A 144,179-nucleotide genomic window follows, 5' to 3' on the forward strand; every position below is an offset into this window, starting at 1 on the left:
GTCTAATTGTCTATAAGGCCGGTCACATGACCCGTCCCGGGGACGAGCACACCGCTCCGCACCCGCATTGGACGGACTCCGCTCATGATGACATTTGAACGTACAGCCAGCCCCCGACGCATGCGCACATCCTCCTTCCTGACTGGGGCGTGGTCTCTTTACCAAGCCCTGGTTAACGCCAGCCCTAAAGGCCCATCAGGTGGCAGAGCTGTGCGCAGGCGCACGCTATCATATGTGAACAGGGCGTGGTTTCTTTCCCAGCCCTCGGTTGCGTCACAGAGAATGGCCAATCGGGTGTCAGAGCGCTGTAATCTTGTGGCAAATTTGAAAAGTGTGTGTGGTGAGGAGAGTGAACGGTTAGAGCGGTGACAGAATCCATCCCACACAGAGGAGAGAGAGAGAGAGAGAGAGAGAGAGAGAGAGAGAGAGAGAGAGAGAGAGAGAGAGAGAGAGAGAGAGAGAGAGAGAGAGGAGAGCCGCCATGAGGAGAAGGTGGGTGACCTTTAATTAATTAGTATAAATTATTATTAGGTGTGTAGAGCGGGGGAGGGGTGAGAGGACGGTGAATGGTTTATATAGGAGGTGATGGCGCAGGTTCCCGGGTATGTACTAGGGGGGGCTTATTAGGCCTGCAAATGTCAGCTGACCGTCTGATTGTCATCCCTGCACAGCCACGAACTGGCAGCGAACTACAAGTCCCAGCATACACAGTCAGGTTATAGCGCCCCCTATGGAGGAGGACTGACCCTGGGTGCTTGGCATGTCTTCTGTACATTGTTCTGATGTGCTTTGTACATGGAATCCTAAACACAGGGGTCTGAGAAGGGACTACATGTCCCAGCATGCACTGCACTACATGTCCCATCATTCCCTGTGAGGTCATAGAACCCCATATGGAGGAGGATTGACCCTGGGTGATTGTCATGTCTCCTTTACATTATGATGGGCTGTGTACATGGAATCCTAAACACAGGGGTCTGAGGAGGGACTACAAGTCCCAGCATGCACAGGTCATAGTGCCCCTTTTGGTAAAGGACTGACCCTGGCTGCTTTCCCTGTACTGTTTATATTGTTCTGATTGGTTGTGTGCAGGGCTCTGTACTGTTTGTATACAGGGGATCATAAACACAGGGCTTTGGGAGGGACTACAACTCCCAGCATGCACTGCACTACAAGACCCATCATGCACAGGTCATAGTGTCCCCTGTGGAGGAGGACTAACCCATGTCTCCTGTACATTGTTCTGATGGGCTGTGTACATGGAATCTTAAACACAGGGGTTTGAGAAGGGACTACAGGTCCCAGCATGCACTGCACTACAAGTCCCATCATTCCCAGTGAGGTCATAGCACCCTCTATGGAGGAGGACTGACCCTGGGTGCTTGTCATGTCTCCTGTATATTGTTATGATGGGCTGTGTGCAAGGAATCTTAAACACAGGGATCTGAGGAAGGACTACAACTCTCAGCATGCACAGGTCATAGTGCCCCTTGTGGTAAAGGACTGACCCTGGGTGCTTGCCATGTCCCCTGTACTGTTTATGATGATCTGATAGGCTGTGTTCAGGGCTCTGTACTGTTTGTTTACAGGGGATCCTAAACACAGGGCCTTAGGAGGGACTACAAACCCCAGCATGCACTGCACTACAAGACTCATCATGCACAGGTCATAGTGTCCCCTGTGGAGAAGGACTGACCCTGGGTGCTTGCCATGTCCCCCTGTACTGTGTATATTGTTCTGATTGGTTGTGTGCAGGGCTCTGTACTGTTTGTATACAGGGGATCCTAAACACAGGGCCTTAGGAGGGACTACAACTCCCAGCATACACAGGTCATAGCGCCCTCTTTGGAAGAGAACTGACCCGGGGGGGCTTGCCAAGTCCCCTGTACTGTGTATATAGTGATGAGCTGTGTGCAGGATTCTGTACTATCTGTGTACTGGGAATCCTAAACATGGGAGCCCTGAGGAGGGACTACAACTCCCAGCATGCACTGCTCTCATACCTGCAGGTCCTGGCACTGTGCCCCGCCCCTGAAACCTGTCTTGAGTTTCACCCAGGGATAAAGGGGTGATTGTTTCCATTGACGGGACTGAGAGCTGGGAGATGAGATGTGTATTGTATGTAAAGTGCTTCTGGGTTGCTGCATTTCCATCTCACTGATGTGTCTGTGTGTATGTTCTGTCCTAGATTCCCATAATTAAAGGACCAGATGCATACTATGTTTTTATATTATCATGTGCCTTTCTGTGCATTTTGGATGCATTTTTAGCCTTATGAGTGCATGCTTTGTGGCAGGTTGGCGTTTACATGCATGGGAATGCACAGGTGTTCCATACGTCCCCCATGCAGGCAGTCACATTCACGTCAGTTGGCATGCAGCCGCTGCACCTAATCTTCATCCATGTGGGTGAAAACCCCCAATGTACACAGCTTGTATTCAGGACTGTGCACCAGCACTGATGTCAAATTGGGAGCTGTAGCTGTGTCTGTGCAGCTGATCCATCCCAATTGACATGAATAAGACCGCCTGCATGGGGATGTATGGAACACCTGTGCAGGTAAACGCGGCTCCCCCATGGGGCACACATTCATATGTTCTGTGTGAACAAGGCCTTTCATGTGTTTTTGTTTTGTGTAATGATTAGCAATAATTGCTGTGACATTACAGCTACGAGGAAGAGACTGAGGCTCGGTTCACATATATGCGATGCGGGAAGGCTGCGAATTCGCAGCCTTTTCCCGCATCGCACACGCACCCCCGGCAGTTCACACTGCCATATGCGATACGCTGGGGGTGTCAATGTAATCTTAACGACACCCCCAGTTTGATCGCATATCGCAGTGCGATCGTGCAGTTCGCACAGGATCGGATCGCACAAGTGTGAACCGCTGTGCGATCCGATCCTGATGCGGCTAGAAAAAAGGGTCCTGTGCGTGTTTGGAGCGGCTGCGGTGCGAATTTAGCCATACAAACTGTATGGCTAAACTCGCACCGCACAGCCGATCGCATGTAATGTCGGAGCAGTGCGCTCCGATATTACATGCGAACCCCGCACAAGTGTGAACCGGGGCTTAACCTCTTGCTGCCCAGGTAACTCCTATGTGAAGCAGCAAAGAGGGTGAGCCTTAACACCCACACACCACACATATGTGTCCATGGGCAGCAGAGGTTTCTGTGCTGAGAATATACTCATTGCACAGAGAGCCAGCTGTCAGTCAAAGCAAACCCCCGGCTCCTCTCACCTATCCATGGATAAACCGCGTGCCAGCTCAAAGAAGCCCATCCTGGCTCACCATTTGCAGAAAATAGATGAATGAGAGTCGCACTCCAATCTGCACCAGTGTTAATTTTGTCGACTAAAACGTTTTCGTTGACTAAATTAACACAATTTTAGTCAAATAAAATGCGACTAAAACAATTCAGATGACTAAAATACAACTAAAACTAAAATGGCATTTTAGTCAAAAGACTATAACTAAAACTAAATCGAAATTTGCTGCCAAAATTAACACTGGTGCATGCTCAAAGCTTAATACCATAAATAATAACATATTAGATTTTTCACTCCAGGACCAGCAGTAGTATATAATGAGTTTGGAAATTGTAGAGAAATGCTTAAATAATGCATTACAAATTACAATTGAACTACACCCATTCCATTATAGATGACTAAAATGAGTTTTAGTCAACTAAAATGTACTGGAGTGTTAGTCGACTAAATACGACTAAAACTAAAACACTTGCAGAAGACTAAAATGGGACTAAAACTAAAATGCCATTTTAGTCCTAAGACTAAGACTAAAACTAAATTGAAATTTGCTGCCAAAATTAACACTGATCTGCACTCTTCTCAAAGACGACTTTTTTTTTTTTTTTTTTTTCAAACCGCAGTACAGCTGCAATCATGATGTCTCCTTCCAAAAGAAACCCCCACATCTCTAACGCATTTCACCATGCATGGCTTGACCACTGTCCGTGGAGACATGATTGCAGCTATAGTGCTGGTGTGTGAATAAATATTCTAAGAGTGGAGTGCGGTTCTCATTTATCTACTTTTTACACTGTAACAGCCAATCGGTGATCATGTGATCCTGCACCCTCAGAATTGTAGCACTGTTAAATGGATGCTGTGGTTGGGCATGAAGGGGTTAAGGAAAAGACAGCATGGAAAACACATGCGTTGAAAAATAACGCATGTGTTTTCGGTGCCTTTTTTTTTTTCCATGCATTCTTATTCAAGTAAATGGAGGCAAACAATCTACTCTAACAAACCCATGCACCTTTTGAAAAACGACACTACACTGTGTTGTGTTGATGAACAGGCGCTGTAGAGGGAGAATAACGTAATTTCCCTCGTTGCGCATCACAACAAATTGCATTGGTGTGGATGGGAGCTAAGGCCTTATACTAGGTTTTTGGATGTAGGGGGAGGGTACAGGTGCACTGTTCAGCCCGGCTGTCAGCAGCCTATTAAACTCTGAGAGGATGCCATGGCTGGGCGGTGCACCTAGAAGTATTTGTGTTTGGGGCAGTGTGCGTCCAGGGATGAATGCCTGGAACACAAGAAGTTTGCATTGTGGACATTTATCGCTGGGTGCATAAAGCCCTAAGGCTGGGTTCACACTGGTGCGATGTTAGACATTGCATGTGATTGGCTTTGCTGTGCCGATCACATGCAATGTCTGTGCGATGCCAATTCAGCCACACAGACATGACTGAATTCGTATCGCATTCGCACCAAATGGTGCTGGACCCTTTTTATGGTCTGCACTGGAATCGGATAGCATCGGTGTTCACACCTGTGCAATCTGATTCCTGCACCATTTGGCAGTTCGCACTGCAATCTGCGAATTGATCTGGGGGTGTCATTACCATTACATTGACACCCACAGCGGTTCGCAGATGGCAGTGTGAACTGCCGGCAGGTGACCTGCGATGCGGGAACCCCCACTGCAATCGTGCTGGTTCTAGCATCGCATGTATGTGAACCGGGACTCTACTGGTGCTTTTCCACTGCATGGAATGGATCGGTTTGGCTCGCTTTGGCGCTTTTCCACTGCATTGTACGTGTTAGAACGGTTTGGTACGGCAGCGCTTTTCCACTACATGGTACGGCTCGCTTAAACGGTACCACCTCGGTTGGGGTTCCAAGCGGGCCGTACCTATACCATATCCCACAATCCTTTGCATGCAGCCTTGATTGTTTGTCACTACTAGCCACTGATTGGTCAGAGAATCGTAATCCCACCCACTTACTACTTTAGTGGAAAAGCAAACCGAGCTGAGAAGAGCCTATACAGTGCTGAAAGGTGCCGACTCGTACCACGCAGTGGAAAAGCAAACTGAGCCGAGCAGGGCCAAGCAGTGCCGAGTGGAGCCAAGCCGGTACTTGCAGTGGAAAAGTGCCATAAGTACCACATCCAACCCCTTTCAGTAGCTGTCAACCTCTCCTAGGGATTGGCAGGCTGCCAGCTGTGGGGCTGGATGGTGCACCTGTGCTCTCCGCCTGCACTGAAATGCCAAGGGCTTCATGCTATGGGGGTTAAACACCCGGTGTGAACTGGGCAATAAGTTGAAGTGTTTATTGTTATGCAGCACCAGGGACGTAACCAGAGATTTATAGTAACTAAGTAGAACTACTTCACTACTGTACTTAAGTACCGAAAGGCGGTATCTGTACTTTCCTGGAGTAGAATTTTTTTCTCCTACTTCCGCTTTTACTTCACTACATTTTTTCGATGATTTCAATACTTCTACTCCAATATTTTTTTTTGTGCTGCATAGTTACTCGTTACTATTATAAAAATTACCACTGCCAGAACAGTAGATGGCAGGTTTCATGAAGCTCAATACATGTGTATTATCAGCGCATACGAAAATAAATGCTACTGTATTTATAAATAAAAGCTGCATTTGAAATAATAAAAAACAATATGATGGTCAAACTTTTGACTTCTTTTTTTAATAACTACATAACACAGTACTTGTACTTTTACTTTCAGTACTTGAGTAGCACATTTTTTTTAAAAAACTACTTGCAATACTTAAGTATAAAACATGTTGAATACTTTAGTACTTCTACTCAAGTCACTTTTTGATAGAGCACTTGTACTTTTACTCAAGTATGGGTTTCGAGTACTTTATACAACTCTGGACGTAACTCACCTGTAATGGAGTGTGACCCATGGCGGGCTGCTGCATAGTATAGAAATCTTCCCCACAGCGCTGATCTTCTGACACTGCAAGCGTTAAGTCGTACCAAATGCTGCACGTTTTTACACTAAACTCTAATGGCTTGTTTCCACTGAGCGGTTCGGTTTGGTACGGTACGCAATTTTTGCTGTTTCTATTGTGAATGGTACCCTAATTCTGTACCGTACCACTTTTTCGTTGGGGTACCAAGCACATTAGTACCATACCAACAGGGTGGAGCTACACTCTGCAGAACTTTGATTGGTTGAGAATCGTTGATCACAGCTTTCCTGCTACACCACGCCTATCATGAAAGGGTACTATTGGCAGTGGAAACACAAGGTGTACCGTTCCGAAACGTACCGAACCGTACCACTCAGTGGAAACGAGGCATTACAATACATTTTTCTTATTTGCTCTCTTTTGGTCTGTTTAATATACCATTGAAAGTATTTTTTATCATATGTATAATAACTGACAAAAAAAATTAGTCAATTCGTCCATCCAAACCTCTTGTTAGTTGCAAACCTCCCATACTGCCTGCTAATGGACTGATATCAGTCAGCATTGTTACTTGTAATCTCCTAAAACACAGCATTCCATTGGGGGGAGGGGGCGTGAGGTGCAGCAACTTGGCGATCAGCCCCAGCAGAAGAAAATAAACATTTTTGAAGAACAGGCTGATGAATGACAGGGTCTTCCTTCTCCTATCCTGAACCACTCTGCATTCTGAGTAAACTGCAAGTTGTATGAATGGAGGAAGTGGGCAAGGAGCCAGTGGCAGTAGGGAAGACGCTGAATACTATACCAAGTGGCATTCATGTTTAGGGCTGTATGTGTTCAGGGATGTTTGCTGGGAATGCAGAATTCCTACAACAATACATCTCTGATTGTGTATGTCCCTAAACACAAGTGCCAGGCACTATTTTAGCCAGTCATAGATCAGGCAGGCAGCTGGATGCTACACCTGTGCCTACCTGATGCCCGAAAACATTGGTGCTTGGAATAGTGGACATGAGGTCTTACTCCAAAAAATAAATAAATACATTTTTGCTTTTAGTGTCAGTGTTGTAATGTATCCTATTTCACAGATCTGTAAGGAGGGGCTGTCATTCTGTGAGTGTCTCGCACTCAGGTGTTTGCAGTGTGCTGGCTGTAGAAGGGTAGGAATGCTGGTTATTAGTTAATTATTGACACACATTTATTTCACAGCTGTTCACTGAACTGTACAAGAAATGAATGGCATGTTGGTAATAAGTAATTTCAAGTTAAAGATATGGTGCATTTATAGGACTGAACTGCTGTTAGAAGCCCAAAGAGAAATGATCTGTGCTTATTTACTGGCTACCAACAATAATAATGAATGGATTTTACTTTGTCAGTTTGTTTCTTCACTTTTATAAACTTCTCTTGATTTGTGCTAATTTGCATCTATTTGATACTTGTGGATATTCTAGCTTGATACTTTTTCTGCCATCCCCCTATTCTGATGTTGTGGTTGGAGCAGATCTTGTATTCCTCTTCTCAGAGCATTCATATCTGGATATCAAATCCACAAGACTACATTTACAGCGGTGATTAAAGCGGTAGTATACTCAATTTTTTTACTTTTACCTACAGGTAAGCCTTATTATAGGCTTACCTGTAGGTAATATCTCCTAAACCTGCACGGTTTAGGAGATATTTGCCCTGCATGCAGCCGCTGACGCTAGGTGGACCTTCAGAGTTCCTTGCCGGCTGCTTGCCGGAAAGTGACTCCTGCGCGCATGTGCGGGAGTGACGTCATCGCGGCTCCGGCCACTCACAGCGCCGTAGCCGCCGAAGGGAGCATGACAGCTCCCACAGTGGTGTCCGGGCGTCCGTGTCAGGGCTTCGTTCTAAGGTAAGTATTTCATAATGAGCTAGTATGCGATGCATACTAGCTCATTATGCCTTTGTCTTGCAGGGTTTTTTTTTTTTTTTTTTTTGGCGGAATACAACCGCTTTAAGGCCAATGCTAATTGTAGTGCAGTTTCTGCTGCAGCTAGATGCAGCTGCTGGCCCCATTCACTTTGTGTGTCCAGCAGTGATCACCGCAGGTAATAGCTGGCTGTGCAGAGAGCTGTGACTAGGTGTGGCTGCCAGTGACCTGTTGTCATAGCGAACGGGCCAGCGGCTGCTGAAAGCAGAAACTGCCGCTACAAATTCGCACTGGCCTTTAAAGATGACCTTCACCCAAACATTTTTTTGGGGGGAGGGAAGGTAGCTTGTTATGACAGGTACTCGCCTCTCACTTCCGGTTGGATCGCTGCGGTTACCTGAGCGGACGTTTGCCCCCCTCCTTCCCCCCGCATCTTTCTAGGACACATCACAGGTCCCAGAAATCTGCGGGACCAATCAGATAGCGAAGTGAGCAAGCAGTCACAGCTGGCTACCCAGTTAGTATGCCGGGGACAGAAGCCCGGTGAAGAAAACGGTTGGTTGAGAACAGTGCTGGGACAGGTGAGTGTCCTTGTGTATAGGCCTCATGCACACTGGATATTATAAAAACGGCAGAAGCGCAAGCTGTAGAAAGCCATTTCTGTAGAATGAGTAGGGTTTTGTTAGCAAAACTATACTTGCTCAAAAATGCTGATAAACGCTGAATAGTCACGTTATATATATATATATATATATATATATATATATATATATATATATATATATATATATATATATATATATATATATATATATATATATATTTTTTTTTTTTTTTTTTTCTTAAGCTTTTATCAATTACAGCTGAAAAACTCCTCCTAAAACCCTCTAGTCTGGGTTTTTGAAGCCAGAAAACGCCTCTGCCAAAAACTGCTGCTAGCAGCCTATGTGTGCATGGACACATAGGATAACATGCTGGGGAGTTTACTGGCTGCAGAAAAAAATGTCTGACGCCAAAAACAGCCGCTGTAAAAACGTCCCGTGTGCATGAGGCCTTACAGTTTTTGTAGCTGGTGTGACTCTAGCCTTGGGGAAAGATTTGGGGGATAAACATAGAAGCTTACTTGATCTGTGGATGATATTTGCCTGGCTGTCATGCAAACCCTCTTAGATTGATGCTTCACCAACCAGAACAAGTATACAGATAATGGCTTCATGCTTTAGGCTGGTCATTTATTGGTAGTATTTTTTATTTATTTTTTTCAGACAGCAGACCAATTCCTCCATCCAAACAAGCTTGATTGATGCAGGAAATTCCCTCCACAGGGATGCTGTATTCTGATGTTGGCATCTGCCAGTGTCAGAATACATTGATCACCCACTTTAGCTGCTTGGCTGCAGATGCTGATCATTGGAAAATGTTTTAACATGTTCCTTGTTTAATCTAATTTTGGCAATTGGGGGAGCCCACACACTAACTGAAATTCAGCCAGTCCTTGCTGGTCAAACCTAGTTTCTGTCTGTGTATGGCCATCTTTACTCTGACTTTATGGATATACATACTTGGACCAGGTCAGCAATAAAAGTCAGTTCTTTATATTTCTGCTGCTTCAATAACCGCACATTTCTTCATCAAATGGTTGTACAACCTGGGGGCTGCTTTTGAGGTCCCACTGCACTATGTTGAGGACTTTGCCTTCTGTTGATGCAGATGAAAGGTAAAACATCTACACTTGGGGCCACCAATTCAAAATCTGCTAGCCTAACCTTCGTGTGAAATGTGACTGAGTGTGCTGACTGAGAGCCTTTGGTTTGGTCACTTTGTTGCGGCATGTCACAGGCAGGGTGGATAAAAATCTATTCCTCCTTTTTTTTTTTTTTTTTTTTTTTTTTATCAAACTTTTAATTTTATTAAAATGCTTTTGGAGAACAAAAATCTTATCTAAAAATAGCTTTCTATTTAGAATAGATTAAGGCCCCTCTCACACATGTGGACTGTTCAGATCTACCTGTCAGTTTTTCAGGCGGATCTGAACGGATGCCTCATGCATCTCTATGGGGCATTGGATGTCAGCAGAGACATGTCCTCTGACATCCGATCCTGTCTGTCAACCCTATTTTCCATCCGTCTATCGGATCGGATGAGAACGGACAGGGGGTCCGTTCTCATCCGATTCCCCCATAGAGGACAGCAGGGGTCGGACACCTCCATCTCTGCACACAGAGCGGAGACGGAGCAGTCATCCGCCTGCTCAGCGGGGATCGGCGGATCGATCCCCTACTGAGTAGAACGGCTCAGTCGACGGAACGGAGCCGTGTGAAAGGGGTCTAATTTAGTTTATTCAGCATGAAATGGAGCTTAGTTATGTAGCATGAGGCTGTATATTCTGCAATATTTTACATTTTTGGTAAACTCCTTTTAATGAATCCAAGCTCTGCAAGCGGAGATAACATTCACTGCATTGATGCTTCCACACAATTTCACACTAACTACCAGCAAGAATGAGTTCTTACATTTAAAGAGCACCTGTCATTTCAGATCCATCATGGCAGCGCCTGTTAGCGGGCATCCACTCACTCGCTGCCACCACGTGCCTCACCTTGTTGTGTCACTGCCGCATCACCAGCTGTCCCATTAAAGTGAATGGGACTGTTGGCGAGTCAACAGGGGGTCAGAGGACGAGCCACTGCAGGACAGAGATGACAGTTGCTCTTTAAAAATTATAATTTAAATCGAGTTGATGTAAATCCAAGACTTTTTACTAGTGATTTAAATCAACTTGATTTAACTCCAATCCACCCTGGTCCCAGGTAAACAGGGTCAGCTATTTTAGCACACAATACAAAGTGAGACAATGGTGGATCACCAGGTAGTCTGGAATGCTGCATCCTGTTTTCACTGCTATTTCTTTGCTTTGATAACTTTGTGAATGATATGTATTATTACACAAGGTTTGAAAAGTGTTAACATTGGACTTTTTTTTCTCACGTTATAACCAAATGAACTTGATCTATGTCCCTTTTTTTTTTTTTTTTTTTTTTTTAATTCTCTAGGTTTCATTTTTACGTTTTGATATGCCCCCAGTTCTTGGGTAGTCTTAAACTGAATAATCACTGCTTTGATACTGGGCACAATCAGGAGACATGGATTCAACCTTTCTAGTTCTGACCCATTAGTAAATCCAATGAAGCACACAGGAATAGTCCTGTCATGTTTGAGCCATTTTGTTAAGTTGCTATGAATCTCAGTTTCTATTGTAGTGCTTTGGAGGGTTTCAGCGTAGTTTTCTGTTGTAGAATATTACAAATCTAAAAATCCAGTGTGGATGTAGAAAAGCACTTTCTTCCCAGACAGCTCAGTGATCTCATCTTCTCACGTCAAGCTATCCCTGTCTATAAGTAGTCTGAGGGTGGGGCGGCGTTTGCTTCTTCTGGCTGCATTTGAATTCCAGCGTGATGCAGTCACACTTTAACTGACATTTACAATATAAAAAGGACATTGAGCAAAGGGCGCCGTCTATACTCTATTTTTGTAATAAATGGCATTCTGTTTTTTAGTTTTCACTAGCTGAAATACAGTAACATTGCTATGGCTAAGCACCACATGCAGCAAAGTGTCCCCAGAAAAATGGCTTTTGGGTAAGAACCGTTCCCTTTGTGAAGCTTATGAACATCCAATTATTCAACATGATACCAATTTCAGGTTGTGTATTGGGGCTTGATTAAACCCCTGTCATGCCAGGGACTCTCTGCCCACTGAAATATTGGTGTTTGAGAGAAGAATGAGGATTGGCATAGTGTTAAACTACGTTCACCCTTCTCCCAGCAAGTCTTCACAAAGGTCACACTACGAGGATCAGTATCGGCCATAAGATTGCCAGAGGTACCGGTCCATCTTCATATCTGGAGGATAGGAGGGAATCCACTTCCAGCTAAAGCCCCATACACACGCGTCGAAAATTGGCAGGGAATTTTCGTCTGACGACCGATCTGCTGATTTTCGGCTTGTTAGTATGATGCTTCCGACAACTGACTCCGACTTTTCGGCCGAAAAAATTTGGTGTGCAGACTATAACATTTTTGTTGGCTGTCAAAACACGTCTGATTTTCGTGCAGTCAGTACAGATTTCGATGGGGAAAAATCTTATGAGCAAGACTAGACATGCTCAGAGAAGAAAGAACACAAAGAAAGCAATCCAACACATGACGTCACTTCTGAAGTAGAATTTTGTCGGGCGAGAAAATTCGCGTGCAGACTGCACATCCTAGGCACATTCCAACCAACAAAACACCACTCTGGACAAAAGACGGACGATCGGTCGGCCGATAATCATTGCGTGTGTACGGGGCTTTAGAAATATCTAAAGCCCTCAGTGTATTGATCTGGTAAGAGGCTTGCCCTCCCCCTCCCTGATAAGGAAGGTGCGGGAAGATACTTTCATTTCCCTCTCCCCAGCATGTGATTTTTCAATGTGGATCTGGTCACATACACACCCTTTAATTCTTAACTCTGGTAAGAAGCCAGTCCATAATTGGTGGTGGGATATCCAGCACATCCAGTTGTCTTGGGACTATCATTTGGAACATTACTCATTGTGTTTGGTTTTGATTACGGACACTTTATTTGGACTTTGTACTTTTTGCACAGTTGGACTTATTTAAAGTTTGACATGTTTTTTGGCTCGCATGCATCAAGGATAGTTACTTGATTATATTTTGTCACTCACTTTGCTGTGTTTCTGCACTGTGGTTATAGCATCCTATTGAGGAGATCTACCCTTTATGCAGTATTGCACACACCTATTGGTTTTTGATTTACCCTTTTGTCATTTGTTTGATTTTAGTAGAACTTTTGCACATTTGTTTAGCACACCTGCTTTTTTTTACTTCATTTCAATATTCCTTATTTTGGATCTAAGGTCGCAGCTTTACATATCACTTTATTTTCATCAGTGCACTTTTCACACTTAAACTACGTTCACACCTATGCGGGTTTTTTTTTTTTTTTTTTTTTCTTTGGTGCAGTTTGCAGACATGCACTACAGTCGGTTTAACATGGTTTCCTATGGTACACATTCACATCTATGTATTAATTAGCCAGTGTGTTTTTGGACTACTAAAGGACTTAAAAAAAAAAAAAAAAATCTATTGTACTGTCTTTGTACGGTACTTGGATGACAGACAGACAGTGTTTCAAGCCTATTCAATAATAAGGGGTCAGGTTCCTCCTTTCCCTGTTATTTCGCACTCTACTAGGGTGCTTAGTGCCTCCTGGGCCTTCCGTCATCATCAGGTGCCAGTGATACAGGTTTGCAAGGCAGCTACCTGGTTGTCGGTGCACACTTTTACAATATTTTATAAAGTGGATGTGTTGGTATCTGTGGATGCTTCCTTTGGCCGCAAGGTTTTGCAGGCTGCTGTTTAGAGAACTTGGTCCTCTTTGAGGGTGTATTGTTTTTTTTTTTTTTTTTTTCAGGTGAGCCCAAGTTGTTCTTGGTTGAGCTCCATGTTACCTGGTTGGTTATGCTTTAGTTTTGGGGAATTTTATTTTCTGCTGTTCCCACCCCTTATGTTTGACACTGCTTTGGGACATCTGTCCCAATGGTTAAGAATATCAGGAGCTGTATCCGTCAATGAATGAAAGAGGAAATGGGATTTTTGCCTTACCATAAAATCCATTTCTCTGATGTTCATTGACGGACACAGCACCCTCCCCTCTGTGGAGTTGGATATCTTCTGACACTGCTTGTAACAAAACTGAGTGCCTATAGCTGAGAGTGGGTGTATACCCCCTGGGACTGCCCATTGGCGTAGTCCAAGCTTTTTTTCTGCCTAGTGTCCTACTCATGTAGAGGCAGTATAACCCAATGGTTAAGAAGATCAGGAGCTGTGTCTGTCAATGAACATCAGAGAAATGGATTTTACTGTTAGATAAAAATCCAATTTTTATTTTACTTACCATAAAATCGTTACTTGGAGCTACTTTAGAGAGACAAGTCCCAATCCTCTGTGTTGTCTACTCATAATACTGCTTTTCCATAAAATGATGCAAGATGGAAGGGGTTATGTTTTGCAGACCAATGACTTGCTTTGTTTGCCAGCGTCCCCCTTCCTCCTGTAGGCTGCAGGAAAATCCATTTGTAATACCTGAAGCCTTAAAGCAGTAGTAAAGCCTGCTTTGTGATTTTTACTTACAGGGAAGCCTGTAATAATGTTTACCTGTAGCTGTAGGTAAAATGAATGTCTCCTAAATCTGCACCATTTAGGAGAAAATCACCCTGGATGCAGCCGGTGCCATGACCAGCACATGCGCTCTGAAGGTCCGGCATACCTTGCCGGAAATTGGGAGCTTTGTGCTGGAACCGAGGGCTACCCCGCATGTGATTTCATTGCAACTCTGGCCGATCACACAGCTGGAGTGCTCCAACCCTGGGAGAAAGACAGGGGGAAGATAAAAGCCCTTTCAGTGGTGACACCGCTGGAGGGCTGCGTTCTATTGTAAGTATTTCATAATGTGCCGGTATGCTATGCATACTAGCACATTATGAAATTGCCTTACAGGGTTTTTTTTTTTTCACCAGTTGCGGTTTACAACCTCTTTAAAAGAACACTCTAGAACAGGCATGTCCAACCTGCGGCCCGAGGGCCGCATGCGGCCCACTGCCCCCTGACAATTATTATATTTTTTGCTGGGAAGGAAGAAAGTCGAGTCGGGGGCATGGCCACAGCGGCTTCCAACTAACTGTAGGTAGAGGCTGCCTCGGAGCCTCTGTCAATAATAGACAGCACATTGGTGACGTCTATCATAGGAGCCGGTCCAGGAGGCAGCACTTCGTATGGTGAAGCTGCATTGGATTGGCATGCACTAGTGAGGCTGCATTGAATAGGCATGCACTGGTGAGGCTGCATTGGATGGGCACTGGTGAGGCTGCATTGGATGGGCACTGATCAGGCTGCATTGGATGGGCATGCACTGGTGAGGCTGCATTGGATGGGCAATGATCAGGCTGCATTGGATGGGCATGCAATGGTGAGGCTTCACTGGATGGGCACTGATCAGACTGCACTGGATGGGCATGCACTGGTGAGGCTGCACTGGATGGGCACTGATCAGGCTGCATTGGATGGGCATGCACTGGTGAGGCTGCATTGGATGGGCATGCACTGGTGAGGCTTCACTGGATGGGCACTGATCAGGCTGCATTAGATGGGTATGCACTGGTGAAGCTGCATTAGATGGGCACTGTGTAGGCTGCATTGGATGGGTATGCACTGGTGAAGCTGCATTGGATGGGTATGCACTGGTGAAGCTGCATTGGATGGGTATGCACTGGTAAAGCTGCATTGGATGGGTATGCACTGGTGAAGCTGCATTGGATGGGTATGCACTGGTGAAGCTGCATTAGATGGGCACTGTGTAGGCTGCATTGGATGGGCACGCACTAGGCTGCAAGTTTTGTGCGATCTCCTGTCTACCTGCGGGAGATTTAGGATGTCTGCAGTCAGTGACAGAGCCGCTGCTTCCTGTATAGTTCCAGCTCTGTCACAGTTAAATTAGTGGGGGGGGCGCGCGGAAAGGGCGCAGCGGCGTTTTTTTTACTTGTATACCTTCTAACTATAGTATATATTTTATATGCGGCCCAAGAAAATTTCTCTACACTCAATGTGGCCCAGAGAAGCCGAAAGGTTGGACACCCATGCTAGAACATTGCAATACAGGAAACATTTAACCATAATCGCATTTAGCTTTTTTTTTTTTTTTTTTTTTTTAAACTTTTTAGTACCATTTTGTGATATTTTATTCTGCAGCATCCCACTTCCTAATAGTGGGGGTGTGTCTAATTAGGAAGTGGATGGACAGTGTCTGATGTCACAGACAGAGAGGGGAAGTAAGTTCCTCGTCTGTGTGCACTGTTGTCTCTTGTTTGATCTCTGACAGGTCAGTAAGCTGTACAGCCTGCAGTCCTTCCCCCATCTCCAATCTGCTAGCCAGTTCCCTGACAGCTGCTTTCCTCCACTATGACTGCAGCCTTCCTCCTTCTCCTGTCTTCTACTAGCTGGCTTCACTCTTCAGATCCTTCACCTCACACAAACTGACTCCAGCTGCTTCCCAAAAGCCCATTTAGAGGCAGTGTATGATTAGTGAGCTGGTGGGTTTACACATAGCAGGGATGTATGTTCCCAGCCTGTGTGCACTGCCGCTATGTCAGGGTGGCTACTGCTAGCATCAAAACAGTAGGGCTTAGGGGGGGCATGGCGGCAAGGAGTACTGACAGTGGGTGATACAGGGCAATGCATGCCGTCTAATATCTCTTATCAGCAGGGCTAGGCAAAAGGCTTGACCTAAAAGAAAGGGAGATGCAGGTAATCCTTATGTTGGCATAGCATTCTGTATGTTTTAGCAGGAATCTCAGGGGTGCAAACTGACCACATCACAATGGGTCTGCTTCTGTGCTTGGCGTGGTCAGTTTGAACCGAGAACCAATGGGAACTGGCAGGATCATCAGGCATATATGATAGCATAACCTACAAAATAATGTAGCACCCTACAGGTAGGTGCTAGGTAAAGTATAGTGGGCCTTGGCTGCTTAACAGCAGGGCCACGATTTTCGCTGGACTGTCATGTCTCCCAGGTGAGGTTACTGAGAGGGGAATCTCCCCACTGGCTCTGTGAGAGGATTCTCATAGGGCAGTGGAGGAAACCCAATCAGTGGCTCGGTCAGACTAGTATCTACCCCCAGAAGGCAAATTCTGCCGCAGAGGATTCTGGGAGTGGGTATAAATTTGAAGGGAAAGCATGACGCAGCGTCTTTGGTGGGAAGCAGAGTCCCAGGAGGGAGAGTATGGCTGTCTCTCCTCCTGTCAGAGGAAGCGGGTGTCCCGGGTGGCGGCTTGGGAATCCAGAGAGAGCTGAGCTGAGCTGCAGAGAGGATCCGGTGTGCTGAGAACCAGCGGAGAGAGCGAGGGGTCCAATTCCAGGAAAGCCTACAAAGGTTGTGAGTATTGTGGACTGCCCCTGGGGGTCTGCCTAGTGTCAGAGGGGACCACTCCGGAGAAGGTTCTAGGGATCCAGGAGTCAGCTAGCGGTTAAAGGGGATCCTAGTCAGAGGACCCTGAAGTGTTAAAGGGGGCGCCGGTAGTTTGGGCCCTGAAAAGTCACTACAGTGGGAAGTATACTCATTCCCTTCTCCCATCCCCTAAATACAATAAAACAAAACAAACCAAAGATGCCGGAATGGTCATTGTCTCAGTTCTCACACCTGGGGTCACAACTCAAATGTGTTGGAGGTGTCACCGGTAACAATGGCAGGCCCACATCATGCAAAAGATCTGGAAATTCTGCTACAATAAAAAGGTTACAGGCTTCGATTAGTAACTGATATGTGATTGACAAATATATAAAATGTTATATTTTTGGGACTCCACTCCAAAAAACTGATTTCACGGGAAGTACAAAATCTTTTTTTTATTTTTTTGCACTCCTTAAAGATCAGTCTGGAAAAATGGATATTCTACAGATTTGCGATTAGCATTTTAGATAAAATTTCAGCTTCACAAATACTTAATCTCCCCCCTCTTTCTCTCTTATATAGCGAGGCAATTGCTGCAGAGTCTGTAGCATGCTTGAACTCAGCATTAACTCGTCTTCGGGATATATGGGAGGAAATTGGAATACCAGAAGACCAACGTCTTCAGAGGACTGATGCTGTAAAGAGACATGTAAATGTAAGTCTGTTGGTCATTTTACACATTGGCATTGATTAATCTTAGTTGCTAGTCCATCAGGAGGTATTCTAAAAGCATTAAACCAGCATTACAGTTTTCACAAATTCATTCTGGGATTGTTGAATAAAGGTCTTAAAGAAGTCCATTGAAAAGCTAACTAAGCTCAAACCCTATTTTAAAGTAACTATCCTGTAAAGGAAAAATGTGTATACTTGCCTAAGGGGTGTTTAGTCTGGTTACATGATTCCCCCCCCCAGTGGCCAGCTTCAGGGGTGGGGAGAGATGTGACCGTGGCTGCAGTGAGTGATGGGATTCTCTACAGCCATGCATGTGTCCATACCAAATCACCCTTAGGTAAGGTAAGTATAGATATCTTAGCTTTTACAGGGTAGTTAGTTATATAGGGCTTAGAATGGGAGTGGGGGTACGTTTTACGCTTTTGTTTGAACTTCTACTTTAATATAGGTAGTAGGGGTAACTTTAAAGTATATGTAATTAAACCTTTACCTTGTAAAACAACCTATTTAGTTTAAAATAGAAATGAAAGGCAAAACCTTTTGTGTACTGCGGTTTCTCTACCCCCAGCTGTCCCAACCCCTTATGCAAAAAAAGTGTGTATATTATCAAAAGTATTGGGACCCCTTCTTTACATGCACATGAACTTTATTGGCATCCCAGTCTTAGCCCGTAGGGTTCTATATTAAGTTGGCCCACCCTTTGCAGCTATCACAGCTTCAACTCTTCTTTGAAGGCTGTCCACAAGGTTTAGGAGTGTGTCTATGGGAATGCTTGACCATTCTTCCAGAGGTGCATTTGTGTGGTCAGGCACTGATGTGGACGAGAGCCTGGCTTGCAGTTTCCGCTCTAATAGGTCTGGACTCTGTGCAGGCCAGTCAAGTCCCTCTACCCCAAACTCGCTCATCCATGTTTTTATGGACCTTGCTTTGTGCACTGGTCCCATTTCCAAACTTTTCCCACAAAGTTGGGAGCATAAAATTATCTTGGTATGCTGGCGCCTTAAGAGTTCCCTTCACTGGAACTAAGGGGCCGAGCCCAACCCCTTTGAAAAACAACCCCAAACCACAATCCCCCTTCCACTAAATGATTTGGACCAGTGCAGAAAGCAAGGTCCTGACCTCAACCCCATAGGACACCTTTTGAGGTGAATTAGAGCGGAGACTGCGAGCCAGGCCTTCTTGTCCAACATCAGTGCCTGACCTCACAAATGCGCTTCTGGAAGAATGATCAAACCTTCCCATAGACACACTCCTAAACCTTGTAGACAGCCTTCCCAGAAGAGTTGAAGCTGTTATAGCTGCAAAAGGTGGGTCAACTCAATATTGAACCCTACGGACTAAGACGCCAATAAAGGTCATGTGCATGTAAAGGCAAGCGTCCCAATACTTTTTTTTTTTATAATTTTTTTGTGTTTAAAGCGGTTGTATCCCGCTTTTTGACACTTTTACCTACAGGTAAGCCTATAATAAGGCTTACCCGTAGGTACAAATAATATCTCCTAAACCGGCACGGTTTAGGAGATATTTACAGTGCATGCAGCCGCTCGCGCGAGCGGCGCATGCGCTCTGAAGGTCCGGGGGGACCTTCAATTAACTTGTCGGGAGCTTGCCGGAAAAAATCGCGCATACGCGGGAGTGACGTCATCGCGGCTCCGGCCAATCAGCGCGCTGGAGCCGTCTCTTCCGGCCAATCAGCGCGCCGGAGCCGCCGAACCCGGAAGAGACGACGAGGGATCATGGCAGCGCCCGCATCGATGTCCGGGGGTCCGTGTCGGGGCTTCGTTTTAAGGTAAGTTAAACATAATGGGCTAGTATGCGATGCATACTAGCTCATTATGCCTTTTGTCTTGCAGGTTTTTTTTTTTTATTTTTTTTTTTTATAGGGTTTACAACCGCTTTAAATACATGCTTGGGTGATCTTTGTTCTCAGGTGCATAAGAGGCTGTGGGAGGGAGAGAGAAACGGCAGTACACAATGATCTTCCCAGTAAATGGTCTGCCTTAGACAAAGTTTGTAACTTAAAAATAAATGAGGAAATGTCTTTTCTTTGGCGAAGTCCACACAATTTATAATAGAAGCATAGTAGTGTAATATTAATATTGGCGAATAGATCGGGCTCAGGTAGGTATAATGGGGGAGCTGCACAGTTATTTTACTTTCATGCAGAGAATGCATTAAGGTTAAAAAAAAAAAAAAAAAAAAAAACCCTTCAGCCTTTAGACCCAGTTCACATATATGCGAAGACAGACATCGCATGGGATTCACAGTGCACTGCTCTGCAAATCGCATGCGATGTCTGTGGGATGCGAATTCAGCCATACAGATTCCATGGCTGAATTTGCATCGTGTTCAGACCAAACTCGCACAGGACCTTTTTTTTGGGTCCACACCAGAATCTGTTTGCATGGGTGTTCATACCTATGCGATCCGTTTCATTTCCGAACTGACAGTTCGCACTGCGATATGCGAACTGATCTGGGGGCTGTTGTTAACTTTGTATTGACACTCCCAGCGATTCGCATATAGCAGTGTGAACTGCCTGCGAGTTGAGTGCAATGTGGGAATCCGCAGTGAATTTGCAGGGTTCCCGCATTGCATATGTGTGAACCGGGACTAAGAACCGCTTTCAAGTGAATCTGTAATTATCTCATGCAGAGCAAAACATATTCTTTTCACTGTTGCCTTCCACCGCTGCACTTGCTCAGTTCCCCTTTGATCTCCCATTATCCTATTTAGCTGCCAGGAGAGAAATACCTGGTACTTCCAGGTATGGGAAACTGGTGGCTCTACTCTTAGCTTCTTTAAGCATATGTAAGATCAGAATATCTTTACCCCCGGATGGCCAGAGTAGTGGGGATGTGAAAAGATAGAACCAGTTTCTTGCCCTGAAAAGGAGAAGCAAGCGGGTTCACCATAGCGTTACAGCAAACAGAACCAATGTGTTTCATATGTTTTGTACCTATGTAGTGCCTGAACTCTTTTTATAAGCTGCCGTTCTTTATCTTTTGTATACAGTTAGATTTTAAGAAGTAGTCTTTCTTTGTCTTACCTGTGTGCACTCTGCCCTGTAGATTCTTTTAACAAGAATGATAGAAGAAGAAGAAAATTTGAGGGAACGTCTTCTAAAGAGCATTGATGTCTGCCGTAAAGAACTGCATGTGCTCTGCAATGAATTGCACCTTCCTCCATTTGAAGTGAGTAAATGGTGCTTTTGTGAAGGAGACCTAATCTATTTTTTTTTTTAAGTGTGCTAACCAAAGTCACAATTTTGTTTCTACAACACCCTGTATAGAAGGTAACTCTTGATGATATCTACTGATTTTTAAAAGTGCCGTTTACGATCTTTTATTGGTTAACATAGAGGATAGCCTACAAAGGGGTTTCCCAAAAGAATCTCTGGTGTAATTACTATGCCTCTACATTTATGCCTATGATACTATATGGAAAGCTCCTTTCCATATAGAGCTTTCCATATAGTATCACAGGCAAAACCCCCAAGTTTTGGATAGAACGGGTAAGGATTAGAACCCTTGTTGGATTTTTACTTATACTGTCATAGTAACAATGGTTTTATCATCCAGCTTTTTATTACTGTCTCTGTCCACTTCCTTCCCAGCTGGGGTTCTGGCCTTTCCCCAACCATAAATAAACATCAGTCTGTGTTGCTGTTGGAGAATTTTCCTCACTTCCTGTTTGGAGAAACAGGGGATCTTTTTTTAAGGCCAAAAAAATAAATCCGTCTGCTCATATTTTTTAAAGTATCTCTTTTAATGCTTACTTATTGTTTGGTATTTCCTTTTTCTACAGGCAGATGAAGAAAGCACTATCCTACAGCTTGAAAAGGACATGAGGACACGAGTTGAAGTTATGTTAAAGCAAAAAAAGGAACGAATCCAAGAACTGAAGCAGTTAAAGCAGCGTGATCAAGAACTGTGTGACATTCTGTGCATGACTCCATACCTCATTGACAGTCCAGTTCCGAGCCTGGATGAGCTGGACCATTTCCGGAGACATTTGGCTGCACTTTGTGCTGAAAAGGTAGCAGTAAAATGTTCTTGCATCTAAAAACTATAAAAATGAAGAAAAGGATGAAATGTGACTAGCAGATCCCTGCAATTGCGGCTGGGCCTCCACAAAAATTTAGACTGCGGCCTACTGGGCCATGTGGTCAGCTTTGCACCTCCCTTGGAAGGGGTAATGCTGTGAGGGCGCTTCAATTTTTTTTTAATGACAGCCTTGCCGCTATTATTGTGTGGGACACTTGCCCTGTTTTAGTGAGGGTACCCTGGCTTCGCTTCTGCGTCACAGCGGGTGGCCCCCTATGTCCTAGTATGTCCTCTATAGATGGCTCGGGTGGCGAAAATACCCCCCCCCTGTTTTTTTCGCCGTGTCCGATATGTGGTCCATTGTGGCCCCTTGGCTAGCGTACCCTTTGCGGGATTGCAGTCGGCGGCTTCCCCTGATTATGTTTTTTAGGGTGAGCTTAGTATACTGTATAGCGACCCTACTGGATCTGCATCCATGCACCCTTTCTCAGATAGTGATAATGATTCCTCTGCTCCACTAGCCGCGCATGAAAAGGTGCTGGTTGATGCACTGTTTGAGTCAGTGCGTGAAACTTTAAAAATGGAGGTTGCGGCCGATGCCGCGTTTGGAGTTACCGATTCCTTTTGGCACCCACAGGCCCTCCAAGGCGACAAGGGTGTTCCACTTACCTTGACAACATTGTTACAAAACAGTGGGCTTGTCCAAAACGCAGTGGTTGCTAAGCGTTATTGCTTGCGGTGTCCTTATGAGGGTTAACTGCGTTTAAAGGTGGACGATCCCACCTCTAGTGAACTCATCGGTTTCCAGGTGAAATAAAGCTACCTTCATTCTGGCTGAGGATTCCTCAGGCTTTAAATATCCAGCTAATATGGGGGCGGAGACACTGGCCCGCCATATGTTCGCTGTGGTTGGTTCGGTGATTAGGCCAGTAATTAATATTGCCCTGGTGTTGCAAACTCTGAGTGGGCTAAGCTTTTATGTTGGGACCTGGAGGAGAAGCAGCTCCCCCCCTGGCTTGGTGGATCAGTTGGTCCAAGGGCTACAGTTTGTGACGCCTCTTTGGATGCCGCTCCCCCTGATTTCTAGACTGTCTGTCTCAGCAGTGGTCCTGCGGTGCATTATCTGGCTGAAATGCTGGTCTGCGGACCAGGCTTCTTAAAAAAAAACAAAAAAAAAAAACAAAAAAAAAAGCCTTGTCTGATCTTCCATTCGTGGGGGATCGCCTGTTTGGAGCTTCCTTGGAGGACCTAATCAAGGGTCTCACAGGGGGAGAAAGTACTCTTCTTCCTCAGGCTTCCAGGGGTAAAAAATCCTGCCACAGACGGGGAACCCTCCTTTTCAGCTCACCATCGACAGGCCATTTTGGTTGGGCAAACAACGAGCAGGTGCTGCCAGATCTGTGGACAAAAATTTCTTTGCATGAAGGGGTGCCCTCACCCGTATTTGGGGTGGGGGGGGACGCCTTTGCTGCTTTCTGGATCCGTGGACCTCCCTGATCCAGGACAGTTGGGTCCACAAAGTAATTTGCTCCAGCTACATCGAGTTTCGATCATATCCTCCGGAAAGGTTCTTCCCTTCCAACCTGCACTTATCCCCAGATCGCTTAAAGGATCTCTACGGGGAGGTGCAAGATTTGTTACTTTAAGGGGTAATTGTTCTGGCTCCAAAGTCTGAACGTTTTCAAGGTTTTTACTCAAACCTGTTGTACAGTTCCCAGGAAGGAGGGCAAGGTGCGCCCAATACTGGACCTCAAGGTGCTAAACCGCTTTGTGCGGGTACAGAAGTTCCGCATGGAGTCCTTGCGCACGGTGGCGGCGTCCCTACATCAGTGAGATTTCCTCGCCTCTATTGACATCAAGGATGCCTACCTTCACACCTCAATATGGGTCGCCCATCAGTGTTTCCTTTGCTTTGCCATGGATGAGGAGCATTATCAATTTGTGGCGTTAACCTTTGGTCTCATTTCCGCTCCTCGGGTCTTCACGAAAGTGTTGGTCCTGGTTTTAGCATTACTGCGTCAGTGTGGGATTGCGGTACTGGGGTACCTGGACAACCTGCTTTTTATGAGCAGTCTTCGTCCGCCTTGTTTGGACAACTTGGAGATTACTCTGCAAACGTTTAGGTAATTCGGTTTGGATTCTGAATCTTCAGAAGTCTGCCCTGGTTCTGTCCATTAGTCTAGTCTATCTTGGTCTGACTCTGGACTCGTCCTCAGCCAGAGTGTTTTTTCCTTGGGAGAAACTTCAAAACTTGCAGGAGGCAATGCAGCTTTTGCTGACCAGATAGTCTTCTCTTTGGACTTGCATGCATATGCCCGGGTGGGGAGGCGTCCTCGGGACGGATTGTGCTCAGGGGGGTCTGGTCTCAGGAAGAGTTCAGACAACCGATCAATGTACTGGAGCTACGAGCGATCAAACTTGTCTGGATCATTGGACAAGTCGTCTACAGGAGTGTCCGCTGCGGATTCAATCGGACAATGCCACGGCAGTGGCCTATGTCAATCAACAAGGGAGCACAAGAAGTGTCCTGGCAGCTCGGGAAGAAGTCAGCATTCTAAGGTGGGTAGAAGATTGGTTCAGCCCTCTCTGCAGTGCATATTCCAGGGGTGGAAAATTGGCAAGCAGACTATCTGTCAACAGGCCAGGGAGAATGGTCTCTTCATCCGAAGGTTTTTGATCATTTTTGTCTCTGGTGGGGTACTCCAGAGATGGATCTGTTGGCCTCTCGCCTCAACAGGAAGGTTCAAAGGTTTGGTACAGTCTCGGGATCCTCTAGCCGTTGCTACAGATGCTTTAGTGGCTCCTTGGAGTCAGTATTGTCTGATTTACGCCTTTCTTCCTCTCCAGCTTCTGCCGAGACTACTAGCAGGATCAAGGAATTCCAGTGGCTCCAGACTGGCCTCGCCGGTCCTGGTACGCTGATCTGGTATGGCTGGAGGCCGATGCTCTTTGGAGACTCCCTCTCAGGGAAGATCTGCTGTACCAAGGGCCAATCTTCCATCCTGCTTTGCAGTCACTGGCTTTGATGGCTTGGTTGTGGAAAGCCAGGTGCTGAAGGACAGAGGGTTATCTGCCTCGGTGATTCCTACGCTGTTAAAATCTACTTCTAGGAAGATTTAATATCGTATGTGGAAGACGTACATCATTGATTTTTCGGTGGCTCTGATCTTGGCTTTCCTCCAACTAGGGGTTGTGCAGCGCCTGGCCTGGAGTACCATCAAGGGCCAGGTCTTGGCTTTGTCTGTTTTCTTTCAGCGCCCGTTGGCCACACACTCCTTGGTACATACTTTTCTCCAGAGGGTGGGATGCTTGGTTCCTCCAGTGCGGTCTCCATTGCCGCCGTGGGACCTCATTTTGGTGTTGTCTGTTCTCCGGTAGTCTCCCTTGGAAAATATTCGGGAGATTCCCCTGCTTACATTGTCTCAGAAGGTGGCCTTTTTGGTGGCCATTACTTTGGCGCGCAGGGTGTCTGAACTGGCGGCGTTGTCTTGACGTTCACCTTACCTGGTGGTTCACAGGGGTACGGTGGTTTCTATGTCCATGTCTGTCGTTCCTTTCGAAGGTCGTCTGACTTTCATCTGAATGAAGACCTTGTGTTGCCCTCCCTGCATCTCAAGCCTAAGCATCTTAAGGAAGTTGCCTTGCACTCCCTGGATGTGGTTTGGGCAATAAGGATGTATGTGGCAGCTACAGAGTCTTTTAGGAAATTAGACTCCCTTTGTCTTCACAGATGGACCTCGTAAGGGGCTGGCTGCTTCTGCTGCGACCATTTTCAGATGGATCAGACAGACTGTGGTTCAGGCTTATTCTAGTAAGGGTCAGGTTCCTCCTTTCCCTGTCAAAGGTGCACTCTACTCGGGCGCTTAGTGCCTCCTGGGCCTGCCATCATCAGGCGTCAGTGATGCAGATTTGCAGGCAGCTACCTTATCGTCCGTACACACATTCACAAAGTTTTATAAAGTAGATGTGTTGGCATCTGCGGATGCTTCTTTTGGCCGCAAAGTTTTGCAGGCTGCTATTTAGAGGACTTGTCCTCTTTTGAGGGTATTTTGTTAACAGTTGAGCTCCAAGGTACCTGGTTGGCTATGTTTAGCCTTGGGGAAGCTTGTTTTTTCTGCTGTTCCCACCCCTCATGTTTGACACTGCTTTGGGATGTCCCTTCGGTCAAGAAGATCAAGAGCTGTGTCAGTCAATGAACGAAAAAGAAAATGGGATTTCTCTTACGTCCTCCGACAGTCGCCGCCTCTTCATATTCGTCACATATGGGGTATTAGACTTTGCTCCGAAGGAGTAGCTAGGCAACAGAATATGTTAACAATAAAGCTTTAACATATCCCACCCTCAAGGGGTGGTCCCCTCAGTCAATACCCTCCTACTTCCTGCAACCATATCTCAGTTTTAATGTCTAGCTTGTCAGGAGTGGCTGGCTCTCTCTGTGCTGGGACTTTCTGTCCCAGACTCTTTCTTCTTTTTAATATTTTGTTTGAGTTTTCTCTCTACCTTTACTTAGCTGTTATTTTTGTCAGCATTAGTTAGTTCTTCGGACGAAGAGGATCATGCGGACTGGGTCTCGGGCTGATCCCCCCTGGTCGCAGGTCGTGGGTCAGTGGCTTCTCAGTCTGCCATCGAGCGTTCAGCCAGGTAACGCTCCTGGCACAGTGAACGACCCATCCCTGTTCGGTGCAGGGATGATTGGTGAGGTGGCTACCTCACCGGACGCTGTGCGGTTTCTTAACCTCCATTGTGTGCGTCTTGAATTGCGACTCTCCCTGCCTCATGTGCAGCGGCTTGTTCGCCTGTGCGGGTTCCCCACGCCATGTGAGGTAAGTGTATTTATGTGGGGACCTGTCTGTCTGGGGGGGTCTCAGTCTGGGACTGTGTAACCTGCCTTTAATCACACTGCTTGTCTCCCTATCTCTCGGCTGCATGCTGTGGGCTGCAAGGGGGGGGGGGAGCTGTATGGCACTGTGTGTGTCAGGCTGGGCAGTGTGAGGAGCTGTGTGCTGTGGGGCATGTTTTTTCTTGGCATGTTTGGGCATATACAGCGATCGCTGCGGCGATCTAACATGTACCCTTATATTGGGATGTAATGTGTGTGTTTTTATGCACTGTGGAGCGGCGTTTTCGGCGCCAAACGACGCCATTTTACCGGCGCCCGCTCCGGCCGCATGGTTTACATGCACGGCGGCCATTTTCTTGTAGCCTCCATAGGCTTACATAGAGCGCCCTGGCAGCATCACTTCCTCTTTCCAGGAACACCGATCGAGGCAGCAGCAGCAGCGGGGTCTCCTCAGGTTTTATCCCTCTGTTCTTGCTATCCATTGCCTGTATTCAGTCTGTATATTCCCTGTGGGGGTCTCATTGTGCCTGAGTGTGGTGCGGTGGGCTGCGCTTGCCGCGCTTGCTAAAAGGGGGCAGTTAACCCTTGGTTGTCTGGCATTACAGGGGCAATGGATTCTCAGGAGGGCAAGTTTCCTACAGTATTGGTGGAAAGCCAGGGGACCGCTGTTTCCCCCCCAGGGGGGGATTTAGCCACTATTGTGGCTGGCCTTGCTGCCCAGGTGCAAATGCTGGTGGCTGCTCAATCTACTAAACGGCCCAGAGTTGCTCTGTCCTCTGATTCTGAGGGTGAAGGTGATGGGGCTGTTCTGGCAGGGACCTCCTTATCGGGGTCCCGCTCCTCTCTTGATCTAGTGGGGTCTGAGGTGGAGGCTGAAGTTGAGGGGGTTGATAATTCTCCCCCTGGCTCGCCTGAAGAGCTTGCAATCATGGATGAGTTGATTGCTTCCATTAAGCAGACGCTACGTTTACAGGACGAAGTGTGTCCCCCCGCTGCCTTGGCGGCTTATGGGACGCAGAGGAAACGCAGGACGCCGCAGGTTTTTCCCTGCAATGCTGATTTTCAGCGCGCTGTTAAAGATCAATGGCGCGATCTGCGCAAGCCTTTTGCGGTACCAAGTAAATTCAAGCTGCGTTATCCTTTCTCGCCTGCCACTGATGAACGGTGGTGTGTACCTCCGCCAGTGGATCATGCAATTGCGGTTTTGAACAAAGCCACTGCGATTCCTGCAGAGGGTTCTCCGGTTTTCCGTGATGCCACGGATAGGAGACTGGAGTCTCTTGCCCGTCATACTTATTCTGTTACGGGTTCTATGCTTAAGGCTCTGTTTGCTTCTCTCATGGCGGCCCAGGCGATCGCCAGTTGGACGCAGATGCTTAGGCGCGTCCTAGTGGCCGATTCGGCCTCGGCGGCGACCCTGGATATGGTGGATCAGATCCACCAGGGTGTCATGTATCTGTGTGATGCGGACCTGGACCTGATTCCGTTGGCTGCACGTGTGCACAGCGTGGCGGTGTTGTCTCGCCGCCTGGTTTGGTTAAAATGTTGGTCGGTGGACCAATCTTCACGTAAGACCTTGGCCAATCTGCCTTATGATGGGTCTCGCCTTTTTGGGGAGTCCCTGGATGTGTTGATTAAGGGGATCACCGGGGGTAAGAGCACTCTCTTGCCCCATTTCCCCAAGGCTAAGGGGGCTTCTGGGAAGAAGCATGCTAATTTTCGGCCCCCTCAGGGGTCCTTTCGTGCCTTTCGGCCGCACTACAAGGGCAAACCGTTCGAAGGCCAAGGCTCTCAGAAGAAGCCCTGGTCTGGGAAACAGAAGTCCGGCCAATCCGGACCCACAGCCCATAACAGTTCGGCCTGAAGGGGCGCCCTCACCCAGTTTTGGGGTGGGGGGACGCTTGCTCGGTTTTCTTCAGCCCTGGTTGGCCCGTGTGCGGGACAGATGGGTTCTGGAAATCGTTCGATCTGGTTACAAGATCGAGTTTCTCTCTCGGCCGGAGAGCAGATTTTTTCCCTCAAATCTTCAATTGTCTCCAGAGCGCCTGCGGGATCTGCACCTGGCGGTGCGGGACCTGAGGGCTCAGGGAGTGGTGGTTCCGGTGCCTCATCGGGACAGATTTCGGGGGTTTTATTCCAATCTGTTCACCGTGCCCAGGAAGGAGGGCAAGGTTCGTCCGATTCTGGACTTGAAGGCTCTGAACCGCTCTGTGCGGGTTCGCAAGTTCCGCATGGAATCCCTGCGGTCGGTGGTGGCTGCCCTGGTTCCGGGGGAATTCATGGCCTCCATCGATTTGAAGGATGCGTACCTTCACATCCCCATATTCGAGGGTCATCAGAGATACCTTCGATTTGCCATTGCGGAGGATCACTACCAGTTCGTGGCGTTGCCCTTTGGTCTCGCCTCGGCTCCGCGGGTCTTCACCAAGGTGCTTGCACCGGTTCTGGCATTATTGAGGGCCCAGGGCATTTCTGTCCTGGGGTATCTGGACGACATTCTGGTTCGGTCTGCGACCAGACAGGGTCTGGAGAAGGACCTGTCTGTCACGATGCAAACTCTGCAGGAGTTTGGTTGGACGATAAATGTTCCAAAGTCGACACTGAGTCCGTCGGTTCGTCTTCCCTATCTGGGAATGATACTGGACTCGGTGCAGGCGAAGGTCTTCCTGCCGGAAGACAAACTCAGGACTCTTCAGGAGGAAGTCAGGTCCCTCAGGGACGTTCCACACTCGTCTCTGCGGACGTGCATGAGGTGTCTGGGATTGATGGTCTCGGCCTTCGAGGCGATCCTTTTCGCGCAGTTTCACACGCGGGGTCTCCAAGCGGAGATCCTGTCCAGGTGGGACGGGCGACCTCAATCTCTGGATCTTCAGATCTCGTTGAGTCATCGCACCAGGGAAAACCTTCTGTGGTGGCTCCAGTCCCCGTTGGTGTCCGGGGGCAAGTCGTTTCGTCCAATCTCATGGACGGTAATCACCACGGATGCCAGCTTGTCGGGCTGGGGTGGTGTTCTGGGCGTTCTGTCCGCCCAGGGGACCTGGTCGGAGGGGGAGTCTTCCCTCCCGATCAACATTCTGGAATTGCGTGCGATAAGGCTCTGTCTTCATCGCTGGACGGACCGGCTGCAGGGCTGCCCGGTTCGGGTGCAGACGGACAATGCCACGGCGGTGGCCTACATCAACCACCAAGGGGGCACCAGGAGTGCCCGAGCGGCTCGAGAAGTGGCCGACATTCTGTCTTGGGCCGAGACTCATGTTCCGGCGATAACGGCGGTTCACATTCCGGGAGTGGAGAACTGGCAGGCGGACTATCTGAGTCGCCAGACCCTGGATCAGGGGGAATGGTCTCTCCACCCGGCTGTCTTCCAGATGTTGTGCGCGAAGTGGGGTCTTCCAGATGTGGACCTGTTCGCGTCTCGTCTCAACAACAAGGTTCGTGGCAAGGACGCGCGACCCTCGGGCAGACGCGTCAGACGCGTTAGTGGCCCCGTGGCATCGGTACAGGCTGATGTACGCGTTCCCACCGATTCAGTTGCTGTCCAGGTTCCTTCGCAGGTTACTCTCGGAACGCAACACGGTGATTCTTGTGGCACCGGACTGGCCTCGCCGGTCCTGGTACGCAGACCTCGTGAATCTGGCGGTCGACGCCCCGTGGCGTCTGCCTCTTCGAGACGATCTACTGTCTCAAGGACCGATTTACCATCCTGCTTTACAGTCGCTGGCTTTGACGGCCTGGCTGTTGAGACCGAGGTCCTGAAGGAGAAGGGTCTCTCTCCAGAGGTCGTTCATACTTTGATCAACGCGAGGAAGTCTTCCTCGGGGAAGGTTTATTACCGTACTTGGAAGGCCTATTTTGCCTGGTGTGAGTCCAGGGGGTTTTCACCCCGCACGTACTCGGTTTCCCGTGTGCTGTCTTTCCTTCAGACGGGTGTCGATCAGCGTTTGGCGCTGGCTACGATCAAGGGTCAGGTGTCTGCGCTGGCCGTTCTGTTTCAACGTCCCGTGGCTTCCAACTCCTTGGTTGGCACTTTTATTCAGGGTGTGCGGCATCTGGTTCCTCCTAGGAGGGATTCTTTGCCCCCTTGGGACTTAAATCTCGTTCTATCTGTGTTACAACGTGCTCCTTTTGAACAGATCAGGGAGATCTCGTTGTCTATGTTGTCCAAAAAGGTCGCCTTTTTGGTGGCGATCACTTCGGCTCGCAGAGTGTCGGAACTGGCGGCTTTGTCCTGCAAGTCTCCGTACCTGGTTGTTTGGATTTGGATAAGGTGGTCTTGCGACCTAATCCTTCTTTTCTGCCGAAACGAGTTTCGGAATTCCATCTTAATGAGGATATTGTCTTGCCTTCGTTGTGCACGAAGCCTAAACATCCAAAGGAGGTGAGATTGCACTCTCTGGATGTTGTTCGGGCGATAAGGGTTTACCTTAAATCGACCGAGTCTTTTCGTAAGACGGACTCCTTGTTTGTTCTACCAGAGGGTCCTCGGAAGGGCATGGCGGCTTCGGCCTCTACCATCGCCAAATGGATCAGGCAGACCATTGAACAGGCTTATGCTTTGCAAGGGAAGGTTCCCCCTGTGCCTGTGAAGGCGCACTCTACTAGATCTCTGAGTACGTCTTGGGCCTGTCGTCATGGGGCTTCTGTAGCCCAGGTGTGTAAAGCGGCGACCTGGTCGACCGTGCACACTTTCACAAAATTCTACAAAGTAGATGTTCAGGCATCGGCGGATGCTTCCTTTGGCCGCAAGGTTCTTAGTGCGGCTGTTCCCTAGGGTCCCTTGTTGGGGACTCCTGGCTGTTGGGATATCTTTTGTATCCCCTGGTTTTTTTGTCTTTTCCTGGGTTGTTGCTCCTGTTGAGCACTTCTTTTTGCTGTTGCCCAGCTGGTTTCCTTCCTTTGGTAAGGTTCCTTTCTTTGATGTGGAGACTGCGTTGCCTTTCGGCGCGGATGCGTTTCCCACCCCTCATGTTTGCACTGCTTTGGGACGTCCCCATATGTGACGAATATGAAGAGGCGGCGACTGTCGGAGGACGTAAGAGAAAACGGAATTTTTGTAAAATCTTACCTGTAAAATTCCTTTCTCTGAGTCCTCCGACAGTCGCCGCCCCCGCCCCTCTTTTGGGGTTTGAATGTATACTCTACTGCTATTCCACTAAAACTGAGATATGGTTGCAGGAAGTAGGAGGGTATTGACTGAGGGGACCACCCCTTGAGGGTGGGATATGTTAAAGCTTTATTGTTAACATATTCTGTTGCCTAGCTACTCCTTCGGAGCAAAGTCTAATACCCCATATGTGACGAATATGAAGAGGCGGCGACTGTCGGAGGACTCAGAGAAAGGAATTTTACAGGTAAGATTTTACAAAAATTCCGTTTTTTGTCTTACCGTAAAATCCTTCTTCTTTTTTTTTTTTTTTTTTTTTTCTTTTTTTTTTCAAAAAATGCGACATTGCAGCGGAAAAATCTGGCACTAAGTGACATTTTTGTGGGGACCAGTGACACCAATACAGTAATCAGTGCTAAAACAAACAAATGAACTGTTACTGTATAAATGACACTGGCAGGGAAGAGGTTAACACCACGGGCGATCAAGGGGTTAAGTGTGCTCCAAGGGAGTGCTTTCTAACTTGGAGGGGGGGGGGGGGGGTCAATGCACTAGAAGAAAGAAGATCTTGTGTTTCAGCTTAGCTGAAACACAAGATCTCTTTTCCTCCCTGACAGAACAGCGGACTTCTGCCTATATAAACAAGGCAGGCAGACCGCTGTTCTGTCGGGGAGGAAGAGAGATCTTCAGCCAAATGATCGACAGGTCTCGGCGGCCATCGTGCCGCTGCTGGGCTCCCACTGTGTCCAATCTCAGCGTGAGCAGTGCTCCGGTGGTGCGCACATGCTCCCCAACATCTCCTGCACAAAATCAGGTACGTGTTCCTGATTTTGCGCCGGCGGGCCACCCTGCCGCTGTGTATATATATATATATATATATATATGCGGCAGGCGGTCCGGAAGTAGTTAAAATAATCGCTGGGATATTATCGGGCTCTGCCGCTTTCCTCTTCTTAAAGCCTGGTAAACACTCTCATCTTGAACATAATCCTAGGGCAGCATGTCTCTGGAAGATGCCGCCAGTTTAGTAATCATGTCATTATGTGAATGATCGAAAAGGTCAAAAAGTACATTTACGTGAACTCTAACCTATTCTGGTGTATATTTTAAACCTTTATTTTGCTGCCACTGCAGGAGCGCCGTGAAGCTGAGTTTGTTAAAACAAAGAAACAAATAGTTCTGTGCATGGAAGAACTAGATCGCTTACCTGATACAAGCTTTGAGAGAGATGTGGTGTGTGTAGAGGAAGAAGCTTTCTGCCTGTCAAAGGAAAATCTAGAAGCTTTGCACCAGCTTCTATTTCAGGTGAGCTACTTCCTAGTTTTCAAAGCTTTTAATAATGCATCAGTCAGCAGGAAATGCCATTTTGCATTAGAATTGGCAGCTAATCAAGGAATTGGGCATATTCCAATTATTAGAGAATTGGCTAAAACTAAATGATACACATTTTCTGATTTACTAATTGTTTTTTTAACTTACAGCTAGAAGAACAAATTGGACAAAATAGAGCACTGAGTGAGGAGCTGCGGTCTAAAATCGTCGAACTCTGGGATAGACTTGGGATTCCAGAAGAGGAGAGGAATGCTTGTGCTGTTCATATGACTGGTTCAAAAGGAAAAACTATTCATGCAGTAAGATTGTCTGTTTTGTTTTTTTAAGAATATATAATACATTTTTTTTCCCCAGTATGTGAATACATCTAAAAGTGAGGAGAAAAATAATTTTTTGTCTCTGAAAAACACCCAACAGATGACCTGGCTCCCCAAATCAGCAGACTGTTGAGAATCTTGCATTTCATTTGTAAATCAAGGTACCAGAGTCTGGAGGAAGAGTAGAGAGGCACAGAATCCAAGTTGTATGGGATCCAGTGTGAAGTTTCCACAGTCAGTGATGATTTGGGGAGCCATGTCATCTGCGCGTGTTGGTCCACTGTGTTTTTATCCAGTCCAAAGTCAGTGCAGCCCTCTACCAGGAAATTCTAGTTTCCTCTGCTGACCAGCTTTATGAAGATGCTGATTTCATTTTCCAGCAGGACTTGGCACCTGCCCACACTGCCAAAAGTACCAATACCTGGTTTACTGATCATGGTATTACTGTGCTTGATTGGCCAGCAAACTCACCTGACCTAAACCCCATAGAGAATCTGTAGGGTATTGTCAAGAGGTAGATGTGATACCAGACCCAACAATTCAGATGAGCTGAAAGCCACTATCCAAGAAAGCTGGGCTTCCATAACACCTCAGCAGTGCCGCAGGCTAATCGCCTCCATGCCACGCCACATTGATGCAGTAATTCATGCAAAAGGAGCCCAGCCAAGTATTGAGTGCATACTATACTGTACATGGACATTTCAGTAAGCCAACATTTCTCTATTTGAAATTTTTTTTTTTGTTTTGTTTTTTTTTTTTTTTGTTTTGTTTTTTTTTGCTCCTATGTAACATTCTAATTTTCTGAGATACTGAATGTTGCGGTTTTGCTAGCTGTAAGCCATAATCCTGAAAATTAAGGGAAAGTACAGCCAAAGCTCGTTTTGGCTGTACTTCCTATATGGCTCACAGGAGTGCAGTTCGTTTTGCACTCCTGTAATCTATTTTCAGCAGACAGCGGGCTGAAGTCAGTGCTCTGCTGACATCACAGAAGTCGGCCCAGGCTCCACGTCATCAAGACCATGGAGTCTGGATCCACCAGATCCCTGAACCAACACCAGCAAGCTGCTGAGAGTCTGAGCCAGCAGCTCTACCCCCTCTACAGCCCAGCACTTCAGTGAGCGAGGAGGGGAGCAGAGAGCTGCTGACTGTCAGCAGCTCTCTCCTCAGGGAGCTGTGAGAACCGAGTGATTGGCAGTGTTCGATCGCTCGGTTCTCAGTGTAGAGGTGCCAGGGGACATGCAGCATCGGACTGATGCATCCACCTAGGTAAGAAAAAAAACAAACTTCTACCTTTTTTAAAAGAAAAATGCTTGAAATATGTCACTGTGTGTAACGCATCTATATATAATGAGTTTCACTTTTTGAATTGAATTACTGAAATAAAATAAACCATTTTATGAGATGCACCTGTATGTCCCTATACAATCACTGTTCTTGTCTAGATGTGCGTTGTGCTGATGCCACCTATTTCCCTTCCTCTCATGAAGTTGAGAGAATCTCCTAGACTATACAGTAAAGCAAAACACAGCTACAGATCGCAGCTCATACTGTTTGTGGCTAATCCACATAATTCTGTGTTAATCACAGTTCTCCATATTTCTTTTTAAGTTACAAGATGAACTGGACCGTTTGCAAGAACTAAAGTTGCAGAATATTAAAAATGTAATTGAAGTTATTCGTACAGAGATAAAATCCTACTGGGACAAATGTTTTTATGGTGATGAACAAAGACAAGCATTTGCTCCCTATTACGATGGTAAGTAAATTTACTGATGTACTGTAGACAGTTTTAGCTGTAAATTATTACAGAAGCTAACTATTTATCACTTATTAGAGAACTACAGTGAAGACCTGCTCAGTCTGCATGATGCTGAAATCAACCGCCTTAAGGAATTATACGAAGTGCATAAAGAGATGTTTGAAGGGGTCAATAAGTGGGAAGAGAACTGGCATCATTTCTTGGAGCTTGATGTAAGTAAATCAAGAGCTCTTTGTGAAGAGCAAATTAAAATTTACTGAGCTCCTAGAATAGTAACTTTTTATAGCTATGATGGTGTTCCCTTCAGCTCATTAAACAGTATTTATATCGATAATGTATTTTTACAGATCTTAACATTGCCCACGTGATTTTAATATCTGCCTGCCTATTTTTCCTTGCCATCTTTAGAAAAAAGCATCAGACCCGAACAGGTTTAATAACCGTGGAGGAAATCTTTTAAAAGAAGAAAAACAGCGAGCAAAACTACAAAAAATGCTTCCAAAGGTATGATATCTTATTTTGTGTTTAGCCTATTCTTTGTGACATAATGAATGTTCTACTTCTGTGAGGATGTTCTCTTCTAATTTTAAGGTATTGAGTATTTACTAAAGGGAACCTTATATTGAAACAGTTATATTGTAAATATATTCTACAGTGCTTCCCTAGCTTCATGTGTATAAAGAAAGACAGTATTGATGCTAAAATGAGAAGTGTCGCCCCCTGCTGCATCACAATGGTAATTTCAACTTGCTTTGTGTAAATGCTGACTTGATTAGACAGCCAAGACTGCTGGTCAATGGAATTGTTGGGCATATCAAGGAGCCAGCATTGTAGCACTGTTGTTGGCTTGTTCTTGGTCAGGGTTTGTTCTTGGTCAGGGTCATTTTAAATGAAACCTGCTGGTCATAGACGTTGTACATAGTAAACGGATAAATACAAATCCGTGCATTGCATAGACATTGCACATCTAAAACTCTGGCTTACCTATGTTCAGACTCAGAGGGGTTGATTTACTAAAACTACAAGTTCAAAATCTGGTGCAGTTCTACAGAGAATCTGATTGGCTTCCATGCACAGCTGCACCAGATTTTGCACTCTCCTGTTTTAGTAAATCAACCCCATACTGTAGGTGGGTATCTTTTTTTTTTTTTTTTTTTCCCCTATCACAAAGTAGGAAAGCAATCCGACTAGGAGTTATAAACTGAAAGAAATTGCAGTTTTTGCTGTAAAAAGAAAAGTAGTTTGTTTAGATTTAGCTATGTTTTTTTATAGTAACTTGGCTGTTTCGATGTCTTGATTACAGCTGGAAGAAGAACTAAAATTTCGGATTGAAGCATGGGAAGAAGAACAGCAACATGAATTCTTTGTGAATGGCAAGAAATTCATGGACTATGTAGCAGAGCAATGGAACCAGCTTCAGCTAGAGAAAGAAAAGGAAAAACAGGAGAGAGTGAGAATTTTATTTATTTTATTTACCACCTGCCATTTGTTCTTCTTGCAAATATAATTTTCCCACACTGGTATCCTGGTACGTTTACTATAAGAACATGTAAAAATCAGTTTTGATTTGGTTGTTTTGAGATCTTCTACAGCCTTAAGAGGCTCTTCACCCAAGAGAGAAAAAAATGTCAGACTTTTTAATAAAAGGACACTTACCTGTCCAGGGATCCAGCACTTTCCTCATCTGGCCTGATTCTTCACTGGTCTTTGGGTCCCTGATGCTGGCATCTTTACTGTGGGAAGCTGGCTGTGACTCCTTGCGGCTTTATAGCTGCATGTGCGAGCCGTGCTGCTGTGTGAATTGTCCTACAGCCTCCTTGGAGCTGTGACATTTCCCAGAAGGCTGCAGACAAAGAGGAGGGGGGGGGGGGATCCGAGTAGAAGTGGGAGCAGGTACTTATCAAAACTATACCCGCTCCCAAAAATAATTGAATATTGTCAAATGTTGTAGAAGTTGGGAGAGGAGGAAATCGGAACTTCCGCTTTTTAGGGTAATAAACTTTTTTTATTTCTTCTCTCAATCTTTAAATGCAGTTAATTAAGAAATCTCGTCAGTTAGAGGAGGAGATGTATTATGGAAGTGCTCCAAGAACGCCTAATAAACGAAGAGTACTTGGCTCTACTACTACTCCTAATAAAGTGCGCAAGGTGAGCTCTAACTATAATGGGATATTTTTATGCTCCTCCTTAGTAGTATATTGTATAATTAACCAAATGACCTTTTGTTGAATTTAAACTGCTTATGCCCTTGATACTACTGTATATCTGTTCTATGTTGGAGGTAGTTTATAAGTACTATATGCCCAGGACAAAGTTCAAACTGTTCTTGATTCTTAAGAATGATACCCCAGTATGACCAGCTTAAAGACTGAAATAATCTAAATCCCAAAACTTGATGGCTTAGTATTGATTTATATTTACCAGTATTAGTCTGTTTATTCATACTCTTACTTCTGCTTCACACTGTTTCCTCATACATAGTTAGGATGACTTAAAGTTCATGATGCCTAAAATTCAATTTTGTTTCATTTACTCTAACAGGTGATATGTTAAGCTGCACACGAAAATTGCAGTACACAAGTCCTGACAAGGGCTATTGGATCTAATGTAGCCATTTACAGTAAAAAGTTTTAAAGTAAACCTTTTGTACAGTCGGGTGATTTAAACTGTGCTATAATATAAAAATGAATAAGCAGGGGATTGAGCGAACAGTATATTTTGAAAAGGAGCTGTAGATAGGAAACATTAAGACAATTACATTTTAAATGCAAATGTTGACATTTTAAAGTCTTGTTCTGGCTTTATATTGCCTTTCTAGTCCTGCTGTTGGTCAAGGTTTGGTTAAAGCGGTTGTAAACCTAAAATAAAAAAACCTGCAAGACAAAGGCAAAATGAGCTAGTATGCGTCACATACTAGCTCATTATGAATTACTTACCTTAGAACGAAGCCCCGACAAGGACCCCCGGACACCGCTGTGGGCGCTGACATGATCCCACGACATCTCTTCCGGGTTCGGCGGCTCCGGCGCTGTGATTGGCTTGAGCTGCGATGACGTCACTCCCGCGCATGCGCGCAGGAGTCATTTTCCGGCAAGCTCCCAGCAAGGGAAGCTGAAGGTCCGCCGGACCTTCAGAGCGCATGCGCTGAAAATATCTCCTAAACCGTGCTGGTTAAGGAGATATTAATCGTACCTTCAGGTAAGCCTTATTATAGGCTTACCTGTAGTTAAAAGTGAAAAAAAGCATGATACTACCGCTTTAAGGCTATTTATCTTATTAAAAGACCAATTTGAAGATGTGGGTGTGTTTAAATACTGACTTTTACAGGAGAAGACCTAGTTTGCATGTAAAGTCAGCCTAATATTTTGGACTCAAATTTTTTTAATATGTAGTTTACATTTAAGATAACCTATGTTCAGTTTGAGGTGCTTAGGTACTTTTAAGATAATTTAGCACATTACGGTTATGTTTGCTATATTTTATTTTAATAACAGTTGATCTGTGTTGCCCTACAGTCATCAGTTTGATTTCAACTTTAATAATAATTTGGTGCAGGCTTAAATTAGTTTGGTGGCTGTAGAGAAACAGATCTTGCCTATTATAAACGAGCCAGCATAGAAAAAAACCTCTTGGTTATTTTTTTGTTTAGCATTGAAGTACATCAGATGTGGCCTAAAGTTTTTAATGCCTTATGAACTGCTGAAGTGTGAGCGCCAAAAGGTGTTTTGTTACCTTGGAAACCTTTTTTGGGTGCTTCACAGGAATTTTTTTTTACACGGGCACTTAAATGGGGGCTACATTTTAACCTGTGACCCAAACAAAATTGACAAGTGCCACTCAAGGCTCCAGCAGGTCCTTATGTAGCAATGGCTTGGAGTGCAGACAAGGACAGAGCTTGTCCCAGCTATTGAGTGTCTAATTAAAAAAAAAGGGAAAAGTCCTGGAAGTTGCACATCTCTGCAAAGCTCTGTGGGAAAGTGTATGACAGTCTTGGCCAGAGCTCCAATCATGGGGCATCCCCATGACTAAGCTGAGTGTGCGGAGTGAAACGCTTTGGTAGCATGGCCTGGTTGGAGCCCGGGCTGAGGCTCTCGTACACTTTCCTACGGGTTTTGAAAAGATGTGTGACTTCCAGGACTTTTCCACTTTCACCGTTTGACTTGAAATGAAACATGTACTGCTTGAACTATGGAGGCTGCCATTGCTGGAATATTTCTGAAAATACCAGTTCCTAGTTGTCATGCTGATCCAATGGCTTTAGTACTGTCCTTGCACAGTTCTGTAGATTTGCAGTACTGGAATTCCTGATCTGTTGACTATATATTGGGTCAGTATCTTAGAAGGTGTTTAAGTTTGAGAAAGCCAGGCCCTTAGTGTTTTCAGTGGCATCCTACATAATTCTCTCATTATAGGCTTCCTTGAAGGCTTCCCAACAGAGAAAGTAAATGCGCTGAAGACACACACACTACTTGCATTTTTTCAAAATGCCAACCGCTTGTCTTCTCAGGAAATAAATTCTGCTGCTAATAATTGAAAAGGAGGTTGTTCAGACATTTTAGAGCATGAATTGTCTCCTTTAGAGTTTATCTGCTCCTAATAATTACAGTTCAAATATTTGTTGATTTACTGCACTGCAGAATGGTTTTGTAGTTCCTGAATTGAACCGTGTCGTAGTAATTGAAGGACTGTAGGGTAATGCTTCTTGAACTGCATGCATCCTAAACTGTGAAAACTAATATCCCTCCCAGTACTATAGTGACGTGACTTGCTCATTTTTGTCATGTCTTCTTAATAAGTTGGATGTGTAACCTGCATGTTATATTTTACAGTAACTCCACGCATGCCTTCCATCCAAAATCGGTTTTCTCCATCGTTCATTGACGGCCACAGCTCCTGATCATCTTAACCATTGGGTTATACTGCCCCCTACAGGTGTAGGACACTAGGCAGAAGCCACCGGCGACTGGACAAACTGCTTTTGGGGGAGGGGGCTGTACTGCTGGGGGCTCCTGCCAGGGCCCCCCTTCCTGCTGGTGTTTTTTGGGGCTCTTGGAACCCCTTTCTAGGCCCACGTGGTGCCGCCATTTTCTTGTAGCCTGTGTGCTGTAGCTTCGGCGGCCATTTTCTAGAGGTTTCTCATTGCGAATAGTGGCGGCCATGACTGTAAAGCATATATAGTGCGGACTCCTGGATCTTAATCTTCCTGATCGCTGCATGTGTGTGCAGATAGCCTGTTGCTGCAGTTCCTGATCGGTGGGTGGTGAGTCTGGTGGGTTCCTCTCCCTCTCTGCTATAAGATTGGTTGGTGCTCTCTTCCTGGCGACCTGCTGTGCTGCCAGCGCAGTGGGGGTGTCCCAAGCAGTGTTTTGTACACCTTTTTTTGTGGGTCCCCCTTTTTCTCTCATGAAGTCCCTGGAGCACATTTCTCCACCTGATCCCCTCTGGGGCTGCTGGGCCCTCTGGGTTCCAACAATCCCTTACTGCACTGACAACGGTCCTGGAGTCTTTGGTGTCCAAGGTGGATTTGGTCCTGGGGAAATGGGCTAGCAAAAAACGTCCCCCCATCTTCACCTGCCTCATCTGTCAAATCAAGGAGGTGCAAGGTGCGTCCAATTCTGGACCTCAAGGAGCTAAACTGCTTTGTGCGGGTGCAGAAGCTCCGAATGGGGTTTATTCGCACGATAGTGGCATCCTTGCATCAGGGGGATCTTCTTGCTTCTATTTAAATCAAGAACGCTTACCTTCACATTCTAAAGTATGTTGGTCACCAGCGCTTCCTCTGCTTTGCTGTGGGAGAGGAGCATTATAGGTTTGTGGTGTTACCCTTTGGTCTCGCCTCCGTTCCTCGGGTCTTCGCAAAAGTGTTGGTCCCAGTGCTGGCATTGTTGCGTCAGCAGGGATCGCGGTCCTGGGGTACCTGGATGATCTGCTGTGAGCTGAGTCTCCGACTGCTCCGGTGGACAACTTGGAGATTACTCTGAGGGAGTTTGGTTGGATTCTAAACCTTCAGAAGTACGCTTCTGTCCACAAATCTGCACACAAATCTGCACTATCTGGGTCTGACTTTGGACTCGGCCTTAGCCAGAGTGTTCCTTCCTATGGAAAAACTCCAGAAACTGCAGGAAGCAATTCAACGTCTGTTGTCCATCAGACGGTCCTCCCTTCAAACTTGCATGCGGGTGCTGGGCCTAGATGTCTGCCTTCAAGGCAATTCCGTTTGCACAGTTCCACACGAGATCTCTGGTCAAATGGGACAAAAGTTCACAGGCTATAGACAATCTGATCCAGCTGAGCCAGGATACGACAGGGTCCCTGATCTGGTGGCTTCGTTCTCCTGCACTTCGCCAGGGCAAATCCCCCCCCCCCCCCCCCCTGTACTGGACGGTGGTCAACACGCATGCCAGCCTGTCCGGGTGGGGAGGCATCCTCGGAAAAGATTCTGCTCAGGGAGTCTGCCGATCAATGTACTGGAGCTTCGAGTGATCAGACTTTGTCTGGATCATTGGACGGATCATTTTCAGGGGTGTCCGGTGCGAATTCAATCGGACAATGCCAAGGCTGTGGCCTATGTCAATCACCAAGGGGGCACAAGAAGCATCCTGGCAGCTCCGGAAGTAGTCGGCATTCTAAGGTGGGCAGAACATTTAGTTCCAGCCATCTATACTGTACACATTCTGGGGGTGGAAAATTGGCAGACGGATTACCTCAGTCGACAGGCGTTGGACCAGGGGGAATGCTCACTTCATCCAGAGGTGTTTCATCAGTTGTGCCTCCGGTGGTGTACTCCCGAGGTGGACTGATTGGCCTCTTGTCTCAACAGCAAGGGGCAGAGGTTTGTGGCACGGTCTCGGGACCCTCTGGCAGATGCCACAGACTGGCTGGTGGCCCTGTGGGGGTTAGTGTCTTCTGAATGAACCAATGAGGCAGCAGAAGCGTCACTGGAGGGCGGGCCGGCCGCATGAACGTGATGACGCGGAAGGGGGGCGGTAACCGTTTCGGTTACCGTAACCCCGCGTCATCACGTTAATGCGGCCGGCCCGCCCTCCAGTGACGCTTCCGCTGCCTCATTGGTTGATAGCCACGGGTCTAGCCACGCTAAAGGTGCAAAGTACCAGTCTGCAGCTGCGTGCTTGACAGCTTCCAATCCGATCGCTGGCTTTTTCACCCGTGCGCCTGAAGTGACACCGGCTCCCAGCTGCGGCAGCGGTGCTTCCATCTCATCCATTGTAAAACAAGGGACCATTTTGAGTCACGCTGTATCCAGAAACGAAACCCTAACTGCAGAGGTACTGTACACTACAAAGATTGTCATTTATTTTAGTAAAAATATGCTGGGTGTGACATGGATTTTCTTCTTATTTAACATGTATACATAGACAATTCATGAAACATTAGGTCATGAATATTTACATGAAGTCATGGAAAAGTCATGGAATTTTATTGGTGAAAATGTGTATGAACCCTGCTGCCAAGACTTTGTGCAGGATCGAGGCAGAATGGATTCAGGTCATCTTAGTGGCTCCAGACGGGCCTTGCCTGTCTTGGTACACCGATCTGGTACAGCTGGTCACTGATGTTCCTTGGAGACTTCCTCTCAGAAAGATCTGCTGTCCCAAGGGCCAATCCTCCATCCTGCTTTAGTCGCTGGCTTTAACGGCTTGACTGTTGAAAACCAAGTGCTGAAAGATGGAGGTTTGTTTAATTTAGTGATTCCTATGCTGTTTAAAGGCTAGAAAATCTACCTCTAGGAAGATCTACCATCGTACATGGAAGTTGTACATTGCGTGGTGTGAGTCTCTTGGGGTTCATACTCACTCCTTTTTGGTGGCTTGGATCTTGACCTTCCTCCAACTGGGGTTTAAGCAGTGCCTGGCCTTGAGTACTATCAAGGCCCAGGTCTCGGCCTTGGTGGTCTTCTTTCAACGACCATTGGCCACACTTTCCTTGGTGCATACTTTTTCCTCCAGGGAGTTCAACACTTGGCTCCTCTGGTGCGGTCTCCATTGCTGCCTTGGGACCTCAATTTGGTGCTTTCAGTCCTCCAGAAACCTCCTTTTGAAAATCTTGGGGAGGTTCCCCTGCTTAAGTTATCCCAGAAGGTGGCCTTTTTGATGGCAATCACTTCTGCGCGCAGGCAGTTGGAGCTGGCGGTGTCTTGTTGTTCACGTTACTTGGTGGTTTACAGAGATATGGTGGTTCTTCGCCCCTGTGCGTCGTTTCTTCCAAAGGTTCTCTCTGATTTTCATTTGAATGAAGACATTGCGTTGCCTTGCCTGTTTCCCAGGCCAAAACATCCTAGGGAATTTGCCTTGCATTCCTTGGATGTGGTTCGGGCAATTAGGGTGTACCTGGCAGCTACGGAGTCTTTTAGGAAGTCAGACTCACTATTTTTGTGCTCACGGACAGACCTTGGAAGGGGTTGTCCACTTCTGCTGCGACTATTTCCAGCTGTATCGGACAGACGGTGTTTCAAGCCTATTCTATTAAGGGTCAGGTTCCTCCTTTCCCTGTTAAGGTGCACTCTCCTAGGGCACTTAGTGCCTCCTGGGTCTTCTGTCATCAGGCATCATTGATGCAGGTTTGCAAGGAGTATACCTGGTCGTCTGTGCACATAAAGTGGATGTCTTGGCATGTGCGGATGCATGAGCTCCATGTTACCTGGTTGGCTATGGTTTAGCCTTGGATTTTTTTCTGCTGTTCCCACCCCTCATTTTTAACACTGCTTTGGGATGTCCAAATGGTTAAGAAGATCAGGAGCTGTGCCCGTCAGTGAACAATCGAGAAAATGGGATTTGACGGACGCAGCACCCATACATACCTTTTGTGGAGTTGGATTTCTTCTGACATTCCTTGTAATAAAACGGAGTGCCTATAGCTGAGAGTGGGAGTATACCTCCTGGGACTGTCCATAGGCGTAGTCTAGCTTTTTTTCTTAGTGTATAACCCAGTGGTTAAGAAGCTCAGGAGCTCTGTCCGTCAATGAACATCTGAGAAAATGATTTTGAGGGAAGACAAAAATATTCCTTTTAAAAAAAAAAAAAAAAAACATTTTTTGTATGCTACTTCGGTCAGCTCCAGCATGAATGTAACTAGGCCATGCATGTGCTTTTTGTTTCTATCCCTCTTCCTAATACTAACTTTTTGCTTGCTTTTCCCTCAGCTTAATGGCACGTATGTTTCCAATACCACCAATAGCACGCTGCGCTCTGCATTCAGTGGGACGCTATGCCATTCTCCTGTGTCACGTCCACCTCCTAGTGGTGGCAAGGTTAGTTCAAGGCAAAATGAAAACTTGATGCTAAAACAGTGCATAAAATGTTATGTTTAGCTGTGTATATCTGATTTCACATCAACCGCTTTTATTCAATGAGCCCTTTGCTTGGCCTACCTGCCACTGTTTCTGGCTCAGTCAGACTGTGGATGTTAGGCCCCTTCCACATGGGGCGGACTCCCCTAGAAGTATTCATGCTCAGTGGGAAGTCTGTCCGCCCATCCCCACTGAGCAGGTGGATGGCTGGTCAGACACGCACAACCCACTCTCCTCTTTTGGCTGTCGGATCTAAACACACTACCAATCCGCTAGACGAATGAGTAACCCATTCGTCTGTTTTTAGCAGATCGGATTGGATGTTGGGTGTAAATGAACACGTCTGTTTACATCTACCGCTCCATAGAGGATAATGGAAGGTCTGATCAGGTCCGCCTGGAAAACTGACTCACCCAATCGGCCTGTGTGAAACCTTAGAGGTTAATAAGATGAGTGGCAGGCACAGCAAGTAATCATTGGAAGTGCTCAAGTGATCCCTTCCCAGCTGTGGCTCAGTTCAAATTCTTAGGTCTGATCCTGAATTAGTGGTAAAATGCATACGTGAAAAGTTTTATCGACCGGCTTATATGTTGGGGATAGTGGAAGAAAATAAAATATATACTTTGTTTTGGATTTACGTTTGCTTTAACGGACTCGTCATTCCATATTTATATGTTGAAGTTCAAAAGTCTTGTTATGCAGTATCAAGATCTGCTAGTTATTAATGCCTTTGCGAAAGACAACTTAAAACAAACCTGTTGGGCACATCATTGTGTTCAAACAAAAATTCACACCACTGCAAGCACCTACACTAACTTCCTGATGATCCTCTCATCGTTACTGTGCTGCTGGGTAGTCACTGCATTGCACATACAAACTGTACAGGGGTCCTAAGTTCTATCCAATATGGACATGTCCTGCAACGCCCAGCATTAGCAGTCAAGCATGTGTGCTTCTACTGGCCACTGAGATTCTAGCATTGGTTTAAAGAACAGCAGTGGTGGGTCTTAGCTTTTTATTGTGCTATATATCCCATATATTTTGCCGCAATGTTATAGCCCAACTTTAGACCAGCTAAATATACAGTTGCATCAAAACAAAAGGTGTTGGAGCTCATTCTCTTTACAGTGCAGTCAGTGTAATAAAAAAAAAAAAACCTGCTGCCTACTAGCATGCTGCAGAAAAGGATCCTTCCACTTGTGAAAGCAGTGGTCTCTCTGCAGAGACCCAACTGCCAAGTCTGCGCTAGAGCTCTCCAACCAGCAGGGAGAATAAACTTTGCTAATTGAAGAGTTGTAGGTCTGATACAGCATGGGGTCTCTTGGATTTCTGCAGAGAGACTATTGTTTCTATACAGAACAAGAGTCGCCCTCTGCAGCTTCTGGCAGGTTACAGGCTTTTCCATTCAGATTGTGGCTGCTTTCTTAAAAAAAAGAACTTTTTGTGTTGCTGTACCTGTAATGTGTTTTTAACTGATTTTATTATAACATTCAATTGGGCTTTAAATTCTGTCCAGCTACACAAAAATTAGAGGATTATTTTCAGATAAAACAATGTGCTTTACACTTTGGCTGGATTGTTTTGACACTTTGCATCCAGTGTTGTCCTCTTTAACATCCCAGTATGTAGTAAATAGGCCTTTGTGATAATTTAGAAAATCCACTGGGGGTCGGTGACACTGGCTACTTAGAAAATGCCCCTCAGAGAAGGAATGGGACCCAGGAAGTAAAGCTGACAGCAGAGCCATGGCAGTTAAGGCTGTGCTGTGACTGAGGAAGATCTGCATACCATGGTCACGGGCAGCAGTAAAGATACGGCAGGAATTGTATCACTCCATGTCACTAAAGTAAACTTGCATTAGAGCATGAGTGGAAGTAACGTATGCATTGACTAGTGATTAGTCCTAAATTCTGCCATTTGTCTATAAGATGCACTGTTGCATTTCTGTTTACAAAACCTTTTAATTTTTGTATTTTACTGTTTTTTAATCCCATACAAATATTGTTTATTCCTTAGCCCGGACTTCCTACCCGTACCCCAACCAGAGTGTTCAAAACTCCACAGCCAAGGAAGTTTGAGAAGAACAAAGAAAACATGTCCACGTTAAATGGAACCGCTCTAAGCGGTGGGTGCCACCTCTCAATTCCTGCCCAGCGTAACCACAGCGTTAACTCTGTTGCCAGCACCTATTCTGAGTTTGCGGTAATTCACATTTTCTTTGAAAACCACAAACCTCAGCACACAGTCAGTAAGAGGGGAATATACTGTAAAACCTGAGAGTTGGTACTTAAGGAGTTATAGGGTTAATTATTCAGTTGCTTTGAAGGGAAATGTTCGGAATTTCGATAAATATATCTAATATCTAATTGATCACACTGTTGAAACCTTTTTATAATCTACAGTGCATGTACATAGCCCTGTAATTCATTGCACACCCGCTGTAGACTAAATGGATGACTAAACTTCTCCAAAGTGAACCAGACCTGGGGTAGAAAGTGCCTAATGTAAGTAACAGTCATATACAAGTGGAGCACCTTGGATCCTGAAATGTTTTCTCTAAGTTTGAAATAGGATTCCAGACCAAACCTAAGCTCCTTCCTCCCTCCTAACACCTATGCTAACTAAACTGTGATATATATTTATTATGCTTGCCTATTTTAAAGCCTCTCCAGTCATGTGATCTCCTGTGCCAGCTAGTTGCAGGGGAGAGGAGGGGAGCACCCCAGCAATAGGTGGGCCACAGGAACCTATGTGTGACGCCACTACCCCAGGCTTTATCCAGCCATTGTCAAGCTCTCCTTTCTCTCCCTTGCAGCCGGAGCTGGCTGTCACAGGGTATCCCATGACTGGAGCAGGCTGAAAATGGGTATGTACGTCTTTCTTACAGGTGTTGGGGGAAGGGAGTGAGAATTTTTTTTTTTTTTTTTTTTTTTTTTTTTTAAAAGATTTAGGTTTAGCATAGAATGTTACTTTTAAAAGATAAGTTCACCTTTTTTCCATTTTTTTTTTTTTCTGGAGTCTGTAAAACATTGAACCCGCGATCAGCAATCAGCGCGTGCAATCTTAGGCTCCTGCAGACTGTCGGTGTAGTTGTCTGCCCATACCTCGTGCAGACAAGGGGAATGTTAATCCTAAATAGGGGTGTAACATGCTACTAAAGGTGAACTTATCCTTTAGGCCCCACCTGCTTACTTCACAAAGCCTTGTCCCCTGACATTTCTTTAAATGCCATAGCCCCTAAGGACAGTTAAAGTGCAGCTAAAGTCCTGCTTTTATATATTGTGAGCAGGAAGGTTTTTTTTTTTTTTTCTTTATAGCAGAAGAAAGTACACTGAGCTGCATATATGCAGCTAAGCTTACTAGGTACCGGAATGACTGCACAGGAGTGACCTCATTCTGTATCGGTCAATGAATGTGACCAAAAACTGACACACAGGGAAACTTTGGAAAGGTGAGTATCAACCTTTTTAGTTCTGCTTTAAGAGGCTTTGATATTCAACCAGTTTAAAAAGGAATTGCATACGTATCTTAAAAATGACAGCAAAGGCACCGTTATAAATATTTAGTAAAGAAAAATCTACAAACAGATGCATACCTTTTAGATAATTGCAAGCTTATTTTTTCTCTTTCGTTCATTGACTGACGCAGTTCCTTATTCTTCTTAACCATTGGGTTATACTGCCTCCTACAGGAGTAGGACACTAGGCAGGTAAAGCTTGACTACGCCTATTGTCTATCCCAGGGAGTATACACCCACTCTCAGCTATAGGCACTCAGTTTTTTTCTGCCTAGTCAGGAGTAATGACTTTGTAGATCTTTGGTCCTGGCAATTTTTTTTCATTTTAAATGTAAATTTATTTTCTTTTTATTATTTTGTTCCTGTGAGAACTACAATCAAGTGCCGGACTGGGTGATGAACTGGATAATATAGATCCTTAGGTCCCCCCAGTATGGCCAGCGAGCGTGTGCAGACCGCACACCGTGGTTATGAGGGTGGCTGTTGCCACATGCTCTTAAGGAGGGCTGGTTGGAGTTGCTGCTGTCCGGGTTTTCCTGGTGCGCAATGGGGGGTTGAGCAGGGTTACCTGCCATCCTGGGGGTTGGTGACTAGAGCAGGGATGTCCTCTGGGCTCCCTGCGGCAGTTGTTGGGCTGGGGGAGCGGATAGTTTAGCATCCGCAGGCCTCACATGGCCGGTTTTAGCTGAAAATTTAGGCCGCGGCTTTGTGGCCTACTACTCTACGTGAGGCGGCCCCTGTGAGCGTGGCTGAAGCCACTGCCTCCCTTTTGGGCATCCTTCTTCCCTCCGCTGCCCCTGGGTGGTCGGCACAACTGGGTGGCCTACTAGGCCTTGTGACTGAGTTTGGCGGCCCCAGTGCATGTAGCTGAAGCCCCCACTCTTCTTTGGGCTTCTGCTGGGCTGAGGATCCGTGTAATTGTGGCACAAAGTTTAGGCTGCGGCCTGCTGGGCCATATGGTCAGCCTGGCACCTCCCTTGGGCCAGGTGGCGCTGTGGGGGCGCTTCATTTTTAATGAGTCTTGCCTTCATTATTGTGTGGGGCACCTGCCTTTTTTTTTTTTTTTTTTCTTTTTTTTTTTTTTAGCGAGGGTACCCTACCTGCACGTCCGCTTCCTATTATATCCTCTATGGAGGGCTCGGAGGGGGTCCCCCTTGTTTTTTTTGCAGGGTCTAATAAGTGGTCCATTTGTGGACCCTTGGCCGGCGTCCCCTTGCGGGATCAGTCGGCGGCATCCCCTGATTTGTTGTGGGGGTGAGCTCAGTATATAGTACCTACTTGGTCTGTGTCTTCGCACCCCGAGTGCTCAGATAGTGAGGATGATTCCTCAGCTCCTCTAGCCGTGCTTAAATAGGCGCTGGTGGATGCACTGTTTGTGTCCAGTGCGTGAAACTTTAAAAATGGAGATTGCGGCTGATGCTGCGTCAGAGGCACCGGTTCCTTTTGGCACCCTCAGGCCCTCCGATGTGGCAAGTGTTTCCTTATTCTGCTTACCATGGCAATTTGCCACAAAACAGTGGGGTTGTCCAAAACGCAGTGGTTGCTAGGCGTTTTGATTCCTACGCTGTTAAAAGCTAGGAAATCTGTCTCTAGGAAGATCTACCATCGTATGTAGAAGACTTGCATTGCGTGGTGTGAGTCTCTTGGGGTTCATTCTCGCTCCTTCTCGGTGGATTGGATCTTAACCTTCCTTCAATGGGGGGTTGAACAGAAATTGGCCTTGAGGACCATCAAGGGTCTGGTATCTGGTTTTGGCTGTCTTTTTTTCCAACGACCTTTGGCCACACACTCCCTGGTGCGTACCTTTTTTTCTTCAGTGTGTCCAACATTTCGGTTCCTTCAGTGCGGCTCTGTTGCCACCCTGGAATCTTAATGTGGTGTTTTCAGCTCTACTGAAGCTTCTCTGAAAATATTCGGGAGGTTCCCTGCTTACGCTGCCCCAGAAGGTGGCCTTCTTTTGGTGTCTATCACCTCTGCATGCAGGGTGTCGAAACTGACGGCGTTATCCTGTCGTTCACCTTTATGGTGATTCACAAGGATAAGTTAGTGCTTTGCCTCTGTCCATCATTCTTTCCTATGGTGGTCTCTGTCATTTGAATGCAGATATTGTTGCCTTCCCTGTGTCCAGGCAAAACATCTGAAGGAAATTGCCTTGCATGTCTTGAATGTGGTCTGGGCAATTGGGGTGTACCTGGCAGCTACGGAGTCTTTTACGAAGTCAGACTCTCTATTTGTGCTCACGGATGAACCTCTCAAAGGGTTGCCTGTTTCTTCTGTGACCATTTCCAGATGGATCAGGCGGTGGTTCATTGCATCAGGGGTCAGGTTCTTCCTTTCCCTGTTTAGGCGCGCTCTACTAGGGCGCTTAGTGTCTCCTGGGCTTTCCGTCTTCAGTCGTCAGTGACTCAGGTTTGCAAGGCGGCCGTCTGGTCGTCAGTGCACCCTTTTTCCAAAGTTTTTTGTAAAGTGGTTGTGTTGGCATCTTGGGATGCTTCTTTTGGCCACAAGGTTTTCCTGGCTGCTGTTTAGAGGACCTGGTCCTGTTTGAGGGTGTATTGTTTTTCAGGTGAGCTCCAGTTGTTTATGGTTGAGTTCTGTTACCTGGTTGGCTATGGTTAGCCTTGAATTTTTTTCTGATGGTTTCCCACCCCTCATGTTTAACACTGCTTTGAGAAGTCCCAATAGTTAAAGCGGTTGTATCCCGCTTTTTTTCACTTTTACCTACAGGTAAGCCTATAATAAGGCTTACCTGTAGGTACAAATAATATCTCCTAAACCGGCACGGTTTAGGAGATATTTACAGTGCATGCAGCCGCTCGCGCGAGCGGCGCATGCACTCTGAAGGTCCGGGGGGGACCTTCAATTAACTTGCCGGGAGCTTGCCGGAAAAATCACTCCCGCGCGCATGCGCGGGAGTGACGTCATCGCGGCTCCGGCCAATCAGCGCGCTGGAGCCGTCTCTTCCGGCCAATCAGCGCGCCGGAGCCGCCGAACCAGGAAGAGACGACGAGGGATCATGGCAGCGCCCGCATCGATGTCCGGGGGTCCGTGTCGGGGCTTCGTTTTAAGGTAAGTTAAACATAATGGGCTAGTATGCGATGCATACTAGCTCATTATGCCTTTTGTCTTGCAGGTTTTTTTTTTTTATTTTTTTTTTTTTCAAAGGGTTTACAACCGCTTTAAGAAGAATCAGGAGCTGTGTCCCTCAATGAACGAAAGAGAAAATGTGATTTTTGACTTACCGTAAAATCCAATTCTCTGATGTTCATTGACCGACACAGCACCCACCCCTCTGTGGAGTTGACTTTCTTCTGACACTGCTTGTAGCAACACTGAGTGCCTATAGCTGAGAGTGGGTGTATACCCCCTGGGACTGCTTATAGGCGTAGTCAAGCTTTTTCCTGCCTAGTGTCCTACTCCTGTAGGGGGCAGTATAACCCAATGGTTAAGAAGAATCAGGTTCTGTGTTCGTCTATGAACATCAGAGAAATGGATTTTACAGTAAGTCAAAAATCCCATTATTCTTTGCATACCTTATTTTTGTTTTGTTCCCTATTTTTCTCACAATGGCCATTTTCACTAAAAGCAGATGAATCTATCTCCATTAACCCATGAAACTCTGCCAGGAACTCTGGATCTGCCTCCTGGAACTTGTGATGGTGCACATCATGTGAGATTCATTTATAAACGAACTCCCTGAAAGGCACTACCCATGATGCAATTGTGAGGCCAGGGCTATATCACCAGTGCCTCGAGAAACCAGAAAGCAAAAAAGAAAAAAAAGATTGGCATTAAAGCTGCATGCTAATGTGATTTTTAGTGAAAGGTGGGGAAAAGTCCACTTTAAGAATGGGGCGTGGGACTTGGTCTCAACTCAGTGAGAAATTGAGAACCTTTAAAAAGCCTTGTCCTAGGATCCAAGGGGGCTTCACAGACGCAGGGACCGATGTGAAAAAGAACACTGGTACTTCAATGTTACTTTAGACATTTGGTCATTAGGAACCCCTTATCTAATAACTGAGAAGGCCTGCCTCTTTGATTTTGCAGGTTTTATAACACCCAGCAATATCTTCCACCCGCTTAAGTCTTGGCAATAAGGTGCATGGGGTGTGCTCTGCTGTTGATCTCTGAAGGATTACCTTGGTTGGCGGTTATATTTAAACTGAAGTAACAATACTTGCCTCTGCTTTAATGGTCCTGCTTCCCTTGCCAGCATTTTCTCCTTGGCTTTTGCCAGATGCCAGTCTTAGCCATTTTGATTGGTCAACTGGGGATGACGTCACTCCCTGTGAAATATAAATCCTCCATATTGGAGGTTGGGCACAAAATAAAAAATAATAATTTGCTCCACCTCCAAGCACCATAAGTTTAGACTTTGTATGAACTCTCTAGGCCTACTGGTCTACATTTTTTTGTTCTTTCTTCCATTGTTAATAGTCAGAAAGAAGGCTAAATATGTTTCCATGATCTTCAAGTCGGAGTGAAATTTTCCCATGTAAAAATGAAGTTCATGCACTCCTGCTATTTCCAGTTGGAGAAGGAACTAGCTGCTTATTCTGTGGGTCATACTTGCTTCCATGGCTCACTTTACACACCGGTTCCTCAGATCTGGAGATATGCCAAAAGTAACCCCTTCTATCGCCTTGCTACTGTCTCCGACTTCCCCTTTGGCTTCCCTGTCCCAATTCCTTTCCCAATAACTGCACCAGGTCTACTTCTGTTGCCTTCCAGTTCTCCGGACAGCTCTACCTCTACACCTGACCACCTGATGTAATTTCCACCAAAGTGGCAGGGTTTACTACAGCTCATTCCTGGCAGCTGTTAACCAGTATCTAAAGAAAAAATGCCTTTATCAGTATTTCTTAGTTCTTCTATCAGCCACAGCCAGCACTGTTTATGTATCTAAGGGGGTAATTCCCCATCTTTGATCCCTAGTTCTCGAAAGGTGCACCGTTTTCCCACCTTCCTGAAGTTGAAATGCTTTCTTTACCCAAGATCTGAGACAAGAGATTCTTCTCCCCTCAGCTGCCACTCTGCATCGGGCTGCTAGTGTGCATGTCGTGTCCAGTGGTTCTCCTGGTTCGCAAGTTACTGCTCTGCTTGCAAGCAGTCCTCGCATTTTCCCATGGTTTAGTTCCATGTCTGGCTGAAGGTTCCTGCTTTCCTGTTTTTTATTTATTTTGCTGGACATCACTCTCTGCCAGACCCTTTCCTACTCCTCCTTCCTGAGTCACCATGAAGCTAAAGGGCTCCTGGGGTATACAACATCAGTGAAACCTGCCAAGCCTCCTTTTAGTTTCTACGCACCATACCACAAAGTTGCATTGGTGAATTAGCCTAGCGCAGTCGTGTCGTTTGGCGTCTTTCACAGTAAGTGCATTACCATTATCTGCACTAGTTGTGTTGCACTTTATGGACCTTGCTTATGGATTTGTACCAGTATTTTGTTTTTGTTTTTTTTTCTGATCACGGACTTAAAGTTCAGTGAGTTTGTGTTTTTTTAATTTTATTTTTACCATTTTGTTTTTAATAAATGCTACACTGAGATTTTTTTTTTTCTCATGCTTGGTGATTTATCCTTCATAATCCGCTTGAATACCCTGTGTGATGACATCGTTTTGAAAGCGCGGGAGCGCACAAATCTATTATTGACACCACTTCCAGAGAAATATCATATTATTGCTATTGCGTATTGGCTGTCTTATAATTTTAGACAGCATATGGTTCTGGTGAGTTTGCATTTTTCTATTCGGTGGAGGATATCACTGTGGTGACACCTGAGTTGTTGTTGAGCACCAGGAACTGCAGCATTGTGTTTCACTTGGACTCTTGCATATGGACTGTATTAAGCTTATGTTCTTCTGATATTTACGATGTGTTTGGGTCACATTTTTGTGATTCGTTAGATTATACTTTTATTTTATAGAGCTGCAACCTTTTGATTGTTCGTTGGTGAATTAGCCTAGCGCAGTGGTGTCCTGGGATAAAAATATAAAAATAACGGATATGGAGGCAATTATTTTTGGAGGCCACTGATTTTTCTACTTTAATCCTATTGGGATATACTTGTTTTATTCTGATGGCCACACACGTAATAATGTTATTGATTTAAATGACCTTTTGACTGGTTCTCTTGAGTTTCTTAAACAGAACCATATTTTAAAGTGGGTCTCTACAGCTGACTCCTCCCCAGAACTTCCCATACAGGTCTGATATATTTAGATCTTATAATTAAGGGGGGGGGGGGGCATGGCAGTTTTTTTTTTTTTTTTTTTTTTTCCAACCTACTTTTCTTGAAGCCACTTTTCTCTTACGTCCTCCGACAGTCGCCGCCTCTTCATATTCGTCACATATGGGGTATTAGACTTTGCTCCGAAGGAGTAGCTAGGCAACAGAATATGTTAACAATAAAGCTTTTAACATATCCCACCCTCAAGGGGTGGTCCCCTCAGTCAATACCCTCCTACTTCCTGCAACCATATCTCAGTTTTAATGTCTAGCTTGTCAGGAGTGGCTGGCTATCTCTGTGCTGGGGCTTTCTGCCCCAGACTCTTTCTTCTTTTTAAAATTTTGTTTGAGTTTTCTCTCTACCTTTGCTTAGCTGTTATTTTTGTCAGCGTTAGTTAGTTCTTCTGATGAAGAGGATCATGCGGACTGGGTCTCGGGCTGATCCCCCTGGTCGCAGGTCGTGGGTCAGTGGCTTCCCAGTCTGCCATCGAGCGTTCAGCCAGGTAACGCTCCTGGCACAGTGAACGACCCATCCCTGTTCGGTGCAGGGATGATTGGTGAGGTGGCTACCTCACTGGACGCTGTGCGGTTTCTTAACCCCCATTTTGTGCGTCTTGAATGCGACTCTCCCTGCCTCATGTGCAGCGGCTTGTTCGCCTGTGCGGGTCCCCCACGCCATTGTGAGGTAAGTGTATCTATGTGGGGACCTGTCTGTCTGGGGGGGTGTCAGTCTGGGACTGTGTAACCTGCCTCTATTCACACTGCTTGTCTCCCTATCTCTCGGCTGCATGCTGTGGGCTGCAAGGGGGGGGGGGGAGCTGTGTGACACTGTGTGTGTCAGCCTGGTCAGTGTGTGAAGCTGTGTGCTGTGGGGCATGTTTTTTTTTGGCATGTTTGGGCATATACAGCGATCGCTGCGGCGATCTGACATGTATTCTGATACTGGAATGTAATGTGTGTTTTAATGCACTGTGGAGCGGCGGTTTCGGCGCCAAATGACGCCATTTTGCCTACACTCGCTCCGGCCGCATGTTTTACATGCATGGCGGCCATTTTCTTGTAGCCTCCATAGGCTTACATAGAGCGCCCTGGCAGCATCACTTCCTCTTTCCAGGAACACCGATCGAGGCAGCGGCGAGGGTCTCCTCAGGTTTTATCCTTCTGTTCTTGCTATCCATTGCCTGTGTTCAGATTGCATATTCCCTGTGGGGGTCTTATTGTGCTTGAGTGTGGTGCGGTGGGCTGCGCTTGCCGCGCTTGCTTAAAAGGGGCAGTTAACCCTTTGTTGTCTGGCATTACAGAGGCAATGGATTCTCAGGAGGGCAAATTTCCTACAGCATTGGTGGAAAGCCAGGGGACCGCTGTTTCCCCCCCAGGGGGGGATTTAGCCACTATTGTGGCTGGCCTTGCTGCTCAGGTGCAGATGCTGGTGGCTGCTCAATCTACTAAAAGGCCCAGAGTTGCTCTTTCCTCTGATTCTGAGGGTGAAGGTGATGGGGCTGTTATGGCGGGGGCCTCCTTATCGGGGTCCCGCTCCTCTCTTGATCTAGTGGGGTCCGAGGTGGAGGCTGAAGTTGAGGGGGTTGATAATTCTCCCCCTGGCTCGCCTGAAGAGCTTGCAATCATGGATGAGTTGATTGCTTCCATAAAGCAAACGCTGCGTTTGCAGGACGAAGTGTGTCCCCCCGCCGCCTTGGCGGCTTATGGGACGCAGAGAAAACGCAGGACGCCGCAGGTTTTTCCCTGCAATGATGATTTTCAGCGCGCTGTTAAGGAACAATGGCGCAATCTGCGCAAACCTTTTGCGGTACCAAGTAGATTCAAGCTGCGTTATCCTTTTTTTCGCCTTCCACTGATGAAAGGTGGTGTGTGCCTCCCCCAGTGGATCACGCAATTGCGGTTTTGAACAAAGCCACTGCGATTCCTGCAGAGGATTCCCCTGTGTTCCGTGATGCCACGGATAGGAGACTGGAGTCTCTTGCCCGTCATACTTATTCTGTTACGCGTTCTATGCTTAAGGCTCTGTTTGCTTCTCTCATGGTGGCCCAGGCGATCGCAAGTTGGACGCAGATGCTTAGGCGCGTCCTAGTGGCCGACTCGGCCTCGCCGGCGACCCTGGATATGGTGGATCAAATCCACCAGGGTGTCATGTATCTGTGTGATGCGGACCTGGACCTGGTTCCGTTGGCTGCACGTGTGCACAGCGTGGCGGTGTTGTCTCGCCGCCTGGTTTGGTTAAAATGTTGGTCGGTGGACCAGTCTTCACGTAAGACCTTAGCCAATCTACCTTATGATGGGTCTCGCCTTTTTGGGGAGTCCCTGGATGTGTTGATTAAGGGGATCACCGGGGGTAAGAGCACTCTTGCCCCATTTCCCCAAGGCTAAGGGAGCTTCTGGGAAGAAGCATGCTAATTTTCGGCCCCCTCAGGGGTCCTTTCGTGCCTTTCGGCCGCACTACAAGGGCAAGCCGTTCAAAGGTCAAGGCTCTCAGAAGAAGCCCTGGTCTGGTAAACAGAAGTCCGGCCAATCCGGATCTGCAGCCCATAACAGTTCGGCCTGAAGGGGCGCCCTCACCCAGTTTTGGGGTGGGGGGACGCTTGCTCGGTTTTCTTCAGCCCTGGTTGGCCCGTGTGCGGGACAGATGGGTTCAGGAAATCGTTCGATCTGGTTACAAGATCGAGTTTCTCTCTCGGCCGGAGAGCAGATTTTTTCCCTCAAATCTTCAACTGTCTCCAGAGCGTTTGCGGGACCTGCACCTGGCGGTGCGGGACCTGAGGGCTCAGTGAGTGGTGGTTCCGGTGCCTCATCGGGACAGATTTCGGGGGTTTTATTCCAATCTGTTCACCGTGCCCAGGAAGGAGGGCAAGGTTCGTCCAATTCTGGACTTGAAGGCTCTGAACCGCTCTGTGCGGGTTCGCAAGTTCCGCATGGAATCCCTGCGGTCGGTGGTGGCTGCCTTGGTTCCGGGGGAATTCATGGCCTCCATCGATTTGAAGGATGCGTATCTTCACATCCCCATTTGAGGGTCACCAGAGGTACCTTCGTTTTGCCATTGCGGAGGATCACTACCAGTTCGTGGCGTTGCCTTTTGGTCTCGCCGCGGGTCTTCACCAAGGTGCTTGCACCGGTTCTGGCATTATTGAGGGCCCAGGACGTTTCTGTCCTGGGGTATCTGGACGACATTCTGGTTCGGTCTGCGACCAGCCAGGGTCTGGAGAAGGACCTGTCTGTCACGATGCAAACTCTGCAGGAGTTTGGTTGGACGATAAATTTTCCAAAGTCGACACTGAGTCCGTCGGTTCGTCTTCCCTACCTGGGAATGATTCTGGACTCGGTGCAGGCGAAGGTCTTCCTGCCGGAAGACAAACTCAGGACTCTCCAGGAGGAAGTCAGGTCCCTCAGGGACGTTCCACACTCGTCTCTGCGGACGTGTATGAGATGTCTGGGATTGATGGTCTCGGCCTTCGAGGCGATTCCCTTCGCCCAGTTTCACACGCGGGGTCTCCAGGCGGAGATCCTGTCCAGGTGGGACGGGCGACCTCAATCTCTGGATCTTCAAATCTCGTTGAGTCATCGCACCAGAGGAAACCTTCTGTGGTGGCTCCAGTCCCCGTTGGTGTCCGGGGGCAAGTCGTTTCGTCCTGTCTCGTGGACGGTGATCACCACGGACGCCAGCCTGTCGGGCTGGGGTGGAGTTCTGGGCGTTCTGTCCGCCCAGGGGACTTGGTCGGAGGGGGAGTCTTCCCTTCCGATCAACATTCTGGAATTGCGTGCGATAAGTCTCTGTCTTCATCGCTGGACGGACCGGCTGCAGGGCTGCCCGGTTCGGGTGCAGACTGACAATGCCACGGCGGTGGCCTACATCAACCACCAAGGGGGCACCAGGAGTACCCGAGCGGCTCGAGAAGTGGCCGACATTCTGTCTTGGGCCGAGACTCATGTCCCGGCGATAACGGCGGTTCACATTCCGGGGGTGGAGAACTGGCAGGCGGACTATCTGAGTCGCCAGACCCTGGATCAGGGGGAATGGTCTCTCCACCCGGCTGTCTTCCAGATGTTGTGCGCGAAGTGGGGTCTTCCAGATGTGGACCTGTTCGCGTCTCGTCTCAACAACAAGGTGAGAAGGTTCGTGACAAGGACGCGCGACCCTCGGGCAGACGCGTCGGACGCGTTAGTGGCCCCGTGGCATCAGTACAGGCTGATGTACGCGTTTCCACCGATTCAGTTGCTGTCCAGGTTCCTTCGCAGGTTACACTCGGAACGCAGCACGGTGATTCTTGTGGCACCGGACTGGCCTCGCCGGTCCTGGTACGCAGACCTCGTGAATCTGGCGGTCGACGCCCCGTGGCGTCTGCCTCTTCGAGACGATCTACTGTCTCAAGGACCGATTTACCATCCTGCTTTACAGTCGCTGGCTTTGACGGCCTGGCTGTTGAGACCGAGGTCCTGAAGGAGAAGGGTCTCTCTCCAGAGGTCGTTCATACTTTGATCAACGCGAGGAAGTCTTCCTCGGGGAAGGTTTATTACCGTACTTGGAAGGCCTATTTTGCCTGGTGTGAGTCCAGGGGGTTTTCACCCCGCACGTACTCGGTGTCCCGTGTGCTGTCTTTCCTTCAGACGGGTGTTGATCAGCGTTTGGCGCTGGCTACAATAAAGGGTCAGGTGTCTGCGCTGGCCGTTCTGTTTCAACGTCCCGTGGCTTCCAACTCCTTGGTTGGCACCTTTGTTCAGGGTGTGCGGCATCTGGTTCCCCCTAGGAGGGATCCTCTGCCCCCTTGGGACTTGAATCTCGTTCTATCTGTGTTACAACGTGCTCCTTTTGAACAGATCAGGGAGATCTCGTTGTCTATGTTGTCCAAAAAGGTCGCCTTTTTGGTGGCGATCACTTCGGCTCGCAGAGTGTCGGAGCTGGCGGCTTTGTCCTGCAAGTCTCCGTACCTGGTTATTCATTTTGGATAAGGTGGTCTTGCGACCTAATCCTTCTTTTCTTCCGAAACGAGTTTCGGAATTCCATCTTAATGAGGATATTGTCTTGCCTTCGCTGTGCGCGAAGCCTAAACATCCTAAGGAGGTGAGATTGCATTCTCTGGATGTTGTTCGGGCGATAAGGGTTTACCTTAAATCGACTGAGTCTTTTCGAAAGACGGACTCCTTGTTTGTTCTTCCAGAGGGTCCTCGGAAGGGCATGGCGGCTTCGGCCTCTACCATCGCCAAATGGATCAGGCAGACCATTGAACAGGCCTATGCTTTGCAGGGCAAGGTTCCTCCTGTACCTGTGAAGGCGCACTCTACTAGATCTTTGAGTACGTCTTGGGCCTGTCGTCATGGGGCTTCTGTAGCCCAGGTGTGTAAGGCGGCGACTTGGTCGACCGTGCACACTTTCACAAAATTCTACAAAGTAGATGTTCAGGCATCGGCGGATGCTTCCTTTGGCCGCAAGGTTCTTAGTGCGGCTGTTCCCTAGGGTCCCTTGTTGGGGACTCCTGGCTGTTGGGATAAGTTTTGTATCCCCTGGTTTTTTGTCTTTTCCTGGGTTATTGCTCCTGTTGAGCACTTGTTTTTTGCTGTTGCCCAGCTGGTTTCCTTCCTTTGGTAAGGTTCCTTTCTTTGATGCGGAGACTGCGTTGCCTTTCGGCGCGGATGCGTTTCCCACCCCTCATGTTTGCACTGCTTTGGGACGTCCCCATATGTGACGAATATGAAGAGGCGGCGACTGTCGGAGGACGTAAGAGAAAACGGAATTTTTGTAAAATCTTACCTGTAAAATTCCTTTCTCTGAGTCCTCCGACAGTCGCCGCCCCCGCCCCTCTTTTGGGGTTTGGTTGTATACTCTACTGCTATTCCACTAAAACTGAGATATGGTTGCAGGAAGTAGGAGGGTATTGACTGAGGGGACCACCCCTTGAGGGTGGGATATGTTAAAAGCTTTATTGTTAACATATTCTGTTGCCTAGCTACTCCTTCGGAGCAAAGTCTAATACCCCATATGTGACGAATATGAAGAGGCGGCGACTGTCGGAGGACTCAGAGAAAGGAATTTTACAGGTAAGATTTTACAAAAATTCCGTTTTTTTTGGTCAGCACCAGATACCCCCACCTAGAACCATCATGCCTCAGCTTTCTCGAATGTCCTCAGGAGAGTTGATGGTTCCTTTTTAGCTCTGCAAATCTTTTGGTTTCAAAGTATCGACAGCTGCCAGTGGATTCATTCTAGATAAGTTGTATTCAGAACATCTCTCTAGTCTGCCAATGAGTGCAGTTTTTTTTTTTTTTTTTTTCGTTTTATGATAGCGTTCTCTACAACAGCCTTGAATTTCTAGAAATTTCTGCGGTCCTTCTTTAGATGCTTGGTCATTCAGGCTGGATATGAATGACCTGGAGAGCTCTCCAGTTGGCTGAGCAGTGCAGGGCCTCGGTCAGCTGCGACAACCCAATCAGTGTTCCAGTTCACACAGAACTCTGCAATTTAAGGGACAGGTTTTTCTGCCTGGTTTATCTTTGATTTGGTTTTTCCATGTAGCTCCCACTGGGACTGGTTCTCTGTGCTTCAAAGAGAAGTATGAACCAATTAGAGATATTCCTTTCTCTACTCCTACTCCATCGGGTGGGGTTTCTTGTTATCTTCTCATCTACAAGATGGCCTTGTTCTGCAAGGAACCCAACTGGTTTTGTATAGGGACAAGGTGGTATAAGGGTCCAATACTTTTTTCCTTTCCCATGTATTTTTTGCCTTTCACCTCAACCAGGACATTCTTCTGTCCCTCATTCTGGCTCCAGTTCACCAAAATAAACCTTTCCTCAATTTTCTGGATGTAGTTCAGGCTGTGCAAGTCTGAACTTCAACCACTTCTTCAGGAAAACTGGTTTCCTTTTTGTTATCCCGATGATTCCCATAAGGGTACACTGGCTCCTCATCACCATCTTTGGGTGCCCTAGACTGACCATCATATAAAGCCTTTGGTCTCAAGGATCAGATTCCTCCCTTTCCGCTCTCAGTGCACTCTGCATAATGCCAAAAGAACTAAAAGCACTCTCAAACTTTCCCATTTGCAAGACTGTCACCTGGTCTTCAGTTTTATAAATTCTACCAGGTGGATTTTGCGTCCTCATTTGATGCCAGCTTCAGGCATTGGATCCTTCAGGCAGTCTCCCGTTTGTTTTTAATTGAGTCTGTTGGCCTTTGATGCTCTGTTGCCAATGTGTTAAAGTTCCTCAGCTGTGCTTCTCCCAAGACACTACAGACTGGTCATGTGGGTCAAATACCCGCTACCCTGCCACATGCCAAGGTTCCTCCTGCTTGCTCATTTGTCGCTACAGGAGCTGGCAAGAGAACCACAGAGAGCAGGGAGTGAGCAGGTCATTTACACACAAAGAAGTGTGGAATACCTGCAGCGGCCAGGGAGAAACCAAGCAACATAAATTCAAGGTAAGCATTTTTCTCTTGTGGGTCACTACATTCTGTATAAAAATCCTTAATGGCGACTGGAAACGTTTATGGAGGTCCGCTGCTTTCTTCAGGTTTGCGTCTGTACTGAGCATGGTGTGTCCAGTTGCAGTGTTGGCCTTCAGTCATCCCTTTTCATTTTCTAAAAGCTGGATTATGATGGTATACAGATTACTCAAACCCATATGTTCTAATGTTACATTCACTAAGGAAGCTTTAGGTAGTTTTAGGTTTATTTTTTCTAAAATTCCAGATCACACAGAATACACACATTGTTTACACAAATTCATATTGGCGAATTTGATCTACATTTTTTCACTGATATTCTGTATTTGTAGAGGGATTCCACACACATTGATTCTACAACCATTTCCTCCAGGTCTGTATCCAGAACACAAGTGTTTTCTGCATGCCTATGGGGTTCATTTTAGGTGATCTCTGTTCTTTTTCTAAGCTTGATACATTCTACACAATTTCCTGGGATTAGAGTAACGATACCCAAAGAATTAGGACAGTGGGATATTGGTTTTCCTTTAAAATGTTAAGAACCTGTGGATAGGTCTGCAGGAAGAACTGTACAAAATCTGACACTAGTATATCACCCTTGTGTTCATAGCCCATTTTACAGGACTACCACTCTCTCTCCCATACATCCACCCTACTAATAACACTTCTAGAACCTGTGAAGATAAATGTGTATAGGATCCTTCAACCTGACTGTGTTGCTGTTCTAACCACCCGCTTGTGTTGTCTGATCATTGTCTGTTTATAACAAATATGTCCAGTGTCAAATAGCTACCACCATGCAAATATTAATCTTTTATCTGGTTTTCTCTTTCAGCTTTGTTACTAACATTTAACCTAAGCTCTGAACTAACCTTATGCTACATGTTTTTGTGCACAAACCTGTAAATCTGAAAAATTACATCTAACATTAGAACTTGTACAATAGTCATGTGCTTGAAGTTCATCTAGGAAGAGTATGTAATGTGTAACAAAACAAAGAGGAATTTATTTAAGATTTAAAAAAATCGCCCTAGCAGAAGGGACAGAGAAGAAGAAGAAAAGAATTCTAAGCTATGCTTTGTTTTGCTAGACTTTCATAAACTCTGAATGTGAGCAGCAGCCGGGAGTCTGTTACTCCTGCTGGAAGATGTACAGTAGTTGTAGTGTAACTTTTTCATTTTTATTTTTCTTGCTTGGATAGTGGGCAAGGGTTAGAATGCCTTTCAGGTTTTACTGCTGTTTGGGGGGCTCTGTTAGAGAGATTATCCACAAATCTCTATTCTGGGGACAACCTTTTTTACAGGGCAGGAAGTCAGGGAAAATCTGCAACAGGGAAACTGACAACAATAAAAAGCTGACAGAAGTTTTGGCATTGCTCTACTTAAGAGATGTATGGCTTTATTTTTTATTTCTTTCTTTAGAATTATACTTACCTAGGTGGATACAGCATCGGTCCCCCGGCGCCTCTACACTGAGAACCGATCGATCGAACACCGCAGATCACTTGGTTCTGACAGCTCCCTGAGCAGAGAGCTGCTGACGGTCAGTCAGCAGCTTTCTGCTCTGCCCCCTCCTCGCTCATTGGAGTGCTGGGCTATGGAGGGGCAGGAGCGGCCGGCTTAGGCTCTCAGCGGCTGGCTCAGAGGCTGAGCCAGGTGTCAGTCCAGGTACCTGGCGGATCCCGACTTCCATTGTTGTGGTGCGTAGACCGACTTCTGTGACGTCAGCAGAGAGTGGACTTCAGCCTGCTCTCTGCTGAAAGCGGGTCACAGGAGTGCCAAATGAATTGCACTCCTGTGATCTATAGGATATGTACAGCCAAATGAGCTGTGGCTGTACATCTCCTTTAAATAAAGTGAATTTAGACCAAAAGGAGAAGTTCTGCTTGTCAGCCTTTGTTTCTTTCTTTTTGATGGGGGGGGGGGGGGCATGGGTACCTGTTTTTGACAGGTACCCCCTGTACTTCTGGTCAGACCGCTGTGGAAGTTCTGGCCTCTTCCCTCATATCCATCTGGGACATTTCACAGGTCTCAGAGAAAGCTGTGGGCCCATTCACAAAGTGTGCATGTGCAGTGGGAAAGCCACAAGGAGTCACAGTTGGCATCCCAAAGTAAACATGCCAAAGACAGCTGAAGGGTCGGCTCAGGGGAGGACAGTGCTGGATCCCTGGACAGGTGAGTGTCCTACTATTAAAGGTCAGCAGCCTACAGTATTTGAATTTTTTCTTTTTTTTTTTTTTTTTTTAAACCGCTTTAAAAATGTTGAAGTGTTTCCTTAATTTCCGGTTTTCTTGTCGACAGAACAGTTAGTAAAGGGAAACCATTCTACGGAAGCTCTGGACTGAAGTAAAACCTGAAAGGGGTTGAAAACCTTTCCCACTCTATCCAAAACAAAAAATGGCTATACATATTAAATAAAAATACAACATACTGCTCTAAATAAAAATAGGTTTGCTTTATGTAGGAAGACTGATCAGTATGATATAAATGATGACTATCACTTAGTGGTATACTAACCATGAGCTCAGTTTAATACTGAACTAAACCCTCCTTTCTTTTACTACCAGGAAAGCTGCTATCTATTTGATGTCAAGTCATAACTGATGTCATGTGATCAGTTATAACACCAACATTTCATGGCTTAACAGTTTGGCTGAACATTAACATAAGCACACTAGTAGCTGTAACATTTATTATTCAAGGCGTTCCTTAAATGTAACCTTTTGGGAAACTGATCTGTGGGTTTAGTTCTGCTTTAACAGCTGACTGGTGGGCACCTGGTATCCTCTGTGGGGATGATGATCTGCTTGTGAAGTGCTCGCTTTGGCTATATCTTTTAGAAAACTTTTTTTTTTCTGTCTCTTAAACCTGATTTCTGTGAATATATCGCAATGGAAAGCTCCTAACCTTAAGCCTGGTACACACAATGAAAATATTGGATGAATTATCGTCCTTTTTTTTTTTTTCCCCTCATGCTAGTCCTTTCCAAAACCAATAGGTTACTAGGTATGAAATGATTCTCGTAAGACAGAATACAACTTCCAGCGCATGATGTAATGTATGCTTTCTTTTCTGAGCATGCGCGGCCTTGGTCTTTTTTTTTATTTTTTTATTTATGGATGAATACTGTACTGATTACACGAAAATTGTTTGTTCTGTTATTGTACGAAACATGTTTCATGATTGTCTCTGGATAATTTTGCATGAACTGACGTGATCGACTCTCGAAAGCTGTGTACTAACAATCAGATTGCCCGACAATCGCTCCAAAAGCGGTATTTTTCATCCGATTTTCTCATCGTGTGTACTAGGCATTACAGTGGTTATTTGAAGTTCTGCTTTGTTTGCCACTAGATCTCGCCATGTTTTCTAACTACTTGCAGTACTACATGTCACAAGCAGCCCTCAAGTGTTAAATGTATCTGATCAGCTTTGCCTCTGTTGCTAACACTGACCATTGCTTTTCCCTTAATACATGGCCACTGTCTTTATCAGAAATGTTCCTAAAGGAAGCTTGGCTTTGGGTTCTCTGTTTCCTATACAGCATCTGACCAGAATCGCTTTTATCACTCTTTTTGTCAGTCTTTTTTAAACACTTATTGCATTGAACATTTTTGAAAAGCGTACAAATGGTTGAATTTAGCTTAATCCAGAAATATGATCCGATCACATAAATTTAATATACTACTAATTAAAAGTGCAGAGTTAATGGCACTCTGGCTTTACATTGCAAGTCTGGCATGTTCTGTCGATGTTTGTTTAAAATTGTATAACTTTTCAAAGATGTTAATTTGCAAGTTTTTTTTCATGTTTCTCCTTTGTTTTCCTCCAGTTAAAGAATATTTTTCTTTTGCAGCGAGAACTTTCAAAAGCTACAAGAGTTGACTCCAACCCCAGAATCTTGAACTCTACAATATCCAATATGTAGTGTCCAGACTGACATGGATTCAGATGTACATTTTGCATCGCCTGCCACTTGCTGTGGCCGCAGTGTATATAGTTCGGGTTCTTTCTGAAGAACGGTGCCTTTCAGGACTCTAAGCAGACGGGAAATCTGCACCGAAGCCCATGCTAATTTTGCACTGTAATTTCATCTCTTAGCTTATTGAGAAACCTTGGCCTCAAGATAAACACTTCGTTATACGCTTTTCTTGAAGGTTGTCAAGTGGTAGTATGCATTTATTCAAGCTGTACTGTATATTAAGCGTGCTATATTCCTTGGACATGGATATGCTGGCTCCAGTTCTCACTGCAAGGTTTAATGTTTTATTTGTATATATACGGTTCTTAGTTTTGAATTAATCCTAAACACCTTTTGCACATGTAAATGTCACTACAGCATTTCCACAAATGGTTTTATTTTCCAGTGATGGCTGTGATGCAGTTTGTGTTGGAAGGGTTTTTAAAGAAGACTTTCAGCCTAAAACTAAAATCTCTGAATCTACTGGCATCCACAATCTAAGACTAACCTATCTAGCCCTGTAAAGCAAAAATCATTATACATAACCTTTCTGAAGCCGGTCCAGTCTCACGCTGAACTGTCAGCCGCAGCTTCGCTGTGTAGGCATGTGCAGAGGAGGCAGCTGACAACAGAAGCCCCATAGTAACTCCATGGGTGATGCCACTTCCTAGGCATTTCACTGCCATTGTCAGCTGTCTCCTGCACAGAGCTTCCGCTGCTGGAGACCGGACCTGAGCGCCTTCAGAAAAGGTATGTATGGCGATTTTTGCTTAACAGGGCTATATAGGTTAGTCTTAGGTTGGGGCTGCAAGTGGATTTAGAGATTATAGTTTTAGTCTGAACTTCCACTTTAAGCATACGTTTTACTTGTAAACACTCTTTAAACTTCAGTGTTAATTTTTATCTTTTTTTTTTTTAACTTTTTAAGGTATACTGGTGGGTAGCTTGACTGCTAACATGCAACATTAATGAAGCTACCTTTCCTTTGATTCAGTTAGTTCGGGGAAAGAAGTGTTCCCCAACAACTTTTTACATGGGAGCGTAAAACGGGAGCTACCATTACTGGCTTGTTTTTTTATTTACGAGCTTTGGAGCTGTCGGCCTTATTTTATGGAGCCAGTGTTGGAAAACCTGATGTGCACATGCTTGCTTCAGGTTAGTAACTTTCCAAGTAGTGAAGGAAGAATATAGCTGACTGTTCCAGAACTGTCACCTTCAAAAAAAAAAAAAAAAATGGGATGAAAATCCGGGAGCTGTCAGTGCTGACAGCTTCTTGAGAACCATTACAGAAAATCAAATGTAAATTTCTATTTTACTGTAAAAGTATCTATGAGTTTTTAGAGATGAAGGAAGCTGATGTTTTTGGGAGCTAGCAGCACAACCATACTCTATTTAAAAGTTCAGTGAGCTCACCAGAAGCTGCCCAGATGTCTTTCTGGAAGAATGATCTAATGCCAGTGACCACATCACCAAACTAGAGATTACCTGTTAAAAGGGGACATCGTTGCTTGGTAGAGTGGATTCCTCAGGACCTGTCCAGACCTCTTCCTTGGAGGAAAGATGTCACTCCTGTATCTATATGACCAAACTAGAGAGCATCTGTTAAATGGGAACATGGTTCTTTAGTATGGTGTGTTTCCTAGAACCTGCCTACAGACCTCTTCCTGGATGAATGATGGCACTCCTGTATCTACAGGACAATACTAGAGAGTACCTCTTGAATGGGGGGCATGGTTCCCCAGAATCTACCAACAGATGTCTTGCTGGGGGGACTAAAGCCCCTCCTGTATACAAATGACTAAGTTAAAGTACCTATGAAATGAGGACATGGTTCCTCAGTTTAGAAGGTTCCCCAGAACCTACATATCTTCATGTAGGAAAAATGTCACTCTTGTATCTACAAGACCAAACTAAGAGCGTACACCGTGAAATGGGGGATACAGTCTCCTTATCAGAGATAGAATGCACTACAGTATCCAATTATAAAATGGGAGAACATGGTCCATATGACAAATATTAAATTTTCCCTCTGTTTCCGAAAAAGTCATTTGTTTGTACGGAAATCAAAGCATTTCTTCCAGATGAATTGCCTCCCGTTTTTTGGTGACAGAGCCAAAGACTCTGAAATCTAACATTCATATGTATTAGTAAAATATTCTCTCTAAATGTTGAAGAACTTTTCAACTAATTATTTAAACACTATGGGTTACAAAAACTCGTACTACTATTTACTCGATTATGCAGAAAGAGGTACTTTATGTCTGGAAAGACCCAACCCACAGCATCATTTGCGAAGATAAAACCGCTTTGAAAATGCACCTGATGTATTGCTTTAGTTTTTGTACAGTTCTTGTATAGTAAATTAATCTATATGCTCAAAATGCGCCTTGTGTGGTTTTTTTTTTTTTTTCTTTCCTGCACCAAATGGTAGGTTTCAATTAGGAAAGCCTATTTGAATAATTAAAACAATCTGCAGCACTGGTCTAATGTAACTATGGGTGTGCCATACCTGGCCAATCCCAGTGAAGGCTGGAAAATACTGTACTGGGTACTGCTACTACAGCGATTGTTGCTGGCTTCCAGGTCCCATTCCAAGAGGCTGCTCTGCTGTTTAGTAAACACAGGTCACTTGCTCAGCCAAGGTCCCATTCAGAGAACACTTTGCATTTTGTCAATGAAGGCAAAGTGTTCTCTGATTGGATGAGGTGGAGTAGTGACGACGTGATCTCCACCTCATCCAACTCTAGAATGCTTTGCATATATTAAAAAGATGCAGTGTGTTCTCTGAATGGCACCCGTGCCAAGCGAGGACAGAACCAAGAAGCCAGTGGCAATCACTGTAGCAGAAGTGCACAAATTGCAATGTAATAATAATAAAAAAAAAACTAGTTGTGTTTGTGCCCTCCAAACTATACTGACGTCTGCACTCATCTCCCACAGTGTGGCTGACTGATCAAAATTCCTAAGTAAGAACTTGGCAACTGCTGGTGTTAACACCTTAACTTGACCAGAAGATTGTCAAAAACTTTGTGATGTGGTACTGGGTGCTAGCTGAATTGTATCTGGTAATCCTTTCTCCTGTTCAGAACCACTGGGTGCTCTGTCTTTAAAGTAGAAATATGTTTAAAGCTCTTTTGGCCATACTTCTATGGGTCACAGGCGTGAACTTAGTTCTGCACTCCTGTAATCCAGATTCAGCTGACAGCGGGCTAAAGCCTGCAGTTGGCTGTCATCACATATATATGCGGTCCAGGATCCACCCAGATCAGCCAGCTGTTCCTGGACACCGCCTCCCTCTACCTGTATTCGGCTGGTGAGATCACCATGCCCCTGGTGCCTCTTGGGGATGGGGGAGGAGGATTTCTTTAGGGGGGGGGGGGGGGCTACCTGCTGATCATACAAGAACCCAAATCGTGCCTTGATCAGCATATAAACATATAAAGTCAGTCTGTGGCTTGATCAGAAAGACTGGGTTTAATGGGTGGAGATGAAGTTTTTATACAATATTGTAAAACAGATGTAGTATAGTGTGGTACAGACTGGTATATGATCATACAAGCTTGGTATTTAGTGTAATTAATTAGATAACCATTACATATTTCAGAAAAAGGGAGGCATCCTCCCAAGAGCAAAAGTTACATTCCGAAGGGATGGGTAGAAGTATATTTCGCAAAAGTGATTTCAACATAAGTTCCTTGAAACTTAAAGCGCTTTAACTGACTAGAGAAAATAAAATGGCTCTCTCCTATGCTAAGCTTGTCATAACATTAGTCCCGCCTCTTGTCCATACATTGATGACAGTTCAAGGTACTTTTGGATCCCGCATCTTGAGAGCGGTATGAGGAGGAGGTGACTTCAGGTTGGAGAGGGATCTTGAATTACACGGAAGGATGCAATGTAATAGGGATCAGCTTAGAAGGTGCTCGCTGAGGCAGAGTGAAGGATCGTGTCATCGATAACTGATTAGGGATGCACTGCAAAAAGCAATGAGACAACAGACTCCAATAATCAATCCCCCAACAATTTGTCTTAACACTCCCATATCAGGTAGCCACCCGAATAACCAATCTAATCAATTACCGGAAACATCCTGCCTAATTCCTGAAGCTTGAATATGTGACTGAATGGAAGTAGCATGATTGGTTAGATTAAAGCAACACATATTCTCAAAATAGAGGTCAGTGATTGCAGCGCTGCTAATAAATATATGTACTAAAATAAAGTGTTCTAAAAACTCATCTATGTTGCTTAAATGAATCAATCAAGCAATCAATAAAGTGCCAGTAGGTGCAAACTCTGTGCAAATTAGCAAAAAACCATAAAAACCATAAAAATTGTGCAGATATTACAATGTAAAACTCATGGGTAAAGTGCAATCTAAGTGCCTGATAAACAGTCCATAAAACAGTCCTTTTAGTAAAAAACAGGAGCTTGATGCTTATTTCTTGTTGCTTTGGGGTATCCCCCTTTGGGTATCTACTTACCACTAGGTGGCGAGATTGAAGCAGAATAAGCTGATGTTAGTATCCTTTGGCTCCTGCAGGGCTGATTAGGCTGTAGGTTGGAAGCGATCCTATTTCAAAGTGCAGTAATCCCTGGTGTCCTCATAGAAATAAAAATGCTCAACATAGTGAGGACCGTTTAAAATACATTTATTGCATTAAAATACAAAGGGATACTCACAAACATAGAACATTAAAGAGCCTATATTGTAATGCCTATACTCTGTACGGTGGTAAGCTGCTCCTCAGCGTTCTCCTCACCGACCGGAAGTCACGTGGCTGCCTCTTGGCCAATGGCTAGATGCGTTTCGCTGTGGACACAGCGTCATCTGTAGCTCCACAGCGAAACGCATCTAGCCATTGGCCGAGAGGCAGCCACGTGACTTCCGGTCGGTGAGGAGAACGCTGAGGAGCAGCTTACCACCGTACCGAGTATAGGCATTACGATATAGGCTCTAATATGTTCTATGTTTGAGTATCCCTTTGTATTTTAATGCAATAAATGTATTTTAAACGGTCCTCACTATGTTGAGCATTTTTATTTCTATGAGGACACCAGGAATTACTGCACTTTGAAATAGGATCGCTTCCAACCTACAGCCTAATCAGCCCTGCAGGAGCCAAAGGATACTAACATCAGCTTATTCTGCTTCAATCTCGCCACCTAGTGGTAAGTAGATACCCAAAGGGGATACCCCGAAGCAACAAGAAATGAGCATCAAGCTCCTGTTTTTTACTAAAAGGATTGTTTTATGGACTGTTTATCAGGCACTTAGATTGCACTTTACCCATGAGTTTTACATTGTAATATCTGCACAATTTTTATGTTTTTTTGCGAATTTGCACAGAGTTTCCACCTACTGGCACTTTATTGATTGCTTGATTGATTCATTTAAGCAACATAGATGAGTTTTTAGAACACTTTATTTTAGTACATATATTTATTAGCAGCGCTGCAATCACTGACCTCTATCCACAAAAAGCACTAGCACTTTTCTTGCAGCAGGCAGCTAATTGCAAACACCTTTTTTTTGATATCCATACACTCCATAAGCGCGAGGCCCACAGCCACACCATATTCTCAAAATGCTCACATACAAAATTATGTTTAGGAAGCAAATAGTCTGTGGTAACTCAATTATGGAGTACTGCCTTGCATGTACCTTGTAAATCCAGGAACAACTCCTGCAAGGCAGCAGAAGTGTGATTTAAGGCTTTTTGCCATGTTACAAGCTAAAGTGTTAATGGTTCTAGCATTCTGGACTGCCAAACCTGGCACTCCCACAAGAAATACAGCTAAACTTGTATATTCTGCCTTGGAAAGTAGAGTAATGTCTTATTCACAATCCTCTGATACAGCTATAGTAGTCCTCCTTACTCGAGCAACTGCATGTCCTTGTGATTGGGGCAATATGATACTCAGATGGCTTATGGGCTATACACACTATAAGATTTTCTGAAGACTTTTTCCTTAACCACTTGCCGACTGCCGCAAGACTATCTACGGCGGCGGTCAGCCCCTCACAGGCAAAGTGACGTAGGGCTACGTCACTAGCTTGTGAGGGTCTAGGGAGCGAGCGCGCGCCGCCGGAGGCGCGCTCCCGCTCCCCCGTGGTCACGGACCCCCCCCCCGCGCGTGTGACCGGCGGACCCGATGTCCGCCGGCCACTCTGCGATCGGCGGGGGAGAGGGAGAAAGTCAGGCAGCTCGTGTAAACAAGCTGCCTGTCATTCTCCCCTCTGTATGAGAGATGATCATATGGATCTACTATGTAGATCCGTTGATCACTCTGCATACAGCTGAAGCCACAGCCAATCACAGTTAGAATCACGCCCCTAGGGACACACACAGCCCCTCCCTCTCAAATAAAGTTAACCCCTTCACTACCAGTGTATTTTTACAGTAACAGTGCATATATATATATATAGCACTGATTACTGTAGAAATGTCACTGGTAACCCCAAAAGTGTCAAAAATGTCAGTCAAGGGTCCGATCTGTCCGCCACAATGTCGCAGTACCGCAAAAAAAAATCGCAGATCGCCGCCATTACGCGTTAAAAAAAAAAAAACAACAAAAATGACAAAAATCTTTCCCTTAGTTAGTAAACGCAATAACTTTTTGCGATTTTTTTTTTTTTTTTTACCAAACATAGGTAGCATAAAACAAATTGGCCGAAAATGTTAAAAAATTTTGATTTTTACATTTTTTTGGGGGGAATTTCATATAAAAAAAAGGGAAAAATATTGCTATTTTTGCAAAATTTACGCTCCTTTTTTTGTTTATAGCGCGTGATCAAAAAATCGCACAGGTGATCAAATACCGCCAAAAGAAAGCTCTGTTTGTGGGAAAAAAAGGACGCCAAATTCGTTTAGGTACAGCGTCGCACGACCGCGCAATTGTCCGTTAAAGTCACGCAGTGCCGAATCGCAAAATACCCCCTGGTCAGGAAGGGGGTAAAATCTTCCGGGGCTTAAGTGGTTAACCGCTTGCCGACTGCGCACAGTATATTTACTGCGGCAGTCGGCCCCGGCCAGGCAGAGTGACGTAGGTCTACGTCGCTCGCCTGTCACTCCTTCCATAACCAATAGCGGGCGGGCGCGCGCCCGCTGAGGCGCGCGCCCGCCTCGGCTCGTTCACGGAGGAGTGCGGGAGTGTGACTGGCGGACCCGATGTCCGCCGGTCACACTACGATCGCCGGTACAGCGGGAGAAAGACAGAGCGGCTTGTGTAAACAAGCCACCTGTCAGTTCTCCCTGTGTAAAAGTGAAGATCAAACAGTTCTACTATGTAGAACTGTTGATCTTTGTTTTTACACTAGTAGACCTGTCCCTGCACAGTTAGAAACACGCCCCTAGGACACACTTAACCCCTCCCTGTCCAATACTGTTAACCCCTTCCCTGCCAGTGTCATTTTTGCAGTAACAGTGCATATATATATATATAGCACTGATTACTGCAGTAATGTCACTGGTACCCCCAAAAGTGTCAAAAATGTCAGTCAAGGGTCCGATCTGTCCGCCGCAATGTCGCAGTACCGCAAAAAAAATCGCAGATCGCCGCCATTACTCGTTAAAAAAAAAAACACCAAAAATGACAAAAATCTTTCCCTTTGTTAGTAAACGCGATAACTTTTGCGCAAACCAATCAAAATACGCTTTTTGCGATTTTTTTTTTTTTACCAAACATAGGTAGCGTAAAACAAATTGGCCGAAAATTTAAAAAAATTTTGATTTTTACATTTTTTTTGGGGGGAATTTCATATAAAAAAAAGTGAAAAATATTGTTGTTTTTGCAAAAATTACGCTCTTTTTTTGTTTATAGCGCGTGATCAAAAAATCGCACAGGTGATCAAATGCCACCAAAAGAAAGCTCTGTTTGTGGGAAAAAAAGGACGTGAAATTCGTTTAGGTACAGCGTCGCACGACCGCGCGATTGTCCGTTAAAGTCACGCAGTAAAAAATCGCAAAATAACCCCTGGTCTTTTAGCAGGAAAATCCTCCGGTGGTAAAGTGGTTAAGACTTACCAAAACCATATAATATGAGGTCAAACCTAAACACTTTCAATTTGTATGCAATCTGGCAGGCCCTTGCACTACATAGAAAAGGTAAATCTGAAGAAAAAAGTCTTCAGAAAATCTTAGTGTGAATGGCCCTTTAGGGTGCAAGGTCTTCCAGTGATATTTGCTGGGATGTAGGAATAAGTAATATTTCCACAGGAAAACAGCCATCCTAAAGGTAGTTTTAATATGACTGGGCTGAAGTACAATCCTCTTACAACTCGTATTATTTACTGCAGTACAGATCCTGTCAGTGCTGCAGAGAGCCCTAATACCTGGAGGAATGGTGGTTGAGTATATTTGTTAGAAAAAGAAAGTTCACATTTTCCTATTTGGTTAGGGTCCCAAGTCATAATATAACATACATCACCTTGAGTAGTATTATTGGTCTTTATACTGGTCATATTTTCCCAATGCTTATTGGGATCAGGACAGTCCTTACAGTACTCCTCATAAACAGTGGCGTAGCGCGGGGGGGGTGCTGAGGGAACGGTTGCCCGGGGCGCATCCCACGCTTGCCATCTGCAAGATCATACAGTCCTTTACGCTACGCAACTGCTCATAAAGGCTAATATGGGAACGTATGTCATCAATTTCAACAGGTGTCATTCTGTAGCATCTAAAATACCAGCAACAATACACTTGCATTGGAGTAGGTACAGCTACCAAACAAGTGGTCAACAACTCAAGGGAGTTATGCATATCTGACAAACAGAAATTAGAGGAATTAATCAGATTCCTTGCCATATAAATCCAAACATTTTCAGGCTGCTTTAACCGCTCGTATGGTTGTCTGATCAGTTTTACATTTTTGTCATTTATCCAGGCCCAAGGGCAGTCTTCATAAACGGAACAAGCAATCGGATAAACAGTTAAACCAAACATGGGTATGATTGCAAAAAACACTACTCCCCTCTCACTGATCATGTCATCATGACAGACTTTCTTGCAGTGGCTTACATGGACCCAAGTGTCTTTGCCTTCAAGCTTTACTGAAGAGGGTGTTGTCAGCAAAACCTGGTAAGGGCCATGAAATCTTTCTTGAAGACCTTTTCTTTGTGGTTTCCTCAGGACCACCACGTAGTCACCTGGTTGGAGAGAGTGGGTGCCTAGAACATTATCAGGGTTAGGTAAAGAAGAGTAAACTTTTTTAATGTTTCTGTGAGATGCTTCTGTAACGGTATTACATTCTCTGTTAATTCACCCATGCCTAATCCCAACTGATGTGAAAAATATTGTGCTAGACTAGGAACTCTCCCAAACAAAATTCCATATGGACTGAGCTTGTGCTGCTCCCTAGGGGTTGTTCTAATAGAGTATAGCACAACAGAAAGACACTCTGTCCAAGGTTTGCCTATTTCAAGTTTGTTTTTAATGATTCCATTAACCCTTTCAACTTTCCCACTGCTCTGGGGGTGGTAGGGTGTGTGAAATTTTGGACAGGTGCCTACAAACTCATGGAATATCTGTACCAATTCTGCTGTAAAATGTGAGCCTTGATCTGACTCAATCACCTCTGGAACTCCATAACGGCAGATAACCTCTGATAGCAGTTTCTTAATAGTGGTCTTGGCATCTGCTTTCGCGACAGGCCACACCTCCAGCCATCCTGAGAACATGTCAATGCAAACTAGGACATATTCCAAGGTACCTTTTGGGTGGCAACTGAATGTAATCTATCAAGTCTTTGAAATGGAAAGTCTGGTCTTGGTAAATGCCTTGGAGGAGTATTTTCAGTACGCCCTGGATTGTGACGTGCGCAGGCAATACACCCTGCAGGGAAATAATCTGCTGTTGGAACAAAGCCAAGTGCAATCCAGTACTTACCTACAAGGCTACAGATCATATTTCTAGAAAGATGAGTAGGACCATAAGCAAGATTTGCCATGATGGGGTACAGTACCCTAGGGAGACATAACTGAGTTCCACACTTCAACAGGCCTTTCTCATCAGGTTAAGCTCCCCGTGCTGCTTTTTTCCTTCCTTGAAGCCTGATCCTGCAGGCGAGCCAAGGTATCCTGATCCCAAGCCTTGGGTGTGGTATCTGTGATACTCACATAAGTACCAACTACTCCCAAGGCAGCCTCCTTTGCTGCTGTGTCTGCTATATGGTTTCCACGTGCTTCAATATTGTCCTGTCTGGTCTATGCCTTGACTAAGGATTGGAACTGTTTTTGGTAAGTAAAAAGCAGAGAACTGCTCAACTAAGGCTGAGTGTTTAATGGTTTTGCCTGAGCTAGTCACAAAATTACATATCAAACTGGGTCTAAAATTATGTGCTCTACCACAGCCATACTTACTGTCTGTGTAAATGTTGCCAGACATCCCCTTCAAAGCTTTACAAGCTTCTAAGAGTGCTGTGAGATCAGCTTCTTGAGCTAACATGTGATTGGGTAATGCTTCTTTCTTTATGACCTGTATCCGAGTCCTGTTCCGCTATAGCATATCCTGTACAGGGATTTCCATCAACATAAAATCTGGACCCATCTATGAAAAGGTTTTTAGTGCCTGGGTCATTTATAGGTGTTGCTTTTACTGGTGTAATGGAGGTTAATTCTGCATCCATTAAAGCAAGACAGTCATGTGAAAGATCTGTGTCCTCTTTCTCATCTTCCTGGCTCTTCTCTACTCCCCACTTTTCTGCACTTTGTTGAAGAAAAACTGCTGGGTTTACTATAGTAAATCATTTGATCAGTTGGGTGGGGTCAGAAGAGCTGCCTCATATTTGGTCAATCTAGCTATGGCGAGTTGTTTAGAAGTAGCTCTCTCTAGGATCAGCTGAACAGAATGGAAGACCAACATTGTAAGTGGGTAATCCAAAACAATGTGTGTGATCTTTTTCTAACAACTGTGCACAAGCCACTACTGATCTGACACAGGTAGGCGTGGCTTGTGTCACTGGATCAAGTGGTGTTGACACATACATAGAAGGGCGATATTTGTCATAGTGAATCTGTGATAGGACTCCTGTTGCATGATTGCCTGATTCTGAACAAAAAAACCTAAAGTTAGTAGACCGGTAACAGTGTTTCTATGAACCTTCCAGGACAGCCAATGCATGAGAGATGTTAGGCTTACAGTTTGTTAAAAGGCCCCACCCTTCCCCTTGTCCCTCAGTTGCAAAAGAGTATCTTCCACAACCAATTCCAAGGGAAGTGTTCTAACCATTCTATTGGTACTTACCACCTATGTTATACATTCTTACCACATCCTTTTAACAGGGCGGGAAGTAGTCCGGCCGTCCTGGAAGTTCGTAGAAACACCGTTACCGGTCTACTAATGGTAGGTTTTCTCACCTTCCAGGACGGCCAACACATGAGAGGATAATAGATTACCCATAGGCCTACCTTAGGGTGGGACCACGGCCTGTAAGACCTTTCGGCCAAAAGCTAGGTCTTGTTTTGACAGTACTTCTACACGGTAATGTTTCAGGAACGTGTCAGGACTGGACCAGGTGGCTGCACTGCGGATCTGTTCCCAGGATGCTCTAGTCTTCTCGGCCCAGGATGTAGGCAGGGCTCTAGTTGAGTGTACTTTTAGCTTTGCTGGGGCAGGAACACCTGAGACCTCATAAGACATGGTAATTGCTTGTCTGATCCACCTAGAGACTGAAGCTTTTGAGGCCTGCAGTCCCTTTTTGGGCCCAGAATAGAGGACCTAAAGATGATTTGACCTTCTAAAGTCTTTGGTCCTCTCTAAATAGGTGAGAAGGCATCTTTTCACATCCAGACCGTGAAATTTATTTTCCTTTTCATTTTTGGGATTTTTACAAAAGGATGGTAGATTTATTTACTGTGCTCTGTGAAATGTAGATACTACTTTAGGCAGATACAAGGGATCTGGCTTAAGGACAATCATGTCTGGAAAAATTAACATAAAAGGTTCTTTTATAGAAAGACCTTGAAGATGCCCTACACTTCTGGCTGTCTTGATGGCTAGCAGGAAGGCTAATTTAAGTGATAAAAACTTAAGGAAAACCTCTTTTATAGGTTTGAAAGGGTCACTAGATAACGCCTCTAGAACCCTCGTCAGGTCCCAAGGAGGGAACCTGTTTCTAACAATAGGAGTAGCCCTTTGTCTAGCCAACAAAAATCTTCTGACCAACGGCTCTTTTGCCAGACTTGTGTCCAAAAATACCAAAAGAGCCGCTATTTGTACCCTAAGGTTGTTAGTTGCCACACCCTTATCTACTCCATCTTGTAAAAATTCCAAAATCCTAGGAATAGAGGTGGAGGCGAAGTTCCTTTGCCTATGCCAGGTACAAAAAAAATTCCAAATTTTAAGATGTATACTTCTAGTGACTGGTTTTCTACTTAGTAAGAGTGTGTCTACTATATCTGAGCAACCTTTCTTTATTAGGAGCTGGCGCTCACTAACCAAGCTGTCGGATGGAAAAATTCTGGTTTTTGGATACAGAACCGATCCCTGAGACAGCAGGTCTGGGAGATTTGGGAGTTCCCATGGGGAAGCTACTGACCTGGCTTTCAAAGTTGCAAACCATGCTCTCTTTGGCCACCAAGGGGCAATTGGGATAAGTCGCAGGCTCTGAGACCAACTTAGTTTCTATAGGATTCTGGGGATTAGAGCCAGGGGAGGAAAGGCATAAGCCAGGTTAAACTGCCATGGTTGAGCTAGGGCATCCAAACCCAACATCCCTTTAAATCCCGTGTAAGGCAGAAGAATCTTTTTACCTTCCTGTTTTGCAGGGTGGCAAATAGTTCGGGTACCCGAACCTTTGGACCACTAACTGGAAGATTTTGGGATTTAGTTCCCACTCTCCTTCTCTTATGGGGTGACGACTGAGAAAGTCTGCTTGCCAGTTGTTCTTCCCCCTTATGTGAATCGGAGAGATTATCTTCCCTTCAGCCCAACCAAGAATTTCCTTGGTCAGTGCTAAGAGGGAATTTGACCTGGTACCCCCTTGGCGATTTAGGTAGATGACAGTTGTGGTATTGTCGGACAGGATCTGAACTTTTATGCCTAAGATGGAGCTTTCGAATGCTTTCAGAACTTCTCCCACTGCTTTCAACTCCCTGAAGTTGGATGAGGCCTGGGCTATTTGTTTGTCCCAGGTCCCCTGAGCTTAGGCCCCTTTCAGGTGAGCCCCCCGTCCCCATGTGCTGGCGTCTGTGGTGATCTTTACAGGGTTCCACTGACCCCAGGGTCTGCCTTTTCCCAGATTGTTTGGGTCCAACCAACACTCCAGTGATACCTGGACCTGAGGAGTGAGGTTGACGGTCTCGTCTAGTGACTCCATCTTCCTGTCCCAGGAGGACAGGTGGAAGAATTGAAAGTCTCTTGCGTGGAGTTGAGCCCAAACAACCGCTGGGATGCTAGCAGACATGAGTCCTAGGACTCTTAAGCCCCGTACACACGCAACGATTATCGGCCGACCGATCGTCCAACTTTTGTCCAGAGTGGTGTTTTGTTGGTTGGAATGTGCCTAGACTGCACACAAATTTTCTCGCCCAACAAAATTCTACTTCAGAAGTGATGTCATGTGTTGGGTTGCTTTCTTTGTGTTCTTTCTTCACTGAGCATGCCCAGACTTGCTGATCAGATTTTTCCCTGTTGAAATCTGTACTGACTGCACGAAAATCGGCCGTTGTGTTGATGGCCAACAAAAATTTTATAGTCTGCACACCAGATTTTATTCGGCCGAAAAGTTGGAGTCGATTGTCGGAAGCATCATACTAACAAGCCGAAAATCGGCAAATCGGACGTTGGCCGAAAATTCCCTGCCAATTTTCGACGCGTGTGTACGGGGCTTTAGGATTTCTCTCCTGGAACGAGAGGGTGCGTCCTTGAGAGCTCCTACTGAAGAGACTATTTTTTTCCACTTTTTTTCACCGGAAGAAAGCCTCTGTACCCTTAAGTCTACATGGTACCCCAGATAGGTTTGTATCTGGGTTGGTTCTAGGGAAGATTTCTCTAGGCTGATTAGCCAGCCTAGTTTTTGTAGGAATCTTATCACCTGCCTGGTGTCTAGGTTCACCTGCCCTGCTGACCTGCCAAAAATCAGCAGGTCGTCCAGATAGGGGATTAAAGCTATCCCTTGGAGGTGTAGATGGGCTTCCGCATCTGCCAGAGTTTTTGTGAAAATTCTTGGGCTGGCTGCCAGCCCAAAGGGAAGCGCCCTGAACTGCCAGTGTGCTGTTCCCTCTTTGGTAACTACCGCAAATCTCTCAGAAAGGGCTGGTTTTCCTGGTGAATAGCAACATGCAGGTATGCATCTCTGCGATCCAGGGTAGTCATGAAAACCTCTTTCAATAGGTTTTTTCGAACTGAATAGATGGTTTCCATTGAAAACTTTTTGTATAGTAAAAACTTGTTTTTTAAGTTTATTATGAGGCAATGTTTTCCTGAGGGTTTGGGGACCACAAACACATGGGAGTAAAAGCCTTGCAAGAGCTGATCGTCTGGTACAGGGACTATTACTAACTGTTCTGCTAGTTTTTTGAATCCCTTGTAACAGGGCTTCCCTTTTTTGGATTTCCATGGGGGGATGGGTAAGGGTTATTGTTACAGGGGTATCGCTGTAAATTGCAGGAGATAACCTTCTTTTACGAGGGAGTGGATATAAGGGGTTATTGCACTTTCTTCCCATTGGAACAGGAATTGGCTTAGCCTGCCCCCCACTTTGATTCTGGCGTCACTTATTATCTCTTGCGCCAGAAGAGGGAAAAAGCAAACCGTTTCTTTGCCTCCCCTTTCCAAAGCTCCATTTTTTTTGCAGGTTCTTTTCTGGTTCTCTGCTGCCTTTGTCCTGGGGGGCCACGAAAAAATGTTCTGCCTCCATCCTTTTTGGGTTTGGCAGGGAACTTATTTTTCCTTTTTTCTGAGGATCGGGTTAGCACATCATCTAAACCCGACCCAAAGAGAAATGACTCTTCAAAAGCCAAACCACAGAGTTTGGTCTTTGAAGTCAAGTCGCGTTCCCATTCCTTAAGCCAGATGGCCCTTCTAGCAGAATTCAGAAGAGCCCCTGCCTTTGCTGAGGCTATTACTTATTCTACTGCCGTGTCCGCCAGGTAGGCAACCGCTTTTCCTATCACTGACAGGAAATCCTGTAGGTCTTGGGTTTTAACCTGAGGCAAGTGTTTGTTCAGTCTATCCACCCAACAGAAAGCGTTTCTTGCTACACAAGAAGCTGCTAGGGCTGGGGCCATTGCTGTGGCATTGGCATCCCAGGCCTTTTTTTTTTTTTTAGTAAGGACTCTGCCTTGCAGTTCATGGCATCTTTAATATTGCCTGTATCCACAAAGGAGAGGTCAGACCTCTTTGTTACTTGTGATAGTGGGGCATCTAGTTTTTTTTTTTTTTTTAGAAACCTTTCTACTTCCTCATCCTTAAAGGGAAACCTTCTTTTCAAAGACTTTGGTTTGACCAGCCTACTTTCTGGAAACTGCAACTGCTGAAGGATTAATCCTTTCAGGGACTAATGCTCAGGTACAACTCTAGAGGGGCTCTTTCCTAGACCCTTATACATCCTGTTCTGTGCCGAAGTTTCCTTCGGGGGTTCAGGCATCTGCATAAATAGCCTGAAGGAGTCCCTGCATATTTTCCAACCCAAATAAATTCCTATTTGATCCTGAGTCCTCGGGTTCTTCTGAGTCCCTATCTCTCTCACCTTCTGAACTGGTTTGGGAGTCTGAGCGGTTTACCTCCATTGTCACCCTTCCTTCCTCCCTGGGCTGTGCTGAGGGGAGGCTTTGGGATGATGGCAAGTACCCTGAAGGCCCAGCCCTGGAAGCTGAGCTTTCTTGGGAGGAAACCCCTTCTATAAGGGAAGGCTCACTGGACTCTATGATTTAGGGTGGCACAATTGAGGAAGGAACTGACTGAATTGTAGTCAGCATTTCTTCCTAGACGGATTTTAAAAAATCTTTCATTAATCCAGAAGCTTCTTTACCAGCTAATTTATAGATACATTTATAACAGAACGGCTTAGTGTGGGAGCTGGGTAGTCTATCCCCCGCAATTACCACACTCTTTTGAGGTACCAGTGCCTGTTGATAAGGAGGATACATTAGTAGAGGTTTCTTGTGAACCGCTCTGGGACTCTGGAAGAAAAGATACAGACAAAAAGACAAGGTATCACTTTTCCATAACAAACAAACTAGACCGTAGAAAGGACAAAATATGGGTCCGACTAGGGTCAGGGGAAAGGACCTTCCAGGGTTCCTGCTTTGCAATGAGACAGTCAGCACTTACCCGGTTCCGACCTGGGTTTTGCTGCAGTCACCTGAACCGGCCTTCCCTCCTCCTTCTCCGGGAGGTGGGTTGTGGTGGGCTTCATTTCCCCTGCTGCTGTCCGGGCTCCTGGGGTCTGCTTTCCCGCTAGCAAGCGTGTCCGGCGTCTTCTCCACATTGCTTCTTCTCTTCTGTCCGGCGGGCTTTTCAAAATCCTAGCCGTGGAGGAGACCTGCTGGAGCTGGAGACAAGCCTAGAGGGGCACCCTGGTGACCGACGGCTTGTGCAAAATGGAGACGGCCTGTGAGAGGCATCGGGAGGCGGCAGGTAGAGTGCAGCTCTCACCGGCATCCCTGAACCTGACTCACAGGGGGACCGTCAGACTTCCATGTCTTCAGGTCAGTAAAAATAACAAACGTTTTGCTGTAGGAAGAAACACAATCTGAACTGAGGGACAAGGGGAAGAATGGGGCCTTTTGACAAATTGTAAATGGATTGTGTTTCCGGTAGGGAGGAGCCTATCATCTCTCATGCGTTGGCCATCCTGGAAGGTGAGGTGAGAAAAGGGAAGCTCGTAATTTGGCAAATCAAGGACTGGTGATTGTTTAAAAATGCTTAGCAAAAAGTTTATTTGTTTTTTGAGCTCTGGGGTCAGGCAAAAAGGTGTAACAGTCATGGATTTGTAGAGAGGTTCCAGCAGTTGGGATGCATCTGGAATCCAATCTCTGCAGTAACCAAAAAGGCCTAAGAGTGCCCTCATCTGGCGAAGTAAACTAGGCTTTGTTAGTTTTTCTATTGCACTGATTCTGTCGGGCAAAAAAATGTTTGATTCCGGCAGAGATGCAGTGTCCTACAAAAAAAACACCTTGTCTTGACAGTATTGCAGCTTGTTTTCACACACTTTACAATTACTGGCAGCCAAATGTGTCAGCAAGGATAATGTGTGCATTCTGCAAGTCTTCATGTCTGGAGCTGCCAGCAAGATATCATCGACATATGAAAGAACAACCACTTCTAAGTTCTGCGGTGTCCACTGTGAGAGAATTTGTGAAATAGCTGCACAGCATTCACTTGGACTATTGACGCAGCCTTGAGCCAATCTAGTCCAGGCATACTGATATTTGTCAAAGCTGAAGGCAAAAATATACCAACACTCCTCAGCCCCCGGCACACTATGAAAAGCCTTTGCTAGATCAATCACAGAGAATGCCGTAGCTGTACTCGACATGTGCGTTAGCATTGTATGCAGATTAGGGCCCACTGGTGCATCGGATAATAAGATTTTATTAATTTCTTTCAAGTCATGAACCATTCTGTACACTACTGGCTCTCCCGGTGCACTTTTCTTTTTGATCGGGAACAATGGTGTGTTTGCAGGTGAGGTTATTTTGACAATCACTCCTATCTCTAATAGTTTGTGTATTTGCTGTTTTATTCCCTGTATCTGTTGAGGTGACAGAGGACACTGCTGTACCCTGGGTATTTTGGCATCTCGGCGTAACCTGAACCTTACTGAGGGTACATCCAATAAACTAACATCATACTTGTCAGTTGCCCATAGTTTAGGATCTATCTCTAGTAAGTCTGGGTTGAAGCTCACATCAGGTTGGACAACAAACAATCCTTTCCCCTAAATCGCTAAATCGGTGGCCAGCCGAGTCAGAAGGGCTTCTGTCCTCCCTGAGACATCCTCAAAACCTTCCTCAGTGAAAGTAATTACTGCTCTCAACTGAGTTAGCAAGCCAGACCTCAGCAAGTCCAAAGGTATATCCTCGGAAACCAATACTTGTGCACATACAATATAATTTTCATCACCTAAGACAAATTTAATTGGTTTGGGCTCTTGCAGGTATGTTGGTTTCCCTGTTAGTCCTATAGATTTTATTTTTGATGAACTTAAAACATTTTTAGGAACGGAGGAGGCTTTTAACACGGTCCTGGCAGTTCCCATGTCGGCTAAACAATTAATGGGTTCAGGTATATCTCCTCCGGGAAAGGGGAGTTCATCAAGAAAAAGTTGAACATAAGCTGAACGTTTAATTTCTCTGACTATTATTCCCCTTTCTGTCATTTGACACAAGAATGCCTATTTCCTAGCGCTGTTCAGAGGGTCCCAGTGGCAACAAGAGTCTTTCAGTTTGTAGTCTTTCAGTAGGAATCTCATTCCTTCATTGCCAATCAGGGCGCCTCGGAAACCCAAAAGTAGCGACTAAAATGGCCAGGCTTATTGCAGTTAAAACATCTGACCTCTCTTTTTTTAGGCTGATTGTCATTCCGTGTCAACATAACTGCTCTTGGTTTGTCCTTTCTCCTATCCTTTAATTGCTGGTCTACAGCTCTAGCAAAGGTCATCATCTCTTCACATTTACCATTCTTGAAATCTGTTTTTTTGTCTTCACATGCTTGTCGAAGTTTGACATTCATTCCCTCCACAAGCCTTGCTCTGAAAAAGGCAGTGTGAGGTAATATAGGGTCTGTAGTGGGCTGAATGTCCAACCCTGCCTCCTTACCTAACCTCCATAGTCTATTGTACCAACATCCTGGGTCCTCATCCCTGTGCTGAGTAGCTGTAATAAAATAGCTGTAATAAAATGAGGGTGAGCCGCATACAGTTCTTCAAAACCAGCTTTCAATTTTGTGAGTTACTCGCTTGCATCTCCTGTTCTGGATTCTCTCTCTCTTTGTGTTATTTTAGCTTTTTCACAAAGCATCTTAGTAATTTCTGTTCTGCAATGTTTGACAATAATCTGGTCAACATCAAAGGGGCAGCATGAGTAAGAGGTACTAACAAGTCTAAGCTGTTTTAAAAATTCACCTGACTTCAGTCTGCAATCTCCCTTCAGGGAGATTTTTAAGTATTTCTGCCATCTCTCAAGGTGTAAAGGGATCATGTCATGTTACCGTAGCAATTGGCGGTGGTTCCTGACCATGTGCAGGGGGTCCGTCACCTGTTGAGTCCTTACCGGGTATATAGGTAATGCAGGACATAAAGCAGTAGCTTCACCTTTTTTCTCAAGTTCATCTGCGTCTCTCTCCCAATCATATCTGAGATTACTCAGGCCCAGAGAATATTTTGGATCTGAGTACTTTACATCCAAATGTGACTTATATTGTTTGCTCTGTTATCACTGAAATACCTTATACCCAATTCTTTACACTTAAGCAAAATATCATTATCCTGTATATCCTTCATCAAATCCTGATAAGCATCGGTATCTAGTGCAGTTATCCATTCCTGCCTGTTGAAAAACTGACAAGGTATTCGCCAAATAAGCAATCTACTTTGCAATGCATCATCCTTTTAATTTTTATACTTTGCCATATGGGCCTTAATCAGTTTTTCTAGCTTCTTTCTTATCCGACTAGAGAACTGAGAGTCCTCAGTTTCCAACAAGTCAACATGAGGCAAAGATGTGCTGGACACTTCATACAGTGGTGACTTAGATCGTCCGTCCTGACCCCCAGCTGCTATGGGCTGTTGCTGTTGCAATGGTGGCGCTGATGGTCCCCGATCTACTATTTGCATTATAGCATAAGGGGGAGGAGGTGAACGCTTATCACAGTCATCATCATCATTCTCATATTGACTCAGCTGGTAAAATATTTGAGCACTCTTGCCTGTCCCTTTCATAAAGATTGGATATTTTTGTTTCAGTACATTCTGACTAACATTTAACCATAAATCAATAACCTCTTGTAAATCTTCAATATCTGACTTTTTAATTTAACAACTTTTTCCATGCTTTATGATTAAAAGTACCTTCAATAGTAATAGGATTTATCCACCTAGATATCCATTCATTAATCAAATACAAACAGTTTGTGACTGATGGACCGAAATTATTTTCCATAAAATTGGCGGCCCTTAAACAATCAGCGGGGACGTCTCCCCGTTTGGATAGTTTACTACCCATAACTACGGCAACAACAATGATAGCCTACCTCCTCAGAGTACCAAAATACGGTTGAATAAAAGACTTATCTATAGTTATTGAAAATGGCAGTCAGCAAATGTTACAAACAATAATATCATTTAAGAAATCTAGGTAGTGGGGTGGGGGGGGTTACTGGAGGGACATACTCAACTGTATTCTAGAGGTGGCTTCTATACAGGTCCACATAGCGGTGGCGGTTTGCTTACTTAGCCTGGTAGATGGTTTGGCCCCCAAGAGAGCTCAGCGCACACTATTGTCCCTATTGCTTTATTATGCTAGGAAGGCTCTGATCCTGTACTGGAAAAAAACTACCACGCCCTCAATCTCTTACTGGAAGGGGTTGAGTAATAATGCATTACCACTATATAAAGCCACATATCTGAGTAGGGGTTGCCCAAAACAATTTGAGGTGTGGCAGGCTTGGCTTGATAGTCCTGTGACAGCTGCCTAGACTGTACTGGGTGAGCCCCCCCTCGCTTGTCAGACCTCGGCCATCAGCGCCTCGGCCCTGACTGGCCAGCTGTGTTCCTGTCTGCTGTGCCCTTCTCTGTTCACTAGGATGTTCTCATGATGCCATAGTCTCTACTCTACTGTATCAATATACTGGAGTGATTGGATTTCTGTGTCTGCCCTTGAGAGACTTTTTACATGTTTTTTAACTGCATGTTGGGGGGGGGACTGGGGATATTGTTGTTGTTTGTTCTTTCTATTGTTTTTGTGTATTTTTGGCCCTGCGAGGCCGTCCTTGTGTTGTTTGTATGTACTTGTGTTAAAACTCGAACATAAGTTTACAAAAAAAAAAGAAATCTAGGTGGAACAAAGGCTAACAAAGAAAATTTGTAAGAAATGTGTTCAAATATTAAACTTACAAGTGCCGTTCAGCTGATAGACACAAAGACAGGCTCAACACAGAGACAAAAGTAAGCAAGAAAGATTAGCTTACCAGGCGCCTTAAATGTCTGCACAGAGATAGTCGATGGTCCTCTTACGGCTGTCATGACCCTTCAGTTCACTCCTGGCCGCTGGTCTCGCCAGTGATAAGACAAGAACCCAAATCGTACATTGACCAGCATATACGCGTATATACTGTAGTCAGTCTGTGGCTCGATCAGAAAGTATAGTATAGTGTGGTACAAACTGGTATATGATCATACAAGATTGGTATTTAGTGTAATTAATTAGATAACAGATACATATTTTAGAAAAAGGGAGGCATCCTCCCAAGAGCAAAAGGTACATTCCGAAGGGATGGCTAGAAGTATATTTTGTGTGTGTGTGTGTGTTTGTATGTGTATATATATATATATATATATATATATAGATATATATCCCCCTTTCTTGAGAGCGGTGCAGTGTTTGCCCAGCAGCTGGCGTGAATACCTTCCCTCCAGGCGGTCCTAATGGTGGAGGACATGGCCCCCATTCCAAAGATTGCTGATTCCGGCCCCAGCCTTTCAATAGTGAGTGGAGTGCAGACGCTTTTGGGGGAGCTGGACCCTGCAAGGGGCGGGGGGGGTAAAAAAAAGTGTTTATTCTTTCTAAAGGGGGGGGGGGGTGGGTTTGCTGGCGGTACCCTTCCCTTATGCTGACTATGCGCCCCTCCTGTATCTTTTTTCTTTCACCAGCCCAAGTCCTCAGAGGTTACAGCCGGTGGTTAAAGGTAAAAAGAAGTATTGCCGCACCTGCGGGGTTAAGATGCTTCCGGATACAGACAAGTTATGCCATAAATGCATCAAGAGAATCATTAGCGAAGAATCTATACCTCTGGCGAAAGATTTTTTTTTTTAGATTTCAAAAAGGAAGTTATCTCTTCGCTAAAATCACTTTGGTCTTTCCGGATAAATTGGTGCTCAGAACAGACCCCCTCTTTCTTCCAAAGGTGGCTTCAGCTTTTCATCGCTCACAGGAGGTGGTCCTTACATCTTTTTGTCAAAACCCGTTTTCCCAGGGGGAAGAGCTTTTCGCCACATTAGACATCAGAAGGTGCGTTCTGCACTATTTAGAAGCTACTAAGTCGTTTAGGAAAACCTCCAGCCTTTTTATACTGTTTGGAGGCGCTCAGAAAGGTAAAGCAGCCTCAAAGACCTCAATAGCCAGATGGATCAAGTCGGCTATTAGTACAGCCTACATAGCTCAAGGCCAGGACATTCCGTCAGATACCAAGGCACATTCCACCCGGTCTGTATCTACCTCTTGGGCAGAGAAGGCTGGGGCTTCCATCGACCAAATCTGTCGAGCAACCACCTGGTCCAGTGATTTGACTTTCGCAAAGCACTATAGGGTCGATCTGGTCTCCGCTCAAGCTCTATCCTTTGGATGCAAAGTTCTACAAGCTCTAGTCCCACCCTAAGTACGCACCGTTTGGGTCTCATGTGACCATCCTGGAGGATGACTTGGGAGAGTCTGAGTTATTACCTGATAACTTCCTTTCCAGGAATCCTCCAGGACGGTGGACCCCCGCCCTACTGATTGGTTTGATTATTGGTGTGTTAGGCTGGCCATACACCATACAATTTTCTTATTCAATTTCCTTTAGATTTACCTTCAACTATGTAGTGCAAGGACCTGCCTGATTGCATACAAATTGAAAGTGTTCAGGTTTGAACTTATATTATATGGTTTTGGTAAATCTAAAGGAAAGTTGAACAAGAAAATTGTATAGTGTATGGCCAGCTTTATTTCAGGCTTAAGCCTAAGCTGTCCAGTTCATCTTTATACAACTGAGGGGCAGCCATTTTAAACGTAATTGTGCTTTTGTTTCCTGTAGTAGGAGGAGCCTATCTCTTATGTGACCATCCTGGAGGATTCCTGGAAAGGGAGTTACAGTGCCTTGCGAAAGTATTTGGCCCCCTTGAACTTTGCGACCTTTTGACACATTTCAGGCTTCAAACATAAAGATATAAAACTGTAATTTTTTGTGAAGAATCAACAACAACTGGGACACAATCATGAAGTGGAACGAAATTTATTGGATATTTAAAACTTTTTTAACAAATAAAAAACTGAAAAATTGGGCGTGCAAAATTATTCAGCCCCCTTAAGTTAATACTTTGTAGCGACACCTTTTGCTGCGATTATAGCTGTAAGTCGCTTGGGGTATGTCTCTATCAGTTTTGCACATCGAGAGACTGAAATTTTTGCCCATTCCTCCTTGCAAGACAGCTCGAGCTCAGTGAGGTTGGATGGAGAGCGTTTGTGAACAGCAGTTTTCAGTTCTTTCCACAGATTCTCGATTGGATTCAGGTCTGGACTTTGACTTGGCCATTCTAACACCTGAATATGTTTATTTGTGAACCATTCCATTGTAGATTTTGCTTTATGTTTTGGATCATTGTCTTGTTGGAAGACAAATCTCCGTCCCAGTCTCAGGTCTTTTGCAGACTCCATCAGGTTTTCTTCCAGAATGTAAGAATGTCCTGTATTTGGCTCCATCCATCTTCCCATTAATTTTACCATTATCCCTGTCCCTGCTGAAGAAAAGCAGGCCCAAACCATGATGCTGCCACCACCATGTTTGACAGTGGGGATGGCGTGTTCAGGGTGATGAGCTGTGTTGCTTTTACGCCAAACATAACGTTTTGCATTGTTGCCAAAAAGTTCGATTTTGGTTTCATCTGACCAGAGCACCTTCTTCCACATGTTTGGTGTGTCTCCCAGGTGGCTTGTGGCAGACTTTAAACAACACTTTTTATGGATATCTTTAAGAAATGGCTTTCTTCTTGCCACTCTTCCATAAAGGCCAGATTTGTGCAGTATACGACTGATTGTTGTCCTATGGACAGAGTCTCCCACCTCAGCTGTAGATCTCTGCAGTTCATCCAAAGTGATCATGGGCCTCTTGGCTGCATCTCTGATCAGTCTTCTCCTTGTATGAGCTGAAAGTTTAGAGGGACGGCCAGGTCTTCATAGATTTGCAGTGGTCTGATACTCCTTCCATTTCAATATTATCGCTTGCACAGTGCTCCTTGGGATGTTTAAAGCTTGGGAAATCTTTTTGTATCCAAATCCGGCTTTAAACTTCTCCACAACAGTATCTCGGACCCGCCTGGTGTGTTCCTTGTGCTTCATGATGCTCGCTGCGCTTAAAACGGACCTCTGAGACTATCACAGTGCAGTTGCATTTATACGGAGACTTGATTACACACAGGTGGATTCTATTTATCATCATTAGTCATTTTGGTCAACATTGGATCATTCAGAGATCCTCACTGAACTTCTGGAGAGAGTTTGCTGCACTGAAAGTAAAGGGGCTGAATAATTTTGCACACCCAATTTTTCAGTTATTTATTTGTTAACAAAGTTTGAAATATCCAATAAATTTCGTTCCACTTCATGATTGTGTCCCACTTGTTGATTCTTTACAAAAAATTACAGTTTTAAATCTTTGTTTTGAAGCCTGAAATGTGGCAAAAGGTCGCAAAGTTCATGGGGGCCGAATACTTTCGCAAGGCACTGTATCAGGTAATAACTCCATTTCTCTGATGTTCATTGACGGATACAGCTCTTCATCTTCATGACGACTGTAGGTTATACTGCCCCCTACAGGATTAGGATACTAGGCAAAGAAAAAAGCTTGAGCACGCCTATGGGGCTGTCCCTGAAGGGTATACTCCCACTTCCTGCTAGGTATTCAGATTTTTTCTGCTTAGTCAGGAGTAAGGACCTAGTTCCTTGCTGGGATCTTGGCAATTTTTTCTTTTTAAATGGCATTTTTTCCTGCTTTTATTATTTTGTTTCTGTGAGAATCTACAATCAAGTGCCGGACTGGGCGACGCACTGGATAATCTGCATCCATAGGGTTCCCCCAGTTCGGCCATATCTTCGCGCTAGATTGGTCACGACAACATAGCCCCACTGGACGGGGGCTGACCGGCGAGTGAAATACCTCACGAGGTCGCGGAGCACTGGTCACGGCAGCAGTCACGACCAGAGCCGCAGCACCCCCATTCTAAGATGGTGCGGTGGACTACTGGGAGTGGCGCCCGACTGTTGACCGTGGTACTCAAAAGCACTAAGAGGCCTGTAGTGCTTTTGAGTGACGTTTCTGGTATCTTGGCTATCTGGATTGACCTGTCTGCTCATTTGACCTATCTTTCGGTAAGAGGCTTCGCAATTGGTGGTGGTTCTTTTCCACATTCATTCCCTTTGACACTGGGATATTCACTGTTTGCAATCATATTCATTTGGTGAGCTGCTGCACAATTGATAGGGATTCCTATTGGTGGTGGAATATTTTATAGTTAATCTCTATAATTTGCGGTATCACACTATGCAAGTTTTTTCTTTTGTATATCATTCACATTATTCGCTGAGGACTCTGACAACTCCAATCTCCCAGATCTGTGACTACATCTCAGCACATGAATCTTGCAGATTTTTAGTGGCTATTTGGTAAGCACATTTCCTATAGAGACTGTGGAGTGTGATCTCTGTTTTCAGCTTCAATCAAGTTGATATTTTGGGACATTGATTTCTGTTTGGACATTTATTTTTGTTTTACCCATATCACGCAGCGCGGCTTATTTTTCTATACTATATCTATAAATCAGCTGATACCGGTGCCAAGGCACCACTAACACGTCTGTAGCGTCGGCCAGAGGATCGCGGGATTCTGGTCACGAACCTTCCCACCTTGTTGAGAGGGGATGCGAACAGGTCCACGTCCGGAGACCTCCACTGGGTACACAGGAGGCGAAACACCTCCGGATGCAGGGACCATACTCCCTGGTCCAGGGTCTGGCGACTCAGATTGTCCGCCTGCCAGTTCTCTACACCTGGAATGTGAACGGCCGAAATCCCGGAACGTGCAACTCGGCCCAAGTGAGGATCTCGGCCACTTCCTTGGCTGCCCGGCCTCGCTTGGTGCCCCCTTGGTGATTGATGTAAGCCACCGCCGTGGCGTTGTCCGTCTGTACCCGAACCGGGCAACCCTGAAGCCTAGGTGACCAATGGAACAGGCAGAGTTTGATTGCCCAAGGCTCCAAGATGTTTATCAGTAAAGAGGCCTCCTCCGCCGACCACGTCCCCTGGGCACAAAGCGTGCCCAGAACACCACCCCAGCCCGACACGTGGTGAGCACCGTCCACAGCAGAGGCCGGGAGGACTTGCCTTGTGTCAGAGTTGGTGACAGGAGCCACCACAAAAGATCCGATCTTGCGAGGTGGCTCAGAGAAATCCTCCTATCCATCGACTGAAGTGTTTTGTCCCACCTGGCAAGGATCTCTGCTTGCAGAGTTCTCGTGTGAAATTGAGCAAATGCGATGGCTTCGAAAGCCGAAACCATCAGACCCAGGGACCGCATACAGGACCGTAGAGAGGAGAGATCGTTGTCCGTGAGGGACCTGATCTCGTCCCGCAGGGTCCGGAGTTTGTCCTCTGGGAGGAGGTAGGGAGGCGAACCGAAGGAGTCAGAGCCGACTTCTGAAAGTTGATGGTCCACCCAAACTCCTGGAGCATCTGAACCGTGACCAACATATCGCTCGTCAAAGTGGTACATGAGCTCGACCTCAACAGGAGGTCGTCCAGATAACCAAGGACCGCAATCCCCTTTAAACGCAGTAACGCCAGCACTGGAGGCAAAACCTTCGCAAATACCCTAGGAGCCCGAAGCGAGACCGAAGAGCAACGCCACAAACTGGTAATGCTCCTCTGCCACCGCGAAGTGGAGATATCTCTGATGACCCTAGTAGATAGGGATGTGCAGATACGCATCCTTCAAGTCGGTGGAGGCCAGGAAGTCCCCTGGACTCAACGATGCCACCACCGACCTGATGGATTCCATTCGGAACATCTGTACCCTCACAAAGCGGTTCAGAGACTTTAGGTCCAGAAACGGATGCACTTTTCCCTCTTTTCTTGGCACCGTGAACAGGTTGGAATAAAAACTGCGAAACCTGTCCCGTGAAGGCACAATGACTCCTTGGGCGAGAAGATCTTGTATCGTCCCCATGAGATCTCTGAAACGATCGGGGGTCAGATGGAGTTTTGATGGAAAGAACCTGTCTGCGGGGCAAGATCGAAACTCTATCTTGTACCCTGAACGAATCAGTTTGTGAACCCACCTGTCCTGAATTCTGGACAACTAGGGTTCCTGAAAACAACACAGACCGCCACCCCACCCCTTAAACGGTGAGGGCGTCCCTTCAGGAACAGGTGGACTGGGCCGCCGAACCGGCCTTTGGCTTCCCCAACCACGGCTTCTTGTGACCACCAGAGGCCTTGAAGGATTTTCCCTTATCCTGTACCCGCAAGGCACAAAAGGACCCACAATGAGCTTTAAAAGAAGGGCCCTGCCTAACGCAGGTGGATTTTCCGTTAGAGGCTTGGGGCATAAGAGTACCCTTACCGCACGTAAGCCCCTTGATAAACTCATCCAGAGTGTCCCCAAAAAGACGACTCCCCACATAAGGGACATCAGACACAGTCTTTTTGGAAGCGTGGTCAGTCGACCAACTCTTTAGCCAAATAATGTGGCGGACCGCAACCCCAACCGCAGACAACTGTGCAACTAATGGAGCCTCGTCCAAGGCCGCGTCACACAGGTACATCACGGCCTGGGTCACTTGATCCATCATCTCAAGGGCAGTCAGAGAGGCCGATTCTGGCACCAGGGTGCTCCGAAGCACCTTGGACCATGCCGTGACCATCACCGAGGCAAACACAGGTTTGAGCAGGGAGCCATGTATCTGGTGGCGGGAAAGCTCCTCCACACGCCTATCTGCCGGATCCTTGAAAACCGGAGAGTCCTCCACCGGCATTAAGGTGGATTTATTCAGCCTAGAAACAGTGTGGTCCACCTTAGGTGACACCGCCCAACGTTTGTCTACAGGATCCGCGAAGAGATAGCGGTAGCTAAATCGCTTAGGCACCACCAGCATAAGTTTGATGCGACGCCATTGGTCGTTCACTATTTCGTGAAACTCCAGGGGAAAACCTGACCCGACGTCTTGGTTTTTTCGAACCCGAAGGCTGCCCACTTACTTGACTGAGACGGCTCATCGTCAAGATTCAAAGTCTCCTTAATGAAACGAATAAGTGCATCCATTGCCGCGCGTTCCCGTGCCACCGTGGAGGAAGACTCCTCCTCCCCCTCAGATAGTGAGGACGTTATCCGTGGCAACCAAATCAGGCTCTGAGTCAGAGGACTGGGAGGGCATAGGCCGTTTTTGAGAAGTGCGTTCAGACATCAGCAGATCCACCTTGGACGCCAAAGTCGCAAGAGCAGCAGATAATGAGGCCATGGAAGAGGATTCAGGGGTCCCTGAAGCACCACCCAGATCTGTGGGGAATTTGCTATCTTGGGACACCATTTTGGCCCTTTAAATCGGCGGTTCCCATGGACCCCTACCGCAAAACTGCACTGCTAGTGGAGACCCTTAGAAACAGCTACAGGTACCAGAAGAAACAGAGTTTTCAGGAAAAAGCCCAAGAAAAACGGTTAAAGTCTCCCCACAGGGTCCCAGTGTACTTGCCACATCCACGCTGCTGCAGTGAGAGAGAGAGAGGAGGAAGTGACCTCACTCACTAGCGGCCTATGCCCGCCCGGAGCCACAAAAAAATGGTGCCTGACAGAGATTCAATGAGAGGAAGCACAAGGAAAATGCCCGCCGCCCTTACTAGGCAGTCGCCCTCATCCAAGATGGCGCCCAAACTGGCACCAGAATGAGATAAAATGGCTGCTGCCCACACAAAGATGCCCAAACAGCCTGCCCACACCCAAAATGGCGGCCGTGCGAGCGGCGCCAACTAGGGCAAAAAATACACATACTGGCCCCCACAGGGATCCCCAGAGAGCACCCCCGGGATGTAGAAAGCCCCCACATCCCCCTGACATGGCAGTATACACCACAGAGCGCCCCCAACAGGGGCAAGGAGGAAGGGGGCCGCACCACATGGCCAGGAAAGGGATACCACAGAAGCCACCATGTACTGCCATCCCCTAAGAGTGGGCCCACGGAACACCCCCACAGACAATAGCCCCCATAAGGGACCCAGGGGTAGTAGCACTCACCAGTCCAGCGAACGTGGGCACGGCTCTGATACAGAACACCGCCCACCCTGAGCGGGGGTGCCGTCAGCCAGGAAGGATGCTAGCAACTTTCGGGCATTCCAGAGTTGAGACATCCCAGCAAAGAAGAGACTCTGCAGGCTTGTCCCCAGCACAAGGGGCACTGTTGTGGCGAGGCCAGGGCGCACCAATCACCTGCGACGCTGGTTGGCAGGCTGGGACTCCATAAGGATCTATATTATCCAGTGGTGCGAGGCCCAGTACTGCTGTCGCTTGTAGTCCTCCAGGAATTCCCTGACTAACTAGTGATAGTGAGTGAAATAAAAAAATGCTATTGTCAAAGAAAAAAACACTTTTTAAAGAAAAAAGAGAAAGAAACAGACACTAGGTCCCAGCAGGAAAACCTAGCCTACTCCTGACGCTAGGCAGCATAACACTGAAGGACAGTGGTAACTGGATCAGGATAATGGCTGAGGGACGGCCCCCTGGAGGTGTGCCTAAGTGTAGAAAGTTTTTATTAACATTTAAAACTGCCTAGCTTGCTCCTGCAGAGGGCGCCCACTCGTGAAGGCTGTATGAGGGGCTGTGACTGTCGGAGGACGTAAGAGAAAAAGGATTTTTAATACAGAAATGTTGGCTTACTGAAAAGTATGTCCATGTACAGCATAGTATGCACTCAATACTTGGTTGAGGTTCCTTTTGCATGAATTACCGCATCAATGTTGCGTGGCATAGATGCGATCAGCCTGTGGCACTGCTGAGGTGTTATGGAAGCCCAGGATGCTTTGATAGCGGCCTTTAGCACATCTGCATTGTTTGGTCTGTGGTCTCTCATCTTCCTCTTGACAATACCCCACAGATTCTCTATGGGGTTTAGGTCATGCAAGTTTTCGGTCTAATCAAGCACAGGGATACCATGAGGTTTAAACCAGGTATTGGTAGTTTTGACAGTGTGGGGAGGTGCCAAGTCCTGCTAGAAAATGAAATCAGTATCTCCATAAAGCTGGTCAGCAGAGGGAAGCATGAAGTGCTCTAGAATTTCCTAATAGAGGGCTGCGCTGACTTTCGACTTGATAAAACACAGTGGACCAACACCAGCAGATGACATGACTGTGGAAACTTCACAGTGGACCTCATGCAACTTGGATTCTGTGCCTCTCCACTCTTCCTCTGTGCCTCTCCACTCTTCCTCCGGACCTTGATTTTCAAATGAAATGCAAAAATTACCTTCCTCTGAGAAGAAGACTTTGGACCACTGAGCAGCAGTCCAGTCCTTTTTCTTAGACGCTTCCAACTTTGACTCTGGCTCAGTAGTGGCTTCACACAAGCAATGAGACAGTTGTAGCCCATGTCCCGGAAATGTGTGTGTGATGGTTCTTAAAGCACTGACACCAGCTGCAGTCCACTCCTTGTGAGTCTCCTGCAAATTCTTGAATGGCCTTTGCTTCACAATCCTCTTAGGCTCCATTCACATATTGGTGTCTCGGATCGCGGGCAGACAGGCGTCCAATGATTCTGTTTGCGCAGTTTTACTGCAATACGTCGAGTGACAATCGCGCTGCGTTTGGGGTGCTATTGCAAATCCCGGGAATCTCACGGGTGTCGCACAATTTCCAGCGATTCTGCCCACGATCTGAGACACCAGTATGTGAACGGAGCCTTAAGGGTGCGGTTATCCCTGTTGCTTGTGCACCTTTTTTTACCACATTTTTTCCTTCCACTCAACTTTCCATTAATATGCTTGGATACAGCACTCTGAACAGCCAGCTTCTTTAGCAATGACCTTGCTAAAGATACTGAATTTTGGGTTTTCACTAGCTGCAAGCCATAATCCTTAAAATTAAAAGCAAGACATGCTTGAAATATATCACTCTGTGTGTAATGATTACATATAATATAGGAGTTTCACTTTTTAAATTGAATTACTGAAATAAATACAATTTTTGATGATATTCAAATTTTTTGAGATGGACCTGTATATATTTAAATAACTGTCCACAGCTCCACTTGGGTACATGGACAATTTCATCTCTTTGCTACTGCAAAAAAAAAAAAGTGCATTTATTTATTTTTTGCACCTGAGATTAGTGAATTGCAGGGGCAATGCTGAGCTCCTGCATGCTCTTCATCCAGTTCTCTGCTCATACCTCTGTATGGGCTTTCAGCTTATTTCAGATTTGACAGCTGCTGTGGGACCAGCTACTGGGTGTCAAACTGGCAGCCCTCTAGCTGTTGCAGAACTACAAGTCTCGTCATGCTTGTAACTGTCAGTCTTGCAATGCCTCATGGGACTTGTTCCGCAGTAGCTGGAGGGCCGCCAGTTTGACATCTGTTGCTACTTAGCATTCCATTATATCCTAAATATGAATGTAACACATTGCTTAGGCCTCGTGCACACGGGACGTTTTTACAGCGGCTGTTTTTGGCATCAGACGTTTTTTCTGTAGCCACTAAACTCCCCAGCATGTTATCCTGTGTGTCCATGCACACATAGGCTGTTTTCAGCAGTTTTTGGCAGGGGCGTTTTCTGGCTGTTAAAAAAAAAAAAAAAACAAAACTAGTGGGTTTTGAGTGGCGTTTTTCAGCTTTAAAAACGCTCCAAGGTCAATAAACGCCAAAAAACGTTAACTGACGTTTTTTTATTCCATTGCTTTTTTAAGCCTGGGTTCTGTTTCGAGGTGTCATTCATGGAACATAGCCTGGGTTCACACTGGTGTATGCTGAACACCGCATGTGATTTGCACCAAAAACGCACCGCATTCCTGTGCACATCATATGTGATGTCTGTGCGATGCGATTTGAGCCATATATTTTGTATGGCTCAAATTGCATCACATTTGCATCAAAATGTTGTAGGACCCTTTTTTTTCTCTTGCATGGGTGTGAACACATGAAGTCACCAAAAGTAGTGCAGAAACTACTTTTGGGAATCGGTGCGGCGCCGCAAATTCTGGGTTGCACCAATTCAGACAGTGACGTTGCTGGCAATAGGCTCTGATTTGGCATGTCAAATCTGCCCGATGTTAACCGGTTGCCGACCGCCGCACAACTATATACTGCGGCGGTCAGCCCCGGCCAGGCAGAGTGACGTATGGGTACGTCACTCGCCTGTCACTGACTTGAGAGCCAATTGCGGGCGGGCGCGCGCCCGCCGCGGCTCGTTCACTGACAAGTCAGTGCGTGTGACCGGCGGACCTGATGTCCGCCGGTCACACTACGATCGCTCCGGTGAAGGGAGAAAGGCGGAGCGGCTTATGTAAACAAGCCGCCCGTCATTCTCCCTAGTGTAAAAATGAAGATCAGACGGTTCTACTATGTAGGACCGTTGATCTTTGTTTTTACACCAATAGCCATGTCCCTATACAGTTAGAATCACGCCCCTAGGACACACTTAACCCCTCCCTCTCCAATACAGTTAACCCCTTCCCTGCCAGTGTCATTTCTGCAGTAACAGTGCATATGTATAGCACTGATTACTGTAGTAATGTCACTGGTAACCCCAAAAGTGTCAAAAATGTCAGTCAAGGGTCCGATCTGTCGCAGTACCGCAGTACAATGTCGCAGTACCGCAAAAAAAAAAAAAAACGCAGATCGCCGCCATTACGCGTTAAAAAAAAAAACCACCAAAAATGACAAAAATCTTTCCCTTTGTTAGTAAACGCGATAACTTTTGCGCAAACCAATCAAAATACGCTTTTTGCGATTTTTTTTTTACCAAACATATGTAGCATAAAACAAATTGGCCGAAAATGTTAAAAAATTTTGATTTTTACATTTTTTTTGGGGAATTTCATATAAAAAAATGTGAAAAATATTGTTATTTTTGCAAAATTGACGCTCTTTTTTTGTTTATAGCGCATGATCAAAAAATCGCACAGGTGATCAAATACCACCAAAAGAAAGCTCTGTTTGTGGGAAAAAAAGGACGTCAAATTCGTTTAGGTACAGCGTCGCACGACCGCGCAATTGTCCATTAAAGTCAGTTAAAAAAAACCCTGGTCTTTTAGCAGCCAAATCCTCCGGGACTTAAGTGGTTAAAGGGGGGCTTAATTTTCCATGAACGATACCCCAAAACAGATTGCAAAATGCAGTGAGCTCGACAGAACCGCAGTGTTCACACCCATGCAATGCGATTTTGATGTGGGAAAAAAAAAGATCCACATTTGCAACAAAATGTTATAGGACCCTTTTTTCTCCCCGTGTGAATCCCAACAGAAGGAATCGTCTGATTGCTACGGCTGGTGTTGACAGCTGTGTGCAGATAGCTGCCGAGTCCATAAACTGCAACGACAGGTATTCGTGCTTGTGTACACAGCCAGAGGTTATCTGTGTTGATCTTTTTATGCGTTAAGCCATCACAGATGATCACTGGCTGTGCAAAGAGTAACAAAAGCTGTGGCAGATTTTACCTGTTAAGCCCCGTACACACGTACTGATCGTCGGCCGAACGATCGGCCGTCTTTTGTCCAGGGCTGGCGTGTCTGCTGAAAATTGCAAAAGACTGCACACGAATTTTGTCGGCCAACAATAGCCGACTGCAGAAGTGATATCATGTGATGGTTAACTTTCCTTGTCTTTTTTATTTTCTGAGCATGCCCAGTCTTGCTAATCTGCTGTCTGTCGGCCGAAATCTGTACTGACTGGCGAACAATCGGCCGTTCTGGTGACGGCCAACAAAAATTTTAAAGTCTGCACGACAGATTCTGTTCGGCCGAAAATGCGCTGTCGGCCGTCGGAAGCATCATACTAACAAGCCTACAATCGGCCAAACGGTCGTTGGCCGAATATTTACGGCCGACAATCGGTACGTGTGTAAGGGCTTTAGTGTAGCCCTGGGCTGGCTTCCCACAGCTTTTTATCCTAATTAAAGCTGTTTGTAGTGATAAAACCAACTAACCACCACATACTGTATTAATGTAGTCTGGGTCACCAATAATGGAGTAGCAACATGTTGCAGACGGCTTAATTTCCTGGGGCCATAACAATGAACCTGGCCATACACCAAAATATTCAGCTGTTTCATTTCAGCATTTTATTGTTGTATGAATTAATGCTACTTACAGGAGATAAAAAATAATAAGGCTTTATTCAGACCAGTCTTATTTGAATGGGTTGCCAACGCAGCAGACAGAATAGTAAAGATACACCATCACTATTTTTCCCAACACACATGTAGTGTCGTTTTTGAGTGCCATTTAAACTGAATGACACCAAACTACAGTGTGCATTGTGAAGCCAGTCTAGTATAACTAAAGGCAAAACTTTTTTTTTTTTCCATTTTGAATAGAGTGGAGAATGTTTAGAACTCATGCCAGTTTTTATTGCTTTCTGTGCCCCAGTTAAGGAGATTCACCCTCTCTATTTCTCCTGTTTACCATTAGCATTGAAAGTGAATACAAAACAAAAACTCAAATTTTGGGTTGTCCCCAGAAAAGTAATAAAGGGGAAATCTTTCAATGGAACACTAGTTCTGGTGATCTTTCCTTAATTTGCAGGGATTTCCTCTCACTTCATGTTTGGCTATGGGACAGGAAGTGAAGGGAAATCTCCAAAATGAGACACAGATGGCAAAAAAAAAAAAGAAAAAATCTGACAGGAGTTATAACCCCCCCTTCTCTATCCAAAATGAAATAAAAAGTTTTGCCTATACTTTAAAGTCTCTAACTGTACCCAAATAATCCTTCACTGTGATAAGCTAAGACTTTTACTTTTTTTATTTAGCTTCATGGCACAACACATAAGTATTCCAATGTCTACATATTACATCTGTAACACACAACCTTTTTTGGGAAAAAAAATTCACACGTGTTGGATGATCCAAGCTCTTCAAATCTCCATGGCCAAGTTGGCCATATCTTCCTGCAAATTCAAAAAAATTTTTTAAAAAATGGTTACATGCAAGCAATGTTAAGAATTACAATTTAAAATATTATTATTATAAAACTATTATTATAAAATGTATAATAAATTAAAATTCCTTTTTTTTCACACGAGGGTGCGTAGACCCACCGTATCATAGCCAATTGGTCTAAAACATAAACTTTCTTAATATCTAAAAAAGAAATTCCAATGTGTAAGAATATCCACTTAAAGGGGAACACCTCAAAGAGAAAAATGAGGAAACACTTCAATGTCAGTATAGATAAAGGAATTTATCATACAGGCAGTGTGATCTCAAAGTGAGCAAATTTGATTTACAGTATAGGCAGTGTGACTGCATTAATTACAAGTAAATGACACTACTGTCAGAAGAGAGGTAGTAGTATATTATATAAGCAGTGTGACCTCAATATCTGTTAAGGATTATCTACAGTAAGAATTACCAACTTAGGTAGTGCATGTAAGCTATATAGAATAAAAGATAAATAATACAGAGAGTGTGACCGCATTTTCTGGAAGTAGGCAGAAGGTAGTACTATAGGAATGGATGCTGCTTACAACCATATGGGTGACCATTTGAGGTGTTCCTCTTTAAGGAGATATATTCTTACACACTGGAATTTATTAATAGCTAAAACAAAGAAAGTTTAATGTTTTAGGCCAAATGGTTATGGTGCGGTGGGTCTACGCACCCTCGTTGTATGGAAAAAAAGATGGCTTTTTCCAGATTTGTTTTTTTGAGATGCTAAACCACTAGGGGGGGGGAACCTCTGGGTGAGTCTAGGATGGAAAGGGACCTGGGGGTACTGGTGGACAACAGGCTTGGCAGTGGCATGCAATGCCAAGCCGCTGCAAGCAAAGCCAACAGAATACTGGGATATAAAAGGGGATTCACTCCAGAAATAAAGAGATTATTCTCCCACTCTACAAGACTCTGGTCCGGCCACATCTGGAATATGCTGTCCAGTTCTGGGCACCGGTCCTCAGGAAGGATGTGCTGGAACTGGAGAAAGTCCAGAGAAGGGCAACAAAAATAATTAGGGGAATGGAGGACATCAGCTATGAGGAAAGACTACAAGCACTGAACTTATTCTTTCTGGAGAAAAGACGATTGAGGGGGGATATGATATCAATGTACAAATACTGTACTGGTGACCCTAGCATAAGGAACAAACTATTCAGAGAAAGGGAATACAATAAGACACGTGGCCACTCACTAAAACTAGAGGAAAAGCGGTTTAACCTTAAAGTGCGTAAGGGGTTCTTCACTGTAAGAGCAGTAAGGATGAGGAATTCTCTTCCACAAACAGTTGTATCAGCAGGGAGCATTGATAGTTTCAAAAAACTATTAGATGGGCACCTTAACCACTTAAGCCCCGGAGGATTTTCCTGCTAAACGACCAGGGGGTATTTTGCGATTCGGCACTGCGTGACTTTAACAGACAATTGCGCGGTCGTGCGACGCTGTATCTAAACGAATTTGGCGTCCTTTTTTTCCCACAAACAGAGCTTTCTTTTGGTGGTATTTGATCACCCGTGCGATTTTTACTTTTTGCGCTATAAACAAAAAAAGAGAGTACATTTTGCAAAAAATAACAATATTTTTCACATTTTTTTTATATGAAATTCCCCAAAAAAAAATGTAAAAATCAAAATTTTTTAAAATTTTCGGCCAATTTGTTTTATGCTACCTATGTTTGGTAAAAAAAAAAATCGCAAAAAGCGTATTTTGATTGGTTTGCGCAAAAGTTATCGCGTTTACTAACTAAGGGAAAGATTTCTGTCATTTTTGGTGTTTTTTTTTTTAACGTGTAATGGCGGCAATCTGCAATTTTTTTTGCGGTACTGCGACATTGGGGCGGACAGATCGGACCCTTGACTGACATTTTTGACACTTTTGGGGTTACCAGTGACATTTCTACAGTAATCAGTGCTATATATATGCACTGTTACTGTAAAAATACACTGGTAGTGAAGGGGTTAACTTTATTTGGGAGGGAGGGGCTGTGTGTGTCCCTAGGGGCGTGCTTTCTACTGTGATTGGCTGTGGCTTGAGCTGTAAGGACACTGATCAACGGATCTACATAGTAGATCCATGTGATCAGTGTTTTTACAGCGAGGAGAATGACAGGTGGCTTGTTTACACAAGCTGCCTGACATTCTCCCTCTCCCCCGCTGATCGCCGAGTGACCGGCGGACATCGGGTCCGCTGGTCACACGCGTGGGGGGGGTCCGTGACCGCGCGGGAGCGGGGGCGCGCGCTCGCTCCCCAGAGCCTCACAGGCGAGCGACGTAGACCTACGTCACTCTGCCTGTGAGGGGCTGACTACCGCAGTAAATATACTGTGAGCAGTCGGCAAGCGGTTAAAGACCACAACATACAGGGGTATACAATGTACGGTTAACAGCAAACACACACACACATCATAGGTTGAACTGGATGGACGGATGTCTTTTTTCAACCTCACTAACTATGTAACTATGTAAACCAGGAGTCTTCAAACTATGGCCCTCCAGTTGTTCAGGAACTACAATTCCCATCATGCCTAGCCATGTCTGTTAATGTCAGAGTTTTACAATGCCTCATGGGAATTGTAGTTCAGCAACAGCTGGAGGGCTGTAGTTTGAAGATCCCTAGTCTAAAGCCCCGTACACACGTACCGATCGTCGGCATACAAATGTTCGTCTTTTCTCCCCGGGATGTCGGTGTCTGTTGAAAAGTGCAAAGACAGCACAAGGACAGCACAAGAATTTTGTCTGCAGACTTCAGCTGACTGCAGAAGTGATGTCATGTAATGGTTAACTTTCCCTGTGTTTTTTATTTTCTGAGCATGCCCAGTCTTGCAAATCTGCGGTCTGTCGGCCGAATTCTGTACTGACAGGCGAACAATCGTCCGTTCTGGTGTCTGCAGACAAAAATTTTCATGTTTGCAAGAAAGACTTTTGTCCGCGGATTGTGCGCAGACATCTGTCGGAGGCACCATACTAACACGCATACAATCGGCAGATCTTTCGTCCGCCGACGTTTGTATGCCGACGATCGGTACGTGTGTACGGGCCTTAAGGCTAGGTTTGCATCTGTGCATTGCGGGGACGCTTGCAAAACAGTGCTCATTTGCTCAACAAACAAAAACCCGTGACCCTTTTGTAGGCATGCACTGTGCTAGCACAAGCGTCAAAACCAATAGTAACAAAGTGTAAACCGTGTGTTTTGGTGCAGCGCAATTTTTAAAAACGATATGCACTTTCTACACATAGGGCAGCTCACTATCCTGAATGCAATGCACAAAATTGCACTGCATTGTACCTGCATAGGCGTGAATGAACCATTAGGGGTTAGGGAAGGACCCCCCCTCTATTGGACAATGCTTCATAACGTTTCTTTTCCTTGTCTCTGGATCAGCTGCATACTAAATGGCTTATTGTACTCTATAGGTTGCATGGTTGCCTGGACAGTACAATCTGAACCAAGTATTTAGAAACAGACACACAAGCTTTTTAACTGTCTGGTACAGAAGTAAAAACTGAATTTCAGACATTATGATCTTGGTATTAAAGCTGAAGTTTAAAACATTTATTTTCTCTTACGTCCTCCGACAGTCGCCGCCTCTTCATATTCGTCACAATGGGGTATTAGACTTTGCTCCGAAGGAGTAGCTAGGCAACAGAATATGTTAACATTAAAGCTTTTAACATATCCCACCCTCAAGGGGTGGTCCCCTCAGTCAATACCCTCCTACTTCCTGCAACCATATCTCAGTTTCAATGTCTAGCTTGTCAGGAGTGGCTGGTTCTCTCTGTGCTGGGGCTTTGTGCCCCAGCCTCTTTCTTCTTTTTTGATTTTTTGTTTGAGTTTTTTCTCTATCTTTACCTAGCTGTTCTTTTTGTCAGCGTTAGTTAGTTCTTCTGACGAAGAGGATTAAGCGGGCTGGGTCTCGGGCTGATCCCCCTGGTCGCAGGTCGTGGGTCAGTGGCTTCCCAGCCTGCCATCGAGCGTTCAGCCAGGTATCGCTCCTGGCACAGTGAATGACCCATCCCTGTTTGGTGCAGGGATGATTGGTGAGGTGGCTACCTCACTGCACGCTGTGCGGTTTCTTAACCCCCATTTTGTGCGTCTTGTATGCGACTCTCCCTGCCTCATGTGCAGCGGCTTGTTCGCCTGTGCGGGTCCCCCACGCCATTGAGAGGTAAGTGTATCTATGTGGGGACCTGTCTGTCTGGGGGGGTGTCAGTCTGGGACTGTGTAACCTGCCTCTGTTCTCACTGTTTGTCTCCCTATCACTCGGCTGCATGCTGCGGGCTGCAAGGGGGGGGAGAGCTGTGTGACACTGTCTGTGTCAGCCTTGTCAGTGTGAGAAGCTGTGTGCTGTGGGGCATGTTTTGTGGCATGTTTGGGCACTATACAGCGATCGCTGCGGCGATCTGCCATGCTTTTTATGTGTATGGTGTTATGTGCATTACTGTACTGAGGAGCGGCGGTTTCGGCGCCAAACGGCGCCATTTTGCCTACACTCGCTCCGGCCGCATGTTCTACATGCATGGCGGCCATTTTCTTGTAGCCTCCCATAGGCTTTAATAGAGCGCCCTGGTCTCATCACTTCCTCTTCTCCTGGGTACACCGATCGAGGCAGCAGCAGCGGCGAGGGTCTCCTCAGGTTCTATCCTTCTGTTCTTGCTATATCCATTGCCTGTGTCAGTTTATTGTCCCTGTGGGGGTCTCATTGTGCTTGTGTGTGGTGCGGTGGGCTGCGCTCGCCGCGCTTGTTAAAGGGGCAGTTAACCCTTTATTCTCCGGCATATCATATTGGGGCAATGGATTCTCAGGAGGGCAAATTTCCTGCCACCTTGGTGGAAAGCCAGGGGACCGCTGCTTCCCCCCCAGGGGGGGGATTTGGCCACTATTGTGGCTAGCCTTGCTGCTCAGGTGCAGATGCTGGTGGCTGCTCAATCTACTAAAAGACCCAGAGTTTCTATTTCCTCTGATTCTGAGGGTGAAGGTGATGGGGCTGTTATGGCGGGGGTCTCCTTATCGGGGTCCCGCTCCTCCCTGGATCTAGTGGGGTCCGAGGTGGAGGCTGAAGTTGAAGGGGTGGATAATTCTCCCCCTGGCTCGCCTGAAGAGCTTGCAATCATGGATGAATTGATTGCTTCCATAAAACAAACGCTGCGTTTGCAGGATGAAGTGTGTCCCCCCGCTGCCTTGGCGGCTTATGTGACGCAGAGAAAACGCAGGACGCCGCAGGTTTTTCCCTGCAATGATGATTTTCAGCGCGCTGTTAAGGAACAATGGCGCAATTTACGCAAACCTTTTGCTGTGCCAAGTAGGTTCAAGCTGCGTTATCCTTTTTCGCCTTCCACTGATGAACGGTGGTGTGTACCACCCCCGGAGGATCACGCAATTGCGGTTTTGAACAAATCCACTGCGATTCCTGCAGAGGATTCCCCGGTGTTCCGTGATGCCACGGATAGAAGAATGGAGTCTCTTGCCCCTCATACTTATTCTGTTACGGGTTCTATGCTTAAGGCTCTGTTTGCCTCTCTCATGGCGGCCCAGGCTGTCGCAAGTTGGACGCAGATGCTTAGGCGTGTCCTAGTGGCCGATTCGGCCTCGCCGGCGACCCTGGATATGGTGGATCAGATCCACCAGGGTGTCATGTATCTGTGTGATGCGGACTTGGACTTAGTTCCGTTGGCTGCACGTGTGCACAGCGTGGCGGTGTTGTCTCGCCGCCTGGTTTGGTTGAAGTGTTGGTCGGTGGACCAATCTTCACGTAAGACCTTAGCCAATCTGCCTTATGATGGGTCTCGCCTTTTTGGGGAGTCCTTGGATGTGTTGATTAAGGGGATCGCCGGAGGTAAGAGCACTCTCTTGCCCCATTTCCCCAAGGCTAAGGGGGCTTCTAGGAAGAAGCATACTAATTTTCGGCCCCCTCAGGGGTCCTTTCGTGCCTTTTCGGTCGCACTACAAGGGCAAACCGTTCAAAGGACAAGGCTCTCAAAAGAAGCCCTGGTCTGGTAAACAGAAGTCCGGTCAGTCCGGACCCGCTGCCCATAACAGTGCGGCCTGAAGGGGCGCCCTCACCCAGTTTTGGGGTGGGGGGACGCTTGCTCGGTTTTCTTCAACCCTGGTTGGCCCGCGTGCGGGACAGGTGGGTTCAGGAGATCGTTCGATCTGGTTACAAGATCGAGTTTCTCTCTCGGCCGGAGAGCAGATTTTTTCCCTCAAATCTTCAACTGTCTCCAGAGCGTTTACGGGACCTGCACCTGGCGGTGCGAGACCTGAGGGCTCAGGGAGTGGTGGTTCCGGTGCCTCATCGGGACAGATTTCAGGGGTTTTATTCCAATCTGTTCACCGTGCCCAGGAACGAGGGCAAGGTTCGTCCAATTCTGGACTTGAAGGCTCTAAACCGCTCTGTTCGGGTTCGCAAGTTCCGCATGGAATCCCTGCGGTCGGTGGTGGCTGCCCTGGTTCCAGGGGAATTCATGGCCTCCATCGATTTGAAGGATGCGTATCTTCACATCCCCATTTTCGAGGGTCACCAGAGGTACCTTCGATTCGCCATTGCGGAGGATCACTACCAGTTCGTGGCGTTACCTTTTGGTCTCGCCTCGGCTCCGCGGGTTTTCACCAAGGTGCTTGCACCGGTTCTGGCATTATTGAGAGCCCAGGGCATCTCTGTCCTGGGGTATCTGGACGACATTCTGGTTCGGTCTGCGACCAGCCAGGGTCTGGAGAAGGACCTGTCGGTCACGATGCAAACTCTGCAGGAGTTTGGTTGGACGATAAATTTTCCAAAGTCGACACTGAGTCCGTCGGTTCGTCTTCCCTACCTGGGAATGATCCTGGACTCGGTTCAGGCGAGGGTCTTCCTGCCGGGAGACAAACTCAGAACTCTTCAGGAGGAAGTCAGGTCCCTCAGGGACGTTCCACACTCGTCTCTGCGGACGTGCATGAGATGTCTGGGATTGATGGTCTCGGCCTTCGAGGCGATTCCCTTCGCCCAGTTTCACACGCGGGGTCTCCAAGCGGAGATCCTGTCCAGGTGGGACGGGCGACCTCAATCTCTGGATCTTCAAATCTCGTTGGGCCATCGCACCAGAAGAGACCTTCTGTGGTGGCTCCAGTCCCCGATGGTGTCGGGGGGCAAGTCTTTTCGTCCTGTCTCGTGGACGGTAATCACCACGGATGCCAGCCTGTCGGGTTGGGGTGGTGTTCTGGGCATTCTGTCCGCCCAGGGAACTTGGTCGGAGGAGGAGTCCTCCCTTCCGATCAACATTCTGGAATTGCGTGCTATAAATCTCTGTCTTCATCGTTGGACGGACCGGCTGCAGGGCTGCCCGGTTCGGGTGCAGACGGACAATGCCACGGCGGTGGCCTACATCAACCACCAAGGGGGCACCAGGAGTGCCTGAGCGGCTCGGGAAGTGGCCGACATTCTGTCCTGGGCCGAGACTCATGTCCCGGCGATAACGGCGGTTCGCATTCCGGGGGTGGAGAACTGGCAGGCGGACTATCTGAGTCGCCAGACCCTAGATCAGGGGGAATGGTCTCTCCACCCGGCTGTCTTCCAGATGTTGTGCGCGAAGTGGGGTCTTCCAGATGTGGACCTGTTCGCATCTCGTCTCAACAACAAGGTGAGAAGGTTCGTGGCAAGGGCGCGCGACCCTCGGGCAGACGCGTCGGACGCGTTAGTGGCCCCGTGGCATCAGTACAAGCTGATGTACGCGTTTCCACCGATTCAGTTGCTGTCCAGGTTCCTTCGCAGGTTACACTCGGAACGCAGCACGGTGATTCTTGTGGCGCCGGATTGGTCACGCCGGTCCTGGTACGCAGACCTCGTGAATCTGGCGGTCGACGCCCCGTGGCGTCTGCCTCTTCGAGACTATCTCCTGTCTCAAGGGCCGATATACCATCCTGCTTTACAGTCGGCTTTGACGGCCTGGCTGTTGAGACCGAGGTCCTGAAGGAGAGGGGTCTCTCCCCTGAGGTCGTTCATACCTTGATCAACGCGAGGAAGTCTTCCTCGTGGGAAAGGTTTACTACCGTACTTGGAAGGCCTATTTTGCCTGGTGTGAGTCCAGTCGGTTTTCACCCCGCACGTACTCGGTTTCCCGAGTGTTGTCCTTCCTTCAAACAGGTGTCGATCAGCGTTTGGCGCTGGCTACGATAAAGGGTCAGGTGTCTGCGCTGGCCGTTCTTTTTCAATGTCCCGTGGCTTCCAACTCCTTGGTTGGCACTTTTGTTCAGAGTGTGCGGCATCTCGTTCCTCCTAGGAGGGATCCTCTGCCCCCTTGGGACTTGAATCTCGTTCTATCTGTGTTACAACGTGCTCCTTTTGAACAGATCAGGGAGATCTCGTTGTCTATGTTGTCCAAAAAGGTCGCCTTTTTGGTTGCGATCACTTCGGCTCGCAGAGTGTCGGAGCTGGCGGCTTTGTCCTGCAAGTCTCCGTATCTGGTTATTCACTTGGATAAGGTGGTCTTGCGACCTAATCCTTCTTTTCTTCCGAAGCGAGTTTCGGAATTCCATCTAAATGAGGATATTGCCTTGCCTTCGCTGTGCGCGAAGCCTAAACATCCGAAAGAGGTGAGACTACATTCTTTGGATGTTGTTCGGGCGATAAGGGTTTACCTTAAATCGACTGAGTCTTTTCGAAAGACGGATTCCTTGTTTGTTCTTCCTGAGGGTCCTCGGAAGGGCATGGCGGCGTCGGCCTCTACCATCGCCAAATGGATCAGGCAGACCATTGAACAGGCATATGCTTTGCAGGGGAAGGTTCCCCCTGTGCCTGTGAAGGCGCACTCTACTAGATCTCTGAGTACGTCTTGGGCCTGTCGTCATGGGGCTTCTGTAGCCCAGGTGTGTAAGGCGGCGACCTGGTCGACCGTGCACACTTTCACAAAATTCTACAAGGTAGATGTTCAGGCATTGGCGGATGCTTCCTTTGGCCGCAAAGTTCTTAGTGCGGCAGTTCCCTAGGGTCCCTTGTTGGGACCTCTGGCTGTTGGGATAGGTTTTTTATCCCCTGGTTCTTTGTTTTTTCCTGGGTTGTTGCTCCTGTTGAGCAATTTTTTTCCTGTTGCCCGGCTGGTTTCCTTCCTTTGGTAAGGTTCCTTTCTTTGATGCGGAGACTGCGTTGCCTTACGGCGCGGATGCGTTTCCCACCCCTCATGTTTGCACTGCTTTGGGACGTCCCCATTGTGACGAATATGAAGAGGCGGCATCTGTCGGAGGACGTAAGAGAAAACTGAATTTTTGTAAAATCTTACCTGTAAAATTCCTTTCTCTGAGTCCTCCGACAGTCGCCACCCCCGCCCCTCTTTTGGGGTTTGGTTGTATACTCTACTGCTATTCCACTGAAACTGAGATATGGTTGCAGGAAGTAGGAGGGTATTGACTGAGGGGACCACCCCTTGAGGGTGGGATATGTTAAAAGCTTTAATGTTAACATATTCTGTTGCCTAGCTACTCCTTCGGAGCAAAGTCTAATACCCCATTGTGACGAATATGAAGAGGTGGCGACTGTCGGAGGACTCAGAGAAAGGAATTTTACAGGTAAGATTTTACAAAAATTCCGTTTTTTTGTATACAGCAGCATACATATTAGTTATGTATAATATGTGCTTCTGCAAAACAAAACAAAAAATAAAAAATATTCCCCTCTATGTGCCTGGTGCAGTCTTCTGGCTACTGCTCTCAATGGCTGCCTAGTGCTGCTGCGAGAACTAAAGTCGAAAATTGCTGCATCTATAGACATCCATGATCTAACAAGCGGCGCAACTTTTCCCAGTTACAGCGGCTGCAGTTAAAGTGTAAGTCCGCCCTAACATTAAAATCCCTGCATCTATAGACCTCTATGATCTAACACTAACCTATCTAGCCCTGTAAAGAAGAAATCAGTATAAATACCTTTTTTGAAGCTGATCCGATCCGATCTCCAGCGGCGGAAGCTCTGCAGAGGACACGGCTGTGAAATGAATGGGGAGTGACGTCACCCATAGACTTATTATGAGGCTTCCATTGTAGGTTGTGTCCTCTGCACCCGCCTACACAGCCAAGCCGCGGCTGACAGCTCAGTGTGGGATCGGATCGGCTTCAATAAAGGTATGTATACTGATTTATTCTTTACAGGGCTAGATAGGGTAGTGTTAGAGCGTGGATGTCTATAGATGCAGCAAACACTAACCTATCTAGTCCTGTAAAGAAGAAATCAGTATACTTACCTTTTTTGAAGCCAATCTGACCCGATCCCACATTGAGTTGTTAGCCGCGGTTTTGCTGTGTAACCGACAATGGAAGCCCCATAGTAAATTTATGGGTGACGTCACTCCCCATTCATTTCACAGCTGTTGTCAGCCGTGTCCTCTGCAGAGCTTCTGCCGCTGGAGACCGGACCGGTTTGGCTTCAAAAAAGGTATTTATACTGATTTCTTCTGTACAGGGCTAGATAGGTTAGTGTTAGATCAAGAATGTCTTTAGATGCAGGGACTTTAGTGTTAGGGTGGACTTACACTTTAACTGCAGCCGCTGTAACTGGGAAACGTTGCGCCTCTTGCCTGCCCCCTCTTTGCCATTCCCAGAACTCTTATCACTACAATCCCACAATGCATTGCGTTGTGTAAAAGTAGTTGGATGACAGGTCCCCTCTGCCCATCACAGAATGTGATAAATTGTAGGAATGTAGTAAAAGGAACAGGAAACCTCCATATACACAATCCTATACCCATAGTTGATCCAGAGGAAAAAAAAAAAAAAGTATGCCCCAACAGAGGAAAAATTCCTTCCTAAACATGAGGCAATTGGATATTCCCTGGATCAACCTTACCTATAAATATAAGTATCCAGTTATATTATGTACATTTAGGAAAGAATCCAGGCCTTTTTTTTTCTTTTTAACAATCTACTGTGCTGGCCAGAACCAGCTGTTTAAGGAGTCTATACTACATATTCACAGCTCTTACTGTAAAGAAGTCTTTCTGTATTTGGGGGAGAAATCTCTTGTATCACGTGATGTAGACAAAGTAATTCAGAATTAGATTATATTAGCATTGGGCTTAGAAAATTGCTGGATTTGCAGCGGCACTGCAATCAGGATTTACTGGATGAGAAAACATAGGAAGAAATACAGGAATTTCACTTTCTCTTAATGGAAATTGCATGTTATGGCCCATGATTTAGTTGGGATTACAGCGCCTTGGATTCACACTGATAGTACTGACATACCGTACATCTACTCTTATGGTATATCTAAGAAGCTTAGGACACAGGAGGGAAAACATTTTTTGCACTACAATTTGGAAAGGATATAAACTACAAGAAAACGTGTATAATATTATTCTGTGTGTGTATTTGTCTCTTCACCTTTATGGGCCCATTTATACCTGTGCTTAAAGTGGAACTATCACCAAATGAAAAATTGATAAATAGGATACAGTCTGTCACCGGCATTAACACAGCGGTGTTTTCTTTTTCCCCGTAACATAACTACTATCTGTTGATTCTGACAGATCTTTCTTTCCAGTATATGTGTGACATTCTGCAGTGAAATCACACAGCAGAGTTGTCACCCCATTGCAGGGTGGCTCTAGATAGTGTGAGTTGGGCTTTAATTTGTCTATGTCTAACGCATTTTAAGCAAAAAGGTTTATTTTTGGTTTATATTTTGTAGAGAAAGGCCCCTTTCACACATACGGTCCGTTTTTCATCCATCCGTCAACAGATGAAAAAACGGACATCAGTGCATCTCTATGTAAAAACGGATGACAATGGATGATCATCCGTTAACATCCATTTTCATCCGCTTCCATCAATGTCCGTTTTTTGGAACGTATGAATGCCCTATTTTTCATCCGTCAAAAAAAACAGATCGGACGAAAAACGGATGACAACGGATGAAAATGGACAAACGGTCCGTTTTTCATTGGTAGTGGATGTAAACAAAACGGATGGAAAAACAGATGGATAACTGATCCATTTTGACGTGACTGAACTGATGAACTGAACAGACTGTATGTGTGAAAGGGGTTTAACCCTTTCACTGTCATTTTTTCACGTGAAAAAAATGAACATTTTTGGGTCGAATTTTAACCATTTCTGGACCAGGCCATATTTTGCGATTCGGCACTGCGTTACTTTAACGGACAATTGTGCGGTCGTGCGACGCTGTACCCAAATAAAATTTATGTCCTTTTTTTTCCACAAATAGAGCTTTCTTTTGGTGGTATTTGATCACCTGTGCAATTTTTATTTTATGCGCTACAAACAAAAAAAAAGCGACAATTATGAAAAAAAAAAAAAAAAACAATATTTTTCACATTCTGCTATATAACATTCCCAAAAAAAAAAATGTAAAAATCAAATTTTTTTAACATTTTAGGCCAATTTGTTTTCTGTACATATTTTTGGTAAAAATCGCAGTAAGCGTATTTTGATTGGTTTGTGCAAAATTGTCATTGCGTCTACTAACTCTGGGAAAGATTTATGTCATTTTTATTTTTTTACAAGTAATGGCGGCGATCTGCGATTTTTAGCGGAACAGCGAAATTGCGGCGGACAGATCGAACCCCTAACTGACAATTTTGACACTTTTGGGGGGGACCAGTGACATTACTACAGTAATCAGTGCTAAAAAGATGCACTGTTACTGTAATAATGACACTGGCAGGGAAGGGGTTAACACTGTGGGTGATCAAGGGGTTAAATGTGAGCCTAGGGGAGTGATTCTAACTGTGGGGGAGGGACTTGTGAAATGATCATAGAGACCTGTGATCCTACATAGCAGGATCACAGGCGCTTTTATGATCATTCCAGAGAGAACAACGGTCAGCTGTCTTTACAACAGCTGACCGTTCTTCTCTCTCAGCAGGGAACGATTGCGGGTGTCAGGCGGCTATCAGAGCCGCCTGCCCCGTGCATCGCCTTCCCCGCTGCTGAGTGGGGGCGGGAGCCGGCCGCCGATAGCACGCACGCGCTCGCCCCCTAGCTGCAGGCGCGTGCCCAATGTAGCCCTATGTCGGTTCGCGCAGGAGGGCCGCCCTGCCGCAGTATATATGCGGTGGGCGGTCCGGAAGTGGTTAAAGTGGAAGGTTAGTCAAAAATTTGATCCTGCTAGATCACTTCAGGCTGGCCCCTTTTACAGGTGCAGAGCCACTAAAGGCCAATCTATTGACAGCCTAAATGTTTGCTGCTGCTCTGGGGAACTGGGCTACAGCAAAAAAAAAAATGGGAGAAATGCTGGAGGCAATTTATAGCACACACTAATCTTGGCTTCGCCCGATGCGGTCCTTCATTCACAGATTACTGTGAATGAGAAACTACAAGTATCAACAGCCTTTGTGGCTATTAGCTTGCAGTTTTAATGAACTACCAGGACACTGTTGAGCGCTCTGGTAGTTCCCTCACTGTGTCTTCCTGTCATTGTGTCACTGCCTGCCCATATGAGGTACAAGCAGACATACACTGACAGTCTGCAGGAGTCCTGCATGGCACCTGCGATCTGCTGATGGGTGCAATGCTTTCCAGGGTCCTAGTAATAAAAAAAATAAAAAAAAATAAATAATATTAATAATAATAAATGCACTTTTAATTTTTACCTGCTAAAAGATATGCATTTATTATTTTTATTTAAAAGGTGAACTTATCCATTAAATAGCAGAGAACCTAGGTTGGGTTGACACAGTCAATCACTTGTAGGAATTATAATTTACATGCTGGAGTCGCCACGAATGTAAAGGTTACATTGGTGGCAGCAAAAGGGTTAAAACATATGAACAACATGACACCCACCCCACCATTTTATGTTAAATGCCTTTCTTCTACCTCTCTATCCTTCTCCTTCTCCCTTCTCTCAACCCCCCCCCCCCTTTTATTTCTCTTTTCCTTGACCGTTTCTGTTTATTATCCTCCATTCTATTTGACCATTTAGTGGGCCTCTGGGGGTAAACAAAAAAGAGGTAGAAAAGACAAAAAAAGAAAAAAGAGGGGCGCACCGACCTAGTGCATTACCATAAAACCATTTATTTAAAATATTAAAAGATGTACAAAGTACTCACAAAGCTGGTGTGATACAACACACATCAACATAGCATATGCAATCGCCAAGGTCCCAAATGTAGCGAATGGACATGCAGATGGTCGCATGGGGCTGCTGTGACTAGGCTGACGCGTTTCAGAGGCGAACCCCCTTCCTCAGAGCCAGAAAGAATGCTGCTGGTTCACATGCCGGACGGCTGTAGACTAAATGGGAGCTGACCCCACCTCTTCCTGCTCCGCCCCAGACCCAAAGGCGGGACAATGGGGGTAAAGGGAGGGGAAGGGGAGGAAAAGATGGAACACATTGAGAAGAAAAGAAGGCAAAAGGGGGAGGGGGGGGGGTTTGGGGACAAGGGAGGAACATGGGCGAGGAGGGCGAGGACGTTTGTCCAGCCCGGGCCGAAGCCACCCATCATCCAAGGCCAGCCCGGACTATATGATCAGCAACAAAATATATACAGCAAATGAAGCACTTGTTAGAACACAAAAGGGAGGATAAAAAACAAAATATAATGAATAGTACATTGCAAAGGAAAACTCACAATCAACACCTTAGGTCTCTGTAGGTTCAAAGGGAAATTCTACTACTTCACTTGTCCATCTTTAGTGTAGCAGCAAGCAGATCAGTGTCAATAGCCACTGACCTACAGTGCTACACAGATGACTCTATCCGTAGATATGGGGCATTAGAAATAAGATGTTAGAAGCATATAAACTTACAATGCATTTGATATAATACAATACACAAGGACCCAATAGGCATCTGTATGTGTGGTAGTACCTGTGATCCCTATATAGGGCTTAGGAGCCGTGGCATGAACGCTGGCCGGGACCAGAATGGTGAGGTGTGCGCTGTTAAAACCCTCCATTCGAAAGGCTGTGGCATTCCTCCGGAACGCACGCCAGCCCGCACCCGGAAGTAAAGATCGGAAGTGCGGGTGGATGCGTTCCACTGACATCACTTCCGCTGTTCACTATGGGGAATATTAGAATTTCCCTTTGAAACTACAGAGACCTAAGGTGTTGATTGTGATTTTTCCTTTGCAATGTACTATTCATTATATTTTGTTTTTTATCTTCCCTTTTGTGTTCTAACAAGTGCTTCATTTGCTGTATATATTTTGTTGCTGATCACATAGTCCGGGCTGGCCTTGGATAATGGGTGGCTTCGGCCCGGGCTGGACAAATGTCCTCGCCCTCCTCGCCCATGTTCCTCCCTTGTCCCCAAAACAACCCCCCTCCCCCTTTTGCCTTCTTTTCTTCTCAATGTGTTCCATCTTTTCCTCCCCTCCCTTTACCCCCATTGTCCCGCCTTTGGGTCTGGGACGGAGCAGGAAGAGGTGGGGTCAGCTCCCATTTAGTCTACAGCCGTCCGGCATGTGAACCAGCAGCATTCTTTCTGGCTCTGAGGAAGGGGGTTCGCCCCTGAAACGCGTCAGCCTAGCCACAGCAGCCCCATGCGACCATCTGCATGTCCATTCGCTACATTTGGGACCTTGGCTACCTTGGAGATTGCATATACTATGTTGATTTGTGTTGTATCACACCAGCTTTGTGAGTACTTTGTACATCTTTTAATATTTTAAATAAATGGTTTTATGGTAATCCACTAGGCCGGTGCGCCCCTCTTTTTTTTCCTTTTCTACCAGTTGGTTCTGGATACCCTTGATCCTGAAGGGGGCAGCAAGACCGATAGCTCTTTCAACATCTGAGTTTGTAGTGCACCTCTTTTTACTCCATCAAGATTTTACTCAAGCGCAGGAGATTTGGTCTTACTACTTGGGTAAACAAAAAGAGCCAGGACCAATATTTGCTATTTGATCTCGCTTTCCACATTTTATTTCATGTCTTTGGCCCATGGTATAAGTTAAACACACAGGTTAATCCTTGTCTGTGATGCCGTAAGTACCACACTAGCATTTATTCTTAATGTGCAGTTGATCTGTAAACTATGTGTAGACTTATAATTTTCTATGAAAATGCTTTTTAAATAAACATTTATTGAACCGAAAAACACATAAATAAATGCTGACTGTAGGCAGCACCCCTTATCAATGGTAAATGGTTTGTCCCAACTCTGTAACGTCCACTTTTGCTGGACAGCTCGGTCTGTTACAGGAAGTGAAAAGCAAGGATCCACTGGCAGGATCACCAGCTAATAAAACCATATGTTGTTTTTCTCTATATTCAACATTTTCATTGTCTGTCTGATCAAGGGGTATTTTTTTCTATTAGAGAATATGGGAATAAAAATGGTACTTACCCCACCCCCAGGTGTACAACTCACCAGAACCTGCAACAATGAAGACAAATCTATGAGCTGCAGCTGCCACAGTAACCCATCAGTAGCCTTTCAGTTAGAAGTTGCAACTGCTTTGGTTGCCATAGACAACTGTTCTATTTTGGTAAAAAAAAATTTAGCTTTAGTTTTTGAATATTAACAAGGGGCAGGCATACAGGGGGGGGTCGCAGGTGTCACCCTCTTGTTTCAGGCCCCATGCTGCAGGGGGCCTGTGCTCGGCCCCCCTTATGCCTGGAGAGGAGGAGCGGCAAAGGCAGAAGAGATCGAGCTCCCGATCCTCAGCTGAACTGTAAATCGGCACTGCAGGAGACGGTCATAGGCGTGCGCACAGGGTGTGCCAGGTGTGCCTGGGCACACCCTAATCACCTAGGGCACATTAGCATTATCACTCTGTTTGCCAGTGAGGAGATGGGAAAGATCTCCCTCAGACCTGCTCTGCCATAAGAGAAGTGCCACACACTTCTATTTCACTTTGCCAGCAGGGAGAGTAATGTACCGGGGCCATATACATGTAGGCAAACACATGCATGTGTATTTAAACTTTGGGGTGCACACCCTAATGCAATAGGCTGCGCACACCTATGGAGACAGTCACACTGTTTAGACCTAAGAAAGTGAAAGCACAGTGTGAGCTGTGCGCTCTCTGCCTCCCCCTACAGTGCAGTACCCAGCAGGAAGAGTTCAGATACAGTACTGCCATTTTTGTAGCACTGCCCCCTTGGGAGCTGCTGAGAATTGATTCCCCTGGGTTACCCATTGCAACAGTCTGGTAAACTTATCACTTTAAATCTTCAGCTCAGTCATTGAACAGGCCAGGGTTTTTTTTTTTTTATTTGGAACTGGGATGGGAGAAGGGATGAGTGGGATACTCCAACTTGAACTATTCACAATATTGAGGACAAATAGCTGTAGTGTATGCAGCAAGGCCGCTGCTTCACCTTGCCACTGAAGTGAAGATATAAAAGGTGAACTACGTTTTAGGTTACTCTTCAGGGTCTAACTTGGCACCCCCTTTCTCACTTGCTGTGTGTGCTGAACTCCTGTCCACTGACTCTCCCTGGAGTGGTCCCCTTCCTGGGCAGACCCCTGGCAGGCTCCCTGGTACTCACGGACACGGTTTTTCCTCAGGTTGCTCTGCCACTGCTCCACTGTCAGTTTCCTTTGGACCACACAGCCCAGCACCACACCTCAGGTCCATTAGACCGACCGCCTGTGACCGCTTTCCACACTCCGCTTTCCACACTGACAGGAGGAGAGACAGCCGTCACCCTCCTCCTGGGACCTGGCTTCCCGCCCAAAGACGCCCTGTCACATGTGCCCTTGGCTTTTTATCACCAATCCCAGGATGCACCACTATTGTGCCCTCCCACTGGGACACTCACAAAAGCCTGTGTGTCACTGGCTGGGTTTCCTCCACTGTCCAACATGCTCCCCTATTGGACAAAGTGGGGACACTCCCTCAGACCAAGTGAATCACACCTGGACACATGTAACAGGCAGAACTACCGATCAGGCTCCGCTGATAAGTAGGTGGAGCAAACAATGCCTTTACCTAGCACCTATCTAGGAGGGTGCTACATGTGTATGTGTGTATATATAAAAGTGTGTGCTAATATACGTGTGTATGTATTATGTGTTTACATGCACATTACTTTTAATCCTTGTTTATAGTACCAGCAAGAAAATGCTGTTCTTTTCAGAGGCATTTGCCAGGCGGTAAATAAAGGCAAGATGTTGCCTCCTCACCGTCTGTTTTTGCCTCCTAAATGCATCATCACTATTCTGCAACAGCATGCAATGCACACAGTTGCAGGGTGGTTGTAGTGCAGCCCCATTCACCTGGGGGTATACTTCCAGCCGCAGTATGTGTCCACCCCCAGCTGCCTCTTGTGCAGCTACAGGGGGGAATAGTTTGGGGTGGTAAAAACACAGCTAAAGCATGTGGTTTTACCACCCCTCAACCGAACATGTGAACAGGCCCTTGGTTCACATCTGTGCAGCTGTGTGCTTCATATAGGGCAGCCCCACAAAAACACAGGGAACAAAAATCCCTTTTTTTTTTCTTTAATTGTGCTGCACTGAAAATGCACCATGTTTGTCAATGCATAGGGGTACCATTAAGAATAAATGACACCCCTTTGTGTTTGTCTGCGTGTCAGGAACACTGGCAATTATGCGGGTATTCTGTGACACGGAGTAATGTGAACCAAGCCTTAGATTGGGGGGGCTTCCAGACTGAAAATACTTTCAAAGGGCGCCCTGACTGGAAAAAGACTGAGAAACAACGGCATAGAGGAACCCGTCTGTCTATTTTCCTCCTGCAGCCACTGAATGCTTGTGGGAGGGAGAGAAGGAGAAGTGGAGGGGGGGGGATGAAGGGATCAGTGAAGGGCACAGCTCCTCCTATGCAGCTTCTTTCTGCTGCCCTCCTCCCCCTGGTGTGCTCTCCAGCCCCCACAGCTCTGCAAGGTTCCCCCCTCCCCTCTCCAACCAGCTGCTGCAGGGGATCTGTAAGGATGAAGCCTCTTCTGAATGGACAGTCAGTGATCCATACTGATCACTGACTGTGTCTATTCATAACAGAAACATAGTAAACTGTGTTTGCAATGCTTCAGTATATGAATGAATGGAAAGCTCTGTACAGCGCTATTCCTATCCATTTATTCTGTGCAGCTGAGACTTCAGTGAAGGAGATTGAGAGCTGTGTCCTCAATCTCCTTTCTCTGTCTCAAGGTGGAATATCATAGGTCTGTTTAGATATTTCACCAAAGCCCCCCAACGAGGCTCCTTAAAAAAATGGAAAAAATATTTAAAAAAAATATTGTAAAAAAAAAAAAAAAATGAATAAAACAAAAATGGTAGAAAAATAAAAACACCGGTGACAGAACTACCACACAAAATGTCACTACTTGTGACTGGCCCTGGCATTCCGCCACTGGGCTGGGAGGGAAGGGCCCTGTCCGGAGGCCCCTTTATGGTTTCTTGCATCGGGGCCCGGAAGGTTCTAGTTTTTTTTTTTTCCTAGTCCTCTAGACCTAAAAATTTAACCCTTGCATCACTGTAAGGCAGACTTGTTACTTTCTCTGGAAATAGGCCTTAACCCCTTCCTGCTCAGCCCCAGTGTCAGTAATATGGTCAGTATGCCTGGGGGGATGAGAAGGATCAGTGATCATGTAACCAGTGTGATTGGCTATCACAGTGGTCACATGATCAGGAGTCTGTCCAGCTTGGTCTCTGTGCTGGAAGCGTGCAGTGACTGTGTTCTCAGCATAAAAACCATCAGCCGCTCAGTGATGCATATGTGGGGCGTTTGGGTGTTAAAGGCCACCCTTTTGCTGCCGCACTTATGTATAATGTAGGTGGCAACAGGTACAGAATATTTGGGTGATTTTGTGTCAGTTGATAAGAATAAACCTAATATCTATTACATTTAGGGTAAAAGTTCTCCTTTTTAAAGGCTGTAGTCTGATAATGTAAGAAAACTCATAAACTTTTCCTATGTGAGAAGCAGGGCCGGCGCTACCTGTAAGGCGACCTTGGCAGCCGCCTAGGGTGCAACTCAGGAGGGGGGGCCGGCATCCTGCACCCGGAAGCAGGATGAGGACCTCCAGCATCGCTGAAATCCCCATGGAAAGAAATGAATAATGCTTTCCTATGGGGTGGTCTAATGCGCGTGCGTGGCCATTGCTGCGCATGCGCATTAGGTCTCCCCCGCCGGCTGACGTCAGCGAGGAAGGAGAGTAGGCGGAGCCTGACCCAGTGCCGAGGTAAGTCACTGAAAGGGTTTTAACCCCTTCAGCAACTTGGAGTGGGAGGGAGAGGGGCACTACAGGGTCCTGTAGTGCCAGGAAACGAATAGGGGGGCGGCAATTTTTATTTTGCCTAGGGTGGCAAAAATCCTTGTACCGGCCCTGATGAGAAGTATACAAGAAAATCCAGTAAGTACATACGTGTTACTGCAGCCGTATGACGGGACCCACAGCTTATCTTTGAAGCTTCTGATTCCTGAGGGAGGTCAATCAAAGCTGGGAAAGACTGGACTGCAATATAACCACTGTCCTCATCATTCTCATCATCCTCTGTCCTCACCTCCTGCAGGGTCATTCCTGAGCAGAGATAAAAACAATGCAGTCTATAATGTTAGAAAACAAGCAGCCGAGGAAACACACCGCCAATGAACTTACTCTCCTGTGCTTGGGTCTTTGATGGAAGTCCAAGCTGGCCAGATTCATTCCATCCCCAACAATAAACGTCTCCACCTTCTAGAGGAAGAAACATTTCAGTGCGGTTACTTAAAATGTCAGAGTAAGCTAAGCCAAGCAAACCGGTTCGATTTATGGATGCAAACTAGTCACCAAATCACTGCATTTCCTCAGGCTTGTAGGTCTCTGTGCTGAACACTAGGGGGGTTACAAGCACACTTCTGCTTCTTAAGGATAGGTTCACACCTGTGCAGGGGGTGCCCATGTGGGACCCGCGCAAATTCCTGCAGCTTCAACCACCCACAGTGTGAAAACCAGGACCTGCAGGATGATGCCATTAGTCCTAATGGCATACCGCCCCGCACCCGTGGTTCCTGACTGTGCAGGCTGCGATTTCCAAAGTAATACAGAGACATCTTTATTGCGTTTCACGGGGCATGGCAGCCAATTCAAATGAATAGGCTGTCATGCCCGAGCAAACATAGGTGGCACAGCCCGCACAAATGTGAACCTAGCCTAAAGGGGCTGCTTGAGGACACATCACTTTATCCTATACAAAGCACAGTTAGGGCTCTTTCACACAAGCATTGAAAATAGGCAGTTGGGTTGCATTTTTTAACGCTTCCCGAACGTCTATCAATGCCACTAAAATTGTTACAATAGGGAGTAGGTGGAGGTGTTCACAGTGCAGCGTTAGTGTTGCTTTGCATTGCTGCGAGGCAAAAATAATGCTGCCGGCAGAGTTTGGCAGGCATTGATGCTTTGCAACTGCCTCCATTCACTTCTATTAAAACACACCACAACCGCACATTAAACGCGCGTATGGCATTTACGGTGTGGTGCAAAGCGTCAAAAGTGATTATTTCCCATTTTAGCCTTGCAAAAGTGTTACAAGAGAAGTGTTACCTAATGCAACATAAATGCCTCTACAACACATCCTAAATGTTCATTAATGCTATAGGTGCATTATTGCGCTTTTAGGCTGCCTTAAAATTTACCACAAGTGTTAAAAAGCCCTTAAAGTGGATGTAAACCCTATTCATGAAATCTGACTTGGAACATATATCTGTAGTGTCTACTTATTTCTCTCCAAAGCTCTAAGTCCTGTGTCTTTCTGCTGCTCCATTCCTCTGTTATCAGCATGATAACTTCTAACAAGTTCTCTGACACAGGAACTAAAAGCAGCTGGAAATCTGTATCAGGAAGGGTGCATAGAGATAGATTAGCAGAGAGCTGGTCTATTCACAGCACAGTCCTGCATGTTTCTTCCTTCCTCTGCCTATGTGGAGGGAGTGGGGGGTGTCTTTCCTCCAGTCAGCTGTCACACAGCATATGCCAAACTCCACACCCAGTGCTGGAACAGGAAGAAAATAATTCTAACATGACGTTCACTTTCTAAACAGTGTAGAAAGCTGAAGACAGCAGATATACAAAACTTATGTAGGAGGATTTGTTTCATCTTTGTTTATCATCTGAGGCTGTTCACTTCACTGGGTATATGTGAGGGTTTACATCCACTTCAAAAGGAAATCATCAATGGTCACAGCATACACTTTAGTTTTATATTATCAGCATTGTAATAGCAATCCAAATAAAGAATTATTTTTTACAATCCAACATAAGCCCGAGTATAAAAATCATTTTTTATGCTATGAGTGCTGCTTGTGTACTGATTGTCTCTTTCCACAACTTCCTCAATTCCCAGCATGCTTTGCAGCTTCTCCTCTGCTATTTACCTTCCATTTCTAAGGACTACATATCCCATGGTACATTGTTGCTGCAAGCAGTGATTCCTGTACTGACTCCGCCTCTGAAACTCCTCCCCTCAGATCCTTTGTAGTACAGAAGGCAGGCTCTGTGAAATGTGTGACACAGCAGTGCCCACTCACAGGACATAGTGACTACATGTCCCAGAATTCCAGGAAGTAAATGTGTGGGGATCTTCACAAAATAAGTTTACAAACTTCAAGATCATTGGGATTGATAGTAGACTAGAAATAATTGAAATACAATGTGGGAATGAATATAGAATTTGACATTCTGACCATAGATATGCTGCATACCGTGAGTGTCATTCCCAATCACAGGGCAGGGGTTTAAATAAGCTTTCACACACACAATACCCTCCTCAGGAAATTTTATTGATGAATAAAAATAACTGACACATGTGGCCATCATCCATAATTGTATTGATGTGAACAAGAGAAAATGTCTTCAGGAGAGCAAGCCCGGACTCCAGAGGTAAGATGTCCCCATGAAAGGTTCTGACTTTTGACAGCTATGGCAAAACAAGGCAGAACATCTTACTGCATTCTCCATAATGTAAAATGCATAGACAGCACAGAGATGAAAATGAGAACATTGTATAATGGCTGGAGCAGGAGAAGACAGCTTGGGGGGGGGGGGGGAGACCTCTCTGTCCAAACCAAAAGAGCTATAGGAAGCCGGGGGTGAATCAACCTGCTTGCATCTACACAACACTGACACATCACATTGATCATTGCCTTATTTAAAGTCCCACCTATCCCCCCCTTCTTAACCACTTGCCGACCGCCGCACGACTATCTACGTCGGCGGTCAGCCCCTCACAGGCAAACTAACGTAGGGCTACGTTGCTTGCTTGTGAGGGTCTAGGGAGCGAGCGCGCGCCGCCGGAGGCGCGCTCCCGCGTGGTCACGGACCCCCCGCACGTGTGACCAGCGGACCCGATGTCCGCCGGCCACTCGGCGATCGGCGGGGGAGAGGGAGAATGTCAGGCAGCTTGTGTAAACAAGCCACCTGTCATTCTCCTCGCTGTAAAGACACTGATCACATGGATCTACTATGTAGATCCGTTGATCAGTGTCCTTACAGCTCAAGCCACAGCCAATCACAGTAGAAAGCACGCCCCTAGGGACACACACAGCCCCTCCCTCCCAAATAAAGTTAACCCCTTCACTACCAGTGTATTTTTACAGTAACAGTGCATATATATAGCACTGATTACTGTAGAAATGTCACTGGTAACCCCAAAAGTGTCAAAAATGTCAGTCAAGGGTCCGATCTGTCCGCTGCAATGTCGCAGTACCGCAAAAAAATCGCAGATCGCCGCCATTACGCGTTAAAAAAAAAAACCAACAAAAATGACAAAAATCTTTCCCTTTGTTAGTAAACGCGATAACTTTTGCGCAAACCAATCAAAATACGCTTTTTGCGATTTTTTTTACCAAACATATGTAGCATAAAACAAATTGGCCAGGGGATTTTTTGGGGGGAATTTCATATAAAAAAATGTGAAAAATATTGCTATTTTTGCAAAATTGACGCTCTTTTTTTGTTTATAGCGCATGATCAAAAAATCGCACAGGTGATCAAATACCACCAAAAGAAAGCTTTGTTTGTGGGGAAAAAAAGGACGCCAAATTCGTTTAGGTACAGCGTCGCACGACCGCGCAATTGTCCGTTAAAGTCACGCAGTGCCGAATCGCAAAATACCCCCTGGTCGGAATGGGGGTAAAATCTTCCGGGGCTTAAGTGGTTAACCGACATATCCCATTGGATGGGTTTACCAATTTAAATTTTGTTTTTCAGTGTCATAGAGTTTCATGAATCAGTGACAATCTATAATGGAAATAATAACATTTCATAGTGCTTACCACTGATGCTGGCCGAATGCCATCCTCCAGCTGCCACTTCTTTCATTGGTACCCCATGTAGCGCTTCCACTATGCGAGGTTCCCAGACATCTTCTACATCTCCATGTCCCAGCTCCCCATGTCTAAGAAAGAAAAAGAAACAAATCAAAACACGTTCATCTCTTCTCATTGGGGCTGGTCTACCAAAGCTGGGCATGGACGGATCGAAATTCAGCTGGTTCAGCAGGGGCCGACGGAATTTCGATCCATGTATGGCTGTTCCTGCTCTAACCATTGACTCCTGTTGAGGCGGACTGTTGGAAACATTTGTTAACCAGCCAGCTACAGCCGCTGATCCCTATTCTGGCATCGGACAGTCCTGCTGTCAGAATACAATAGCACAGCAGAGAGGATTTCTCCATCAATGTTGATTGTGTGGATGGGGGAATCCGTTTGTTTTTTTTCATTCAGCCCGCTGGGCTGATCAAAAAGAAAAAAATCTGTCTATGGCCAGTCTTAATTTCACTCTATGCTGACATCATAATTCAACTGGATTTAATAAATTTTAATTTAATAAAAACCAAATTATTATTACTACTAGAGATGCACGATTAATTAAAAAAATTGTGATCTTGGTTCACCCCCCCACCCCCCTCACGATCTTAAAACAGCATGTCCTCGATTCTTACAGGGCCGTTTTCTGCTCACTCACAGCTGTCAAAAAAAAAAAAAAAAAAAACACATTGTTAAGGCTGCCAGATTTATAAACACAATGCTTTACAATGTATCTTTTCACTCTTTTAGATCAAAGGAATGAACTTCCATCTGTAAGTGAAGGCAGGTAAACCTCTTAAAGCAGAGTTCCACCAAATTCCGCTCATTTGCTCCCCCCCCCGAAAGGTGCCAAATGTGACATGGGGGGGGAGCAAATGAGCGGAATTTGGTGGAACTCCGCTTTAAGAGGTTTACCTGCCTTCACTTACAGATGGAAGTTCACTCTAAAAGAGTGAAAAGATACATTGTAAAGCATTGTGTTTATAAATCTGGCAGCCTTAACAATGTTTGACAGGTACCCTTCCCCACTTCCGGGAGGCAGCGCCGCCCCTCGAAAGTTTGCCCCCCTCCTCCATCCCCTGCCACCCGCATTAGGGACCCGCCCGTGAAGCTGCAAGGCTTCACCGCAGGGTTCCCTCACCGGCAATGGAACATCGGCTGCAGTGCCGACATCGCTGGACTCCAGGACAGGTAAGTGTCCTAATATTAAAAGTCAGCAGCTACAGTATGTGTACAGTATGTGTAGCTGCTGACTTTTAATTTTTGGAGGGGGAGGGGGTGAGGCTGGAACACCGCTTTAACTACCTCAATACTGGGCACTTAAACCCCCTTCCTTCCCAGACCAATTTTCATCTTTTAGCGCTGTTGCATTTTGAATGACAATTGCGCGGTCATGCAACACTGTACCTAAACCAAATTTGTGTCATTTTTTCCCCACAAATAGAGCTTTCTTTTGGTGGTATTTAATCACCGCCAGGTTTTTTCTTTTTTGGAGCACAAATAAAAAAACACCGAAAAGTTTGAAAAAAAAAACGTTTTTTTGTTTAGGTTATAAAATTTTGTGAATAGATACGTTTTTTCCTGCACTGATGAGCACTGATGACGCCGCACTGACAGGCACTGATGAGGAGACACTGATTGGGTGGCACTGATGGGGTGGCACTGATATGCAGCACTGATGGGCACTGATATGTGGCACTGATAGATAGCACTGATATGTAGCATTGGTGGGCACTGATAGGCAGCGCTGATGGGCACTGATAGGCAGCACTGATGGGCACTGATCGGCGGCACTGATGGGCACTGATAGGTGGCACTGATCAGCACTGATGGGCCGCACTGATTGGCACTGATGGGGGGCACTGATGGGCACTGATAGGCAGCACTGGTGGGCAATAATGGGCACTGGTGGATGGCAATAACGGCACTGGTGGGCAGCACTGATATATGGCATTGATGGGCAGCACTGATAGGAGAGCACCACCCCTGGTGGCCATGGTGGGCATCCCTGGTGGTCATGGGTGGGCATCCCTGGTGGCTCCCCATCCCCCCCAGGGCTGCACTGGTAATCAATGTTCTGATTACCAGCACAGACCCCCCCTGTGATCAGTGAGTACTTAGAAATACTCACTGATCACCCCAGCTCCAGTATCGATCCTCTTCTTCTCCTCACTGACAGGATCTGTCAGGAAGGAGAAGAGATCGAAGCCGTTACAACGGCTGTATTTACATTGCATGACGGCTGTGATTGGACACAGCCGTCATGTGATCAGGAGGGCCAATCACAGGGCCCTCCTGACGCATCTTGTTGCGCTGTGTCCGAGGGACACAGGCACATTGAGATCCAGATGCACGCGGCGGCGCGATCTCGCTCCTTCTGAATGGACGTTCCGGAACGTCCATTCAGAAGGACGAGACTCCCACCCGGCCGTATATTTACAATGGCCAGGTGGGAGGTGGTTAAAGACTAAACCTATTTCTGACACATGTTGCTTACAAGTTAAAATCAGTATTTATTGCTAGAAAACTACTTAGAGCCCAGCCCGCAAACATTATATATATTTTAGCAGAGATCCTAGAGAATAAAATGTTGATTGTTGCAATCTTTTATGTCACACTGTATTTGCATAGAAGTCTTTCAAACGCAGTTTTTTTGGGGGGAAAAAAAAATACACTTTAATGTATTTTAAAAAAAAAAAAACTAAACAGTAAAGTCAGCCCAATTTTTTTGTATAATATAAAAGATTATGTTACGCTTAGAATAGTGAGAGAATCGTGATCTTTATTCTAAGCAAAAAAATAGTGATTCTCATTTTATCCAGAATTGTGTAGCTCTAATTACTACTATACAGGATTTATTACTACTATACAGGATTTATTACTACTATACAGGATTTATATAGCCCCAACAGTCTGCACAGTGTTTACAAATAAAGGGAGGCAGAACAATTACAATGCAATTCAAGACAAGAGGGACGGGAAAGCCCTGTTTGTGAGAGCTTACAATCTAAAAACGGAGGGTCAAGTAATACAAAAGCTAATAACTGAGGAATGAGCTGACGAAGAAGGTAGGATTCCAGTTATTAGATGGAGGTGAGATAGAGTAGACTTCCCTGAAGAGATGAGTTTTCATGAATCGCCTAAAGAGAGTAGGAGACAGCCAGATAGATTGAGGTAGGAAGTTCTAGAGGATGAGAGAGGCTCTGGAGAAGTATGCAAGCATGGGCTTCCTACAAATCTGATAGGGAATTTGAAGTGAATACAAAAGTATAATAAGATGTTCTTTTTTTTTTTTTGGGGAAAATCAGCCTCAGGGTATTTTAGTAGTTAAATTTACGTGGGTGAGAAAAGACAGATGGAAGGCAGTATAGGATAGCGTAAAGAAAGGTTCCATATGTGGAGATGTGTATCTAGTACACATGTTGGGAGTGAATAGAACACTGGAGAGAAGTATTAGGGACCAGCTGCATACAGCACTGGGGTGTGTGGGTCCATTGTGAAGGAATTTAATGAACACTTGTGAGTCTATTTTTCTATGTCTGTTTTTCATATATATATATATATATATATATGTAAATATGCATTTCTGAATTCCTTACTCAAAATGGCCATTACTAGATACCCCCTCCATCGAAATGGAATTTTGTGAGGAAGATGGCGCTTTGGCACAAAGCCCTTCCTTAAAGATAACATTCATAAACTCGAAGGGAGTTACTTTATAATGGAAATGACTAATCAGAAAGCTGCAAATAATCAGTATTATGCTAATATTATGCTTATGACCTACTAACTTATGACACCGCCTACTAACTATATAACACATATGCACAGTAGAAATAAACAGGAAGTATCATTTACCTGAACAATGTGTGTCAGTGTGATCTCCTCGTGCATGCACTACAATTATTTAATTAGATCCAGCAGCAGAAATCTATTTTGAGCCTGATTGAGGTTCGCGAATCATTACACTATCACCTCCTTTTCCTATGTTCCCAAGAATGCATAGACAACAATCGTTCTTTTCTCCTCTCCATGTATCTCCTGGCTATTGATGGCACACAATATTGAGGTTTGCACAAGCCCGAAGCTGGACAATATCCTACCTGCCGGCTCCCCAGGTCATTACTTTTCCATCAGAGGTCAGCAGTACAATGTGCTCATTCCCTAGTGCAATCCTCTGAGCCTGGAGTGGGAGCTCCCTGAAGAATGGAGGCTGGAGTAATACGTAGCCATTGCCCAGCAGGGGGAAGACTGCAAATAATACAAAAAATTGGAACGTTATTTCTACAGGGCAATATTTAAACATTATATTTAAGCAATCGTGATATTATCAGCATTATTCCTAAAAATAAAATTCTATGTATCCAAAATAAATCTCTTCCTCAAGTGTAGGATGAAGATCCCCTGACATGTATTCATATAGACCGGGGGTTAGAAACCTGTAGATCGGGATTTACTAGTAGATCATGGACAGGTGACTGGTAGATCGTGGTCTGGGCTTGCTGACCCGCCATCCCAGAGCATCAATCAGAGTGCAATGCAGAGGGACTACTTGTAAAGTTGGAGGTGTAGTAGGGAGCAGGAGCCGCATAATCCAATGCCTCCTCTGTAGTGCCGACTCCTGTCCCATGTGGAGTGATACCAACTGCACTCCACCTCTTATCCCGGCTAGCGGTCTCCAGAGTGGTGCCAGCAGCAGGAAAGAAGAGATCCTCAGGTCAGTGTGAAGCAATACACTGGGCATAATAGTATCGGGCTGCTTTCACACTGATGTGCTCGGGTTTACCCACACCGCGGGTGAAGTGCATTGTACCTACAGTTTTCTGGCAGGTTTGCTGGGCTTAGCCATAAACTTCTATTACATCCTGAGGGTTTTGTGTACTTTCTGAAAGCGCACAAACTCCTGAATGCAGAATAGAAATCCATGGCAAAGCGCAGCTAACCCAGGAAAGTCACAAATGCACTGCGCAGCACCTGCAGTGCAGGTAAACCGCAGGACATCAGTGTGAAAGAAGCCTTATAGGGGATTCAGGACAGTAAGAGTTCCTTTACATTTGCAGTTTGGAGTTTGGGGGGGGGGGGGAGGGGTAAAACCCCACAGTTAGGAAGCACTAAGAAGCACTTTGGGCACTGAAGCACCTTTTGAAAAGCACTCTACAAGATAATGAATTTCTGCTTAACCACTTCCATACCGAGTCATGTAAAATGACATCGGCAAAGTGGTTGTCTAGATCCGGGCCGCCGTCATATGACGTCGGCCCGTTCTAGCAGCCAGTGCGCGACCCCGGCGGCGCGCAACGGCGCGATCAGGGATGAGGCTCGTCCCTCGGACATAGCCCATCCCTGATCAAGGTAAACAGCCAATAGAAATTGGCTGTTTACCACGTGATCGGCTGTGTCAATCACAGCCGATCACATGAGCGGCTCCAGCACGAGCCGCTCGTTCTCTCTGCAATGCGCGCCCCCGGGGGCGCGCAGAGCAGCGATCGGGGACGAGGCTCGTCCCTCGGACAGAGTCGATCCCCGATCTAGGTAAAGAGCCAATGAAATTGGCTCTTTACCACGTGACCGGCTGTGTCCAATCACAGCCGGTCACAAATGTCAACAGAGAGCACGGTAACTAGCTGTCACCGTGTTCTCCTCCTCACACACTGATCCTGTGTGAGGAGGAGATTGTGGTAACAGCTAGTTACCAACTACAGTGCACCCTAAACACACTGATTGCCCCCCCCTCCAATAAAGAGCACCTGTCACTAGCCCATCAAAGTACCCGAGTACCTGTCACCAGCCCATCAGGTACTCAGATGACAGGTACTTGGGTACTCTGATGGGCTGGTGACAGGTACTCGGGTACTTTGATGACAGGTACTCAGGTACTCTGATGACGGATACTCTGATGACAGGTACTCGGGTACTCTGATGACAGGTACTCGGGTACTCTGATGACAGGTACTCGGGTACTCTGATGACAGGTACTCGGGTACTCTGGTACTCTGATGACGGGTACTCGGGTACTCTGATGACAGGTACTCGGGTACTCTGATGACGGGTACTCTGATGATGGGTACTCGGGTACTCTGATGACGGGTACTCAGGTACTCTGATGACGGGTACTCAGGTACTCTGATGACGGGTACTCAGGTACTCTGATGACAGGTACTCGGGTACTCTGATGACAGGTACTCGGGTACTCTGATGACAGGTACTCGGGTACTTTGAGTACCTGTCAACGGAGTACCCGTCATCAGAGTACCTGAGTACCTGTCACCTACCCATCAGAGTACCCGAGTACCTTCCACCTGCTCATCAGAGTACCTGACGCCTGAAGTACCCGAGTATTGCCGCCTGCTCATCAGTACCCATCACTACTCATCAGTACCTATCGCGTATCAGTACTGATCATCAGTACCCATCAGTACAGTATCACCTATCACCTATCAGTCAGTGAGTACTACTCATCAGTACCTATCACCTGCCTGTCACCTGCCCATCAGAGTACCCGAGTACCTGTCACCTGCCTATCGGAGTACCCGAGTACCTGCCACCTGCTCATCAGTACCAGAGTACCTGTCACCTGCCCAACAAAGTACCCGAGTACCTGTCACCCTTCATACAGCCACCATGTCCAAGTCCAAAAAGGTTTATATACGTCCTCCGTTTAAACCTAAATACCGGTGTTATGGCAGCAGATAGCTGCCATAACCCTGGTATTTTTTTAAACGGTGGACAGTTGGCTTTCCGATAAGGGTGGTCCCAGCGGCGGATTCGCCGTGGGATCACCCTTCCGGGATGGCGGAAGAGGCGCCCCCCCCCCCTCCCGACGCGTTCCGGTCCTTTTCCCCGCTTACCGGACCCGCCGGCAGCGGGGAAAACGATCTGGTCCCGAATCCTCACAGACAGGATGTCGAGTGAGGGCAAGCTTGCCCTCACTTGACTCTATGGTCTTGGAGGACCGGAGCTACGGAAAATGTTGTTGCCTAGCAACCGGTTTAAAGGTCCTTTTTTTTTTTTTTTTCATTTTATATAATAATTTTTTTTTTTTTCTATCTTTTAGTGTACTTGTGAGATCTGAGGACTTTTTGACCCCAGATCTCACAAAAAAGAGGTCCTGTCGTGCCTATTTCTATTACGAGGAATATTTACATTTCTTTTAATAGAAATAAAAATGATCAATTTTTTTTTTTTTTAAACGGTGTAAAAATAAAAAATAATAAATAAAATAAATAGTAAAAAAAAAAAAAAAAAAAAAATTAAAGCGCCCTGTCCCCGTTAGCTCGCGCGCAGAAGCGAAAGCATACAGAAACCCCGCCCACATATGTAAACGGTGTTCAAACCACACATGTGAGGTATCGCCGCGATCGTTACAGCAAGGGGAATAATTTGAGCCCTAGACCTCCTCTGTAACTCAAAGATGGCAACCTGTAGAAATTTTTAAATTATCGCCCATGGGGATTTTTAAGTACCAAAGTTTGTCGCCATTCCGTGAGCAATTTTGAAACATGACATGTTGGGTATCTATTTACTCGGCGTAACATTATCTTTCACATTATGGAAAAAAATTGGGCTAACTTTACTGGTTTCTTATTTTTTAATTAAAAAAAGTGAATTTTTTCCAAAAAAATTGCGTTTGGAAGACCGCTGCGCAAATACGGTGTGATAAAAAAATATTGCAATAATCTCCATTTTATTCTCTAGGGTCTCTGCTAAAAAAAAATATATAATGTTTGGGGGTTCTAAGCAGTTTTCTAGCAAAACAACTGATTTTAGCTTGTAAACACCAAATGTAAAAAATAGGCCTAGGCAAGTGGCTAGGATGCATGATGATGCTCCTTGGATGTTAGGCCCCTCTATATGGCTAGGCTGTGAAAAAGTCTCACACATGTGGTATTGCCATACTCAGGAGGAGTGGCAGAATGTATTTTGTGGTGTCATTTTTGCTGTGTACATGCTATGTGTTAGGAATATCCTATAAATTGACAACTTTGTGTAAAAAAAAAAAAGTTTTCATTTTTTTCCCACATTTTCCAAAAACCTGTGGAAAAAAATCATATGTTCAAACGACCCATAATGCCTCATAGAATATACGTTGGAGTGTTTGCTTTCCAAAATGGGGTCATTTTGTGGACTTTTCCATTGTATTGGTGCTCTAGGGCCTTGAAAAGTGTGATAGGTAGTAAGAAAGTTTTATGTGTATTTATGCTCCTAGAATGCCTGAATGTGCTTCTTGGACGTGGAGTCTCTTTTTGTGGCCAGGCTGTGTAAAAGTCTCACACATGTGGTATCGCCATACTCGGAAGGAGTAGCAGAATGTATTTTTGGGTGTAATTTTTGCTGTGTACATGCTATGTGTTAGAAATAGCTTATAAATTGACAACTTTGTGGGAAAAAAAAGAAAAAAAATTTTTTTTCTTCATTTTAGCTAGAATTGTGGGAAAAAATTACAACTTCAAAAAACTCACCATGCCTCTTACTAAATACCTTGGACTGTCTACTTTACAAAAAGGGGTCATTTGGTCGGTATTTGTACTGTCCTGACATTTCAGGGCCTCAAGAAAGGACATAGGCAGTCAGTACATCTGGTGTGATCAATTTTCAGTAATTGGTACCATAGCTTCTAGACTCAATAACTTTCGCACAGACTAAATAATATACACTAATTTGGGTTAATTTTACCAGAGACATGTAGCAGTATACATTTTGGCCCAAATGTATGAAGAAAAATAAATTTTTTGCAAAATTTTATAATTGAAACTAAAAAAAAGTGTTTTTTTTTCAAACTTTTTGCTCTTTTTTTGCATATATCACGAAAAAAAAAAACCCCAGTTGTGTTCAAATACCACCAAAAGAAAGCTCTATTTGTGTGAAAAAAATGATAAAAATGTTGTTTGGTTACAGTGTAGCATGACTGAGCAATTGTCATTCAAAGTGTAAGAGTGCTGAAAGCTGAAAATTGGTCTGGGCAGGAAGGGTGTCTAACTGCTCTGTATGGAAGCGGTTAAATATTTATTTCTAGTTTATGAATTCATGTTTTTTATTTATCACATTAATTTTGTTTATGAATTTAGCAGCTTTGCACTTTTTTGCTGTTTTGCACAGTGTTATTCTTGTAGTGGCTGAGAACGAGGTTTCAATGCCTTCCTGAACCCCCTTGCAGCTCACAGGCACCCTGTTATTCTACCATCATGCACACAATGGGAATTTATACCATCACACTGATATCTGCACTGACAATAGACAGAAAAAAAAAGACTTGGTAAACTCATAGCCACTAGGGATGTGCTCAGGAGTGTTCGGATCGTAGTCCCAACCCACCTGAGCAATCCCACCAGGAGGCCGGCACTGCACACAGCCAATTGTAGGCAGCGTATGTATCTGCAGCTGCGGCCCGGGAGATGCCTCACTGCCTATGATTGGCGGAGTGCAGTGACGGCTTCCTGGTGGGATTGCTCAGGTGGGTTGGGACTAGGAACCAAACACAATTAACCACTTAAGCCCCAGGCCTATTTCTGACACTTTTTGTTCACAAGTTAAAACCAGTATTTTTTCCTAGAAAACTACTTAGAACCCCCAAACATTATATATATTTTTTTAGCAAAGACTCTGGAGAATCAAATGGCGGTCATTGCAATATTTTTTGTCACGCGGTATTTGCGCAGCGGTCTTTAAAACGTAATTTTTATGGAAAAATTACGAAAAATCACATTTCACTGCATTTAAAAAATACTAAACAGTAAAGTTAGATAATTTTTTTTGTATATTGTGAAAGATGATGTCACGCCGAGTAAATAGATACCCAACATCTTACGGTTTAAAATTGCGCACACCCATGGAATGGCGACAAACTACGGTCAATAGAAATCTCAATAGGCGACGCTTTAAATTTTTTTTAACGGTTACCAGTTTAGAGTTAGAGTGTAGCTCTTTTTTTTTTAATTATTGCCCACGCTCTGGCGATCACATGTGTGGTTTGAACAGTGATTTCATTCGCGGTTCAACTTCTGTATACATTTTCTTTCGTGCGCGAGCTAACGGTGACGGGGGCGGCTAAAATGTATTATTTTTTTTCCTATTTTTTTTTTTTTAACTTTATTACAGGTTTTTTTAAAAAAAAATAAATAAAATCTGATCACTTTTATTGCTGTCACAAGCAATGTAAACATCCCTTGTGACACCAATATGCAGTGACAGGTACTCTTTATGGAGGGATCGAGGGTCTAAAAGACCCCAGACCCCTCCACTACACTTTCATGTATGCAAAACGCTGAAAACTGCCGTTTTTTAAATCTGCCGCCTTTTGCAGCAGAGTAACCCGGAAGTGAAGTCATGGACGCCGCCTCCAGGTTACGTCATCGGAGACCCGATCGAAGCCGCTTCCGGCTTAGATCGGGACTCCATTCAGCCGGCGGACACGCCGGCTGGGTGCTCGGGTCTCCCGGTGGAAAGCCGACCGTTGGCTCTAAACCACGGTATCGGGGTGATGCCTCTAGCTAGAGGCATCACCCCGGTATAACACCGCAAAGTTTGCCGACGTAAATATACGTCACTTTGCGGTAAGTGGTTAACAAGACACAAAAGGATTCCAGGCTCTCCTTACCGACCAGTCTGCGACCAACCGAATTAAAATGTCAAACAGTATGCGTTAAAAACAGGGGTTTAGTTGCACACATTTGCAAATACATGTGTAAGCCACAGAGCCCCGACAAGGCACCCCATTATCTGTGGTCCTAACTCTAAATTCGGTGAGTCTCCAATTATTAGAGACTGACAGAATTCAGAGTGAGGACCACAAATAATTTGGTTGGTCACACCCACAGACTGGTCAGTAAGGAAAGCTTGGAATCCTTTTGTGTCTTGTTATATGCGTTGCCCTTCCAATTCTCCTTGCTGCAGAGACCAGTTACAGGTGTGGGCACTGGGCAGTAACCATTTGTTTGTGCTAGGATCCGAACACGCCTGAGCCCAGCACTAATAGTCATTTGTGCTTTAAATGCCAGGTAAGCCAAGTGCAGAAATAATTGTCTTTACCAGATTTATTTCCAGGGGGCACCTCCATTTTCCACATGGGCTCTGGCAGCGTTCCATCAGGATGTAGAGAATTGGTGTTCCAGCACTCCACCCTGTCCTTCATTAGAACAATGATGTACTTCTCTGATGGCAAGACATCCTGACAATCCAGGCCACCGAGGCGGAGATCCTGCTGGGAAGATCCACCAATGAATCCGGACAGAAGCAAAGAGCCATCGTCTGCAAAATAAATCCAAACTTTACTGAAGCCGCAAATCATTGCAAGACTCATTCTTTACTTTCACTCATGGCATTATTATTTTTTTATTTTCCAAAAATATATAATAATACACAAACATGTCAAAAGGAAAAAAGACATAGCAAATATACGTGAATTATTCCATTGTCCTACTCCTTTCGTACCCCCCTCCCTCTTCCTCTCTTTTATTTCCATCTTCTCTCCTCTCCTTCCTCTTCTCTTATCCTTCCATTAGATCAGTATATATCCTTGTTTTTTTAAACTCTATACAGGATTCCCACAAATTTGTACATTTTCCCATCTCATCTTCCCTGCTACATCGTAGGTATTCTAAATTCCTTGTTTTTTCCACTTTTTTAAACCAATCTCCTACTGTAGGGGCCTCTTTTTCTTGCCAATATCGGGGTATTAGGCTTTTGGCTGCATTATTCATATAAGGGATTACAGTTCGTTTATATTGTTTTACTGAACCTTTTACGCCATGAAATAGACACTATCACGGTTCTTCAGGGGTCTTTATATTTGTGATCTCCTTTATTTGTTTTAAAACTTACTTCCAATACTTTTTTATTTTAGGGCATTCCCACCATATGTGGGTCATAGTTCCCACTTCCTTACACTAGGGATCGACCGATTATTGGCAAAGCCGATATATAGGGAGCCGATCTGCACTTTCCCCGATATATCGGAACCGGCCCCGGAGGTTACCGATATTTCAGAAAAGGGCTTGTACCGGAGTGATTAGAGGCATCATCCCGGTACCGGCATCCATAGCCGACGGTCGGCTGTCTTGTAATGACAACCAATGCGGCTCAGAAGCTGCTCGGCTGTCATTACAAGGAGCGGGAGGGGACGCCCCCTCCCGCGGCTCGCCCAGGTCTCCCATCCCACCGGAAGACCTGGGCAACCAGCCTGCACGGCCGCCGAAGATCCGATCAAAGCCGCATTCGGCTCTGATCAGGTCTCCTTGTAAAATGACATCACTTCCGGGTACTCGGCACCAAATTTAAAAAAATTACAGCATTCAAAACAGCCAAACTTGGCGTTTTGAATGCTTTTAAGTGCAGACGAAGGGTTTGGGTCTTTTAGACCCCCAGATCCCTCCTCAAGAGTACCTGTCAAGTGAAAAAAAAAAGAAAAAAACGTTTTTTTAATGTACGAAAATATCGGCCCATATCGGCCGATACCGATACGTGATGACCAAAATATCGGTATCGGCAATGAAAAAACGATATCGGTCGATCCCTACTTTACAACCTCCACAGCAATATGGCGTTTTCCCTGTCTGATATTTATGTGCTTTATCTGGTGTTATATACCATCTAGACATGCATTTATAGTTAATTTCCATAGTATTAATTTTAAACAGCCGAGCCATGTACCATTCTCAGAATTTTTTCCTCACTCTCGGCATTATGACTGTAAAGCAAGGCAAAGGAAATATTTTGGAAACTTACACTGTATCAAGACATTTATGTCAGTATAGAAACTGCAAGAAACCCGGAGAGAAAACTGGAAGAACTTCAACTTTATCAGGAAAAAGAGATTTCATCAACCCATGTCCGCCATCACAAAAAGTTCTAATTTCTTATGGATATCCAAACTGTCAGTGACAAAGGCCTCGTACACACTGGACATTTAATGCAAAAGAACACACAGAGGGTGCAAACACCTAGAGCAGGGGTGCCAAACTCAATTTCATCACGGACCGTATTAGCATTATGGTTGCCCCCAAAGGGCCAGTTGTATCTACAGGACTAGATTTCCTGTGCACCCCACACTTCCTGACATCAGATGTCAAGAACCCCCCCACCATCAGAAGTCAAGAGTCCCCAACCCTCCCTTACATCACAGTGCACCCCCCTTACCTTGTGCTACTGCAAACCTGGGAAGCAGAAAGTGCAGGATCTGGAGGAGGACCAGAGGAGGGCTGGAGTCAGGTGCCAGAGTCTGCTGAATGCTGAGATTAGGAGAGGTGGAGACTAGGGTGTGCTGCACAGAGAGGCGCTGGACCTGTAGGAGTTATGCCTTCCTCTCTGCTACTGACTGCTAAGAAGGGGAGGGGGCCAAGACGAGACTCTCTGTGGCTGCAGGGAGAAATGCAGGATCTGGCGGAGGAGATCTGTCTTCCTCTCTGCTGCCTACCCCTGAGACAAGGTGGGGGACTGGGGGTGAAGACGAATAGGGTGCTGCACCTGCAGAAGAGGTGGAGGGCCACATGAAATGGCCTGGAGGGCCGGATTCAGACCCCGGGCCTTGTGTTTGACACATGTGGGCTAGTGCGTTACCCAAGGTTTATTATAAAAAAAAAACAAAACAAAACAGCCTATGGAATACTTACAAAGGACAGAAGCAACATGCACAACAACAACAATTTCTGATGGTCAACCAGCGTGGCAGAGAGTGACAAAACTGCAGGCGAGGTCGGCAAGCCGACGCGTTTCAGGGAAGCATTCCCTTCCTCAGAGCTCATTAAGAAGGGAATGTTTCCCCGAAACACGTCAGCTGCCCACATCCCCTACAGTTTGGTCACTTGTTGCCACATTGGTTGACCATCAGAGATAACTTTTGTTGTGCATGTTGCTTCTGTCCTTTGGGAGTATTCAATCGGCTGTTTGGTTTTTTATAATAAACCTTGGGGTAATGCATTAGGCGTCTCCACCCCCTGTGTGTTCTTTTGCAGTATATGATTGGATTCCCCTGTCTGAGGAAGGCTGCACCCCTGAAGCAGTGCTCCTGGTCTGGTGACTGTCATTTTGAGCGTTGGAGTATTGGTTGTTCTTTTGTAAACTGGACATTTAGCCCTGGTGCATGAGATCCCGATGTTTAGGAGTAGATGGAAGCACAGATGCACTGTTCAGCCCCTGCTGCTGGCAACCTTTAAAACTATGATAAGCTAAAAACTTCTGTGGCTGGACAGTGCACCAAGCAGTACTAACAATTAAAGCCATATGTGCCCAGGGATGAATGCTCGGTACACAGACTGCTTGTTTTCCTGGAGCGCACACAGTGTGACACAGGTTGCCCCAATGAACATGTGATGTTAGTATCCCTGGAGGTTTTGGGGCGGGGGGGGGGGGGGAGGAATGATCAGGACCAGGTCCTGCAGAAAAGCCACCTAAAGTGACACTAAACTCCAGTTTAAGAAACTCTTACAAAAGTCACTTCAATTGCTCTCAGACCCCCCCCCCTCCTTCTAAAAACTCAAAAATCCTTTGTTTTTTGCTACTATGATCCAGCTTCCTGTTAGAGGGTGACTATGTTCATTCACCATGGTCCCACTGTATGTAGGAATGTAGTGATCCTCTCTTGCTAACTCCGTGATGGACCATGGATAGATCTCAGGGTAGTATGGACCATGGATAGATCTCAGGGTAGTATGGACCGTGGATAGATCTCAGGGTAGTATGGACCGTGGATAGATCTCAGGGTAGTATGGACCGTGGATAGATCTCAGGGTAGTATGGACCATGGATAGATCTCAGGGTAGTATGGACCATGGATAGATCTCAGGGTAGTATGGACCACAGGCTCAGCAATAGCATGCAAACAAAGCTAGCAGAATATTAGCATGCATTAACCAGTTATGGACCTGTGCATCATTTTGTGCACTGGGTCTGGGGCGAGCTCATGTTCCGCCGGCGACCCGCTCCCGCTGTGATTAAAGCCGATCAGCAAGTCCAGCGGACCCAATGTTCGTCAGCACCCCGCGATCATTAGCAAGAGAGGCAGAATGGCGGTCTGCCTATGTAAACAAGGCAGACCGCCGTTCTGTGAGAGGGGAAGATGACGATCCTGTGTTTCTGCTAAGCAGGAACACGGATCTCTGTCTTCTCCTAGTGAAAGCATCTCCCCCACACAGTTAGCAAGTACTCCCAGGGAACACATTTAACCCTTTGATCGGCCCTGATGTTAACCCCTTCCCTGCCAGTGTCATTAGTACAGTGTCAGTGTATATTTCTTTAGTGCTGATCACAGTATTAGTGTTACTGGTCCCCAAAAAGTGTTACTTAGTGTCAGATTTGTCCCCCGCAATGTCGCAGTCCCACAAAAATAAAAATTCCATACATCTATCCCATAGTTTGTAGCCGCTATAGCTTTTGTGCAAACCAATCAATATATGCTTATTAGGATTTTTTTTAAACAAACATATGTAGCAGAATACATATTTGCCTAAACTGATGAAGAAATTTGAGTTTTACATTTTTTATTGGATGTTTTAAAGCAAAAAAACTGAATTTTTGTAAAATCTTACCTGTAAAATTCCTTTCTCTGAGTCCTCCGAAAAAAAAACAAACAATATTTCTCTTACGTCCTCCGACAGTCGCCGCCTCTTCATATTCGTCACAATGGGGTTATTGACCTTTGCTCCGTAGGAGTAGCTAGGCAACAGAATATGTTAATATCAAAGCTTTTAGCATACCCAACCCCTAGGGGGTGGTCCCCTCAGTCAATACCCTCCTGCTTCCTGCATTCCTACCTCAGTTTCAGTAGTATAGCAGTAGAGTACATAAACAAACCCCAAAAGAGAAGCGGGGGCGGCGACTGTCGGAGGACTCAGAGAAAGGAATTTTACAGGTAAGATTTTACAATAATTCCGTTTTCTCTTACGTCCTCCGACAGTCGCCGCCTCTTCATATTCGTCACAATGGGGACGTCCCAAAGCAGTGTAGACATGAGGGGTGGGAAAACAGCAGCCGCGCCTAAAGCAACGCAATACCCACATCAGAGAAAGGAACCTTACCAAAGGAAGGAAACCAACTGGGCAACACGAAAAAACTTGCTCAACAGGAGCAACAACCCAGGAAAACAAATAACCTAGGGATAAAAACATACCAACAGCCAAGGGTCCAAGAAAAAAACAAGGAACCCTAAGGCACTGCCGCACAAAGAACCTTGGGGCCAAAGGAAGCATCTGCCGATGCCTGAACATCCACTTTGTAGAATTTTGAGAAGGTGTGAACGGACGACCAAGTCGCCGCCTTACACACCTGGGCCACAGAAGCCCGATGATGCCAGGCCCAAGACGTACTCAGAGATCTTGTAGAGTGCGCCTTCACAGGCATGGGGGGAACTTTTCCCTTCAAAGCATAGGCCTGTTCAATTACCTATCTGATCCATTTGGCGATGGTAGAAGCCGACGCCGCCATGCCCTTCCGAGGCCCCTCTGGAAGGACAAATAGAGAATCCGTCTTGCGAAAGGATTCAGTCGATGACAGGTAAAACCCTGATCGCCCGAACAACATCCAAGGAATGCAAAGCCACTTCCTTTGGATGTTTAGGCTTTGCGCAAAGCGAAGGCAAGACAATGTCCTCATTGAGGTGAAATTCCGAAATCCTTTTTGGAAGGAAAGACGGGTTAGGTCGCAAGACCACCTTATCCAAGTGAACCACCAAATACGGAGATCTGCAGGACAAAGCAGCCAGCTCCGACACCCTACGAGCCGAGGTGATTGCCACCAAAAAGGCGACCTTCTTGGACAACATTGACGAGATCTCCCTGATTTTTTCAAAGGGAGCATGTTGCAACACGGACAGAACAAGATTCAAGTCCCATGGAGGCAAAGGCTCCCTCCTAGGAGGGACCAGATGCCGCACCCCTTGAACAAAGGTGCCAACCAAAGAATTAGACGCCACAGGGCGTTGAAAGAGAACGGCCAGAGCAGAAATCTGACCCTTAATCGTGGCCAACGCCAAACGCTGGTCCACGCCCGTTTGAAGAAAAGCCAACACTCTTGATACCGAGTACGAGCGAGGGGAATACCCCCTGGACTCACACCAAGCAAAATAGGCCTTCCAAGTACGGTAGTAAACCTTCCCCGAAGAGGACTTTCTAGCCTTGATCAAAGTGTGAATGACCTCAGGGGAGAGACCCCTATCCTTCAGGATCTGGGTTTCAACAGCCAGGCCGTCAAAGCCAGCGACTGTAAAGTAGGATGAAATATCGGCCCTTGAGACAGGAGATCTTCTCGAAGAGGTAGACGCCACGGAGCGTAGACCGCCAGATTCACGAGGTCTGCGTACCAAGACCGGCGAGGCCAGTCTGGTGCCACCAGAATCACCGTTTTCGGTTCCGAGGCCAACCTGCGAAGGAACCTGGACAGCAGCTGAATCGGTGGAAAGGCATACATCAGACGATACTGATGCCAGGGCGCCACCAACGCGTCTGAGGCGTCTGCCCGAGGATCGCGCGTCCTTGCCACAAACCTTTTCACCTTGGTGTTCAAACGAGACGCGAACAGGTCCACATCTGGGGACCCCCACTTCTCGCACAACATCAGAAAGACATCCGGGTGAAGGGACCATTCTCCCTGGTCCAGGGTCTGGCGGCTCAGATAATCCGCCTGCCAGTTCTCCACCCCCGGAATGTGAACAGCAGATATCGCCGGGACGTGCGTCTCGGCCCAAGATAGAATGTCGGCTACTTCCCAAGCCGCTCGGACACTCCTGGTGCCCCCTTGGTGGTTGATGTAGGCCACCGCTGTGGCATTGTCTGTCTGCACCCGAACCGGACGGCCCTGCAGCCTGTCCGACCAACGCCGAAGGCATAGATTTATCGCTCGCAATTCCAGAATGTTGATCGGAAGGGAGGACTCCTCCTCCGAGCAAGTTCCCTGAGCGGACAAAACCCCCCGAACACCACCCCAGCCCGACAGGCTGGCATCCGTGATGATCACTGTCCACGAGCAAGGGCGAAAGGACTTGCCCCCCGACACCGCCGGGGACTGGAGCCACCACAGAAGGTCCCTTCTGGTGCGATGACATCAAAACAGGAGGACATAGTTCATCCTCCAAATGCAGCGTTTGCTTGATAGAAGCAACCAACTCATCCATGAGTGCAAGCTCTTCAGACGAGCCAGGGGGAGAATTATCAACCCCTTCCACCTCAGCCTCCCCTTCAGACCCCGCAAGGTCTAGAGATGAGTGAGACCCTGAGAAGGGCACTCCAGCCATAGCAACCCCATCGCCCTCTGAATCAGAGGAAATGGACACACTGGGCCTTTTTGTGGATCGATCAGCCACCAGCATCTGCACCTGAGCAGCTAGGTTAGCCACAATAGTAGCCAGATCAGCCCCCTCGGGGGAAGCAGCAGCCCCTTGGCCCCCTACCAAGGAGGGGGGGAACTTGCTTTCCTGAGAATCCATGCCCCAGTAATTTAGGAAAAAAAGGAGTACTGCCCCTTTAAGGTCGCGGCGAGCGTAGCCCACCGCACTCACAGAATACACCGACCCCCACAAGGACAGGAATACAAGGCAAGGAATACAGGAATATGGAAAGGTAAAACCTGGAGGGATCACACAGGCTGCTGCACCGATCGCTGTCCCAGAGGAAAAGGAAGTGATGCAAGACTGACCGCCCTTATGAAGCCTATGCAAAGGCTACACAAACATGGCCGCTGGCTGAGGCTCCATAGGCAGATACAGAAAACAGCGCTGACATGAGGCCGGGTCGATCGCCGCCAAAATGGCGGCGCTTGGCGCCAAAAACGCCGCTCTTTGCACACAGGACCGGCCACCATGCTCGCTGCAAAAAAATGGCGGACCGCAGCAGCGGTCACCGCACAGTATGCCCCAAAAACGTAGCACAAGCATGCCACACACAGCATACAGCATGTCTCACAGAACTCTCAGCCTGTTACACAGAGCAGAGCAGGAGAGCCCCCCCCCCCCTCTTCAGCCCACAGAAAGGCAGCGATTACTGACAGGGAGCTCAAAGGTTTTCACAGACATGCAGGGCCCCACAGTCCCAGACTGACACCCAAAACAGACAGGTCCCCACACAGAATACACTTACCATCCGGATGGCGTGGGGAACCCGCACAAGCGATCAAACCGCTGCACTAGGGACAGGGAGAGTCGCAGCCAGGACGCAGTGGAACTGCGGTGCGAAACCGCAAATGGCGTCCGGTGAGGTAGCCACCTCACCGCAGCATCCCTGCA

General features: G+C 46.0%; 2 protein-coding genes across 8 annotated transcripts in view; one reads left to right on the forward strand and one right to left on the reverse strand.

Moving 5' to 3' along the window:
• The first annotated feature begins 472 nt into the window (after positions 1 to 472).
• PRC1 (protein regulator of cytokinesis 1) lies at positions 473 to 66,456 on the forward strand. Of its 7 annotated transcripts, none has more exons than XM_082253232.1 (15): positions 473 to 492; positions 17,687 to 17,819; positions 20,908 to 21,030; positions 21,644 to 21,874; positions 32,961 to 33,131; positions 33,308 to 33,457; positions 35,084 to 35,231; positions 35,310 to 35,446; positions 35,643 to 35,738; positions 36,538 to 36,684; positions 37,269 to 37,382; positions 44,395 to 44,502; positions 46,558 to 46,743; positions 62,069 to 62,109; positions 65,592 to 66,456. In XM_082253232.1, the coding sequence occupies exons 1-15, from the start codon at positions 482 to 484 to the stop codon at positions 65,638 to 65,640; spliced, it is 1,845 nt and encodes a 614-aa protein (XP_082109358.1). In that variant the 5' UTR covers positions 473 to 481; the 3' UTR covers positions 65,641 to 66,456. The 7 variants fall into 7 exon arrangements, with proteins under 7 accessions (XP_082109358.1, XP_082109362.1, XP_082109359.1 ...); XM_082253236.1 differs by having other exon boundaries at positions 46,558 to 46,666; XM_082253237.1 differs by lacking the exon at positions 473 to 492 and adding an exon at positions 8,587 to 8,675.
• Positions 66,457 to 100,600: 34,144 nt separating this feature from the next.
• The window catches only part of RCCD1 (RCC1 domain containing 1), a 46,609-nt gene continuing 3,030 nt past the window's right edge, over positions 100,601 to 144,179 (reverse strand). The window contains exons 2-8 of the mRNA XM_082253240.1: positions 136,001 to 136,219; positions 129,079 to 129,226; positions 124,943 to 125,064; positions 121,290 to 121,367; positions 121,056 to 121,211; positions 117,067 to 117,096; positions 100,601 to 100,750 (exon numbers count right to left, since the gene is read on the reverse strand). Coding sequence (XP_082109366.1) covers positions 100,605 to 100,750; positions 117,067 to 117,096; positions 121,056 to 121,211; positions 121,290 to 121,367; positions 124,943 to 125,064; positions 129,079 to 129,226; positions 136,001 to 136,219 — 899 coding nt within the window. The 3' untranslated portion in view covers positions 100,601 to 100,604. The remainder of the gene's footprint in view (positions 100,751 to 117,066; positions 117,097 to 121,055; positions 121,212 to 121,289; positions 121,368 to 124,942; positions 125,065 to 129,078; positions 129,227 to 136,000; positions 136,220 to 144,179) is intronic.

The sequence above is a fragment of the Pelophylax lessonae genome, assembly GCF_965119305.1.
Source record: "Pelophylax lessonae genome assembly, chromosome: 4".
NCBI classification, from domain to species: domain Eukaryota; kingdom Metazoa; phylum Chordata; class Amphibia; order Anura; family Ranidae; genus Pelophylax; species Pelophylax lessonae.

Coding starts and splice junctions, on each gene's coding strand:
- PRC1 (XM_082253232.1), top strand. Junction 44,503..46,557: donor CACCTCCTAGTGGTGGCAAG/GTTAGTTCAAGG, acceptor TTTATTCCTTAG/CCCGGACTTCCTACCCGTAC. Junction 46,744..62,068: donor GCACCTATTCTGAGTTTGCG/GTAATTCACATT, acceptor CTGTATTTGTAG/AGGGATTCCACACACATTGA.